We start from the raw sequence: 121,896 nt of genomic DNA, 5'->3' as shown, positions 1-121,896 counted from the left end.
ATGATCTACATTGGCTCCCAGTACGTTTCCGAGCACAATTCAAAGTGTTGCTGCTGACCTTTAAAGCCCTAAATGGCCTCGGTCCAGTATACCTGAAGGAGCGTCTCCACCTCCATCGTTCTGCCCGGACACTGAGGTCCAGTGCCGAGGGTCTTCTGGCAGTTCCCTCGTTGCGAGAAGCCAAGTTGCAGGGAACTAGGCAGAGGGCCTTCTCGGTGGTGGCGCCCGCCCTGTGGAACGCCCTCCCAACAGATGTCAAAGAGGAAAACAACTACCAGACTTTTAGAAGACATCTGAAGGCAGCCCTGTTCAGGGAGGCTTTTAATGTTTAATAGATTACTGTGTTTTATTTTTCTGTTGGAAGCCGCCCAGAGTGGCTGGGGAAACCCAGCCAGATGGGTGGGATATATAATAATAATAATAATAATAATAATAATAATAATAATAATAATAATAATAATGTTTTAAATTTCCTGCATTGGTGGGGATAGGACCTTTGATGTACCTTCTGAAGCTGTGTTTCTACCAGGCTTTTGATATAAGGCACTTGAGGACAGTTGATAGTGGACCATTTATGATTTAATGTGTGAAAATACCCAAGGTTGACACTGACAGTTTTTCTTTGAAATAAATATTCAAAAACATTTAACCTACTGATGCCTCAATTAATGTAATTTTATTGGTATCTATTTTTATTTTTGAAATTTACCATTAGCTGCTGCATTTCCCACCCTAGGCTTATACTAGAGTCAATAAGTTTCCCCAGTTTTTTGTGGTAAAATTAGGTGCCTCAGCTTATATTCTTTCTCACCGCTCGTCCCTCTGCCACCGCCCGCCTCACTCAAGTATACACCGAGGGGGGGCTTTTCAGCACAAAAAATGTGCTGAAAAACTCAGCTTATACTCGAGTATATACGGTACTTAAAAGAATGGATAGATTAAAAAGTGATAAAATACAAAACTTGAAGCAACATTTTTCCTTCTCTAAGATAGGTGAGGCAGGCACACATGGAATTTGGGCGCCACATATGTTTTACTTTAAGACTCTATGGTATACATTAATGTCAGTTGCTTTCTTTCTGGTGACACCATCGACCAGTGATAGAAAACAGATGTAATTCTTCCTTATATTTCCCTAAGTAGGGTTAAGTTTTAAAATGGAGATACAGGCAAAATTGTCTCCTCAGAATTAGTCATCATGGCATCCCTCTTATAGTTTCCCACTGGGAAGTACAAGTTATGAGTTTAAAAAAGGGAAGGTGCCTTTCTTAGACTGTCACCTCAGAATCCTTTGGTAAACTTCATGCTGTAGCAGTAGCATGAGCCATGCGGTTTAAACAGACTGTAAGCCTATAAAAGAGATTAAAAACAGACGAATAGCCTCAAATACTATGGCAGAGAGTAGGTGAAATAGACGGCAGGAGCAATTCTGGTTTGATGTCATTGATAATGAGATTTGAGTTGCAAGATGACATTATGTTATCACTAGACATTGGCATTTCATAGAATCATAGAATCATAGAGTTGGAAGAGACCACAAGGGCCATCCAGTCCAACCCCCTGCCAAGCAGGAAACACCATCAAAGCATTCTTGGCATATGCCTGTCAAGCCTCTGCTTAAAGACCTCCAAAGGAGACTCCACCACACTCCTTGGCAGCAAATTCCACTGCCGAGCAGCTCTTACTGTCAGGAAGTTCTTCCTAATGTTTAGGTGGAATCTTCTTTCTTGTAGTTTGAATCCATTGCTCCATGTCCGCTTCTCTGGAGCAGCAGAAAACAACTTTCCTCCCTCCTCTATATGACATCCTTTTATATATTTGAACATGGCTATCATATCACCCCTTAACCTTCTCTTCTCCAGGCTAAACATACCCAGCTCCCTAAGCCGTTCCTCATAAGGCATCGTTTCCAGGCCTTTGACCATTTTGGTTGCCTTCTTCTGGACACGTTCCAGCTTGTCAGTATCCTTCTTGAACTGTGGTGCCCAGAACTGGACACAGTATTCCAGGTGAGGTCTGACCAGAGCGGAATACAGTGGTACTATTACTTCCCTTGATCTAGATGCTATACTCCTATTGATGCAGCCCAGAATTGCATTGGCTTTTTTAGCTGCTGCATCACACTGTTGACTCATGTCAAGTTTGTGGTCTACCGAGACTCCTAGATCCTTTTCACATGTACTGCTTTCAAGCCAGGTGTCTCCCATCCTGTATTTGTGCCTTTCATTTTTTTTTTTGTTGCCCAAGTGTAGTACTTTGGCCCAGTTGTCTAATCTGTTAAGGAGGTCATTTTGAAGTGTTATCCTGTTCTCTGGGGCAGGGGTTCCCAACAAAATTTTCTCGAGGACCCCTCATCGAGCCGCTATTGTGACAAGGACCCCCATTTCCAAGTAACCAATTTCCAAGTAATCAGAGTTATATTTTCTAATTTTTCCAGTAAGCTTAACACTGATCTTGGAAGGGTTAGGTTCAAGGGACGCCGACGATTTAGGTTCAATGGACACTGACAAGATCGGTTCGAGAGTCACTGACTTACTTGCTTGAACATCAAATGCATTATCTTCCTCTTCATCTGTAGGCCTTTGTTGTTTTAACGAACCACTTTTTAACCAACGGTCCATTTTTAACTACGCGAACTGCAGCTTCCGCGAAAAACAACGCTTTGTTTACAAACACTACTGTTTTGCAAAAAGGCAGCGCGCGCCAGGGAGGCGGGAGGGGAATGGAGAAGACAAGGTACCTGCGCAGTAGCGCACAAATGAAGCTGACACGCGCAAAGCATCTTGGGGAGGTGAGCATTATAGCAGAACTACTGCCTCTATCTAATTCTAGTTTTGCGCTAGACTCTGCTCATGCAGGAAGTGGCCAAAACAAAAAATCTGTTATTGTATGAAATATATTTAATATATTTTTTATTCTAATAGCATCTTGCGGACCCCTCTGGCATAGCTCGCGGACCCCTGGGGGGTATTAGCCACCCCTCCCAATTTGGTGTCATCTGCAAACTTGCTCAGGATGCCCAGATGTTGAATAAGATTGGGCCCAAGACAGAACCCTGTGGCACCCCACTAGTCACTATTCTGCAGGATGAGGAGGAGCCATTGATGAACACCCTTTGGGTTCGGTCAGTCAGGCAGTTACAAATCCACTGAATGGTAGCATTGTCTAGCCCACATTTTACCAGCTTCTTTACAAGAATATCATGGGGCACCTTGTCAAAGGCCTTGCTGAAATCAAGATAGGCTACATCCACAGCGTTCCCTTCATCTACCAGGCTTGTAATTCTGTCAAAAAATGAGATCAGATTAGTCTGACATGACTTATTTTTCAGAAACCCATGCTGACTTTTAGTGATCACAGTGTTTCTTTCTAGGTGCTCACAGACCGTTTGCTTTATGATCTGCTCTAGAATCTTTCCTGGTATTGATGTCAGGCTGACTGGGTGGTAATTGTTTGGGTCCTCTCTTTCCCCCTTTTTGAAAATAGGGACAATATTTGCCCTCCTCCAGTCTGCTGGGACTTCGCCTGTTCTCCAGGAATTTTCAAAGATTATTGCCAGTGGTTTTGAAATCACCTCTGCCAGTTTTTGATGACTTTCAATTTATACTCAATGTGTGTCTTTTCTCAGTGTGTGTTTATGTGTAGGTACGTACACGCACATACACAAACACCGCTAGAGCATGCCAATGGCACATCTAGTCGAGAGTCTTGTTCACATGGTGGCCAAAATACAGAAGCTCAGCACATCAGCCCTCTCCCTGTTTGTGATTCCCAGCCACTGGCATTCAGAGGCATACTACATCTAAGAGAGCATCAGTATGTTCGTCATTAACATTCTGAATGCATCAGAATGTGCCCAGCATGATAGGGAAGTATTTGCTGCAACTCCTGTTCTTGGTGCATCTGTACTGATTCATGCACACCTACCCTGCAACTTCAAAATTACATACGGTAATTTCAATGCTTGGCACAAGAGCATAGTGAATCAGGTGCAGCATCCAAGAGGACCTCATCCCAAGAATCATTTTTCTTGAAATAAAAAAAATATATTAGGTTAAGATTACTAACGTCCAATATAGGTCCGTATAGTTAAAGCTATGGTTTTCCCAGTAGTGATGTATGGAAGTGAGAGCTGGACCATAAAGAAGGCTGATCGCCGAAGAATTGATGCTTTTGAATTATGGTGCTGGAGGAGACTCTTGAGAGTCCCATGGACTGCAAGAAGATCAAACCTATCCATTCTTAAGAAAATCAGCCCTGAGTGCTCACTGGAAGGACGGATCCTGAAGCTGAGGCTCCAATACTTTGGCCACCTCATGAGAAGAGAAGACTCCCTGGAAAAGACCCTGATGTTGGGAAAGATGGATGGCACAAGGAGAAGGGGACGAGATGGCTGGACAGTGTTCTTGAAGCTACAAACATGAGTTTGACCAAACTGCGGGAGGCAGTGGAAGACAGGAGTGCCTGGCGTGCTCTGGTCCATGGGGTCACGAAGACTTGGACATGACTAAACAACAACTAACATCCAAATCTGCATCTGTTATTACAGGAGGAAAGCACTCAAACTAATCCCCAGGGATTAAATGTTTCAAGTTGTATAAATACACATCAATTAACTTCAATCTGTAACACATGGCAAGTTGAGCAAACTGCAAATTATCTTCCTTTATTATGCAAGGTGATTTGTATCATGAATACGTTGAAATGAAAAGCTTTAATCCGTGTTTTTTTGGGGGGAACAAACCCCCCAAAATGCCCACTATTTACATTGATACAAGTTAACATATTATGTTTAGTGAGGTTATTTTTTTCCAAACAAACAAACAAACAAACGAACAGAAATAACTTTTAAAGCAACAACAAATGTTTCAGGGGGTTTCCCCCCAACTACATAATATTCACAAGGACCCATTTGGCTGAACCATGTCCACACATTCGCGTGGAGTGTTCCGCTGAAATGAAGAGAAGCTACACAGCAGCAGTGCAAGTAGGGCTGGATGCAACATCACCAAAATATCGTAGGCAAAGAACAAACCATACTTAGGATGACACCATTCATATCCTTTCCTCTGCAAGCTCTGCTGTAATATTTTCAATGAAGACTGTGTCCTGTGTGGCTTGTTTGCTGTCTGTTTATATTTTTGGCCATACATTATCAAGTGCTAAGACCTTTCCCAATTTCTTCATGGAACAAAGAAAGTTCAGCTTAATTTTGTGGAGTTAACTATTCACAGGGACCAATGCTCTTAAGTCTGTCTTACTTCAGAACCTTTTCTAGGATGTTGCCAATGTCATCCTGGTTATCTATTTGAAGATGCTGAAACAGAATGCAGCAAAGAGAGAGGCATTATTATTATAACATTAGTAGGCTCCATGGAAAGTTAATCAGAATAAGCAGTCAGTCAGCTCCTTAGGCCCAAACTACACATCACAGGCAACTGTAAGTAATGGAAAAGACCAACTGGAAGGTGCATGGGAGGAAAAGCTATTGGGGGGGGGGAGAGATGATTTGGAGGGAGTAAATGGTAGTTGGGGAAAGGGCCTCTCCTTGGTCATCCCTCCAGTGATAAGTAATCTTTGTTTCTTCCCTGGCAGGGCTGTTGGGCTACAATCAATGACCATTTCACATGGGGGTGTCGATTCCCCGCCCCCATGAACTTGTGTTTTAGTGTAACTTGTGGTTTGGGTCTTAGCATCACATATTTATAAAATTTCTGTAAATATAACCACATAATCTCATTTCCAACGATATTATCTTCTCATGAAGATAAAATGATTATAAACAAGACAAATGGGCAAAGAGAAGGAAGAAAAAAAACATGTAATCATTTTTAGATTCCTTGTTATAATGAATGAAAGGTGGGGGAACTTTGTTTTTTTAACACCTCTAATTTGGTCCCCAACAATGCGTTGAACTGGCAAGGTAGCAAGCATGACTGCTTTTCAAAGATAAAGATATAGATTCAAGTTGAATCTTGTGACTGGCGCACACCACTTAATGGATGAAGTGGTGGTTCTGCCATTAAATCTTCTACTACTACAAGTGACCTACAGCATTTCTCTGTCCATATTGTGGCCATGTTAGAACTATTAGAATGCATCCTATTTTCTCAAATGTAGCGAAACCAGTTAATCACATCAAGCACTGGAATAAACTGTCGGCACTTACTGGATGGATGCTCATTAGAAATTGTGCTACTTTCTCCTGCAGATGCTTAATTCGTTCTTCTGCCACTTTTATTTGCGTCCTGCACAGACTAATCTTTTTTTCGGCGGCACATTTGGCTAGAAGCCCATGCTGCTTTATAGACTGGAGTTTTTCTGAAAGATGATCTTCATATTGCGAAATATACTGTAACAAATATTGATAGCCTTGAAATTTTAGAGCGGACTTTAAAAGCAATTTCCCCTCTTACACTCTAATATACAATTTGTTCGCCCAACTAATCAAAAAAAAAAAAAGCCCCAAGATATATCCATGTGGTAAATGTATCGTCCACCCCAGGTCTCAGAATGTTGCCCAGGGTGGCGAGACAGGCATTCATTTGTCAATAGCTCTGCCATCCCCTCGGGATGAGAGCTCTGCTCTTGAAATTATGCTTAGTGGTGGCTGAGCGGCACTTTATACAAGCATAGAGGTATCTTATCTATTGTCTTTACAGAAAGCACATGGCCAAAGATGGAGGATGGTGCTGAATAAGCTTGGGGGGAAAGAGGAAAGGGGGCAATTCCAAAAGGATTGCAAGAGATCTTTTTCTGTTTACCCCACAGGTAATCATTTTGTGTAGATCAGGCATCCCCAAACTTCGGCCCTTCAGATGTTTTGGACTACAATTCCCATCTTCCCCGACCACTGGTCCTGTTAGCTAGGGATCATGGGAGTTGTAGGCCAAAACATCTGGAGGGCCGCAGTTTGGGGTTGCCTGGTGTAGATGGCTGCCAGTAGGGTAGTTGTACTGTGGACTGGTAGCTTCAATTCCACCGTCTCCATGCATCTATTCCAGGGAACAGATAGATAAGTGCACCCCTCAGCCACCGAGATCCAAATTGGTGGTGAAACTGGAATTAACCACAGGATAGGAGACCATACCATATGATATCAACATTGCCTAACTAACACACCTGTTAAGAGCATAACCCTCAACAGCTACCACTTCCTGGCAATTTAGAACTTGAGTGAACAAGGAAAAACCCTTAACACAAATTAAACTGCAAGGGTTTTTGTTTGTTTGTTAATTGTATGCAACAGAGACTGTTCTTTGTAGACACTCATTGAAGATGCCAGCCTCTCACGAGTGACATGTCTCTTCATAAATCTCACATGCCTATGACTGATCCAATAGAAAACCATTTCAGAGAATATGAATTGGTCATATTAAATAGCTTTTACCTGATTCAGGTCCACAGGCACAGTGTTATTCCGCTCAGAATCCCAGTGCAGCTATTGGTATAAAGGAAACAAAATGCCTAGTCTTAGAAAACATACATATATGGTGGGGCTGCAAAGAAATTAAAAGATTCTGGGAGGAAATTTATGAAGAATTTTTTTAAAAATGACAAGATACTCATTTTAAAAAGAACCAGAGATCTCCCTTTTGGGTATGATGGGAGAAGAAATTAAAGCAAAAGATAGATGTGCGGTAATACATGCTACCGCAGCTCCAGAATTCTAATTGCTAAAAACTGGAAAAGTAACACAATTCCAAGTAAAGAAGATTGGCTATCCAAATTAATCACATATAAAAATTTGGCAACAAAAGAAGGGCTATCAAAATTTTTAGAAAAAAGCAGGGTGGAAAAAGAATGGGAATCAGTTAATCAATATTTAAGAAAAAGGATTGAAAAAGCGGATCTTATAGCAGATTAATGAAGGGTGCAAAAAAAGGGGAAAAATAGAAACAATATAGAATAAAGGACGCATGAAACAAAGGAAACAAATTCAGCTTATGAGAAAGGCTGGAAGTCACGGGGGATAGGGGGGGAGAAGAAAAATCAGATTTTACTATTATGTTAATTTTTGTTTATTCTACAGTATATAATTTATATTATGTCTGATTTGAACATGGTTTGGAATATGATTTGAATATGATTTTGTTATGTATTTTGTTATGATTTATTATGATTTGTTATGATCTTGTTTTGTTATGTTTTTAATGATTTTTTTTCCTTGTGGTATGTATGTTTTATATTTTAAATAATAAATAAAGTTTATATATTATATATATTATATATATATCATATATATATAAGAAAACGGCAAGAAGTGTGAAAATCTTGTACGGTAAGATGCAAAGCAGTAGCGCAGAACCTGTTTCCCACAGCAGAATTTCATCCAGCTTGAGACACCCAGTGCTCCTTTCGCACACTGCCCCATCAGGAAATGATTGACTGGGACAGCAGCACTGCATGGAAAGTGGGTGGGTGCAGGAGCCCAACAGTGTTGGCTTGCCCCCATTTGGCTCCTTCCTTGGCTTCCTCATCTTCTTATCAACATCATCTCCTCTTTTCCAAGTCGGAATGAAGAAACAGAAGTTCCAAACGCGGAAGAAAATGCTAATTTGGAGCAAGTGTCCTGAAGCTAGACAAATGAGACAGCAACTCCAACATTATTGTCCCCAAACAACATACCCGGAACAACTTGCGCCTCATACCTGAAATCTGAGTGGTTAAGCGCCGTTCTCTTTAGACTAACTACAAATAGTTCAGCACATTCCCACAATTTTCATTTAATTCAAATGTCCACTCACCTTGAACATAGATAAAATGTCTTCAGGGGTCATAGAAGAAAGATGTTCTCTTGAAAGATTGCATTTGGGTAAAAAATAAAGCAGGATCTCTCTGGAAAAGACAACAATTGCAACATACCAAAACAGATCCTTCCATCATAGGTTGAAAATGCTGACTCCAATGTGTGGGGAATTTCCTCCCATACTGTTTTCTCACCAAGCGTAGCAGAAGCCGCCATTTGCTTCCCAAACGAGAGGTTTGGATGGAAAATGATGCATGGAAAAGGAGCTAAACTGCAATTGTTCCATGATCTTGAAGTGGACTACCCACCATAGCTGCCAAGTTTTCCCTTTTCTCACGATGAAGCCTATTCAGCATAAGGGAATTTCCCTTAAAAAAGGGGATAACTTGGCAGCTATGCTACCCACCCACCCCTCCACAATAGCTGTTTTTGTTAAGAAAGAGGACCTAACCACATTTTTGAGGGTATTTAATATAATGTGTTCTCGAAGCTACGAACATGAGTTTGACCAAACTGCGGGAGGCAGTGCAAGACAGGAGTGCCTGGCGTGCTCTGGTCCATGGGGTCACGAAGAGTCGGACACGACTAAACGACTAAACAACAACAACAATATAATGTGTAATTTGGCCTTGAGTGCAAATGCACACTTGCAAAAATTGGGTTCAGTGTTTATGTAGCCAGAATGCTAGATTATTATCAACTGAGTATTTTTTTAAAAAATAAGTATATTGATGGAATTAATTACTTGTCTGCAAAAAAATAATGCTGAAAGCCTTAACAGAGTTATTAAAAATATTTTTAAGAATCCATACAAGCTGTAGTTCTTGTTGACTATATAATCTATGCCTTAAACTGGTCCCTGGAGGACCATTTCAATGTCAATTCCACACAGTGGTGTATATTCATTAAGTATTTCACAGTCCAATAGGCCCATCACTCACTTACCATCTTGATTCATATTTAGCATGAAATTAGGCCTCAAAAAGGTCCTTGTTCAGATACAAGGACATCACATTTGGCTGCAAGACTGTACCTTTAGGAATACTTACTTGATGCGAGCTGTCAATGTTTCTACCATTTTGTTTTCAGAAATGCTCTGGGGATCTCCACATGTGTGCGAAACTGCATCATTAGACTCCTGCTCAGCAACAAGAGCTTGCTCTTTGCTGTCGTCTTCTGAAGTCTCCATGGAGCCACTGAACAGACATACCACAAAGATCAGTTCAAGGACCATACCCCTCCTCCCAAACAGGGAAGGAACCATAGCTGTGGGGTAGAACACAGGCTTTGCATACTCAATTCCTGGCATGCTATCTCAGTTAAATAGGATCAGATAGTTTTGGTTGAGAATGTGGAGAGATGCTGCCCTTCAGAGTAGACAATACTGAGCTAGACGTATGAATCTAGCCAACAGGAATGTTGTCTGCCTTATTTCAAGACTGGCTGGGGCAACCCAGCCAGATGGGCAGCGTCTAAATGATAAAATAATAATAATAATAATAATAATAATAATAATAATAATAATAATAATTTTATCATTTAGACCCTGCCCATCTGGCTGTGAGAGATTTTACTTTCTTGGGCTCCTTGATCACTGCAGATGGTGACAGCAGTCACGAAATTAAAAGACGCCTGCTTCTTGGGAGAAAAGCAATGACAAACCTAGACAGCATCTTAAAAAGCAGAGACATCACCTTGCCTACAAAGGTCCGTATAGTTAAAGCGATGGTTTTCCCAGTAGTGAGGTATGGAAGTGAGAGCTGGACCATAAAGAAGGCTGATCGCCGAAGAATTGATGCTTTTGAATTATGGTGCTGGAGGAGACTCTTGAGAGTCCCATGGACTGCAAGAAGATCAAACCTATCCATTCTGAAGGAAATCAGCCCTGAGTGCTCCCTGGAAGGACAGATCCTGAAGCTGAGGCTCCAATACTTTGGCCACCTCATGAGAAGAGAAGACTCCCTGGAAAAGACCCTGATGTTGGGAAAGATTGAGGGCACAAGGAGAAGGGGACGACAGAGGACGAGATGGTTGGACAGTGTTCTCAAAGCTACGAACATGAGTTTGACCAAACTGCGGGAGGCAGTGGAAGACAGGAGTGCCTGGCGTGCGCTGCTCCATGGGGTCACGAAGAGTCAGACACGACTAAACAACAACATTATTATTAGTCAAACTATTGGTCTGTCTACCATTGGTAGTATCTCTCCCAGATTTCTGGCAGGAGTCTTCCCCAACCCAAAGACAATAGGATTGAAACTGGGAACTTCTGAGCTCTCTGGCACCCACTGTGTTCCAGCTCCAACCCCACCCTATTCGCAGTGTTTAAGGTGGAATCTACACGCATATAAAAACTGTTCTAAAAATGCTTTTTTATTTTTTAAAAGAAACATTTTTAAAAAACACATTGAATTTTCCATAAGGCTCACCATCGCCATCTAGTGTCACGTTGCACATTGCACTTAAAACACACTTAAAATGTTTTATTTGCAGCTGTATAGCTGATTCCTAAGTCTCTTTCTACTGCAGGGCTTAAGCTATCCTGGCTCTTTTAATGTCTACCCAGATTTACATTATTTCTCTTCCCTATTGTGATGTATACACTGTAAATAAATTAGAACTCAAAACCTTATCCAGTGAGGATCCTGGTACTCACCTTTCCAAGTCCACTGGTGGCAAATGTTTTTTCTCAAAATCAAAACAACTATTTGGGCTGAATGCACTGCCTCCCTTTTCATTGCACTCTTCCTGTTTTTCCTCTAAGTGAATTAAAAATATCAGAAGAAATAGCACGCAAGTTAGATTTAACTGAGTGTGAGCAGGTCTGGATGCGGGAGCCCCATGCAAGCTGCAGTGAGGTTCCTGAAATGTGCTTGGCTAAATGTTAATGGGGCTGGAGTTCATTCAAGCATGAGTTGGTTCATGAGTTGGGTTTCCAGTAATTTCAAATCCGGCTAGAAATGAACATGTAGGTCAAGTCTGACAAACATGATTGGATTTTTCTAGAAGTCATGTAATACAATTTTTCAGTCCTTGCAAGCACATTCTGAACAACTGACTGTTAACGAGAAGGGCACATTGGTGCAACACTGGTGTAGTGCAGAAGTCTCTAGGTGACTGTGCAGACACTAAACCAGTGACATTTTCAGGCTGTGTCAAAGATCTTTTCACAATGCCTGGCACCACAAATACAAATACCTCTTCTGACCTTGGCCACATACCAATGGCAGCAACCATCTGTGGTTATGAGTCCTCAAGCACAGCACTGTCTTTAATTCACCTTTAAAGCATTATGTAAGTGGAGATACTGGCTATGACATATTTTAGAAACATGAAATTAGATATTCCACTGACACAAATATGACTGATTTTACCTTTGTGCATGAAAACAACGTCTTCATCTTCTGGCATAACTTCGGTGTCACTGTCAGATATTATAATCTGCAATGTAACATTTTGATTATGAAGAGGTCTTTTCTCAAAATATTTAGAAATACATTGATCGTTGGCATTGGGAACCCCATTGGAATGTTAATTGCAACGGTAGCTAGCCTTGTAGTAATCTCTGTATCCTTTTAACCTGTACCTTACTGATTCTGCTGTAGAACTTCATTTGCATCTGACTATAAGAACATAGGAAGAGGCTGCTGGATCAGGCCATCACAATAATTACAAGAAAAGATATTATTCTGCACATTTCCACCTGCTTAAAATAATTCTTGTTGTGGTGTTCAGTACATTGTTCCTAGCTAACTTCCATATGTCTGCACCCCACCCAGTAACTTTCATGATCTTTTCCTGGGACGCAATATCAGTTGCTAAAGTAACTGCAGTTTGACCAGGAGCAAAGCTTACTCCCCAAGACTGTGAGGGAAGGCAGTTCCTGTTTCTCGAAGTTCGAACATATTTTTTTGCAAGTGTTGTTTATTTATTCTTTGACCTTCAAAGCCATAAGTAAATATGTTGAAGAGTGATTACCCTTGGGCTTTGCCTCTTGACATTTCCTCCTAATTTGATACTATTGGCATCCGACTGTCTCAAGAGACAATGGAGTGCACCTCCGGGGTGAAGTCCAACTGCTGCGTTGGCAGTGTGTATGGAGGTCCTGAGCTGCCCAAATGACAAGACACGCCCCCCCCCAGCCTCGCTGATGTAGTCCAAAGGAAAGCAGAGCATATGCTTGGCACCAGCTTGGCTGCAGGAGTTGTTGGAAGGAAACATACAAGGCGCCATCCAACCATCTTAGGGACTCCAGACTTGACTAGGGTGAACCCCTTAGCCTTTTCTTCTCCCAAATATATCCTGCAAGGCAGCAGAGGTTTAGGATCAGAGTTCTCCTACCTTCCTAGGTTGATGAACCCCATCTTCTCCTTATTTCCCTCTGCAGCATGTGGAGAAACCACTTACTTGACCATTCGACCCACCATGGGTCTTGTCCACTCAATCCACTGGAGCCTGTCTTTGTATGCAGAGGAAGTCCCTAATTCAATGGGGGCTTGAGACCCATCGGCTGCACTTGCTGGGTTTAGCCAACCAATCAAAGCCTTTTCCTGGGGTGTGGCCTCTGTCACATGATAACAGCTTCTGGGAGCCACAGAGGAGAGCTGAGTGCAGGGTGGGGACCAAAGGTGGACAAACTACCCCAGAGGGAGCACAACGTGTCCCTCCCCTAACACCCCTATACATACACACCTAATTCGATATGGATTGATTAATACTTATTCTTGTAGGGAGAACTCTTCACTTAAATATCGAATAATATTTCCTGAGTCACATCGTGTACAAAAGTCATCAAAAGATTTTCCATCATATCTACATTTCAAGTTCTCTCTTTGGGGAGCCCAGCAAAATTGGTTTCAATCTTTTGTTACTGCCCTTTATAGAGCCCTCAATGGCATAAATAATCTTAAGTAATTCTAAGATGTTTGTTTTGCATTGTTTTCCAGAAGCCATTGCCTTAACTTTCTGATGTTTCTCATTATGCTACTTGCCAGCACCGCAGCCTCCCAAAGTAATTGTAAACATAAGACTTGACATATGTTAAGTGTAATCTCACTTATTGGCATTCTTTTTGTTTTGGGTCGACCACCTGCTATTTACAATAAGTGGCAGGAACATAATTAATTCAGGATAGCGAACTCTTTTAAATGTGTGCTAATTATACCTGCATAATACAGTTTGTCGACTGCTTTTTTGTCAGAGGAAATAGTACGTATTTCTAGACAAACCAAACAGCTGAGCAGATGAGCCACAAGTAATTAAAGGAGAGGCTTAGAGTGCTCAAAGCAGCCAGCCGAGTATTAGGGACTTTAAAGTAATTCAGTCGCCATCTATGCTACGTTTTCTGCAATGAAAATTGCTTTTTGGTGCCAGTATCAGAAAAACAGGCAAGGGCATTTTTTTAAAAATAGGAAATGTTTCACTTGCCACCTGTTCAATAGATATGTTTTAGAAGCAGCCATCACCTAAGAGATGTAGGTAATGTGGATTTCAAAGTAAGCCTGTCTCAAGCTACATGTTACCAAGTTGTTTGTTTAAACCTAGATATGCCCCAATCAAGAGCAAAAGTTCCCCCTGCTCCCTCCAACACTTTTCTCTCAGGCCAGCTCAGCTTTTGATATTGGAACCAGACTGTGAGAGGCAAGGCATGGCAGAAGAAGCACTGTAGACATACCTATCTATCCTCTTTATACATGACTGAAGCAGATCTGGTTTTGAAAGCATGCAACTTCCTCCACTTGTAGCCTAAACCTCAGATTCCAGTCTGATTTACACAAGGACGTAATAAATGGGCTCTTACACAAATGATTTCTCGCTTGCTATCTGCTTCAGTTTTGCTGAACTCAAGCTTTTCATTACATGGCTTTTCATCTTGTATTTCAATAGGTGACACCTGCATTAGAATGAGAACAATTAGGGCAATTAATTATAGCTCAACAACCACGACACAAGTGTTTGCAACATAAATATAAGAAACTGCCTTTCCCAAGATTACTAATTTAAACAGTGCTGGAGCGCCATGTTTAAGAATGACTGTGACGGAGTCTATTGCCATGGTAGCTAGGTGGCTGAAACTGCACACCAGTGTGCGGAATGTGACCTCTGACACAGAATCAAGCTGCGTGCCCATGAATGTAATGATGATAAGCAATACTAATAATAACGTTTCACAAATATCTAGAAAATAGTCTGAATGCACTAGTAAAAAGAATAAAGAGCTGTTTCACACATGCAGAATCTACAGCTGATTGATGTACACCTGATGACAGGAAGCTGAATGTGTGAACTGATGCCACTGAAAAGCATGGCACATGAAGGATGGGAGAGGACTCGTTGCACTGTTTGACACACCATGGCCATTCACACACACAACTGACCACCGGATGGTCACAGTAATCTAGACATGAATGTGTGTATGTGTCAACTAGCCCAATGCCTTGATCAGAATACCAAACAACCCCCTCCTAATGCCCTGCCTCCTCTTTTCTCTGAAGCGGCAAACCTGTTCTCTAATCTTTTCTACAGATTATTCTGTTCTGTTCTTTATGTGACTCTTGACTGCATTTAAAGAAAACAACAACAGCCAAATTTTACCCCATGTGGGTGTGCCTGTTCATTTAAATGACATATTAATGGGGGAAATGTATCATTCAAGGTAGAATAATAATTATGAAGGACATTGAATATTGTGAGGCCTATTGATTGTTTTCAACACATGCTGCCATATTCCTGTACCTCTGATATATCGTGATCCTTGCTCTCTTTCTCTGTTGAAAGGGACATTCTGTCATATGCCTGTACCTCTGATATATCGTGATCCTTGCTCTCTTCCTCCGCTGAAAGGGACATGCTGCCATATGCCTGTACCTCTGCCATATCGTGATCCTTCCTCTCTTCCTCCGCTGAAAGGGAACATTTTTCTTCCTGACAAGGATGCTGTCTCCTTTGAGGCGAAGTCATTTGCTTTGCAGGTGGCTCCTTTTGATGGCTCGAGTGCTGTGTGCGTCTTTTATTTGTACTACTCTTAATCAAACGTCTGCAGGCTGGATGTGGATCTTTATGAAAAGCTTTTCTCTCGCACAGCATCTTCTGGGCATTTGAAAGAGAAACTGGCATCACTTTTTCAAGCTTGGATAGAATTGTTCCATTGGTTAGATGCATGAGAGAACAGAAACTATTATTTGACTGAGGACAAATATAAAGACTACTGATGTTACTGATCCTAAAGATCAGATTATTTGCCAAATTATTTTACTGAGTCGCCTTTAATAGCAGTTCATATTGGGTGAGTACCTGTTGTTTTACAAGGCTGGAAGAACAGAACATGAACCTTAAGAGTCTAGATATACAGTGATGGAGTGAAGAATATATGAGCATACATATACACACATTACTGTCTTTTTTCTCCCTCCTTTTTCCCTTCCATCTCTCCCCTAAAGGCTGCATAACACACCAGAAACCAGGAAATAGAAGTATTAACAAGTGGGGCCCTACAACAAATTGTTGCAGTGCATCCCTGGTGTTACCTAAGCCCATGACTGAAAGGGTTCAATGCATAAATATAAGCATCAAAGGCAGGAGTCTTTGCTCTTACTTGGGTCTTGTTTCATGTCCATTTCTTTCTTTCTTTACTTTTCAAACATTTGTACAACCAATCTGCATGGAAGTCAATGGACCATGAAACTTGACCCAGGAGGAGATTTGAGGGGACAATTTGGGTAAATTGACCTTTCCGCAGTCTGAGAGGTATGTCAATTTTTGAATAATAATAATAATTTATTATTTGTACCTCGCCCATCCAGCTGGGTTTCCCCAGCCACTCTGGGCGGCTTCCAACAAAGATTAAAATACATTAAAATGTCACACATAAAAAACTTCCCTAAACATGGGTATCCAAACAGCTGGCCTACATTATTAACAACCAACTGCACTGCAAGGCTGTTGTAAGTTACTCATTCACAGCACAGGTCTTCAACCTTCCCTAGAGCTACACTGGAGGTTTGCTGTAAAATCTTGCTGAGAACTTCCCTCTTGTGGGAGTTGTATTCCAACAGCATCTGGAGGGTCTGAGTCGACATCTGCTAGCAAAGGCCTTTGACTGCCAGGTGAGCAGGGTTCCTCGAGCCCTGGGCCTCTTGATGGGCCCAATGCCATCTCCAATATTGTGGGGATGCGCCCAGGCAGCCAGAGTTGCAACTTATGGGGAGATGACACACATTCAGGAGGCTGCCCTACCACAAACATGCCACCAATGCATGGAGACTATCCTGCCCTATGTGATTATAGTCGAGTGAGGCTGAATACCTGAACTGTGCTGGTGTAAATACTAGAACCCACCGCATTGGTACAGAGGTTGCTCTGTATCCTGAGGTTGATTGAGTTGTAGTCTGAAATATTTCAAGAGCACCAGTTTGGGCAAGGCTGACTCAAAGCAATTCTCATGTTCCTGCTTGCTCCAGCCCTTGCTGAAATAGCTGGACATCTTTAGGCATAGCTGTCAAGTTTTCCCTTTTCTCGTGAGGAAGCCTATTCAGCATAAGGGAATTTCCCTTTTTTTAAAAAAAGGGAGAACTTGACAGCTATGTCTTTAGGTTGGGTGTCCCTCTCCTTCTTTGTAGGTTAGGTGTAAAAGAACGTTTCTGGAATTAGAAGACTTCCGAGTACAGGAAAAAAACCCCATTGGATCTACCCTTCTAAATTCTTAATAACAACAGCATGCCAAAATAAACAGTTCACAGCCCAATCACAGCCATGTCTCTTCAGAAGGCAGTTCCACTGATCTCAATGGTACTTATTCCCAAGCATAGGTCTGCAATCCAAGTTACTCACATCCTTACGAGTTTTGCTGTCGGCTGTAGGCTGGGCAATTGTATGGGGTTCTATCAAGTGAAGTTTCTATAAGGTAAGAACAGAAGAATTTACAAGCATGCATTTTAATCTATTCATAATTCTTATAAACAGAAGCTATGATCTTATAATATAAATGCAATTGTGTTCTTTGAACAAACTTAAGACTTGGGACTGCAGAAAATACTTTTCTGGAAATAGTTCTCATAATTTTCTTTTCTTTTCAGGGGCTGAGAATACATACAGACCAGAAAGAGCTCCACAGCTGCTGCTACTATTATTATATATTATTATATATTATAATTATATTATATTATAATTATATTATATATTTCCAGTGTAAAAGTGGGGTGGGGGAGAGAGGAGAAAATTATTAGAAGAGTTTTTGTGCCTAGAACCCCCCCCCAATGTCTCTTTACATTTGACTATTAGAAATTTCAGTCTTACCCTAAGCACATTCAATAAAAAAGGGAAACCTTAAATTCCAAATATCCAATTCCACATTGAAACTTATATAACGACAGGCAACTCCCTGTTTGCATGGGGGTTGCGTTCTGACAAACTGTGTGCGTAAGCCCACAGTGCCCCAGTTCTGCCCCCTTCCAGGGCTGAAAATGGTGCACGCATCAGTGGTCACACACGTGCCGAATGTATGCAATTGCAGAGTTACTTGTATATGGATGTTTGTACAAATCTCAGGAAGCAGCTTACCTGTTCCAGATTTTCCAGCCTCCATTTACGTTGCCGAATGGCTTCTACGACAAGCTTTTGTTTGTCATGTGACTTAGTTGGGTTGAAGGTGCCCAAAGGGATGGGGGGCAAACATTCTGGTACATCACACCTAGTAAGTAATACAGTATTGACTTTTATCAATCCAATAGAAAGAAACGTCTATGCCATCTCTCTGAATGGCATAGGCAAGGATGGGCACATAGTTCAGTGGCACAGCATCTGCCTTGCATCCCGGAGTTCTCAGGTTCAACCCCTGATATCTCCAGGAAGGGCTGCTTGAAAAACAGAGAGAAACTACTGGGGGGAAAGTATGTTTGCCCCCTTGAGCTCTTTGGAGAAAAGCTGGGGTATACATTTAAGAACAGATAAATTGAATTACACTTCCAATGTTATATTTTAATGCACATTAATAAACAGAAGTGGACATGTGTCTTGGAGGTGCCTTGCAGGAAGTCATTTCCAAGATACATGCTAAAGTTGGTATGACTATAAAATACTTGCCAGCATTACACTTCTTTTCATATCATGTTATGCATTTTTGCATGTGTGTGATTTCCTACAGGAGATTGTTGGGCAAGATGGTTTTTGAAGTGTGCCTCTTACTATGAATAGTGAGAAAAGAGAGATCTCTGCTGACTAGATAATAATGTAGGTTTGAGTGAAATGGAAAAGCTTACTTATTTTCGAGAGGGTTAGGATTCTGTCTGCAGTTCCAGATGCTGTGATGCCCTCCGTGGTTTATATCGGTGTCAAATGACAGGAGTCTCCATTTGAGGCAAATATCTAGTGAACGAAATTAACAGATTTAAATAAAAATTAATTATTACAAACAGTAACAGCACAATTGATTTAATATGGCACTGTGGTCGATTGCCTGCATTTTTGCTCTTTAATTCTCAACCCCCTGACAACTTTGTTCACAAATGAGATAAAAACTATTTGAGCAAAGGTGTTTCTCTTGAAAGAAATAATGTTTCTATAATGGTCCTTTGACAAACAGGTAGCATACACAAGATCTTCAGTGTGAGTCCTAAAATAGGCCTTTCCCAAAGTCCCTCCTAGTCTTTTTGAGCCTATTCTGTTTGTGCATCTCTCCTACATTCCACCCCAAAAAGGCAATCTCTTGCAGTGAAAAATTTAAAAACAGGTGCATGTGTAGATTTATGTGTGTGCCTTCTTTTTTAAGCCCTAGAAACAAAAAGCTGGCAACTTGCCTACAGTTTTCTTTATCCCACACAGAGGCCTGCAAAGCCACTCAAGTTATATGCCGACAGCCTTTATAACAAAACATGAAGGAGACCTGTTACATTAGCTGCCCCCACAGTGTGCTTTTAACGGCAGCAAAAAGTGAAACAAAGGAGTTGTTTATAAGAGGATCCTTTCAAAGAAGAATAAAGTGAAAAACACAGCAGTGCACGGCATCTGTGAAGAGGAAAGCTCGAACGAAGGTATTTGAAGTCAAAGAACAAAGAACTCTCATTTTCACCCCGCTGAGTCCTACCTTCCCCCTGCCTCGTCTTCCTATTTGTCCAAATGTAGAAACTCACCACACTGAACAATGTCAGGGATTTCCACAGCCCGCCTTCTCTTGTACTGGATGCTCTCTGAAGGTTTTTCAGACCACTTGTTACTCAGATACCCAAAATCGTTCCAGAACAAGGCTTCTTCTTTTTGACCTCGGGAGACAAATCGTTGCAATGTTATGTTGGACCCATTGCCAGCAGTGAGACAACACGCCAGGGCCAGATTGCTCTGATGTTGCTCTATAGAAGGCTGCCTTTAAGAAGAGAGCTGCTGGCTGGCCAGTGCTCAGACATCTCTGGTCCCCAGACAGTGAGACACTTTACCTAAGAATAGAAGTATAACCTAAAGGAATGGGATTCAGTAGTGGGAAAGCCATGTGGAAGAAGGGAAGATCAACAAGCTTTCCTGGCACATGGTTATGAAAGAGAGCGAGGGTCGGGTGAATTTTGTGATTGGAGCTTAGGGTTTAACTCAGGAGTAGCCAATGTGGAACCCCCTCCATATGTTGTGGGACTACAACTCCCATCATCCCTCGCCACTGACTGCGCTGGCTAATGGAGGCTGTAGTCCTTGTTGACTACCACTGGTTTAATGAGACAGGAATCACACTGCAAGCATGGCATATATATACATTAATTAATTACAGGCCTAGGGTTGATACTCATTGGGAACACAGGAACACAGGACATGGGAAGGATTAACCCTACATCTGCCATGCTTGCAATGAAAAGACATACACACTGCAGTTAGGCCTAACTGATACTAACGGATCTCTTTCGTGTGAATAGGAGGGGTGGGGTTTGAATATCATTACAATTCCCTTAAGAGGAAATAGGTAAATATCTCCACCCCACCTTTATGAGCATTGCTTCTCCATGCCAGTAATATAAATGATAAAAAATGTGACATGATTCCAAGTGGCACAATTAGCATTAGCCTTTCATTTGTCATAGTCCTACACACTTTGTGACCCGCTAATCTGAATTTCATCCACCAGAGGCTTCACATCTTCTGTTTTGGCTGCCTGCCTAAGGCTGCACAACTACCTGTGCATTTTTCTTCTATATAAAGCAAGAGCACACAGAGAGAGGGGGAAAGAGAGACTATAATTGCTATTGGCACTCAGCTATTGGAGAAAGTGCATCTGATCTTTCGTAGTTAACCAAGGAAAAGTATCCAAACTATTTGGAAGGCAAAGCCAAAGACGGGGAAGGGGAAAAAAGAAGCAGCTTTGGTACATTATTTAAAACATTCAAAATTCACATAAATATTAATGATTAAAACCAGATTTTTAAAAGGGCATCAGAGCAACGGCATTCAGATTCCAAAATGCAGCTTATCAAAAGCATTTGCATATGCACACAGATCTGATTTTGCAAAAAGAATGCACAAATGTGTTTGCCTGTTCTTCTAGCCTCTCTGCTAGGTGAATAGCAATTGCTTGTCAGATTTTATTAGCGAGAAATACCTTGCACTTTCCCATCTCCTTTCTATTCGCCCCTTGTTCCCATGCCGCCATGCCTTGTTTCTTCTGTTTGGAGAGGCTCATTAGCAGTACTCAAGCCAAGCCTGGCCCTGAGACGTTTTGGTTCTCTTGCCATTATATTAAAATTGTTATCCCTCCACTGGGATCCTACAATGGTTGCATTCCTCTCCATTAGATCCTGAACTCCCTGCATCTCCTGGTCTGTTCTGAATTTAATACTTAACATTCTGAACTACCCAGGACTAGCTATTGACTCTTTTAAAGCATAAACTGACCATTCTGTCCTTCACCACTGCTTTGGCAGTGACAAGCCTTTCAACCAATTCCTATGCATGTTGAGTCAATTGGTGTGTGTTTTTGTGAACCTAAAACCTGAATGGGTGTTGATATAAATTTTGCATGGATCGCTGCATGCATTTTTCCTTTTTGCATGGACTCTACCATGTAATCAAAGTCACAGTAGATGCACATTTTGTATCCTCTTGGTGTGTTCTTCCCTTTCTTTTTTAATGCACCTTTGGTCAAGGTGATCAAGGAATGTGTCTGCTTATCTGAGAAAGAATGGGCTGAAAAGAGGCTGGGATGAAACATGAAGCCAGGGGTGTACTTAGAAACATCTTTGGTGATCACTCGTAGCCGAGTAAGGAAAGGGATGGAACCCGCAGATCGTCTTGTCACTCAAAGCCCACAAAAACCTGGAACTGGCCCTAGTATCGAATTCTCACATTTTGAGAGGAGGGACATTGCTCCATTCCACACCATTCTCCGTAAAATGCAGAATATATTAGAAATACAACAAGAAGAAAACCACACGGAGGGAACCATGCCATGGCCACCCCTTATCTGGCCCTGGAGAGATGCTTCCATGGGCCCCCAAGCCTTCTGACTTTGTAGCATTATTGCATTACTGGCAGCAGCTGGCACGGAATCAGAGCGCCTGGAAAATAAATGGCTCCCATTATCTATTACAAGTCCAGCAAACTTTTGTGTATCTTGGTGCAGGGAAAGGGCTGAACCGGTGGAAGGATGAGTCAGAAGCTTAGTCACTCAGCCATTCTGATACATTAAGGGTAGTTGTTCACATAACGTGCTTTTAAGGCCAGAATTGTAATTGCCCAAAGGCTCCTAATGCTTGAAACTCATACATTAGCAGCTCAATTACTGATCAGGTAGCCCCTGAAAGACCTTTTAAAGAGTCAAAAGAGCCGGCATTTATTTATTAACAGCTTTTGCCCTGTATGACAAATCAGATGTGCAGGGACCATTTAGACTGGACAGGGATGACTTTGTTGCGCGAAGCTTAGATGTTGTTGTTTAGTCATTTAGTCGTGTCCGACTCTTCGTGACCCCATGGACCAGAGCACGCTCAGCTTAGATGAGCTCACCACAAAGAACCTCTTGTTTTCAAAACTGTCACCATGCACCCCATTAAGAAGGGTCTGTCATGAAGTGGAGGCTCCACACTGTGAATTATTCAGTGCACAGAGGAGCACATATAGGGCTGGGTTTTATGGGGACACCATGGGGCTGCTTAGTTGTACGCTTTGGTAAACTCCTGCTTAGACTACTGCAAGGCATTGTAAATGGGGCCCACTACTTACTTAATCCTATGTCTTTCCAATACTGAATAAGACAGTTTTCCATTGCCTTCAACAAGTGGTTATATTCCCTAGTGTTTACAAAGGCCTGCTTGTTGTGCGTTGGCTCCATGACTTCGCATGGCACATCCACGATCCCTACAGCTCCGGAAGCAAAACTGCAATTATAAAAACATAGTTTAGATTACACAGTGGGCAGGGCCTGATTTTAGATGTAGCTTTAAAAAAAACTAAGATACAGTGGCTGAAGTTCAATTTGGTAAAATCTTATAATATTTAGGGTTTAGAATAAATAATTTGGATTTATAGTGAGTCCAAACTGGCAGTGTGGTGTAGTGGTTAGAAATTTGGACTAGGACCTGGGCATAGCTGCCAAGTTATCCCTTTTTTAAAGGGATTTTCCCTTATGCTGAATAGGCTTCCTCGCGAGAAAAGGGAAAACTTGGCAGCTATGGACCTGGGAGACAACAGGTCAAATCCCTGCTCAGCCATGAAGCTCACAGGGTGACCTTGGTCCAGTCACTGCCTCTCAGCCTAACTTGGGTCACAGGGTTGTTGCAAGGATTAAATGGGGGTGCGGGGAGGAAACCATGTACACCACCAAGAACACCATGGAGCAAATGCAGGATATAATGCAATAAATAAATTACAAAGTTTCAGGGCAGATAAAACTATTTGCCAGTCTCAGTTAGCCATACAACTACCATGCAAGGTAGTTTGCATATTCCTGTCTGAAATTTAGTATCTTCTCCAGGGACCGTGCTCCAGGGATCCCTGACAAGTGAAGTGAGGTGGTGGCTCCAGAGGAGAGGTCCTTCTTCGTGGTGGCACCTCAGCTATGTGGTATCCTGCCCAGAGATGCTTGCCTGACACCTTGGAATGGGTGCCCTCCTTTCCCCCATCTTGTGTTTGGACTACTAGATGCATGATTTCTCAGGAGAGAAGGTTCAGCAATGTCAGGGGACCTTCCTACAGGGAACCCCCCTCCCATCCTGTTGACCAGCTCTTCGCCCAGTGAGAGCAGCAGTTGGTCAGGTGGGGGGAATGAGGAAGTTAGCGATATTGAGGAGGCAAGGTTCAGTGATGTTGGAGAGCCTTTGTGCTGCCTTGACCAAGAGGTGGAGGGGAACAGGCAGCCCCTTCCGGCGCCCGAATTGAGGCGCGCCACAAAACGTAAGGTCGGGAGGAGGCGTTTCGGGGTACCCGAGCTCTTATGCTGGTCACACAACAGGAAACGTCCACTCCCGGATTCTGCGAGTGACTAGGAGGTCATGTTTTCTGCTATCTCTGCACTGTAAATATTATGCACAATAAAACCTTTAAAGACAAGTACGGACTTGGGCGTCCTTACTCAAGAGTAGCCACAACAACACCCTTACGGGCAATATAATAATAAAAAAGGAATACACCTTTGACTGTGATGGTACCACTGCAGAAATAAGAGACAGGATGCAGCCGCGAATCTAGAAACGACCTTGCTCCAGACACAGTAGAGAGAGATCAGCAGGGCATTTACACCTGTGGTCCTGTCTTTGTGCAGAGCAGACTGCATGAGTCAGGTACACACCTGGTAACTATGCTATGCTTCAGGTGTCAGAGGCAGTATGCCCCTGAATGCCCCTTGCTGGGAGTCATAGATTGGGAGAGCGCTGTGATGCTCAGGTCTTGCTTTCAGGTTTCCCATAGTTGGCCAAGAACAGGATGTTTACTAGGTGGGCCATTTCGTCCAATCCAGAAGGCTCATATTATGTTTTCAACCGGTTGCTCACCCAATGTGTGACAACACCCAATGTGTGACAACGCTTTCACGTCACAGTCTTAATGTTGCTATAAATCACTGCCAACCAACGAGGGGGATTTCCTCCCAATGCTAACACCAACTTCAAAAGATGGATTTAACTCAGGACCACTTTCCTTCCAAGGACTCAAAGCAGAGAATATGGTTTTCTCTCCACCTTGATTTCATCCGTGCAACAGCCCTGTGCAGGAGGTTGGCCTGGGAGAGAGTAACTATCCCAAAGTCACCCGTTAACCTTTGAAATAATACTCAAAATGACGCAGAGAATATTTCTATCTTTAAGGAGAACTTTGGAGCAAGCCCACTGGCATGTAGCATAAATGTATTTTCAAGTAACCCTGAAAGGTGGCCCTAAAACATTGAAAAAGGAAGAAAACTTACTAAGATCCTCTATTCTTCTGTGGTCCCACTTTCTCAAACATCTTGATCAAGCGTTTATTGCTGTAGATAAGCATGCCATATTGACTTCTGTTCAGAATGTTGACTCCAAATGTTAAGAAGAGCTTTTTTGGTTTTTTCAGATTTCTAAACAGAAAACGAACAAAACTTTATAAAAGATTTTCCCATTGCACTTAACTTCATTTTGAAGGCTACTGACTTCCACAAGTACAGTCATACCTCGGTTTACGACCACAATTCGTTCCGGGGAGCTGGTCGCTCCCCATGTATGTCGTAAACGGAGCGGCTCTTCTGTGCATGCGTGAAGCACCGATACAGCACTTCTGCGCATGCGTGCGCTGCGATCGCTTCTGCACATCCGTGCACCGCGGGACCCAGATGTAAACACTTCTGGGTCCGCGACGGTCGCAAACCAATTGGTCGCAAACCGCGGCAGTCGTAAATCGAGGTATGACTGTAAATTGTGGGCATAACTATGGATTTAACCCAATTTTATGTGATAAATCAGGAAAGAATCCGATTTTGCTCTGAGGCAAAAATGTTTAACCCATGCACCATTATTAAACACATATTTATTCTATGTTTCAGAAGTGTGGCTCATGAGCAATTTCCAACATTTCCACTGAGACGTCAGTCTCATGAACACTTGACAGTAAGCACCACTGAACTCATGGTTAATTATTCTGAAGTAGGCATGGATAGGTTTCACTGTATGACTCCACAATGATTTTGAAAATTGCCTCAAATGCAGGAGAAGTGTCAATGGCATTAGGTTGGTGTTCCAATTAGAACTACAAACCACACTCCTGAGACGATGGCCCCATCTGCACTATACCTTTAAAGCAGTATCATACCACTTTAAACTGTCATGGCTTCCTTCAACGAATCCTGAGACCTGTAGTTTGTTAAGGGTGCTGAGAATTGTTCTCCTCACAGAGCTACAATTCTCAGTCATTTAACATCAATCCCTCTTCCCATAGAACTCTGGGAATGGTAGCTCTGGGAAGGGAACAGAGTTGTCTCCTAACAACTCTCAGCAATCGTAACAAACTACAGTTCTCAGCAGTCTTTGGGGAAAGCCACGGCTGCTTCAAATGGTGTGATACTGCTTGAAATATACAAGGGTCCTTTGTTTTTCCTGTTTCTTTACAATAGCAGCAAGGATACTCCAGCCTGTGGGCCTAGTTAGGCCTGGGAAGCCTCTCCATCTGGCATGTAGAGCAGTTTTGTCCAAGCCACACCCACCCGGCATACATCTGACATCATACATGACACCAGTTCTGGTGCAAGCAAGGTTGCAACTCCCTGATCGCCAGCGCCTACAAAGCCACGTCCCTTTGCCTGTGTGGTTCGATTTCAAACCACATGGGCAAAGGGAAACCCTTCATCTGACACCATGGTTTGCTGAAAAACGTTTTCCCAAGTGATTCAGCACTGGCTTTAAGCCCCATTCTTCATAGTAGCCATATTGAACAGTGACTTTCAGTGTTAGAAAGAGGCTGCCCTTTTTTCTTTACAACGGAAAGTTTGAACAATGGGGGTAAACTCTCAGAAATGTTTCAATGTCTACAGAACTGTGAAAACACAATGCCAGGAATATATAGCCCCCACAGGTGCCCATGCTTCAACTGGTCATTTTAGGCAGGCTGGGTTTATTTTTGCACTCGCTCCCCTTTCTTCTGTCGTAACACCATTTCACCAAAAGTAAACCAGAGTCTCGTTTAACTTGCCTCTGCTTGTCTTTCACTGTTTCCCTCATTTCCTTTTCATTCTCCATTGCATCCATTAATGCAAGCTGAGCACCCCCATCACCGAAAGGAAAGAGCGGCACAAAGGAAGAGCAGTAGAATAAGTTACTTTGAGCACATATTGCATTCCAAGAGCCTCCCAGAGATTATTTATCTGTTTCATCTACAGCCCACCCTTTTTGCATAGGAACTCAAGGGGGTGTACATGGTCCCCACCCCCTCGCTTAATCCTGGTCTTCCAGATCCTAGTCTGGCTCTCTAACCATGACACCACACTTTATTCTAAAATTAAGCATTCTTTTCTGTGTTACACTTGTTTATTGGAAACTCCTGGATTACAACTCCATCGCGTTCCTTCGGGGTTTGACAACCTTATTTTCTGTCAAGAGCCACAACATTCTCTCAGGTTCTTGCAAGGGGGGTGGCAGACCTCTGGTGGGTCATAAGGTGAGTAGAAACCAATAGCCTTCTCCATGAATTTTGTCTAATTCTCTTTTAAAGCCACCTACCACTGCTTCCTGTGGGAGCGAGTTCTGTAGTTTAATTATGGAGACTGTGTGGAAACTGATATCTGAATAGGGCTTAAAAATAAGCAGTTAAATTGCCTTGTCTTGGACTGTGTCACGTTTATTTATGTACAGCGCCTAGCACACTTTTCACACCATGCAAATATTTAGGTGGTGCATTCAAAGCATTAATCATAGTGATAGTTGTGGAAGGCTTGTAAATCAGTATAATGGGGATTAGTATAATAGTGAACGTTCCTATGAATATAAATGATAATTTGCGCAGGTGCAATTAGTCTACATAATTATCACATTGAAAGTCTTCTGAAGTGGAAAGTGCCTTCTAAACACTCTTTAGGAAATAATTGAATCTGAAGCCAATGCAGCTTAATAACGACTTTAAGAGTCCTCAGCAATAGTAAATAGGCAATTAACAGGATTGGAAAATCTTCCCCACTGTTTAAAGGTCATGCTAGGCAAAACTTTCAAAAGCCTAGCATTAACACCGTTCATGGCCTATACTTCTGAGCAATTATCTTTTAAGTCTATCCAAGGAACACAGCCAAATGTGGAAAAAGTTGACACTCTGCTCTGGCAATTGTGGGCCAATAAAAGCGGCTTGCGAAATAAAGCACAGACTTTGGACACAATTCACTGGGAAGTCACCTTACTCAAGGCCAGTGAAATGCAGGGGATCGGTATTAGAGATTCTGCTTAATTTTAAAAACCTGGAAGTGGTTTACATGAAATAAATTATGCATTAAAATGCATCAGTAAAAGTCAGAGTTAAGAATAAATTAACCTTAAAAATCAATTATTTAACATTTGTAAAGTTATTCACAAAATATGAATAAAACCAGCAGTTTAAAATATTCATTATAACATATATGTACATATTAAAATGTGTATCAACTCTACATCTCTGGTTAGGTTTGCCTAAACAAAAATGTGGGGTTTCCCCCCCGCAGGAACAAAAAACAGAACAGCGAAGGAGCCACAGGCTGGAAGTTCCAGAATGTGACACTAAGAGATTGATTCCTTATAAGTGCAAACATTGGGTGGTGCATGTCGAAGTGCCCATTCTGCAGACTGAAGTGGCACACAAAGGGTAAGGTGGATCTTCAAGTAACATCATGCACTGTGTATCAGAGCCCTCTTCTTCAGGTCCGTAAAAAACAAGGTATTGCAACATCAGCCCCTATGTCAGGTAGGAAGCTTGAACACTGTGGATTGGCCAGGTTCTTAACTATGAGGAGCCTAGCCTTTGCGACTTCTTTCATTTCTCGCTCCAACCCCTAATTCTCAGGAACCCTGAGGCAGAATATATACTTTCCCAGCCTGGATTTGGCCAGTCTGCCCCTGAAAGGTGGTTGCGTTCATGTTCTTGCACAGCTTTCATTCATTCACCCCGGGTATTTCCCAGGTAGGACTGTGCCCTTTGGGTGGGTGGGTGGGTGAGGAAATAACAGCACACCCTAAATATCTCAAACATTTTAATCCTTGTTACTATACCTCAAGTTTTTCCTGGAAGAGGGAGTCCTGTGACTGCTGTAGCTTGCTCTTGGCTTCTCTCACAGCACCTTCAGCTATAGGTATAAGCAAAGGCACCTGTTAAACCACGCAGGAGAGAAACTACCGTAACCCGATCTGCCACACACAGGAAGAACGCAACACACCATTAAGTCAAAAATGTTAACTCCATTTGGCACCTTGCCATTAAACAAGCTCAGGTGATATACACATGAACACACACTTGCCTTCCCCTCTAACCTATGCACATTTGGGGAAGAGTACTTGCTTCATTTCCTTTCTGACCTCCCTGTTTACAATCCCCTCCCCTCATCCCCCAGCCATAAAACATAAAACTCTTTAACTCTAGATAACGCTTCATGCATCTGAATAAATGGACAAAAAGCATACATGCCACAATAAATTTGTAAACTTTATTAGCATATCACTTTAATAAATTTAACTTTATTAGCATATGTGAGATAATAAATTTAACTTTATTAGCATATGTGAGATAATAAATTTGCTGACTCTGTTTGTAGAACGGGGTCAACTTCTGAAGGCATCGTCCCAGCGACTAGGCCCAATTGAAAAGTGGTGTGGGGCAGGGGGGGCGGGGAGAGGTGTCAGAGACTGTAGAAAACTGAAATCTTCCCATTCATTTCATGACATTACTACTTTTCAAATGCAACTCCATGCAGCTTTATTCAAGGCAATTCTTAAATCTGCCACTTTTGCATTCCAGTAGTATGAGGGAATTATCTACCAATTTTCCTCAACATGCAGCGATATTTGTACTTGGCACTTGCTGTGGTGTCACAGTTTTAAGAACATGCAGGATCAGGCCAACAGCCTGTTTAGCCCAGCATCCTGTTCTCAAAGTTGTCATCCAGATGCTTATTGGGAAACCCAAACACAGGACTTGAGCACAACAGCTCTCTCCCCACTCCTGTGGTTCCCAGTGTCTGGCAGTCGTTCATTCATTTTACTGGTACGCTGCTTTCCCACCAAAATAAAAAATAAAAATCACGCTCAACAGCAAAGAAAACAGGAAGGCATTTCAAACAAACAGTACAAAAGCAATTTCACAGCAACACTGCGAAACCATAACATAGTGACTATTTCCTAACATACTGTAGCAAGTATAGTAAAATACAAAAAAGGCCACATTTCAAAACTATAAATATAACATGATTACTTAAACAAAATGCAGCATCCAACAGCAAAAATAACAAGGAAGCTTCACAGTTTCACCTTTGTCCTAGAAACACCCCTTCCGGGATGTTGCTCATTGCCCCTCTCCTGCAGCCATTTGCATGGCTTCTAAGGGTGAGGGTTCGGCTACCTAGAAAGCCCCCTCCCATTCAGAGGCACGCTGCCTCTGGCAGCGGAGGCAGAACAAGTTATTAACAGTTAAAAGTGAAGGTGCAGGTTTTAGGTAGATGTTCAAACCTTCACTGACAATTATCCAAGAGGTGGAATCTATACACTTATTAAAAGAACGTTTTGAAAATGCATTTTAAAAGCGTTTTTTTTAAAAAAATGCATTGAATCTTCCATAAGCCTCGCCATCGCCAGCAAGTGCCACATTGTATATTGCACTTAAAACACACTTAAACGTTTCATTTGCAGCTGTATAGCTGAGTCAACACTCTGTTTATCTGAGGAACAATGAAAACAAATTCAAAGTCTTGGATGAATGCAGACAGGCAGTCAGTCACCTACCGGTATATCCTCCACCCTCTTCCAAATGACAGAAATCCCACCATCTGATTGACATCTGATGTTCCCTTCAACTTCCCCATTCCACTTACTTTAGCATTCTGTAGTCCAAGTGATCTCCCCCCCCCCCCCGTTCTCTGAACACAAACCCCAGAAGTGCTTATTTCCATCAGAATTTGGTTTTCTGGAGCCGAATTTGAGAATGGGTTTAATTGCAAATATGGAAACCTGTTGTGTGCATGGAAGGACGGGCATTGGATACAACCCAGTTTTCCCCTGGGCTATCCAAAATGTGATGCCTACACCATTCTTTGTGTACTAAACCCATTGTTGTTCCTATTCAACTGGTTCTAGTTACAGGTAGGTAGCCGTGTTGGTCTGACGTAGTCAAAACAAAATAAAAAAATTCCTTCCAGCAGCACCTTAGAGACCAGCTAAGTTTGTCATTGGTATGAGCTTTCATGTGCATCTGAAGAAGTGTGCATGCACACGAAAGCTCATACCAATGACAAACTTAGCTGGTCTCTAAGGTGCTGCTGGAAGGATTTATTATTATTATTTTCTATTCAATTGGTGATCCACAAAGTACAACGGCAAAAGTCATCCCACAATGGGAAAGAGATGCATAACTAGATTTGCTCCACAGATGCTGGAAGTTATTTGCTGCGAAGCAAAATTAGAAGTGATGCACAAAAGCATCCCTTTACAAACAATGCTGGCAACCGCACTTAGTATTAAAACTATTAAGGTTACAGGACAATGCCTACCAGCCTTCACATCCATTTCTGCCTTTTCCAGCTCATTTCTAGCAGCATGTTTGAATGAAGATGATATGTATGGATACATCCTGTGAAGACAAGAAAAACACAGTCATGGATAAAAGTTATCTGACATGCCATATGAAAGACAAATCGTTATAATAACCCAATGAAATTGACCCCTATTATTTCCATTTTGCAGATGGGAATGGCAAGCATAGCTGCCAAGTTTTCCCTTTTCTCGCGAGGAAGCCTATTCAGCATAAGGGAAAATCCCTGTAAAAAAGGGATAACTTGGCAGCTATGATGGCAAGGACTTCCATGCACAAGCGAGGACAGGGTATGCAGAATCCTTGTGCCCTACAGTCAACTGACTTTGCTCAGGACTCAAAGGTGCATGAAATACTTAAAAAAAAAAAATCAGTTGTGCCATCCATAACTGATATAGGATTCAGAATCATGATCTACATCAGGCATCCCCAAACTGCAGCCCTCCAGATGTTTTGGCCTACAACTCCCATGATCCCTAGCTAACAGGACCAGTGGTCGGGGAAGATGGGAATTGTAGTCCAAAACATCTGGAGGGCCAAAGTTTGGGGATGCCTAATCTACATGGTGACAGAGGCATCATTTGGATTTCCTTTTATCCCAAGGACGGGCATTCTTCTGTTAGAATTTATCTGGTAAATTTATTTATTTTTAATGTTTTAGTGGTATTCACTTGTGTTTGTGTGTGTGTGTGTGTGTCATCACCAAGTCCTTTCAATTCACAGAAGACTCAGTCATCTGAAAACTGAATGAGTACACTTGCCAAAAATGAAGCACCATCAACCGTACTGCTAAACTGAATATTCAAGATCCCTGCCTCCTCGCTTCATAGGCCCTCTATCACTCAATGCAGTTAGAACTGGATCAGATCCTATCATTGCTGGAACTTATCAGAACATTCATTCAGCTTGTTAAACTGTACTTCAATTGCATATTACACGTTATAAGAATAGGAGTCCATTAAAAAAGGACCTCTATAAGTGGTCTATAATCATTTAGTGGCACCTTTACAGAATTGCCTGAGCAACTTTCACTCAAGTGAAAACATCCACAGAAAAACAAACAACACCCCTCCCCCGCAGTTCGGTGATTATCTTATGTAAAGTGTTCTTTGTTCTGGGTCAAAGTGTTTGGTCACAGCTGATTACCTTTTGCGCAGTCCAGCCTGGCAGTGTGATTTGAACTTGGCTTAGATTACAAATTGCTCCGCCATCAAAGTCAATTTCTCTCCATGGCCAAAAAGAGAGAGTAGCTAATGCTTTCAAGCACACTGCTTTGGAAATTTAAATATCTGGCTTTATAACAGTCTTAGGAAAAGCTGGCTCACCTGGGTCTGTAAAAGCAATGAGGCAAACGCTTGGTTTCTACTTCCTTGGTTTGAATGAATATCTTCATTCGTGGCTCTAAGTACAATACAGCTGTGTAGGCTCTCAGCGACTGTCGTTCTGGAAGGCTGACACAGAAAAGTTTTTAAGGCAGAATAATTTTAGGCTCACAAAGGGAGAACTCTACTGGATAGAGGAAATTAATTGGGCATGTGATCCACTTGAACAAAAAACAAACAAACTCAAAACATGCTCTCACTTAAGTGCTCTTGAAGCCTTTCAAGGTGCAATACAATTCTTTCCCAAATCATAACTTATACATACATATCTGGAGGAGGCATGAAATTAACCTAACTTTCTAAAACTTTTAATGCTGTCAATTCTACCCACCTCCTGGGGAAGAATTTAAATACTGAGTTTAATACAGTGGTACCTCACGTTAAGTACTTAATTGGTTCTGGAAGTCCTTACTTAACCTGAAGCATACTTAACCTGAAGTGAACTTTCCCATTGAAAGTAATGGAAAGTGGATTAATCCATTCCAGACAATGAAAAACACCCCCTAAAACAGCAATTCGACACGAATTTTACTGTTTAATGAAACTGAAGGCAATAATCAATGTACTGTACTATAAAATAAATAAGACAGTATTGTAGATTAAAAAATAACATTTATAGTGGTACCTCGGGTTAAGTACTTAATTGGTTCCGGGGTGCCATTCGTACCCCGAAAAGTACTTAACCTGAGCGGCGATAGCGCGCGTGTGCGCAGCGCCAATAGAGCGCTTCTGCGCATGCGGCGGAACTCGGAAGTAAACACTTCCAGGTCCGCAGAGTACTTAACCTGAAAGTACTCAACCTGAAGCGTACTTAACCCGAGGTATGACTGTAGATCCAACTAGAGATAAAGGTCTGCTCAATGGTTTGCCGGGAGTCCCATGTCAGCCGCTTTAGTATTTCTCAAGGAAGAGCAGGATATAATTAAAATGTGGCAAATACTATTGTGAATTAGCACATGATCTTTGTGAGTATGTTGAATCCTGCACTGTGTTGCTATAGGACACATGACCTTACACCTGGGTAAAAATAGAGCCATGTCTTTGTGCTATCTTCACACCAGCACAGCTCGGGAGGAGGGGTTATACAGGCAATGACCAATTTATGCACATCCAAATGATGCGTGATTACGTGCACAGTGCAGAACCCGAAATTGACCTGAAAACGTCACTAAAAGGGTGGAATGGGGGGGGGGCGGGCGGAATGTTTTACATGAGCCCTGTGAGTGCATGCAGGGATCCGCAATGTAACCCCTGTGTAAATCAAGGACTGCTTGTGTACAATAAAGATTGCGGTCCCCTAATATATATACCAGGTTAAGGAATGGGGGCAGGGAGAGAGCATCAAGTTGAACAGAATGTTACACCGGCCACCCTCCATCCAGCCACTGGAGAACCCAGGAGGTGTGAGTTGACTGGGCCTTCTTGGCGTGCACAGAGGCATCAACACCCCGCTCTCTGTGCACACAAACAGTGAGCTGAACCACACCTATTGTTTGAAGCTTCTTTTAGGATGCAATCCCATGCACACTTTCCTGGGCATAACCTCCACCGAACACAATGGGATTTGCTCCCAAGTAAACAGAGAGAGGTTTGCACTGCTATTCTCTCTCTTTCTGCTCCTAATCCATTAGAATTTGCCTGTCATGGGGAATACATGGAAGAATTTGGGATTCAAAGTACACCGTTACAAAATTAAAGCAGATGTAAAATTCCGTTCCCCAACATATTGTACAGTAAGTGCATTCTGTGGTTTCTAGTGTCCAAGCAAAACAGATTGTTTGCATGGAGCATCTTCCAAATATGTATTTTTATTCATACCCTTTGTCCATTCAACGTATTGTTTGCTTGCTCTGTAAAGTCTCTCTAAGCTACTCACAAAATGTCCACAGAATAAAGGTATAACATAAAATCAGAAAATGACTATGAAACTTACTTCTCAGGTGACACAGCAAGCAACATATCCTCTACATCTGTTAGGATATCAAGTTCTGGCTCAAAATTGAGTGTGAGTTTCAGATTGTATATTACCAGCAAGGTTCCTACGTGTGAAGGTTAAAATCTATTACTGAAATATCAGTTTTACAATTCTTATGCCAATTAAAGTAGAAGAGAAGTAACAACTGGGGTCCAGTCACAAGATTAGACTCCCCCCTCTCCCCAGATTAATATACTGTTAAGAGTTTGGGGAGGTGGGGAATAGCTTTTAGGCAGAGACCTTTCTAATGCTTAGAATAGCCAAGTCAGCCTGGTAAGAGCCTGCTAAATATGGGAGTTTAAGGTAACCAAGGGTGTGACAAAGGGGTGGGCCCCTCTCCCTCCACTGCCTGTTACTTAGAAAGACAAAAGAGAGTTGAGATATGTGAGACAGAAGCAAAGCTCCAGACTGGAAAGGCAGAGAGAAAGGGAGAGAGCGCCATGTCTGATTTCTGCTGGAAAGACCCTCCTGGGGTGCTGATGCTGTGAGCCCCTCCATCACAGGCTCAGGTTGCATATATGTGTAAGTAAACCATATATCCTAAAGATACCACAGTCTCTTCTGTGCCTCATTTCCAATGAAACACAAACCCTGGGAAAGCGCATGGGAACCCCTGAAATCTTGCATTGAGAGATTGGGGTGGCATGCAACAATACTTTGTCATAAGTCTAGGTGATATTAAATCTTTTTTTTGGGGGGGGGTCTCCAAATGGACAAGTCTATCAGTGGCTAATACTCATGGTGGCTGTGTACTATCATCAGATCAGAGACGGCATGCCCCTGAATGCCAGCGGCTTGGGAAGAACTGGAGAGAGCCATTGCCCTCCTGTCCCGATTGTGAGATTCCCATAGTCATCTGCTTAGCCACTGAGGGAACAAAATGCTGAATGAGATGGATCTTTTGTCTGATCTAGTGTAGGGCTCTTGTGGAGTCAAGAGAACACTGCCTTTACTGGGGGGGGGGGAGGTGGTAAAGAATAATTTGTTTGTATCTCATTCATGTGAGAGGAGCCAACTGATGAACAAAGGTCCAAAATTACTCAGGGGAGGAAGGCACCCAGTATAAAACAAAACCCCTGGCACCCATATTTAGTCTTCAAAACGCTAATTATAATGCATTGGTTAATTAGAACTTTCAGGGATAATAAAAGTCACCTGTTTTTCCATAAATGGCATCAAACTGCTTCATCACTTCAGCATTATTCTTAAAAGGTGAATATTTGTAAATTATGGACAACTGTGTAGCAAATGTCTCTGGACTGTCTATTATTGGCTCTCTTGTATGACTTGACCATGAAAGAATTGGGACTATAACCTGTAAAGAAAAACAAAATGAGAGTGGACCCAAATCAGAGATATTCTGCTTCTCTCACACCCATCACATCCGAAAAGGTAACTTGAGACAGTGCTGATAGCAGTGTGAATAGCATACCCCCTATCAAATACCAGCAGCATTTTGAGTTTTATTAATGATGTTCCATTCCAGGAAGTCCCACCCCAGAAGTTCCGGTCCTGATGACATCATTGGCAAAACAGGATACAAATATTTAAATGACGAATGAAGACAGACATACCTCACTGAGACCTTCTGTTTCACAAAACGTCTGAGACAAAAGGAGGCTTGTCATTGTATTCTCTTCCTTGGTGAATAATATTAAGTCTTTCCCTATGCGCATGGACCCTCTATAGTAAAGATACAGGAAAATACATTTTTTGTAATAGCTGCATTGTCTGGATGTTAATACCCTTAGGACAATATAGGCAGCAATATAGACAAAGTGGGTGTGCTGAAGGCAGAAAGGGATTTCCCATCAACTAGAGAGCCCAAGGTTTCTCTTTACGTCCTGTCTGTACTATGGAGGACTAGGAAATACATTGACAATCCATTACCTTCTAATACGTTTAAGGTATCTAAATAAAGCAGTGCTTCCCAAACGTGTGTCTCCAGCTGTTTTTGGACTACAACTCCCATCATCCCTAGCTAGCAAGACATCAGGGATGATGGGAATTATAGTCCGAAAATAGCTGGACACCCAAGTCTAGGAAACACTGCAATAAAACGTAAATGCTGGAGACAAATTACTGATGAGGCCCAGTCATGGGGACCATGTGACTCCTTTGTTACAACAGACACAATGGCAACCAGTCTGCTTTCGGTTACAATGCAAAGATTATGACCTCCAAAGACTTGAGCCCAGGATAGGGAACATGTGGCCCTTTAGATCAGGCATAGGGAAACTTGGCCCTCCAGATGTTTTGGGACTACAACTCCCATCATCCCTAGCTAACAGGACCAGTGGTCAGGGATGATGGGAGTTGTAGTCCCAAAACATCTGGAGGGCCAGGTTTGCCTATGCCTGCTTTAGGTGCAGATGGACTGCAACTTCCATCATCCCTGATGATCGGCCATGCTGCCTGGGGCTGATAGGAGCTGGAGTCCAACCACCTCAACAGGGTCACAGCTTGCCCATCCCTGCCTGACACAACTTGGGACCATGTTATCTGAAGTATCATATTGTCCCATGAGTCTTCTGGAGCTTTAAGATCTTCAGGAAGGGCCTTTCTTTCTCTCCTGCCAGTGTCTTGAATTACTGTACATATGGCAGGGTATCAAGAAAAGTGCCTTCTTGGATGGCTGTCCTCAGGCTCTGGAATTCCTTGCCAAGAGAAGCCCACCTGGCCCCATCTCTTAAAACCTTCTGCTGTCAGGCAAGGACATTTTTATTCAAAGCTTTGGTTTATAAGCTGGTTGGCCATTATAAATATGGTGCAATTGGTTCATGTAGTTTGTACCGATGTTATTAATTGATTTAACCTGATTTTAAAGTTTTATTGCTGTTTTACTGCATATTATTATGTTATTTCATTCCTAATTTATTTGTTTGACCTTGACCTTGAGCACCATCTGGTGGAAAGACGGGATAAAATTTCAATCATAATAGTATTATTACTGGGGTGTTGTTGTTGGTTTGCTACTCTTATACATATGTTTCCCTTGATGTAAACCACTTTACATCAAGCCATTTTTTGATGAAAACCAATATGCAAGACTGCAAGAACAAATAAACAGGTTCCCTCAATCCCAATGCTTAAATATATAATGCAAGCCAAATCATCTTTACGGTCACGATCGTGACAACAGCTTTTCATTCAGCACAAAGTTAACAATTCTGAATCTTGACATTAACAAACAAAACTGACAAAGAACAAAGAACTCTTACGATTTAAGCCCGTTGCCATAGCATCCAATCATGTCAGGCTTGTCCCGCTTAGAGGATCTTCCGAAGTGCACAAGATCCACAGTTTTCCCTGCAACAGATTTGTAATAAGGTTTCCGTCCAGGGCCCTGACTAGAACTCACTGTTATTGTTATTTACAGATCAAAGTCCTTCACATTTATTAGCTTGCTTTATTCTTCACAGCAGAAGTGGGGTGCCTGTGGACCTTCAAGTGTTTTTGGAGTCCCATCAGCCCAAGTCAGCATGGCCTATCATCAGGGATAATGGGAGGAGGTGCCACCCTGCAACTTCTGGAGGGCTACAGGTCCACCACTCCAGCTTTACAAGCTTTTAAGATAGGTATTGCACACTGCCCCCGTATTGCACACTGCAAGCTGAGGCTGACAGATTGTGGCTTGCGTAAGGCTACCTATCAAGCTGGTTGCAGAGGTGAGATTCAACACCACAACCTGTCGACTCAATGCTCTTAGCTTTGTTTCTTATAGCTCACCGCTACCAATGTATTTTATAAATGTATGTGTCAATACTAAGCCTGCACTGCAGGGGGTTGGGCTAAATGGGCCTCGGGGTCTCTTCCAACTCTACAATTCTATGGTTCAAAGACTACTTCTCAACAAGTAAACCTCCAGCACAAGATCTCTGCAGTTAGCAATACAGTGGTACCTCGGTTTAAGTACACAATTGGTTCCGGAAGTCTGTACTTAAACTGAAGCGTACTTAACCTGAAGCGAACTTTCCCATTGAAAGTAATGGAAAGTGGATTAATTCGTTCCAGACGGGTCCGCGGAGTACTCAACCTGAAGCGTACTTAACCTGAAGTATGAGTGTAATTGGTTCTGGAAGTCCGTACTTAACCTGAAGCGTACTTAACCTGAAGCAAACTTTCCCATTGAAAGTAATGGAAAGTGGAGTACTTAAACTGAAAGTACTCAAACCGAAGCGTACTTAAACCGAGGTATGACTGTACAGTCACTGCTTCCTCCACCACCCAAGGGAAAGCTTGCTGGAGAAGGAGGGATGGCATAGTTGTCAGTGGATAAACGTAACATCCAAACTGTGTGTTTTGGGGTTAGGAGGAGGAGGAGGACCGGTAATTTTATTATTTATACCCCACCCATCTGGCTGGGCTTCTCCAACCACTCTGGGAGGCTTCCAGCAGACACAATCAAATGGCAAACGTTAAAAACTTCCTGATACAGAGCTGCCTTCTAAAAATTGTGTAGTTCTTTATCTCCTTGACATCTGATGGGAGGGCATTCCACAGGGAGGGCGCTACTGCCGAGAAGGCCCTCTGCCTGGTTTAGGTGCAAATATGCTATGCTATTAACTGAATAATGCTCATACTTTGCACTACAGTAACAATTTGATGGGAGAATGTGGTCCCTTTTCTCAACGGATGTAAAGAATACATTTTATCCCCTTTTGAACTTATGAAAATAGTTGCTATGGCATGCAGCGTGGGAAATAGCTGTTATAAATTTGACTGATAGTTCCTGGATCTATAACATACAGCTATTTCAGCTGAGAGGGCCTTGACGGATGTGGCTTCTCCTATTCCTGCCGACGGATGTGGTTTTAAAATGTGCACTATCTGACTATGATTGCTGTGAGATTTGCTGCTAATCCTCTGTGATTTTTGTTCTATGGTTGAATTTCTCTTTTCTTTTCTTTTTTGCCACAGGGCAGCTAGCCTCTCTCTCTGTGTGTGGTGGTTTCTCTCAGGCTTCAGAATGATAGGGGTGGTAAGGATGTTAACCTGCAGACCAGAGGTGATCTGATAAATAAAAAAAATGGGAAATTCAGAAGTAGTTTAAGCATCTTTTGTGTGAAATGCTCCAAGGTGTTTCGACAAGAAAACTCTTGATCTGTGTACACACCATACATTGAAAGCAAAGGACTCCTCCTCCCTTCCACCCCCCCAAAAAGGGAACTGTAGTGTTTAAGGGTGCTGGGAAATGTAGTTCTGTAGAGGGTAAACAACAGTTTCCTGGATTCTTTGAGGGAAGCTATGTGCTTTAAACGTATGGTGCGCACACAGCACTAATCTTCCTTCTCCTACCACCAGATAAAAGCAATGACAAACCTAGACAGCTTCTTAAAAAGCAGAGACATCACCTTGCCGACAAAGGTCCGTATAGTTAAAGCGATGGTTTTCCCAGTAGTGATGTATGGAAGTGAGAGCTGGACCATAAAGAAGGCTGATCGCCGAAGAATTGATGCTTTTGAATTATGGTGCTGGAGGAGACTCTTGAGAGTCCCATGGACTGCAAGAAGATCAAACCTATCCATTCTGAAGGAAATCAGCCCTGAGTGCTCACTGGAAGGACAGATCGTGAAGCTGAGGCTCCAATACTTTGGCCACCTCATGAGAAGAGAAGACTCCCTGGAAAAGACCCTGATGTTGGGAAAGATTGAGGGCACTAGGAGAAGGGGACGACAGAGGACGAGAGGGTTGGACAGTGTTCTTGAAGCTACAAACATGAGTTTGACCAAACTGCGGGAGGCAGTGCAAGACAGGAGTGCCTGGCGTGCTATGGTCCATGGGGTCACGAAGAGTCGGACACGACTAAATGACTAAACAACAACAACAACCACCACCAGATAAAGAGAACAAATGTTGGGGATCCTGCCATCTTCCATTCTGTGGACATGACCAGGCCAGTGTAGACGTCGCTGAGACAGGAATGTGAACATGCTGGGAATGTGGGCTTGGGGCAGCACATCTTTGAAACTCTCTCCTGCCATGTGATACCCAATATCTTCCTGACAGCATGTCAGCTGATGGTTGTAAGTTGCCCACGACTCATTTCCATAATGCAGCATGCTCAACACAAAAGCCTGGTAGACCTTCATCTTGTTAGCATTGCACTGGAGAGGAAGTCACTGTCGTGTCTGCCTTGCCAATACACTTATCCAGCTCAGTACTGATGGAGAAGCTGCTGGCTGTGGTAGAACCAAGGTAGACAAAATTGCCTACCACTTAATGATGGCTTCCCCGCTATGTTTTTAGCTGCTTCTATGTTAGCTGTAAGCTACCTTGAGTCCCTGTCAGGGGAAAAGTAATAGTACCACTGTATTCTGCTCTGGTCAGACCTCACCTGGAGTACTGTGTCCAGTTCTGGGCACCACAGTACAAGAAGGATACTGACAAGCTGGAACGTGTCGAGAGGAGGGCAACCAAAATAGTCAAAGGCCTGGAAACGATGCCTTATGATGAACGACTTAGGGAGCTGGGTATGTTTAGCCTGGAGAAGAGAAGGTTAAGGGGTGATATGATAGCCATGTTCAAATATATAAAAGGATGTCATATAGAGGAGGGAGAAAGGTTGTTTTCTGCTGCTCCAGAGAAGCGGACACGGAGCAATGGATTCAAACTACAAGACAGAAGATTCCACCTAAACATTAGGAAGAACTTCCTGACAGTAAGAGCTGTTCGGCAGTGGACTTTGCTGCCAAGGAGTGTGGTGGAGTCTCCTTCTTTGGAGGTCTTTAAGCAGAGGCTTGACAGCCATCTGTCAGGAATGCTTTGATGGTGTTTCCTGCTTGGCAGGGGGTTGGACGGGATGGCCCTTGTCTCTTCCAACTCTATGTTCTATGATTCTACTTTACGATTCTATGAAAAGGCAAGGTGTAAATGAAAATAATAAATGAAATAAGATGAACAAGGAAACAACCCCCGATGCAATGACTGACGTTTTCCAGTCCTGTTAACAGTGTGGCCTGCGTAAATAAGGGGACACCAGCAAATCCCTACAGAGCAGAATGATAGCTGTATATTTAAAGTACGGCATGGCTGGGCAAGAGAGAACACCTCACTTCCTCTCCCCAAAAGTTGAAATAATATCCGTGAGGAAGGAAGGACAGGTGGAAGAAGGGTTCACCGCCACTTCAGGCCTGCCCAGGCTGTGCTTGAAATCTCCTCCCTCCATTTTATAGTGATCCAGCCAAGCCACGTTAGACCGCAGCCATGGTCACAACGTCACATCCATCAAAGGGAAAGAAACTCTTCAAACTTTCTGCTCAAGCCCGGAGCACCTGTTTGCCAAAGCCTGGAAACAGAACCATCATCTCCTCATCCTCGGTCCACGCAACTAAAAATACCAACCTCCACCCTTGTTTGCAGCTGCTTCAAGCTGCTTTTTACGCAACGAACCAGCCCCACCTGCTGCTCGCCACTGCAAGTACAAAGTCGCCCTTCTTCCTTTCGTGCTGGAAGTTTGCACGCCAAGTTTCAAAGAATTAATTTGGCACAGAGGGGATTCTCAGAACCCCTGAGACGCTCGTTCTGGGAACAGTCTATTTCAGGCGCTGGTTAACCTAAGCTGCAGGAGGCAGACGCCGTGTTATCTCCTTGGCACCAGCTCCAAGCAGCCATGATCCCTTCTTACTGATTAAGCTGTTTGTACTTAATGACACCAGAGGGGGAGAAAACAGTTGACTCCTGGCAAAAGGAAGCCACCAGGCAAACAAAAGAGAATTGAGCTTATTGACTTTCACCACTTGGAAACCTAACTCCACGTGGCGCAGATATGAAAAGCTAAAGCGACAAGCGGTTATTTAGGGCAGGTGAATAGGGGTTTTGCATTGCTTGTAGGACGACTGCCAGCATAGGACACCTTCCTTGCAGGTTTGTACCGGCTGCCAATCTGCTCCCAGGCCAAGTTAAATGTTTCGGTACAAGGCCCTATACAGCTCAGGACTGCCTTATCCCTTATAGTCCCAGTAGGTGACACCCTCGAAGTATCAGAAGGCCACTCGGAACAGGCCTCTGTGTTCAGGATCAGCCTCCGTGTCAAGATACAGCAGGCACCAACTAGCTGTACTTTCCAGTGGAAAAGGATATTTTTTTGTTTTGACAAGGTTTCCCAACTGGATGATTGGGAAAACAACACAGGGCGGAAGGGATAAGGATTGCTTCTCCGAGTTTAACAGCCCAGACCAATTCAGTGCCTTCCACTCCACCCTTGTGTCTTTAGCTCTAAGCTTTAAGAAAGACCCTGAGTGCCTCCTCCACCACCCTGCCTGGAGATGCTGAGGATTGAACCTGTGACCTTCTGCATTTGAAAAAAACATGCTCTGCCACGAGGCTCCTGGTTCCATTTCAAACCGCGCCAAACCAGTCCCATGTGAACGCATCTTCAGGGTCGTGCCAAAAATCTGCCCTGCAGATTCTCCAATACTTTCTTCACTTGAGAAAGAGGATTCCATTTCCCTGCCTCATTCCCAGGCACTTGATGATTTCTTTAGAACTATGGATGGTACAGGGCTCTGAGCTTATCTTATTAGTGTGAGGCTGTTAAGAGTGATTGGTGTTTTCTCCCTCATCCAGTAAACAGATCTCCAGCACTCTGCAGTCTCCCTGCCCATGGCTGCCCATGCTTCCTGACCTGAAATCCCCTCGCCACAAGTCATGATGTCTACCTTCCCCTTGGCTTTGATGAAAGCACTAGCACCCGGAGAGGCTACAGAGTGCAGGCTGCTGGTGAGAAGATTTGAAAAATGAAAGGAAGGCACTCGCAAACATCCCCCTAGCCACCCTAGAAGTAAGGTAAAAGCATCAAAACCCCTGCACTCCACTCTTGTGAATTTCACCAAAATTCTCTGCTTGGATAATTTTTGAAGGCAATATCTCTCGATGTTAACTGATGGAGAAGGGTTGGAAGAAGAAATAAACACAGGAGAAATTTCTGGCTCAGTGCTAGTAATGCTAGTAGTTTCTCTTGAGCTGTCCTCAAGAGACACAAAAACTCCAATAAAAATAGTCTTTTGGAACTAATATAAACTTATTTGAAAAATTTCTGACCCAATAACAGTATATATAACAGCAGCGAGAGACCATTAAGCATGGCACATATTGGGTCCATTGCCAATGCCTGGACATTTGACGACAGAACTGGTACCAAGGTTAGCTGCATGACTTGGTTCCTTCACATGTATGGATGGGCGGGGTACAAATAATAAATTATTTATTTATTTATTTATTTATTTATTTATTATTATTATTATTATTATTATTATTATTATTATTATTATTATTATCTTCATACAGTGGAACCTCGGTTTATGAACACCTCGGTTTATGAATTTTCGGTTTATGAACACTGTGGACCCATCTGGAACGGATTAATTCATTTTCCATTACTTTCAATGGGAAAGTTCACTTCAGTTTATGAACGCTTCAGTTTATGCAAAATAAAAAAATTCCTTCAGTAGCACCTTAAAGACCAACTAAGTTTATATTTTGGTATGAGCTTTCGTGTGCATGCACACTTTTTCAGATACACACGAAAGCTCATACCAAAATATAAACTTAGTTGGTCTTTAAGGTGCTACTGAAGGAATTTTTTTATTTTGCTTCGACTCAGACCAACACGGCTATCTACCTGTAACTAGAGCTTCAGTTTATGAACAGACTTCCGGAACCAATTACAACCATGCTTCAGGTTATGAACGCTTCAGTTTAAGTACTCCGCGGACCCGTCTGGAACGGATTAATCCACTTTCCATTACTTTCAATGGGAAAGTTCGCTTCAGTTTATGAACGCTTCAGTTTAAGTACTCTGCGGACCGTCTGGAACGGATTAATCCACTTTCCATTACTTTCAATGGGAAAGTTCGCTTCAGTTTATGAACGCTTCAGTTTAAGTACTCTGCGGACCGTCTGGAACGGATTAATCCACTTTCCATTACTTTCAATGGAAAAGTTCGCTTCAGTTTATGAACGCTTCAGTTTATGAACAGACTTCCGGAACCAATTGTGTTCATAAACCGAGGTACCACTGTATATGGATCGCAGGAAGTTGGACCAATGAACCTTGAGGTCCCTTCCAATTTTATTGTTCAAGTATTGGAGTTTCTTGCATTTGTATTTTACTTTTCCTGCCAGCCAGCATACAGGGCTCTTCCCTGTTTTACCCTCACAACGATCCTGTGAGGTAGGCTAAGAGAGTACGAGTGGCCCAGTGAGTTTCATGGCTGTGTGTGGCTTTGAATATGGGCCTCCTGAGCCGTAGATTGACACTGTCCTAGCACCCAAACACTCAGTTAAACGAATACAGGAGTATTAACTCACGAGGAGTCATGCCGCATCCATCATCCAAAAGGCACAGCATAAATCCTCCTTGCAGGTTCTCATTATTCACTGCAAAACAAAGTATGGAAAAAAGGAAACAGCTCTTAATAAATATTTGGAAACCATACATAGGTAAGAAGTTTTGTAGAAGAACAAACAACCGTTAGGTCAAAAAAGAAAATTCCGGTAGTGGGAAGAAAATAAACAAACAGTTGCCCAATAAGGACCGAATGTCCTCCGTGGGCATGAAATATTCACTGTTGATGGGAAGAGGTGGTTAAAAAGTGGGGGTGGGGGGAGGAGAATCGTATGATTTCCTTGGAAGGGAGCATGGCCAGCTGGCTGGAACTTTGAAAAGGGAGCATTCTTCATTGCAACACTTCGTTGCCAGTCCCACTTAGTTAGTTAGCCAACCATTGCTTCACCTTCTCAGTCGAAAGGGTATTTGTTGGCTTTAAAAGAGGATTAGAGGACAAGGCCATCAGCGACTACTAGCCATGATGGCTGTTCCACCTGTCAGAGTGATTATGCCTCTGAATACCAGCTGCCGGAAACTGCAGGAGTGCTGTTGAGCTCAAGGCCAGTTCACACAGGTCGGCCACTGTGAGAACAGGATGCTGGACTAGATGAGCCATTGGCCTGATCCAGCACGTTTTTCTTACATTCCTAAAGTACAAACATCTCTCCCACCTTTTGGTCTAAGTCTGCAAGTAATGCTTCTGCTGGGGGTGGCATTTCAAGGCCCCTAAACAAACGGACCCAGTTTAGCAGACTGCCCTCCTGTAGATTTCTTCGGAAGGCATTTCAAAAGAACTGAACAGAGACTGCTTTTACTGTCCTCAAGATTGCAATGCATAATTGTAATCCTGGGCATGCTTGGCTACTCAGCAGCAAGTCCCATTAAACTAACTAGGATAAATTTCCGAGTTAACTCGCTGCAAGGGGATCAGGCTGCAACGGGACTTTCTCAGATAGAGCTAACGGACAGAGGACCATTATATCAATTAGTGAAGCCAATGGCCATGGGAGGATTTGTATTAATTAGCATGCATGGAATTAGGCCAGAGCCAAGATTTATTTCTTTTAAAGGGGTTTCCTTTACAGAGTTACGTGAGCACTACTAGGCCTTTAACTATGTCAATTGGTTAGTCGTACAAGACAAAAACGTTTGAGATCCCCCTCCCCGTGATATATTTCTCAGTAGGAAACCCATGCCAAAAGGTCAAAATTATATTCACGTCAGAGACATGTAGAATCTGCCAAATAGTACATTTTGGCACAGAAGCAAATGTGCAAACTTTAATGTTATGCTGTTTATATTGTAATTATTTGTATGGTTTTAATATATATTTTATGTGTATTCTATCAATGTTTAATTGTTTTTACATAACTGGATTCCCCCCCCCCCTATGTTTTCAGCCATTCTTTTTTCTACCTGTAACCCATCCTGAGTCCCTGTCATGGAAAGGCAGTGTTTAAATAAATATATCATCACCATCTTATGAAACAATTTCTTCTCAACGAAACAGATAACGTGATCAAACTAAGAAGCATTCAGAAACAGAATCCCCATTTAGACAGCTTACCTGTATATATGTCAAGTCTGGTGGCATCCGCATCTCTGGAAATATTGTTTAAATATTGTTAAAAAGGTTTTAAATGAAAACATTAGTGCAAGTAGATACACATGAAGTTAATTCATTCTATTACTGAACAGTGCCCATGCTAGCTGGAAACACAAAAACACTCTGATCAAAACTGCATTTATGTAAATCGTATGAAATCACTGGAATGCTACTGTACATATTCTGCAACAGTGGTTTTAATTATATTGTATGCCACCTTGCGCTCCCAAATGGGAGGAAAGACAGTACAGAAATCAAATCAAATAAAAACTTACCGTGTTTCTCATATTATAAGACATGTCTTATATTTATTTTTTCCTCAAAAAAACACACTATGGCTTATTTTCAAGGGATGTCTTATTTTTTTCCTCCTCCTCCTGCCGCGGCCGGCATTGCTGCTGCGCCTATCACTATGTCTTATTTTCGGGGTATGGCTTATATTCCTTGAATGCTTAAAAATCCTGCTATGGCTTATTTTATGGGTATGTCTTAAAATATGAGAAACAGGGTATAATGCAATAACAACTCACTTCAATGCAGTATCTATGTATGGAAAAAAGAATATACCGGTAAATAAATTAAACTAAAACAGTGGAAATAACTACTAAGAAAAATTATCAGACTTCTAAAGTAGTGTTTTGCAAAGCTATCAGTCTCAAATGCAGTTGTAAAATATAAAGCGTTAAAGCAGTAGCATGCAAGTCATTCCAAAATTATCAACACTGTATACCATTGACAGGATACTAACCGTGATCCAATAACAGGATTGTCTGGGCTTGAAAGCCCAAGGGAGGCAACACACCCAGAGAGGAAGCAGTAGAAGGTGAATTTCACACATTGATTTGAAATAACCAACCACTTTCAGAGGGTGGAAGAAACAAATCCTTTAACTGAGCCTCAAGACTCAATCTACTAGGGGCCCAAGCTTCTTGGTAAAGCTGCTTGGAGGGATGCCACAATTGCAGAGGTCTTCTCCCCCTGAGCACCTTCGCCAAGAAGACTCCGACCTCCAAGGCTGAAGTGCTTCCAAATGAGTGTTCACCACAGGATCAATGTTGTTCATACATGACTTTTTTTTCCCAGTGTCCACAGAACGTCTTCCAACCAAAAAGTCGGAAAAGTATTCCGTGCGCCTACCTTTAATCCAAATTTACTCTTTCCAAGGAAAATCAGGATGCTATCCAGACAATTGCTATTTTGGGGTGGGATTCAATCACACAATGGAAAGTTCAAGTTGCACTACTGCAGTTGATTGGGACATCTTGTGCAACAAACTCTCTTCCCCAAAAAAATCCACAAATTTTGCACTGGGCAAATGATGTGGAAAATGCACTGGGCAGTGTAGAATAGCACGTGCTTCAGTCAATGTCATCTAAACCTCCCCACAAACCAATCAGGAAGAATGCTAAACAAACAGGTCATCAGGAAGTGCCTTCTGATAAAAGCAACGCCTCTACCACCTGTTACCAATGACACATTTGTGATGACCTCCCCTGTGATTTTAAGCCCATCTGGAAGCAACAGTAGTTGGCCATCCCAGCCACAGAGGATAATGTTGTTCGATTCTGTGGATAAGCCCAAATCCGAAGAAAAGAATTGTGCCGCAGGTGAAATAAGCTTTCGTATACAACACTGAATAAGGAAGGCGTATTCCTAAGCCATTTCCTACATTTGAGAAAGGTTTAAAATCTGACAGCTGCTTTCTTGCGCCAAGTAGAACAGAACAAAACACATCTATTTCCACGACCTAGCAGGACACACTCTCTCAAGCCCAAAGTACAGTAAGCAGCATAAAAATTAGTTCCTAAAAGTAGTATTTACCGGGAATTGTCAATCAGTTCAGCGATGGCTCCAAATAAAAAGTCGTGTGTTGTGCTAGAAAGAAGCATTAAGGGAGTTTTAGAAGAGAGAACCTGGAACAGCAACAAATCAAACACTTAAGCACTATTTGGCACGCCTGAGAACAAAGCACCTCCTCTTCAAAACGTGAAAATGTCAAACTGAGGGCAGGGGAGAGAGTGCTTGAATGGGGGTTCCTTCTACCTTGACACTTGAAATACAACTGGAAGGTGTGCATGCAAAAGGTAATAGCAATTCTTCCTAAGCAGGTCGCACGATAACAGGAGACAGCAGTCTTTACGCAGCCCAGTCCTATGGATATTTACTCAAGAGGTTCGATGGGACTTCACATTCAAGCAAGTGAGTCTTAATCCAATCTTTACTCAAGAGATAAACACCACTTAATTCAATAAGACTGGGACCCCCCCCCCCCGATAAAAAGGATTGTGCCGTGAGAGTGTTACTGCCAATATATCCATATATTATATTTTGACAATGGGTGATTGCAATGTAACATGTTTGTTGTAGCATAAACTCTCGCAGACTGCATATCATTTTGTCAGTTTCATGAAGGGTTTCTTGTCTTCCATACAGATTTGCCCAGGTTTTACACACTGCCATGCAGGCCTTCCTCTCTGGGCCATCACAGAATGCATGTCACAGCTCCCTCTCGTTTGGAAAACCAGACTCCAATGCTTGTAAGTGCATTCAGTTGAATGTGCTGACAATTCTCCTTCTGACCTTCCCACCCTGCTCAATATAGGAAGCCTGTGGCGGGAGTGAAACTGGGAAGCGAAACACCTGCCCTGAAGAGGGCTGCAGAAATAGCTGGGCAGAAATCAACTCTGTGGTTGTGTCTGGAGTCACCAAAACAAATGGCTGCACACAAGCGACAGGGGAAAAAATAGAATTCAAATCAGGCTATTAAAAATTAGGCCTGCAACCGAAGTTGCGCAAACAACTCCCCTTTTCAGCAAGTTTCAAGGAGGCAGAAAGAACACGGAAACACTGGAAGCTGCCTTGTACTGCCAGTGATGCATCTAGTTCTGTTTTGTCTACACTGATTGACAGTGACTCTCCAAAGTTTCATCCTGGAGACATTCCCAGCCCTACCAGGAGATGCCAGGGATTGCATCTGGGACTTCTGCATGCAAAGCATGTGTCCTGCCGCTGAGCTATTGGGCCCTTTCCAAAAGAAAGACAGACAGACTTAGGATCCGGTGTGGCATGCTAGCATTTACAGCAGTAATTTCCATGTAAAGATGAAAATTTAGGCCAAGTTTCAGTGGGGAGGGGGAAATCTGGCTCTTGCTGCCACAGCTTAATCTGAGCTAGGGGTGCAACAAGCTTTTCTGGGCCCAGCACACTGCATGCTGTGGACTGGGCTTTCCACGCCACCCACAATATATTGACAAAAACTGCTAGCTACATACAGAACTGCATCCAAATTGCTTTGAACAAATTAAATCATTAAAAACAAATCTGATTAACGGAAGCCTCTAAATGTAACCTTGTGACCCCATGAAAAAGCCTGAAGATATAAACAGGAAATAATAACAACATGTAGTTACTGGGAGCTGTAAAACAGCCAAGGCCACCCCCCCCCCAAACATTATGATGACCTGCATATAAATGTTACTGATAGGCAGAAGCCTTGCTCAGGGTGGCATTTTCTTAAGCCAACCCCGCCCGAACACTTTAATCTATATATAAAGCACATGTCAGCTTGCCTCGGCTGGGATAATCAATAAATAATGGTTATGAACCTCACATTGCAGGAGATATTTGTGGGATGCTGTTGTACCTCTTCAGGGGCACCAATGTGTAACATCAGATTTGATTTTAATTGGTTTTGAAATGACTGCATGTAGGATTTTTTTTATTCTGCTTGGTGGGAACTGCTCTTTGCTGTGGGAAAATAAACCCATCCTTAGTCTTTCCCTGCATGGGTGCTGTATATATGGAACAAGAACAAAGAGCCACGTGGCCCCATAAAAACTAACGTATTTATTTATAGCAGAAGCTACAGCAGAGGGAATGTATTTTATGAGTCATCTTCTAATGCAATAAATAAAGACGCAGAACTTCAGTGCAATAAATGTGCTCGCCTTTAAGGTGCTGCAAGGCAGGGTCTTTGGCTATGTATACACCAGTGGCTTAAAACACAGTGAGCCCCCCCCCCTGGTGTTCCTAGCACATTGGCTGAACACACCAGAGAGTAGGGTTGCCAGACTCGATAGAGGACAGGACTTCTGTGCCTTTAATTGCCCTGCTCTCTTTTGAGTCTGGAAACCTTAAAGAGAAACCAGCAGGCCCTTTGTTTAATTTCCAGGCAAAGGGTCTGCTGGTTTCTCTTTAAGGTTTCCGGACTCAAAAGAGAGCAGGGCAATTAAAGGCACAGAAGTCCTGTCCTCTATTGAGCCTGGCAACCCTACCACAGAGGTGTGTTCCGTTTCGTTTCCCCATGTGTGTAACTCTCCTGAACTCCTGTTAAAGCTGTGTCATCTGCGCCTATGCAACAGCTGCCTCAAATGTCCACACCTCATCTTAGCTGTGAAGTGCAGGTGACTTACGTTTTCAAATCAGACGGAAGCTGGTCTGAGGGGAAACACCCCAAACAGAAGCATTTCTCAAAGAACTACAGGATAGGGATGGACTAAGGCTGATGTCATTTGTGCGCCACTATGGGACTGTGCTGGAACCAGAGTAAACAGTAATACGTACAAACTGCCTTTGTTTTCCTTGCTCTAGTATGTTAACGGTGCAATCCTATAGGTGTCTATTCAGAACAAACCCCACCCTGAATTCAACAGGACTTGCTCCCAGGAATGTTTGCAGCCTGCTACCCCTGACAAAATCTTTGGACCGGTGACTCCTATTGTGAGCTCACCTCTACTGGAGAAAAAAGGGCTGGGAAGAGGGAAAGGACGTTGCCTTGGGAGTTTGGAAACTACCATTCTCAACAAGGGGGATTCATATTCGGGGAGGCACATGCAGCTTACCCATCACAGAGTTGCAATTCCCAGCAACGCTTAAACTACAGTGCCCAGAATTCTTTGGAGGAAATGATGTGCTTTGGAATGTGCTTTAAAGGTACAATATGGTGCACACACGGCCTGTGGGATCATGTACATGCTTACGTGCGTGAAAGCTCCACTGATTTACTCAACTGCAATTTATTTATGAGCAGGGTTGGACTGTAATTTTGTTCTAAAGGAGGATGTGCAGCCACTGGGACTTTGGGCAAGGTGAAACGGGGTGTAGAAGTTACAGCAGGGCCTTTCCAGGATCCTTACCCTCCATGCTGCCTTTACCGTGGGGACCCTCTGCTCAATTTTTCTGCTTCACTTCTTCACATGCTCTTGGAGCAAAACGGGGGATTCTGCTCTGTAATGAGCCTGCTTTAGAGTCAGACCTGCTGGCTGTGCCTTTCTTCTCAGTAAAAGCCTAGGAAAGGAACTGCGCACCAGAAGTTGTGAGACAACAACACTCCTAACTCCTGACAACTGGGTGGGCTGGCTGAGGCTCATGGGAGCTTTGGCCTAACAACATCTGGGTGGCCACAGGTTCCCCAGCTCTGGGCCTAGGATTTGGCTGCATGCTTCACCCAGTTGCACCTTCCCCTCTTCCTAAGAGCTCTTACAATGTCCTCTTGAAACACAGCAAGCCTGGTGGCAAGGCAGGTCGAAGCGCACGCACACAGACACAGAGAGAGAGCACTCCAGAGAGCCCCCTTAGTGGCTCAAATGTCTTTTTAAAACTTGATTGGGATGCACAAGACTTGTTCCCTTCTCAGGGAAAGGATGGTAGCTCAGTGGTAGAGCATTTGCCTTGCATGCATAAGGTCTGCTGGTTCAATCCCTGGCATCTGCAGGTAGAGTTGGGAGAGATGCCACCAAATCCAGCACGGGTGCTGCCGGGCAATGTCTGAAAGTGCTCTGACTTGGTACAGTATGCTGCTTCCAGAACATGTAATCAGAGTGTTTTTTTTTCTAAAAAAATGTTTAGGGGTACTCTCATGTTCCAACTCATATTGAAATACTGCCCCTCAATGAGTCCAAGCTTAGATTCACAAAATGTTTAGGGGTATACTGCCCCCCCCGAAAAAAACACTGGATCTTATAAAACAAAGGAATAAGATAGCAAGGTGTTTCTTGCTCATGAAGAAGAAAACGCTCTTTCCCATTCTTCTAAGTGCTCAAAATGCTTTGCACAGAGCATTTATAAAACAAACACTGAATTTAGCCAAAGTCTCCAGGATACACCTATGCTTTTTTTATTCTTGGAGCATCAAGTTGGTGTAGCCTTATTATTATTTTTAAGAGTGCTTTCCTTTTACTTTTTCTTGACCCAGCCCTCATTTCAGTATGGAGTAAGTTTCAGTGCCAAAAAATACACGCCAATCCTGCCATTTAGAACACGCATCATTTCCAAATGGTCTCCTCTACCCTTTTAGAGAGTTTTCCACTCTCCCTTTAAAAAAGAAAAAAGGGGGGGAGCAAACCCATCCAAATTTGGACCTATTTTTATAAGCATGTCCCGCTATTGGAAATGCAAGTGCCAGACCACCCCCCTCCTGCCCCCACCCTCCTGACCATGCCTTGGTGAAGCCAACAGCTAATGCATTTGGCCTGCATCAAACGAAACTGAAAAAGCAAAGGTCGCTCCACTTACGAGTTTGTATACAGGTACTCTAGACTCAACGCTGCCCTGCAAAGAGCGCCGTAGCGCGCAGCGTCAGCCATAGCCGCGGGGTCTGGAGCGCACGGGACCAGACGCAGTCGCGGGGCGCCCCCTCGTGGCCAGCGTGCGACTACGCACCTCTAGGGCCCAAAGCAGGACTTGGGGGGAAAAGGAGGAGGAGGAGGGCGGCGACGCCCTTCCGGCTAAGACCACCTTCTGATAAAGCTGAAGGCGGTCGGAGGCTGGCTGGCTCTGGGCAAAGGAGGAGCCAGCCTAGTTTAACAGAAGAGGCTAGCTGTTTCAGGCCAATAGCCAAGCTATTCCATCATCCTTGTTTTCACGCGGACCAAGTAGGTGCGCTTGGAAAGAGCGCAAGCAGGACATGAGCCCAGGAGCGCTTTCCCTACCTGAGCTTTCTGAGCTTTCTTTCCACAGGAGGCAGACATTTGTAGCCTTCTCCTGCAGGAACTGCAACCCCCAAATCAAATAAATAATCATAAATTACATATATATGAATATACCAAAATGGAAGGAAAAAAGAGAGAGGAGTGGTATTAATTCTTTCTCTCTCTGCATTCACCTGTTTGAGATCAATGAGGAGCACCGGATGTACAAAGCAAATGTCCTGGTGTGTTTGTTTATTTGTGGAATTTTATATCCCACCGTTGCTCTGCAAGGAGCCCCGAGCGCTGTACAGATACGTGATTTAAAAGCAGAACACGATAAGCAGAAACATTCTCGAAGGAAGCATCTTAAAAGTATTTGCATTTTTTTTTTAAAAAAAAAAAGTCCAAAAATTCTGCTTCCTTGGTGGCTGCAGTGCTCCCAGATTTTGGAACTCTTCTTGTTAGGGATAAAAATAATTTTTTATTTGTACCCCACCCATCTGGCTGGGTTTCCCCAGCCGCTGGGCGGCTCCCAATAGAAATACAATAAGACATCAAACATGAAAAACTTCCCTAAACAGGGAGGCTAGACTGGCTCTCTTCCTTGCTGCAGAGGAGCACTGCTTCATTCTGGCAGGTTTTGGGGAACTGAACTCACAGTTGAAGATCTTATTGGACATACGTGGAATATTTGATTATTTAGTGGTCTTAAGTGCATTCCCCAAACAGACAGGACTCTTGCAGTATAAGGTAACTTCAACAGTTCATAATGCAGCCCAAAAAATGGAGCATATTTGATATTGCTGGTACTCAAAATTTAGTGAGTAAGTTTGGGAGGGGGGAGGGAAAGGGGAGACGTCTGAGTTATATCAAAACTTCCATGTAAAAAGTCCAAAGGTTAGAAAAAGGTCGGCGAAACATGTCAATGCAACAGTGGACCCTGCCCTCTGCCTGCATAACTCTTCCGATGGACATAGTAAATGATTGATAAAGCGAAGGGGCTCTCGAGTACATAAAATACCTGGGTTTGAGTGTTATATACTCTGCTGAAAAGGTTGTCGAAGAATATACACCATGTCTGCTTCTGCGCTTCAAGTTGCTACGTGTGCTGTGTTGCTCACAGGTAAGCTTTTCGGCTCTGGCATCGAAATGATTAATCAACCCTAGTTGTGGATTGAAAAGACTAGACAAAGATCGGTGAAGGAATTCACAGTTAAGTGAATAATAATAATTTATTATTTGTACCCCGCCCATCTGGCTGGGTTTCCCCAGCCACTCTGGGCGGCTCCCAACAGAACATTAAAAACACGACAAAACACCAAACATTCAAAACTTCCCTGGGTGCGCCTCTGAAGTGCCCTTCAGTCCTCCGGATTCACTTTCTGTGGGAGAGTATAAGAGAGCATGCAGAAAAATAGCCGTAGAGGAACCTAAAAGCAGATTTCATTTCTATGTGGCATCCTGTAATGCAGGCAAAGCATGATCTTTTAATTGAAATACTTCTGTGGTCAGAATGAAGAAGTGTTGCCAAGCTCTTCTGTATGTTGCACTTAGTAACATTAGAATGGTAGTGTTGGGAAGGGTTCTTGAAAACTAATACAGTCTCACCCACCCACCCACTCACCCAGTGATTCAGGACATCTGCTGCTTTAGCATTCCTGCCAGGTAGACATCCAGCTTCTGCTTAAGAGCCTGTAAAGATGAAGAATCCACCACCGTTTGAGACACAGCATGTCAAAGTCATGACTCTTATAGAAATTGGTGGTGCAGCCGCATTTGGAACCCTGGGTACAGGTCTGGGTGCCAAACCTCAAAGAGGATGTTGGAAAAGGAGCAGAACAGGGCAAACCAAATGGTCAAGGGTCTGAAGGAACGTCCCTGTGAGGAAGCATTCAACATTTGTGGCTGTTTAGCTTAGAAACGAGACAAATAAAGGGATGCACGATGGAGGTATGTAAAACAATGTCTGGCGTGGAGGAAGTAGACACAGATTGTTTTTCTTCCTCTCTCATAATACTTGGAGCTGGGTCGATTGTTTATTTGCTTCACAGAACGTATACAGTATACAGCTTGATTGTGAGAAAGCCTCTGAGCATTTTACAGAAACCTAACATTAAACATTAAAAAGTTATCAATAAAAACAGGTATTATACAATATACAAAAGAAAATTAAAGTGAACAGCGGATAAAAAGGAAAATAATGCATGGATAGACATGCCTAAACAAGCAGATGCTGGAAAGAGTGCAGTGGAGGCACTGGTCTGATATCAATAGGCAGGGAGTTCCAAAGCACAGATGCTGCCACGCTAAAATACAGATTGTGTGGAGCAAGTATTGTGTGGCACCTGCAACAGAGCCAGTTCCGCAGTTTGAAGTAGTCAAGGCGGGGGTGGGGAGAGAGATATGGGCTTAGGATCTCCACAGACCCACAGCACAGATCTTGCAGAGCATCTTCATTCAGTTGACCTTGTTCCTGCTATGCTCCTGGGGTTACATGGAGTAGGTAAAAACAAATAAGTTGGAGCAAAATTCTACACGTGTTGGTATCAGAACGCATACGTTGCGTATGGATACATGTGCCTTAACCACACCTCCCCTTGTTGCTACTGTTTCCCCCTGACTGGAAAACTGCTCTTAAGCACTCAGTTGGAGCAAGCAGCAATTCCAAGTTTTCTCTGGATTAACGCTTGCTCCGATTTAGCACTAAAGAGTGGGTTTCCCCTGGGAAATGGGTGGGGCAGAAGGAAAACTGCTTGGACCCGCGCCTGGAAAGCTCAGGTCGAGCAGAAAGCCCCTCAGAGCTGTGCTTTCTGGGCATGGGACGAGCGGATGTTGGGGCGAGCCCTCAGTGCAGATTCATATCGGAAGCTATCCAGGCCGTTTAAATCGCTCAACTCCATTGCAGTGATTTGCCCTTCATACTGGTGCACAGTTTTTAGTGCATTTTAATGTGCTGCTTTTCAATGCCTTGGCTTTTCAAAGTTTGATGTTAAAACATAACCATGAAATCTAATCTAACTGCTTTGTTAATGTAGAGTATTAATCAGTGCATTAATCGTGGGAGAGATTCAGTTAACTAGACCCCCTAGTGCAGTGCTTTCCAAACGTGGGTCTCCGGCTGTTTTCGGACTACAACTCCTATCATCCCTAACTAGCAAGACCAGTGGTCAGGGATGATGGGAATTGCAGTCCAAAAGCAGCTGAAGACCCAGCATTGCTCTAGTGGAAGGACTTTAGCTAGTGCAACAGGGAGAAGAGGAGGAATTCTTGTATCTTGACAGCTGACAACTTTTGCTGATGGAATGATCACCATGATACCATGTTAAATTCCTGCCCTTATGTATGAAATCTGCACGTTCTGTTAATCCATGGCTGTGATTGCTGTGCCTTTGCCATTTCAGGGGTTTGGGGACTACCATTTGTCTCCGAGGAAGAAGCCAATGAGTTCTTAGGACTTAGGAGACAAGCACTTTTTTCAGACTATTGGGACCCAGCTAGCCCCCAGAATGGCTGGGCAGAAAAGGTATTCACAATTTTCTAAGATTTCATGGTAGAGCTTTGAGGGGGGGGGGAGAGAGGTGTGGGTCTGCATGGATTTCTCTGTCTAAAAAAAAGGCAACAGTTGGGGTTCAGAAATGTGGGAATCAAATGTGAATGGGTCTGGGGGAGAAGTATCCCCCCTCAACTTGTTAGAATGCCTGTCAAAGGCTCCCAGGTCTATGCAGACATAGCAGACCTTTACAGACAGAATCTAATGAACACAGTAGGTCAGGGATGAAACCTGCCAGCAGGATGTCACCACCTTTTCCCCTCAAATAATATGTGTCCATTATTCACATTGTGAATGCCCCCAAATGCCTCCCCAAAAGCCTCTAACCTCTGTTTAATTACATTTAAGTCATTTCAGTTTCTAAAGAAAGGTATTATTCCACAAATTGACACGAGTTCTGGGAGGCTTAAAACCATGTTCTATTGATGTTACATATATAATGAAACCATACCAGGTGGATTGAGAGGTACTGATTTTCTTGTCTGTTCGACACTCTCATATGTGGGTTTTTAGTTTGTCCATTAATATTGCTTGAGATCTGGATCTCACAACTCTGGGACTTATTGTTAATGGGAAAAGGGACAATACCCGTAATGCATGAGGTATCGTGGTTGAGAAAGGGTTGGTTACATTAAGAATGCAAGTACTTTTAGCATTGCTATGCTAATATTGCTGGTGTGAGTGAGTGAAGTGAATGACAATTGTGCCATGTAATCCAGTGTTTCTGTTGAGTGTTGGGTTATTCCCCCCACCCCCAGGGAAGCACACTTGAGGGCAGAGCAGGCCGTGAATTGATTGTAGCAGCAAAGTTGTGGGAGGGGGCTGTTAACTGCTTTCCCATTCCTGGAGGGGGGGGAATCTGATTCCTGAGGGTGGGTTGTTGCTTCTGGCATTAATCACCTGTTCTCACCAGGCCAGCGAATACTGGACATCGCTGAAGACATCAGCACAGTACTACATGGATTTGGGATCTGTCGCATTTGATACCGATACAGCCAGGTAATTTGCATGTGTGTGAAATTCACAGTCTGTGTGAAGGAATCTCTGAACCTACTGAATTCAGTGAAATGCATCTTAAATTCAAAGGCAGGATATAAAATGCCTGAAAGAAATTTGCATCGTTTGTGAGTTACTGCTGACATCATTGGCCTAGGTGAGCCAGCTTACAATTCTCTCTGTGTGTGTGTTCCTTAGACTTTATAGATTAGATCAGGCACCCCCAAACTGCGGCCCTCCAGATGTTTTGGCCTACAACTCCTATGATCCTTAGCTAACAGGACACAGTGGTCAGGGAAGATGGGAATTGTAGGCCAAAACATCTGGAGGGCCGAAGTTTGGGGATGCCTGGATTAGATAGATAGATAGATGACAGATAGATAGATAGAGGAGGAGGAGGAGGAGGAAGAGGAGGAGGAGGAGGAGGAGGAGGAGGAGGAAGAAGAAGAAGAAGAAGAAGAAGAAGAAGAAGAAGAAGAGGAGGAGGAGGAGGAGGAGGAGGAGGAGGAGGAGGAGGAGGAGGAGGAGGAGGAGGAGTTTGGATTGATATCCCACTTTATCAATCAAAGAGGCAAGGTTCAATCCTCGGCGTCTCCAGGTGGGGCAGGGCAAGGCGCCAGTCTGAAACCCCCAGAAAATTTCTGCCAGTCAGTCTTGACAGTACTGAGGTAGATGGACCAATGAGTGTGGGTTAGTCTTATGCAGATCACGGGTTGTATCCAACACTGCATGAAGAGTGCTGCCCTCATGCCATGAGACTCCCACTTCCTCTCTTTCCCTTCTGCACTCACAAAATGTGCTCCAGACAGTCCCACAACCCTCTGGAGGAGATTTTGAGGGTTTGCATGGGGCTGTAGGGGAGAAAAGCAAATGTTTCCATGTTAAGCCTTTTGCAGGAGTCTGACAAAGAAATTCTGATTACAGGGACCACATTAACTCTTACATGGATCTGTTACGGGAATCGGGAGCGCATCTTCAGCAGCAGAAACGTAAACGCCATGTTGTTATACCTGAACCAGACTGGGACCCTTATTGTGCATAAAGTCCATTGCTTATGCCAACTTGACTGTCAACACCTCAGATGAACTGTACTATCCAATGGAAATTCTTTTCACAGGGACCAAATTAACTCTCTCATGGATGCGTTGTGGCAATCAGGAGCCAATCTTCAGCAGAGGAGAAGTAAACACCACATTGTTATAGTGGAACCAGACATTGATCCGATTCCTCCATTCAGATTTTAGTCCATTGCTTTTGTCAACTTGACTCTAAACTTTAAGATCAACACCTCAGACGAATTGTACTATCTAATGGATATTCGGCATCCTTTGAGTCGACAGAAACATCTTCAGAAAGACTTGGATTAAAACAGCATAGGCAAACTCAACCCTCCAGATGTTTTTTGACCTACAACTCCCATGATTCCTAGCTAGCAGGACCAGTGGTCAGGGATGATGGGAATTGTAGTCCCAAAGATCTGGAGGGCTGAGTTTGCTTATGCCTGGATTAAATAACAAGAGCAGAATCCATCAGGAAGCCATCCATCTTTCTCAGAAGTATAGGAAGTGCTCAAGAGGTGCCTATTCATATATAATAATAATAATAATAATAATAATAATAATAATAATAATAATAATAATAATAATATATTATTTATACCCCACCCAACTGGCTGTGTTCCCCCAGCCACTCTGGGTGGCTTCCAACTGAATATTAAAAACAGTACAGCATCAAACATTAAAAACTTCCCTAAACAGGGCCGCCTTCAGTTGTCTTCTAAAAGTAAAATAGTTGCTTATTGCTTTGACATCTGCTGGGAGAGCATTCCACAGGGCAGGTGCCACTACCGAGAAGGCCCTCTGTCTGGTTCATCTCTTGTATAGCTCTTGTTTGCCTCAAGCTGTAGGCCTAGAGCTGCTTACCTGGGACTAAGCCCTATCGTATCCCACACATCTGACTGGGTTGCCCCAGCCACTCTGGGCGGCTTCCAACAGAATTTTAAAAAACACAACAAAACATCAAACATTAAAAGCGTTGCCTTCAGATATCTATGGAACATCACATAATTCTTTATCACTTTGACATCTGACAGGAGCCAGTTACAAAAGGTGGGCACCACTACCAAGAAGGTCCTCTTCCTGGTTTCCTGTAACTTCAGTTCTCTCAACGAGGGAGCCACCAGAAGGCCCTCGGAACTGAACCTCAGTGTCCAGGCTGAACAATGGGGGTGCAGATGCCCCTTCAGGTATACAGGGCTAAAGTCATTTAGGGCTTTAAAGGTCAGCACCAACACTTTGAATTGAGCTCGGAAATGTACTGGGAGTCAATGTAGACATTATAGGACTGGTGTTAAATGATCCCATTCTTCTTGTATCTTCAGGAAGTGTTGGTTATTCTTACCATCTCTCTGACATCTCTTCCTACCCGCAATCACCACTTTTGTATTTCTTCCTTATTTTGTTTGCCTTGTCCTTCCTTCTTCCTGTATTTACTATTCCAGCTTCCATGTCAAATATTCAGACAGCAGTTCTGAAACATTTCCCCTAAATAACCTACTTGAGAGTTGCTGGGAATTTCAATGGACCACTAATAAACTTTGTTCTAAAAAAATCAAAGCACACACATGTGCCTTCCTTTATTAACCACAATTTTGCCTCTTTTCTAATGTGATGGATGTGTCTGCATGTGAGTGAGTAAAGTTATGTGAAGTGGGCTGTAATGTTTGTCAGCTTTAGCTTTGAGTCAGGCTCAGCATTCCCTCTGCTTCTGTGTTTGAAAGCATGCTGGCTGCCCACCTTTCCAAAGGACAGTGATAAAAAAGTGCTTCTTCACACTGCACATACATAAGCTATGTAATTAGTTCTCACAAATAATAATAATAATAACAATAACAACAACAATAATATTTATACCCTGCCCATCTGACTGGGTTTCCCCAGCTGCTCTGGGCAGCTTCCAGCACATACAAAAACTTAATAAAATGTCAAACAACTTCCCGATATAGGGTTGCCTTCAGATGTCTTCTAAAAGTTGTGTAGTTCTTGACATCTGATGGGAGGCCATTCCTCAGGGCGGGCACCACTGCTGAGAAGGGCCTCTGCCTGGTTCTCTGTAACTTCACTTTTTGCAGTGAGGGTACCGCCAGAAGGCCCTTGGAGCTGGACCTCAGTAGGGATGGTCAACAATTTAAAGGTAAAATGGTAAAGGACCCCTGGATGGTTAAGTCCAGTCAAAGGTGACTATGGGGCCGCGGAGCTCATCTCACCTTCAGGTCGAGGGAGCCAGTGTTTGTCCACACACAGCTTTCAGGGTCATGTGACCAGCATGACTAAACCACTACTGGTGCAACAGAACACCATGACAGAAACCAGACCAGAGCGCACAGAAATGCCGTTTATCTTTCTGCCACAGTGGTATCTATTTATCTACTTGCACTGGCATGCTTTCGAACTGCTAGTTTGGCAGAAGCTGGGACAGAGCAACGGGAGCTTTCCCCATCACAGGGATATGAACTGCCAACCTTCTGATCGGCAAGCCCAAGAGGCTCAGTGGTTTAGACCACAGTGCCACCCACGTCCCTTCGGCCAAGGATGGCCTTAAAAGAGGATTAGACAAATTCATGGAGGATAAAGTTTTCAATAGCTATGTTCTACCTTTGCTGTTGGAGGCATAATGCCTCTGAATATCAGCTGCTGGGGATCACGTGGGGAGAGACCAATGTTGCAGTCATGTCCTGCTTGTGGGGTTCCCATAGGCATCTGGTTGGCCACTGTGAGAAAAGACTGCCAGACTAGATGGGTCTTTCGCCTGGCTCAGCAGGCCTCCTAGGGAAGCTGTGCTTCCCAAGGGAGTTCTGGTTTTTATATTTTAAGAACTTGGGCTATGAAACAAAGAAATACTACAAAACTATGTATCTTTTCTCATTAGTCTGCAAAGAACAAATCACCTGTTACCTGTATGTGTTTGAAGAAAACGCAAAATCTTTGGAAGGGATTTCCCTCATAATAAGAAAACCACCCAAATCTCTGATGATGATGATGTAATGATGATGATGATGATGATAAATTATTTATACCCTGCCCCTCTGGCTGGGTTTCCCCAGCCACTCTGGGCGGCTCCCAACAGAATATTAAAAACACGATAAAACATCAAACATTAAAAACTTCCCTAAACAGAGCTGCCTTCAGATGTCTTCTAAAAGTCAGGTAGTTGTTTATTTCCTTGACATCTGATGGGAGAGCGTTCCACAGGGTGGGCACCACTACCAAGAAGGCCCTCTGCCTGGTTTCCTGTAACCTCACTTCTTGGAGTGAGGGAACTACCAAGAAGGCCCTCGGAGCTGGACCTCAGTGTCTGGGCTGAACGATGAGGGTGGTGATGCTCCTTCAGGTGAAACTAGAAGTGAAGCCTGAAGGATTTGTTCTATCCAAGGCAAAAACTAGATACAACAGATGAGGGCCAAAATTTCAGCTCTCATCCCTTCCCAGTGTGGGGATTCACCCTTGTGTGCCTGCTGAGGTCCACAACTCAGCAATCATTGCTAATCCATGGAGCTCCCTGACCTGCTCCTCTTCATCTTTTTTGTTGTCACACACACTATGGAAGTGAGCAATGACAGGAAGGTAGAAGCTTCCACTTGCTTTGCCCTTTTGCTCTGAGCAACCGTGCTGATTGGGCGGTCCAAAGGTATGGCAAGCAAATGAGCAGCAGCGACAGCAGGAAAAGTGGGCTTACTAAAGGCATCCTATTCCTACCCAAAAGCCTGGAACCGGTGCCGTTGTCCTCTGATCCTCCACATGTGCTGGTTTTCCTATCCATTCTATAACACACACACATACCTCCATGTGAATGTGGAAAGTCACAACACAGTGATGTTGCAATATTTGTACACTATCCCTAAACATTGCGCAGGGACAGGGAAGGAGAAAAGTGACAGCCTGTTTCTGATGGTAGCTGTCTAGTTCCAGCCTGAGAGATGTGGCCATTAACCCCGGGGGGAGGGGGGAGGAGCTTCCAGTGGCACCAATGGGAGCTTGCCCCCAATGGTAATTGCTTTGCCAAGAAATGGTGCGTGCGTGTTTAATCTCTGACTCTCTCCTGCAGTGATTAGGCCTTGTGTCAAGAGTCCTGCAGAAGTGCGACCTGAGTTTATCTATCTTATAACAAATTTCACTGTTCCCTGGGAAAAAGACACCATGCAGCAGAATATATAGCATTTGAAAGAGCATTGGAACAGCAGTGACAAATTAGATCATCGGATTGAGGTTGCAGAGTAGCACATAACTGCTCTACCAATCATATGTTCAATATAAATAATGCATTTATGCGTGTTCCTGTCTCATTATCTTGTGAAAGAATCACTCTTCACTTTCCAGTGCAATTATTTGTATCAAGTGTCCTTAATGTCACTTGCTATGCCTATCCTTTCTCTTTGCTTGTTCATTCCTTTGGGAGGACTTCCACAAATCCTGCCCCACACCCTGGAAGTTGATACTCTAAAGCAGGGCTGGTGAACCTGTGGCCCTCCAGATGTTGGGACTACAATTCCCATCCATCCCTGACCATTGGCCATGCTGACTGGGGCTGATAGGTGTTGGAGTTCAACTGCATCTGGTAGGCCACAAGTTCCCCAGCTCTGCTTTAAAGCAACAATGGCTGATCCACAATTGGAGGAACTAAACTGCTTTGTGATCCAATAGGATTTTGAATCTGAGCCTCTCAATTTCATGTTCAGAGCTCAGTAGTGGCATTCAAGTTAGAATATGCACTTGCCCAGGCATATTCTGCTATGAATTTCAGTATTGTAAGGAAAAACCCCTGAAGTCTAAAGCCCAAGAAATAGTTCAGGATTAGCATCTATGCCAGAGGGAAAGCTGTGGTTTTCTAGAACTTGCTGGATATGTTAGTACTAAATAAAAATAACATTTTTTCCCATTTATTTATTTACTTTATTCGATAAATTTGTATCTTGATTTTCCACCAAGCTAACAACAAAAATTAGAAAGCAATAAAATATAATAAAATACACTAAAATGGGAGTATAATACAGCCCCTCCCCATGCAAGGCTAAACATCCATAATAGCAATAAAAACAATCAGGTAAAAGCTAATTTAGGCTTAATCCTATGAACAGAGAAGAACATAAAATAGACGATATATGTTCATCCAACATCATCATCTCCCCCTCCATCACTACTGACACCTTCCCTGGAAAGAAGGATTATTAAACCAAACATGGTTGGCACCATGTCAACCTCACTGCCACCTCCCCTCTCCTCTCCCCTTCTGCCTCCCAGTAAGCAGTAGCAATGTAACTGACCAGAGGTCAGGTGAGCGCCACCTCCCCACGTCACCCTCTAGTAGAAATTCAGTGGTACTTCGCAAGACGAATGCCCTGCAGGACGAATTTTTCGCAAGACGAATGCGTCTCTTGATCTGATGGTGACTCGCAAGACGAATTCATTTTGTGAAAAATTCGTCTTGCAAATCGCGGTTTCCCATAGGAATGCATTGAAATTTAATTAATGCATTCCTGTGGGCAAAAAAAGAAATTTCAATGCATTCCTATGGGAAACCGCGTTTCGCAAGACGAATTTTTCGCAAAGCGAATTGACTCGCGGAACGAATTAAATTAATCTTGCGAGGCACCACTGTATGCACAAATGCTTATACAAAATGAGAAAGAATGAATCAAATATCATCATCATCAATACTAAATTGTGGCTGCAGCTGAATGCCAACACACCATCTATTACTGAACAGTATCTGTATCCAAATCTATGAGATGAAAGGGGAAAGGTTGTAAAATAAGTTTGACCACCTAAGAATGTCAAGGAAAAGCCTCCTTATGGCGATTTGTTCCATGTTAAATTTCCATGTCAATCAGGGATGTAAATTATGAGCGAGGAAAAAAAGAATCTGATAATTTGGGAATTTGTAATGTACATGCATTCTTTTTTTTTTGGTGGCGAAACTTGATAAATGTGTATTATTTCTGTCAAGGAAGCCTGACAGCAAAGGCATATCATTACAGCCCTCTCTTTAATACTTGTCACGCAGGAAAAATAGGCTTTGAGTCTCGAAGCGACTGTTAATATGGGTGAAATATTCTACAGCAATCCCCGCAACTGATGTGACATTATTAATACAAATGTTTTGCTAAGATAATAGCCACTGCTACTTATCTGCCAGAGCAATTAAAAAGTGCTAATAAAATAATATTGAGATAAATTACACAGTGCTTTCCATTATAGAGCTGGTTGCAGGGAAGCGGTGGTGGTGGGGGGAACCTTTAATTTTTTTACAGCTCGGGCCACAACTTGTTAGGAATTCATTTTTTGCAAGTAATACCACGATAAATTTTAATAGTATAGATAGTGTGTGCTTCATTGCCACATTAATTATGCATTTAAAACTCTGAGGGCCAACACTTCCAAGGCGGGGGACATGCCATCTGTCTGTCTTGCAACCTGAGCCAAATTGCAAAGGTGCCCAATACAATAACAGTGGCGGCATTTGACATAGTTATTCTACTCCAGCCTCTCTATGCATTAAATTCCTGTCATGTTCCCTTACCTTCCTGGCTTATGGAGGGAGGAGCAAGAGTCTCGAGGATGTGCTTCCAGGACTTCCAGGCCCAGCTGATGTTTAGTTATTGGAACAGTTTCTCCACATTCCCAACTAGAAATGATCTCTGGCTCTGGTGTGTTAGTACACTGGGCTACAAACAAAATGACTATGGCCCTGATCCTCCGTGTTCTGCTCAGGCAGCAGTGGCCATTCCGTGGACTCAAACATGGCCTCTGTCAAATAACATGGGAGAATGCCATCATCATCATGTTTGCGGTGAGGTGAAAGGGGGGGGGAAGGGCAAAGGACCCCTGGACGGTTAAGTCCAGTCAGAGGTGACTATGGGATTGCAACACTCATCTTGCTTTCAGGCCAAGGGAGCTGGCATTTGTCCACAGACAGCTTTCTGGGTCATGTGGCCAGCATGACTAAACCACTTCTGGCACAATGGAACACCGTGACAGAAACCAGAGAACACAGAAACACCATTTACCTCCCCACTGCAGCAGTACCAATTTATCTACCGTACCTGCACTGGCAAGCTTTCAAACTGCTAGGTTGGCAGAAGCTGGGACCGAGCAACAGGAGCTCAACCCATTGTGGGGATTTGAACCACCGACCTTCTGATCAGCAAGCCCAAGAGGCTCAGTGGTTACATACATTATTATTATGATCATATATTTATTTATATACTGCCATTCCCCCTGAAAGGGAATCAAGGAGGCTTACAAATAAAAAATAAAAATCTGAAGAAGTGTGCATGCACATGAAAGCTCGTACCAATGACAAACCTAGTTGGCCTCTAAGGTGCTACTGGAAGGAATTTTATTATTATTATTATTATTATTATTATTATTATTTTGTTTTTGGTTTTTTGTTTCGACTACGTCAGACCAACACGGCTACCTACCTGTAAATAAAAATAAGAACAGCTAAAAAACATGGGGGGAGGGGAACAATCTTTAAAAAATTAAACATTGATAGAATTAAAGCTATATATTTATATACATATATATTTGCGCATGTAAAATTCTGTTAAAACCATACAAATCATTACAATAAAAACAGCATAGCAGCAGCCGCTTCTTTGAAAGCGCTCAGTTCCCAATGCCAGTTGGGACAAGAAAGGAGGCATCTAGTCTAACTAGACAGATGGACCAATACTCTCCCTCAGTTTAAAGCAACATTCTATGCATACCGTATGGTGTGGTCCTAACTAAACCATGTGCATGCATTCCATTAAGTTATTGCAACAAAGGCCATAATCATTGCTGATGTGATGATGTAGTTCTGTTCGGACCAACCTTAGGTGAATTTTTGTGCTCAGTTTTGGACTTTTAGAAAAGTAGTCAAGAGGGGAAAGTTTAGGATAGCTTACTCTTTTCTTGCCTGTTATTTAAGTCAGTTTTTGCCTTTTCTCTACAAGAAAGAGACAACATTCTTTAATATTTTTTTTTCTATCACAGACTTCTTGCTATTCCAGTGCAGGCCATTTGTCTTCTCATTAGCATAGGATCCAGCATCTACAGAACAACATTATTTGCTCCAAACCATTGCAAAACCATGATGAAGTGCCATGCATTTAAAACGAGACTCCATGTGTTTGTGCAAGGAGCATCTTCAGTAAAAGGAAAAATAACTAGATTAAATGGGATGCAGGGCAGCTTAGAAGTGGATACGGGAGGGAGGGGGATGCCCCATAAACACAACAGCAGCCGAAATTCTTCCTTGAGATTAATTGGTGTGTTTTGACGTGCTCTTAATTATTTGCAGTCACATGGAACTGGCCCAGCTGCTTTCTGCATCCACAAAGAGGCAGAAGGAAGCAGGAAAGAAAATGTGTGTGTTTTGCTGCATCCAACAATTAAAACTACAGGGCAAAAGTCAAAATTCCGCTAAGCATAATTAAACAAGGAATTAATGGCAAGTCAGTTGTGCAATGAGGCAAACACAGCTGGGCTGAATATAAGAAGTCCTAGAACTTTTCTATTGACAGACTGGAAATTACAAGAGGCACATATCATAGGAATACAGGAAGCTGCCTGATAATAATAATAATAATAATAATAATAATAATAATAATAATAATAATTATATCCCGCCCTCCCTGGCCAAAGCCGGGCTCAGAGTGGCTAACAACAGGTAAGAATAGCACAGTGTACATAAAATCACAGTCAATTAATTAAAATACATTCTAAAATCAATTCAGAATCAAATTAATAGCAACCACTGGGCTAGAGTTCTTTGAGGATTACAGAAGGAGAGAGGGGGTCAGACTGTGCCTTGGCCAAAGGCCTGGTGGAACGGCTCCGTCTTGCAGGCGCTGCGGAAAGATGTCAAGTCCCGCAGGGCCCTAGTCTCTTGTGACAGAGCGTTCTACCAGATCGAGGCCACGGCCAGAAAAGCCCTGGCTCTGGTTGAGCCAGCCTAACCTCCCTGTGGCCATACTGAGACAATGGCCCATCTAGCTTAATATAGACTTCTCTGACTGGCAGAAGTTCTCCTAGATTTCAGATGGGGGCATTTCCAATCCTGCCTAGACAAACCAGGGATCGAACTTGCGACCTTCAGCACACAAGGCTCTAGCACTGAGCTATTTTCCTTGCACATATCCCTCATAAGTAGATGCCGTGATGCTGCCCAGGCACTGTTTATGGTGCCTTGCAACATATTTACTGCAAAGAAAAGGAGACTGTAAAGGTGGCTGCAAGCATATTAAGTGGCATTCCCAAGTTAAGATGCAACACTTTCAGGACTCTAGCAGGAAGCGGGCAGGGTGGGAATCTGCTATAGTGATCTCTCTGGACTTTGAAGATTTTTGTTTGTCCCAGTATCTAATGGTGATATAGTATTTATTTATCCCATCATTTCCTTCAATTTGTGAAAATTTATTAAGAATGCATTGAGCCATCAGAATGGTTGAAATAATGTTTTGCTGTTGAAAACAGCAGCTAAGAGAGACTTAGGCAGCCAGTCTGGTGCCTGACATATGAGACTCACATCAAGGTCTTAAGCCCAACGCTTTGTCTAATGTGCTACTTTGGCTCACACAAGCTGCCAACACCATGCAAAAGTAATCCATGATTTTCACGTGTTTCAGAAAATACTCCTACAGTAAATAGATATCTGTGTAGTGAAATTCCACAGTTTCAGTTTCTGAGATGAAGAGGACCACAGTTTGCTTATACTTTGTTCAATCCATCATATACATTTTAAATAATGGAATGGATTTCTTAGTTTCCTCTTTCCCCACACTCTTCTTCTGAGTGTTAAATAACCAACTATATTATATAGTCCTCATGGAAATTATTCATCATCTTATTGTATTTTTCTCCTAATATACAAATTCTTGCAAGTGATTTCTCATAACATAATGCATATTTGTATGTTATATTCACAAACATGTTCATTTTTATACATAATTTATCCTAGCACATGCATTTTTCTACCAGTTACTTGGCTGGAGAACTGCACTACAAAATTCAGAGCAGTGCAAATTTGGAAGGAAGGCTGAACACATAGTGTTTCAAAAAGTGCCAAATGGATAGGTTTGCCTCTAAATGTGAACTGAACTAAATTTGTCCCACTTCTCACATTAGGTATAGAAATGTTTGTACAAGCTGAATAGAATGAATGAGAGAACCAGTTTTCTATTAAGTATCAGAACCTCCCAAGAACTGGAATCAGCATGTAATGACAGACCACGAACCCTCTGCCACGACCACACTCTATGTGATAAATAGGCTTGAATTTTATAGTAAATCTCCTCCACCTAGCGAGTCTGTTTATCACTGCTGTCCTCTCATTAAAACAGGGAGCACAGAAGGAGAAAATGAGCTTTCATCGCAAAGGCAATTGCTTTCCTCCTCTGATATATTGGAAATATAAGCATGCAAAACAATTGTGTTTTCATGTGCATGCATAGAAGTGGACCCTGCCAGGGAAAAAAAAATCTGTGTGTTTTCAAGTTTGTTTTCATTTAGAAGTACTGTACAGTAAAGCCCTCTGGTACTAAAGAATGTGTTCCCTGCATAAGCAGCTGATTTGAACTATAACCAGTTTTTTTTTAAGAACACAGAATGGAAAATAAAGTAAATATAAAGTAAATAAATAAAAACAAAATAAATAAAAACAAACTACATAGAAAGGGTTCTTATGTGCGCAGGAAGAGTTTTGCTAGCACTCCTGGCCAAAGCTCCTTAGTCTCAGTCTAAGAAAGTGACTGTGCCACACTTAACTCCATCTCCTGTGCACCAAATATAGCAATTGCCATTAACCTGAAGACCTTATTGGAGTCTTTACACTACTAAAGCCTGGTTGTTTGGTCAGCATCCTAGATTTGCAGAGAGCTTACACTTGTTATTCTCCAAAATAACTTCCACTAGGTCATGTGACCTTTGTGATGCATGCACCAGGATGTAACTAGGTGTTTTGTGGTATATCTTGTGGTTTCCTTTTGTCTATGACAATGTCTCCATTCCCCCTCATTTCCTTCCCCACAATTTATAGCTTCTTGTTCTTTGCTCTTCCCCTATGCGAATAAGCTTGTGATGAATCTTACCTTAGATCAGTTCTAGGCTATGTGAAGATTCCCACAGCAAGCTCAAGGGAAGGTAAACACCATGAAGGGCACTGCGAAGTGCCCACTTGCCAGGCACAGTATGTAGATTTCACCCATTTATTTATTGAATTAATAATAATAATAATAATAATAATAATAATAATAATAATAATTTATTTATACCCCGCCCATCTGGCTGGGTTTCCCCAGCCACTCTGGGCGGCTTCCAACAGAAAAATGAAATAAAATAATCAATTAAACATTAAAAGCCTCCCTAAACAGGGTTGCCTTCAGATGTCTTCTAAAAATCTGGTAGCTGTTTTTCTCTTTGACATCTGATGGGAGGGTGTTCCACAGGGTGGGCACCACCACCGAGAAGGCCCTCTGCCTGGTTCCCTGCAACTTAGCTTCTCGCAATGAGGGAACCGCCAGAAGGCCCTCGGTACTGGACCTCAGTGTCCGGGCAGAACGATGGGGGTGGAGACGCTCCTTCAGGTATTTATGAAAGCACCAGCTATAGCTGAGCAAGGGCAGCAGCTAAATCCCAGGAGGTAAGTCCACAAAGGTAATATACCACAAGGGCAACAGACACAGTATACTTAGATATTCAAAAAGCCTTTGATAAAGTATCCAGCAAATATTCCAAACATTCATGGATCAGTAGCTGTTTAAAGAATGGAAGCAGGGAGTGGAAGTAAATGGACAGTTCTAATAAGAAGTGAGGTTGTCCATGGACCAGTATTAGGACCACTGCTTTCTAACTTCTTGCTCTCTAAATGACCTGCAGTTAGGGATGAGCAGTGAGTGGCCCAGTTGGTGGGTAATACTAAATTGTTCAGGGTGGTAAAGTCAAAAGGTGGGGTTGATTGACCTGTAAGCTAACTCTCAAGATGGACCTGTCCTGGAAATACTGTTGCTGCTGTATGGTTGGTTGGTTTGTAGTTTACTTTATTGAAAAGGCAAAAGATTAACGATGCAAAAAAAGAGAGGAAGGTTCGTGGGGAGAGTGCTGCTGCTCTCAGAACTGACTTGTAGGCTTCTCAGGCTCACCTGGCTGGCCATTATGTGCACAGGATGCTGCCCTAGATGGGTCTTTACTTTGATCCAGCAGGTTCTTCTTATGCAATGGCTGCCTACCATCACTGAACGAGTGCTTAGAAACAGCTAACAGATTTGCAGAAACTCGAGGTGGTCCATAAAACGATCTGTGGATCAGAAAGGTCTCTGTTTAGATGCAGGGGCTCCCCCCTTCTGACCATTACCCAGATGATTCTCTCTCTTTCTTCAAAATGATTTTAAAAAAGGATTATCACATTTGCAGCCATATATAGTGTTCAGCAAATTTGTAGCTCCTAGGCCTGTCGACAGGAAACACCCCCCGCTTTAATCATTAGGTGGCCTGAGTAAGTTGCCTTTCACCATGCTTCCTTTAAATACTTTTTGCAAATCATCATTTTCTGCCCTTCAGGAGTTATTCACACATTGTGAGCATGAGAAGTAATGGCCGCACTAAATTAAAACTTACGAATGCAATGAGTTTGCTTTAATGTTACCTGGCAGACACAGACAAATTGGAAATTTTACATCATGCAGCCGTGGGTATTTCTAGCAGGCTCTCTATTTTTAACACAAAGTATCTTATACAAACCTAGACAGCATCTTAAAAAGCAGAGACATCACCTTGCCGACAAAGGTCCGTATAGTTAAAGCTATGGTTTTCCCAGTAGTGATGTATGGAAGTGAGAGCTGGACCATAAAGAAGGCTGATCGCCGAAGAATTGATGCTTTTGAATTATGGTGCTGGAGGAGACTCTTGAGAGTCCCATGGACTGCAAGAAGATCAAACCTATCCATTCTTAAGGAAATCAGCCCTGAGTGCTCCCTGGAAGGACAGATCGTGAAGCTGAGGCTCCAATACTTTGGCCACCTCATGAGAAGAGAAGAATCCTTGGAAAAGACCCTGATGTTGGGAAAGATGGAGGGCACTAGGAGAAGGGGACGACAGAGGACAAGATGGTTGGACAGTGTTCTCGAAGCTACGAACATGAGTTTGACCAAACTGCGGGAGGCAGTGCAAGACAGGAGTGCCTGGCGTGCTATGGTCCATGGGGTCACGAAGAGTCGGACACGACTAAACGACTAAACAACAACATCTTATACATACCTTTTCAAAAAAGAAAAGCAGGAAAAGAAAAGCTTAAGTCCTTTGGGAATCCCTAGAGAGAATTATATTTTAAAAAGTCATTCTGTAAAACTAAGATACTATAGTCCCTTTTTTGTGTTAACAGCTAACGAAATACGGCTTGTTAAATTGATTTCTTTCGCTTTGTTTGACAAATGCCATTGGTAGATGTTACTCAATATGGATATTCATTTTCAGAAGTGTTGAACTGGTGCAGAGTGGCTATCAGCTTGAAATATGTGCACTGCTTGCACAGCAGGAAAAAAGCTTCCATTCTTTGTATGGAAAATATATATCTTGAGGAACTGATTAACATGGGGATAGAAACTTGTGACCTTCCAGATTATGTTGGACTACAACTCCCATAATCCCTGACCATTGACTGGGTGTGATGGGAATTGGAGTCCAATATATGGAGAGCCATAGGTTCCCCATCCCCTTGTGGTTTGGGTTCCATGAGCTTTAGACCATGTGCTGATAAAGTGACGATAAGGCACTGGTAAACACAGCCTGCGCCACCTGAAATTCAGCATTCATAGAAGTCATACACCTATTTATTTACATTTTTATATATATCTCACTGTTCTACTCGTAGAACTACTCACTGAATGCAGCACTGCATTAAACAATGTTGTTGGACTCCAGCTTGCATCATCTCTTGCCACTGACCATGCAGGATGGGGCTGAGGGGGCTTGAAGTCCAACTGCATCTTGAGGGCCATAGTTTCCTTATCTCTTACCACTGGGAAGAACTGTAGCTCAGTGGAAGAGCATCTGCCTTCCATGCAGAAGGTCCCAAGTTCAATCCTTGGCATCCCCAGGTAGGGCTAAGAAAAGCTCCCTGCCTGAAGCTCTGGAAACCTGCTGCCAGTTGACGTAGACAATACTGAGCTAGGTGAACCAGTTTGTTCGGAGCCCACCAATCATTCCCCTCCATTGGCAGGAAGAAAAAGGAGGTGGAGTTAAAGCACAAATCAAGGCAATCTGTCCTTAGACAACCTTGTCCAATGCTCATCCCAGAGACTGAATCTTACTATAAAAGATATGAACAGTATTTCCCCTAAGTAAATATATGGCTTAGGGACGTGATGGAAATTAAATCAAAGCATGTGTCAGCAAAATCAAGTCAACTGCATACTAAAAAAACACGATCTTCTATAACTACACAATGTAGTAAATGGGTTTCTTGCTGTCCCACACCATCTCTAATTTAAAATAAAAATAAAAACGACATTAACTTTAACCAATTTACTACTTCAGTTCACAGCCCACCAAATCAGATACATATAGCACAGTGTATATATTAACATGGAGTGAGTGCCGCAACGTGGCATTTTTCATCACACTCTTAACGCAGCGTGGTCTTTAACATACTTCATAGAATCATAGAACATAGAGTTGGAAGAGACCACAAGGGCCATCCAGTCCAACCCCCTGCCAAGCAGGAAACACCATCAAAGCATTCTTGACATATGGCTGTCAAGCCTCTGCTTAAAGACCTCCAAAGAAGGAAACTCCACCACACTTCTTGGCAGCAAATTCCACTGTCGAACAGCTCTTACTGTCAGGAAGTTCTTCCTAATGTTTAGGTGGAATCTTCTTTCTTGTAGTGCTTAATATCTAAACTCTTGCTGTATTTCTCATATCATGGTCATTTGTGATTAAAAGGTTTATGAGAACAAAGCTTTTAAAGCTAAATTTAAGGGCTGAATCTCATTCTGTGTGAACTACCCTAAAAATATACTTCCATATGATTTAAAGACACCACCAGCACAATACTGGTACTAATAAAATGATTTATTTTTTAAATAAAATCACATTATGGAAGGGTGTGTCTGCGTGGGGAATCATGTTGATAGGCTTTATTCTTAGTTTGGGTAGTTCTTTTGAAGTATTTGCTTAGATACCAAGTGATGGTAGTTCCTAAGTTGAGGGGAAAGTTCTAATTTTTGAGAATTAAAGCACTTGCTAGTCTTAGTAGCTCCATACCTTTGGTTTCCACCACTTACTTGGAGACCAGCAGAAGGTGTATGAAGCAGCCAGGAGTCAGGCTGGTATCAGCAGCTTTATAGAGCCTAATGGAACCTTATTGGCTCATTGAGTCACCTGATCCTGGTTGGCCTAGAAGCTTCCGTTTTACTCTCTGGAGGTGGTGTGGCACATCAGAGATCCAAAGATAGTATCAAAAGAGCCACCGTTACACAGTTAGAAATCTCAACAATCATGAAAATAACAGGAGCAATCTTTTTCTAAATGAACATTCATATATTTGAATCTTGATAGCAGAAAAATCCACTCATAAAATCAACAGTTGCTCAACATTTGGACATACAGGTAGTTCCAGTATACATCACAAGGTGTTGCACTTAGTGTCCTTTTAATATAAGGAAACAGATAAACAGTTCCCCAAAGAATTCATTCTGTTGAATGAAGTTCATAGGATCCCTGATATGGGTAGTCCCATGGCTCCATCTATAGCCAGCTTATTTATGGCAGATTCTGAACATTCCTTTTAACATGGTACAAGTAATCATTTTGCGTCAGATCTGGTGTTCTATTGTCGCTTCATTGACAATATCGTTTCGGTGTTTCCATACTTTTCGGCCTGGATTAATCAACCACCTAACTCTTTGGTGTTCTCTGCCAAGACTAGCCCAGCATCTGTTCCTTTTTTTAGACACTTTGGTTACGCGTTCTAGTCTGAATTCAACCATAGAATTTGCAGGATTTATTTAATTGTGTTCAGCTGAGTTCATGGGAGGCTCGTTACTTTACCTTTAAATTTGTGAGCCCTGTTTATATTCCTTAAGGAAGGCTAAGAAACAGAAGGCTATCTGCCTCTTTTCTGTTCTTCCTTCAGGAAATATGCACACAGGGACAGGCATGTTTTATAAGACTTTTCATATCAGTAATGGTGGGTGATATAAATTTTATATCCTGTGATTAGATGAGTTTAGGGAAGGTTTTAATATTTGATGGTTTATTCTGTTTTGATCAGTTGGGAGCTGCCCAGAGTGGCTGGGGAAACCCAGCTGGATGGGCAGGGTATAAATAAATAAATAAATAAATATTACCCTTATAGATTTACCCTTGTTCTAAACTAATAATTGCACACTGTCTACATTTTATTACACAGCTAATGTTGCATGTATGCACTCTCTTCCCATTTTATTTACCCCATATGGCAATAGATGTTTACTGGAATCTTGTTTTATTTAATTTTGTTAGCTCGATGATTAAGCACCTCTGGGAAAGGAAACGTGATGTATACCGGCGCTACGTCTGAATGTTGAGCAACTGCTTATTTATGAGTAGATTCTTCTTTTTTCAAGATTCAAATATATGAATGTTCATTAAGAAAAAGATGACTCCTGTTATTTCCATGGTTGTTGAGATTTCTGTGTCACGGTTGCCCTGGTGATCCTATCTTTTGTTACATTGCATTGTTAATTGCATTACCAGCCTCCCTATTGCATTGTTGATATATCAGAAATCAAAGCAACAGTTCACCGTCTGCAAAATCCCATAGTATTTCAAAAAGTAAGGCATGTGGACTTTCCTGTTATATTGTCTGGCTGGGAGACACCTTACTACTTCTCGCAGTTCCCCACAATACAGTAAATTCTTTTGGCTAATTTGAGATCCAACCATCCATCTATTACATTACATTTTTATGCTATCCTTTCATCCTATGAGGTAGGTTAGGTTGACTGGTCCAAGGCGACTGATCCAAGGGGTACTTGGTGACTGAGTTGGAATTTGAATCTGGGCCACCGCAGTTTTAGTCTAGCACTGAGTCAGATCTCTCTACCACTCTGATTTGTTATGCAGAATGGTGATCAAAGCACAAAATTAGATATCTGCAGACAAGGACAGACAGTTCCCAATAAAATATGAGGCCATTTTGCTTGAAGAAGCCAGTTGTGACTGATGAAACACTGAGATTACAAACAAAAAACCCCAATGCACAGATTGTCATTGTGCTTAGTAAATCAGTTTTCCAACTGGAGAGCATCTGGCATAGAATTCAGCTACACTTAACTGAAAACCTAAACAAAAGTTGGAGAACATGATTTCTGTATCTCAGGAACTTGTGGGATGAATAGCTAGAAACGTTCCAGTGCTATCTGTGCAGAGCTTTAAAAGTCTTTTTGGAACAAGAACAAGTGACAAAGGAGCCAGAAAAAGCCTACATTACTGGCAAGAGATGTACTATATTTTTGTATCGCTCTATTTTTGTATTGCTTTCCAATACCTACCTTCCTTCCTTCCTTCCTTCCTTCCTTCCTTCCTTCCTTCCTTCCTTCCTTCCTTCCTTCACAAGAACATAAGAACAGCCTGCTGGACCAGGACACTGGCCCATCCAGTCCAGCATTTTTTCTCACAGTGGCCAATCAGACATATATGGGAAGCCCACAAAAGGGACCTGAGTGCAGCAGCTTTCCAGTAAAACTGGTATTCAGAAGCATACCACCTCTTACAGACAGTCAGGTCATGCATCCATAGCAGTGACCAGAGGAGGAATGACCACTGGGAGGAGTGCAGAGAGAAGAAATGCCACAGTGCATCTGCAGCAGCACAATAGGACGCCTCCATTTGCCCCAGCTGCAACGAAACATGTCTCTACAGCCACAGCAGGCACTGGAATCTTCCAACAGTTTGACTTCACCCCCCCAAAGGGCACACCTACACTGTTTCCTGAGAAAGATGGATGTCAATGGCTTCCAACAGTGGTGTTAAAGTACAGTCATCAGGGCTATCCTATTGCCGCTGATGTGTGGACAGGAGAGATACGATGCGGCGACGCAGCAACACAGCAGGCAGTGGCGGGCAACGTCCGGCAGCCCTCCCCCTCTCCCTCTGGTCCTCCCTCCGCCCGCCCTTACCGCACTCGAGGCGGTTCTCCTCACAGCCAGTTTGCGCTGGCTCCACAGGGGCTGGTCCTGCTCGCCCGCCGTCTGGCTTTCTTCAGGGCCATCGTGGGCGAGGGCTGCGCTGCCGGTGGAGGGCGGCTCTTCCGGCAGGGAGGAGATGCCGTGGAGGAGCCAGGCTTGGAAGCCGCCAGAGCTCTTTCCACAGCGCACCCCGGCCTTGCCTCCACGTGGGCAGCGAGGGGAGGCCATCAGAGGTGGTCACCGCCATCCAGCCTGCTGCCCCCTGCCAAGCCTGCCGCCTGGGGCAGCATGCCCCCCCCATTACTATGCCACTGTTTAGGAGAATATTGGCAATGGGACTGAGGAGGGAACATGCAGGAAAATCCTCACCTACTTTATATCCTGCTGCATTGGATTTAATGTGCATGAACCTTTTCCAGCTTTGAGTCTGGAAACCCTGTTTGTGGCCCCTGTATTGAAGCCCTGTTGCTGTCAGTGGGGCTTTCCTGAAGATAGCTGGTGGCAGGATTGTGTCTTGAGCTTATGGGGGAAGCAATGGTGGGGCAATATCTATTCCCACTGGAACAAAAAACGACTCGTCCTAATGTGCCTGCAGAAGTGATTCTCTCAATAGGCATTTGGCGGTGCGAATCGACTCTCGTTAACCTGAGAGAGGAGAGTGAGCAGCAGCTATGCCACTCAAAGTCAATTCTTTTCCTCATTGGCTTTATGTGTGAGGCTCTCTAATCTGCTGCTGCCTCTGTTTGCCTCACTCTTTAAATGGTCAGCCTAAATGAGACACAATTACGCCTAATTGGACTAGCTGGGAAATAACAGTATCGAGCATAAGTCTCTCTTTCCCTCTCCCCCAGGGTGCAGTGAGGATTAATTAGTTAATGCATGTTTTTTACTTAAAAATAAAAAGCTTTGAAGATAAAAGAGCTAAGCACAGTTAAGTAGAAAAGCTGAGGATCTTTCCTGCTTATTTAGCTAGTGGGCAGCTCTCTTTTCAGTTATGATCTTGCAGTTTAGAAGTGAGGTGTTTGTGTCTCAGAAAGAAGAGTAAGTGCTTTTGGAAATTAGCTGTATCTGTGATGGTGCAGGATTAGCATGAATAGTTGGCAAGTTCAGGCATGAGTTGGAAGGAGGAAGAGGAAGAGGAAGAGGAGAAATTCTCTGAATGGTCACTTTGAGAATGCTAGTCTTCATGGGCCATTGGCCTGATCTGATGTTCTTCTGATATAAAAGGCCCCTGTCTGCTTGAGACCTTGCAGAGCCACTGCCAGTGAGAGTACATGATAGGAGACAAGCAGTCTAACCTACTAAGTAGGCAATGGGATAGAAGTGACACAGAATCCCTGTTTACTGGCCACTAGAAGTCCAGCTTGGTATTTCTTTGATTCGTGAGTTCCCAACCACGCACTGTCCACATGTTTGGAAGTCTATTCCTGCAACCATAAGCATCATAAGTAGCGGCTGAGCTGTCAAGTTGTGACCAAGGCATAATTTGCATTGGGGCTAACTAGTGCTCACTTCTGATATCTATTTACTTTCTTGGGTGACCTTTCTTTTAAGCAAACATACAACAGTGCCAGTTTTAAGTTCCTATGCATTGCAAGTTTAATTTGAGTATAAGGCATCGTTTGCAGTGAAAATCAAGCTGCACAAACATTGTTTGTTTAGTCGTTTAGTTGTGTCCGACTATTCGTGACCCCATGGACCAGAGCACGCCAGGCACTCCTGTCTTCCACTGCCTCCTGCAGTTTGGTCAGACTCATGTTTGTAGCTTCAAGAACACTGTCCAACCATCTCGTCCTCTGTCATCCCCTTCTCCTTGTACCCTCAGTCTTTCCCAACATCAGGGTCTTTTCCAGGGAGTCTTGTCTTCTCTTGAGATGGCCAAAGTATTGGAGCCTCAGTTTCAGGATCTGTCCTTCCAGTGAGCACTCAGGGCTGATTTCCTTCAGAATGGATAAGTTTGATCTTCTTGCACAAACATAGCATGGATATTAGATCTGCATGATATCTAAAAGTGGGACCTACAGCAAAAGATTGCAATGTGGAGTGTTCCTTTCACAGGTTTTCTGCCACTCATCTTGTAGCTACCAGACAACTCTAGCCTGCTTTTCAATTTAAAATAAAATTCCCATAAAACGTCACGGGTTCAGTAAATGTGATTAGTAAAGCAAAAAAGGGAAAGATCTGAATTTTGAATAGTCTTTTAAAAGATCAACCAAAGCATTACTTTAAAAACAGCTCAGCAACCATTATCTCCCCTCACTGTGGGGAAGAGCTGTAGCTTGGTGGGAAAGCATTTGCCATTGAATGCAGACGGTCCCAGTTTCAATTTCCAGCATCTCCAAGTAGGACTGGGAAGACTCCTGTCTGAAATGCTGGGGAGCCACTACCAGTCAATGTAGACAATACTGAGCCACATGAACCAATGACAAGGCTCGGTATAAGACAGCTTCCTGTGTCCCTACCTGCCATGCAGATCTTATTGTCACTTTTCCTGAAAATATGTATTTTAACCCTTTTGAAACATAGTCACTCTGTTGTGATGCACAATTGATATAGCAAATAGGGGGAAAGGGGGGGGGAGTCTTTTCCGGATTCAAATATCCTTTAATTGTACATGCAGTAAAAAATGAAACAACTTCGGTAAACTAAACTAAGAGATTCTTGAGCAATCACCGAAATAGGCAAATCTAGGGCTTTGCCGGTAATCCTTTTTCTGAGAAATTGGAAGAAACAACAACAAAAAAGGCTTGTGTTGATTTATTGTGTATTTAACTTAGTTCTAGGATGGAATGTGAATGGAACAGATGAACTGTAAAGCTTCAAACTGTCTGCTCAAATTGATAGATTTTTTTTTAAAATAAAATAAAATAAAATAAAAACATTTAAGGCTGCAAATCTGTAAGAGGCAGCTCAGAGACATTAGAGCTCTTCTCCCAACAACTCCCATCGCTCTGGCCATCTTGGCTGGAGCTGATACGGTCCAATCTTAGCTGGAGTTATAGTACAAAACATCTGGAGGGTACCATACTGGGGAAGGCCACCTTAAGGTGTTGTACACACCTCTTCCCCTGCTTTCTAGAATTGGCTTTGCTGAAAGTCAACTTACACATCCATAGTCATTTATGCACTGGCTTCTCAGCCCAAACACCCTCAAGCTTAGTCAAGACCTGTAGCTGCATTTCTCTTAGAGTCAATTGTCTTCCTCTGTATCTCTCCTGTTCCTTAGGCTTTCACCATGTGCTGAGGTAGAATGTGATCCAATTGCAAGTTTTCCATTGTGGAATATTGCCAGAAGTTACTTCCTACACCCCTGAGTAAGGGGTGAAACTCAAGAGCAGGCATAGGCAAACTCAGCCCTCCAGATGTTTTGGGACTACAACTCCCATCATCCCTAGCTAACAGGAACAGTGGTCAGGGATGATGGGAGCTGTAGTCCCCAAACATCTGGAGGGCCAAATTTGCCTATGCCTGCTCAAGAGGCAAATAGGCCTATTGTGGTGCACATAGCCTTGCTGTGGGAATGAGAGAAGGCTTCTGTGAAGGAGCATGGAGCATTCAAAGAAGGGAGTCTGTGGGAAATGACACTGACAAGCAGGCACGTCCTAGTCATAGAGGCTAGTGGCGTGGTGAACCATGGTGCAGGGCACTGCAGGGCGCTGGAGGGCACCAGGGAAGTCGTCCAGGGACCATGGCTTGGCGGCGGTGAGCCGGGCGCGCAGCGGGGCGGGGGACTTCTGAGCTTGTGCAGAGTGCCCTTTCTCTCTCCTGGCCTGGCCAGCCTGGCCCCGCCCCTCCCATGCTGGCCGGGTGCGGCGATTGCCCGCATGGCGGTGTCGCCCTTTGCAATGGGGTCTTCGGCGCGCCTCTCAGTGGGCTGAACCTCAGGCACCGCTGCCCTCCTGGCCGCCCTCCCGCTCGCCCTGCTCCTTGCCTCCCTCCTGCTCGCCCACTGCAGGTTCGAGTCCCGGCCTCAGCCTGGCGGGTTGGGTCGGGGGCATGAGGAGGATGAGAGACCGGGCACTGCGAGCACCCCCCCCCCCGCAGCAGAGGTTTCCACGCCGGAGGAGATGGCAGCGGCGCCCCGGAGGATGACCAGGCAGCCCGGCCTGCCTGCTGCGACGCCCCTGAGCCCAGCCTGCCCTCGGTGCCCTCGGCGCCCATGCCATGTCCCTCCTCTGCATCCGTGGTGAGCCGGGGCGGTGGTGGAGGGACCTTTGCGCTATGGCGCTCAATGTGATTAAGACGGGCCTGCTGACAAGGGATATCTTTTCTTTATGTCTGGGTTTCTTAACTTTTTATTCCTCTTTTCCACCAAATGGTGCTCAGGGTGGTCAACAGCAATAATGCAATAAAATGCAATAACAGCAATTCTGGGAAGAACAATCAGAGGAATTAATGCAGTTACACAAGCAGGGACACAAGATAAAAAAGCAATGGTCACATATCTGTGTTAAATATTTTGCTGCCTTACATTAAAGCCCTTATTTATAAATCGAAAGGGTTTGGCCATGGATCCGGCAAATAACTTTATTGCACATTTGGGCAGCCATGGAGTTTTCTAAGTATTCAAAGAAGAAACCTCATTTCAAAAAAGAAGAAGTGAAGAGTCATTTTGAAGTGAAACGAGGTTGTATAAACAGATTGCTCCGCCATCAATTTTTCACTTACAAGCATCAAGGGGCTCTTGTTTGGCGTCAATAGCCAGGCAAAATGAAACACAAGACAATGAAAGAATGGTGGCCACCCTTTGTCCACTGACAGAGAAAGCAGATACCTTGCATGCCAACAACAGCTGATTGCGTACAATGCTTGAGAACAAAAGGAGCCCTTCTAGGGAATATTTCATTTCCATGGGTAAACCTGGATTCCAATGTCACAGTATGGTTTGTTAGATCAACCCTCAAAGCTTTTGAAATGTTCCAGTTTTGAGTTGGTCAAATATGCCCTTAAATTCAGGTAGGTAGCCATGTTGGTCTGACACAGTTGAAATAAATTAAAAAATTGTCCAGTAGCACCTTAGAGACCAACTAAGATTGTTCTGGGTACAAGCTTTCGTGTGAATGCACACTTCTTCAGATACGAAGAATCCGGTATTTAAATAAGTGGGCATGCACACGAAAGCTTATACCCAGAACAATCTTAGTCGGTCTCTAAGGTGCTACTGGACAATTTTTTAATGCCCTTAAATGTTCACAGACCTTTACTAGAAATCAGAATTATTATCTGTCTTTTGCATCATCTTTCATCCCGACTTTCTTGACAGGCACATGGAGTGTATTCCCTGCTATGCAAATCTTTGTGGGCTGCATCTGCAACTCAGTTCGGAGGAGAAAACAGGGTCTTATAGCCCAGCATTCTGACAGTGCTCAACAGGCAGTCAGATGACTTTGGGGTAGGTCATCAGAGGCCATGAAGGCAGCAACCCTCCATCTTGACTGTCCCTAACACATGTGGTATTTGGCTCCTCCTCTCTGAGAGACACATCCCCCAGTGGGCATTCTGTTGGTTGTTAAACATTTATAGAAGAATTAGTACCTGGATTTGATTGATTTCATGCTACCTCCTCATATACAGCCGCAATCATGTCTTTTAAATTGGATTAGATTGTTGTATTGGAAGTCTGCAAGCAAGGACTGTGTTGTTTTTAATCTTTGTAAAGAGCCTTCAGAAATTTTAACAGCAATCATCATCAAGTATTTAGACTAAACTGCTTCTGAAGTTCCACTTAGGTATAACCGCTAATAAACATTGACATATCTATCATCCAGGTGTATCCACAGGTTCTGGACTTATTACTAGAGTCTATTTTCAGCAACAGTCCTGTGCTTCAGTTATTAAACTGAATGCTAATGATAACACTGCAGACACAGTCTTTAAGAAGGCAAAACGGATGCAAACAGCTGAGTCACTGAATATCCCCAGCCAAAGCTCTGCTCAACATCCAGGGTTCCTTGTGGTGCTTGCTTTCAATATGAGGTGAGAATTATATGACACTCAACAGTTTGGCTCACATTGGAATGCGAGTCACAGAATAACTCCATCCTACTCACCACCTACTAATTTACTAAATTATTCACTCACCCTTGACCCTTTCTTCACACAAGAAGAGCCTGCACACCCATCTAATCTGGCATTCTGTTCCCAAAGTGGCCATATACAATATACCTGTAGGAAAGTGGCAAGCAGGACCCAAGCACAAGAGCATTTTCCTTTCCAGTGGATTCCAGCAATTGGTATTCAGAAGCGGTACTGCCTCTGACATGGAGCCAGAGCACAGCCTCTGTGGCTACGAGCCATTGAAAGCCTTGTCCTCCATGAATTTGTCCAGTCCTCTTCTAAAGCTACCCAAGTTGGTGGCCATCACTGCCTCATGGGAGCAAGTTCCATAGTTTAACAATGTGCTGTGTGTGAAGATGTACTTACTTTTATCCATGCAGAATCACCCAGAGCTCCACTTCACTATTAACCTTATGGAACTGCAGTGTCTGTGGTTGTGGAGAGCAAGCAGGTAAGCCTTTCCCTCCATCCCTAGCAGATAGGTCGTCACTGAACTAACTCAGGTGGCAGGGAGAGAGGGAGGGACACTGCCTCTGTTTTCATCTCAGCATCAACCATCCAGGTAAGGGAAAAGGAGAGAGTTCTTCTTCTTCTTCTTCTTCTTCTTCTTCTTCTTCTTCTTCTTCTTCTTCTTCTTCTTCTTCTTCTTCTTCTTCTTCTTCTTCTTCTTCTTCTGTTACAGCAAGACAAACAGCCAGCTAAGATGGTTTCAGAGGTGTGAGGTCAATGATAGCGATTAATAGGAGAATTTGAAGAAAGGATTCAGACCCTGTCATACCATTCTTTCAATGGAGTGGAGCTTGAAAAGGGCTTGTAACTAGACTGGGGGGAAACCACCTAGTTATTTTCTGATGTTTAGAGTAGAGATGAGGAACCTATGGCCTTCCAGATGTTTCTGGACTCCAACTCCTATCAGTCCCAGTAAGCATGGGCCATGATGGGAGTTGTATTCCAGAAACACCTGGAAGGCCAAAGGTTCCTCATCCCTGGTTTAGGGGAAATAGCTCAGTTTATTTATTTAAATGTGCTGAAAGCATATGCTAATGAATACATCATTACAATAAGAGCCAAATATGAAATCATTTCAAGTGCAGCAATCCAACCAATCACTCTGTTTGATTATCAGAACATCATAACATTTTAAAGCCATCATGAAATGAACTATTGATCATGAAAGCATATCATTGATCATATATTACATGGGATGGAATTCAGCATAGCAGTAAAGCAATTGTTCCATCAGCACAAGCATTTCCACTTGCCGGGTAGAATGATCTCCCCTTCCCCTCTACCTCTGCCATGTGCTGTTCTGGGCATTCTGCTGAGGAGATTTGGGCAGGATGCAGGAGGTATGTGAGGGCAGAAGAGGGGCAAGTCCCATTGTACAAGCAGGACTCATTGCACTGGCTTTTGCTAGCGCAACAACTTATTTGATTCTGGCCCATAGCAATTAATAAATCTATACTATCAAGTACAGAAAGTATTTATAGAGCCCTTAAAGTGCACACTTTCCATAGCAGCTTGATCTTACAAAGTGCTTAAAAAAATCACCTGTTTATCAGTCCTCCATGTAGCCAGACACAATTCTAAATAAAGCCCAGGACAGTTGGGCTAATCACTGCTTCCCATCATGCCAAGGCTGTGGAGCTATTTGGTGGCTCAGTTGGTTTTATATATTTATTATGAACATGCATGCCCCGCCTTTCTCCCTTTGTGGGACTGAAAGGGCCATCCGTGAGATTCCCAGGAGGTCTTCTATCCAGGCACTGAGAAGACCCAGCACCTATTTAGTTCCACCAAGGTGGCTGCCTAATGTGCTTTCAGGCCACACCTTTACGAATGGAAAAGGGCAATACAGTCAAACCTCGGTTTGTGACCGCCTCCGTTTGTGACCGCTTCAGTTTCCGACCACCGCGGACCCGGAAGTGTTTACATCCGGGTTCCGCGGCGCTCGGATGCGCAGAAGCGATCTGCACAGCGTGTGTGTGTGTGCAGAAGCGCTCTATCGGTGCTTCGTGCATGCGCAGAAGCGTGCCTCGCGGAGCGCCAAACTCGGGGAGCGACCGGCTCCCCGGAACCAATTGTGGTCGTAAACGGAGGTGTGGCTGTATCTTCAAGAAACAGAAAATGTGTTCACATCCCCCCAATGAGACCTAAGTTTCTCTGAAGATTGGAAATATTCTCTCCCCATAATGACTGTATTCACCAAGATAAAAAACAAACAAACTTTGGGTTAATAAAAAAAATCACTTGAACATCATGAACAATGACAACAGTTCTGTGCCCAGGCACAGTTCACTAGAGGGAGCACTAACACTATTTCCTTCTTGACGGCATCATCTTTTTACAGAAATGGTTGAATTGTAGGTTGATGTGTTTTCCATTTCTAAAATCTAAATGACAATAATAAATGGGCTGAGAAATCACCATAATATAATTGGGGGAAGCTGTCTCTTCAAAAGAAAATGGAAGTATTTTGATAAGTGTGGTTCTATTAAATAGATCCCGATTTGTATGCTGAGGGACCAAGCTTTGTGAAGCTGACTGGTTGATGTTTCCCTTCATAGTTAATCAGGGACTGGATCTAAGTATGCTAAATGTTCCTTCCTGAAAGGGAAATCTCTCTCCTCAGCCTTTGGAAGGAGACACCCTACAGGTGAGGGTAAGGGCAGGTAAGTAGTTTAGAGGTAGTTTGCAGCTTGAACTGGGAGGCAGAAAAAGAGAATGAGCAAGCTGTGATATGGCCAGAGATTAAACATCTCAAGAATGCAGGAGCTCGCTTAAGGAAGCCAATGTGAGAAGGAACAGAAGCTCTTCTACCTGCCACTAGGATTCTGCATGAGTAGTAGATGGCATACAAGGGCTGTGCTGTTCACTTGATCACCCTCTGACTGAGCTGCTGCTGCAGCAAACTGGGTGTAGAAGGAAAGAGGAGAGGTGGCTCAGCTGCAAGGTTGGCATAGTGCAAACACACCAGCAAATCCAATCCAGTGTTCCTGCTGGCGCATTTGCACCATGCTGACCTCATTGTACTATTCCATCAAGCTGTCCACTACTTCCTCATTAATTTCAGCAGGGCCAGTTTGCATATTTGCAAATGAAACAAATACTGCAAGTCTCCAGTGTCCTCTCATCTAAAGGATACTAAGCCTTTTAGTATTACTACTGGATTTCTCACCACTTGGGGAAATGAAGAACATGTGTGCTACTGGCCTTGGATAAATCCTAGCAACACTCCATAATGTATTTTTATTAGGTGAAGAGCACTCAGCAAAACACTCTCTTCCTCCAATGCACAGAAGCAAGAAGTTTAAGATATCTCCTGATGTACGATGACCATGAGTCCCATTCTACCAAGGATAGTCCTAATTTGCAGGGTTGTCAGAGGACAACCCTCTCCTCAAGATGTCATCTGAAGTACTGTCCTAGAACCATAGAAACATAAAGTTTGAAGGGACCCTAAGGGTCATGTAGTCCAACCACTTGCAATGATGGAATCACAGTTAAAGAATCCCTGACAGATGGCAATCCAAATACTCTTTATCCCCCCCAAATACTTTTAAAAAAAATTCCAGTGAAGGAGAGTCCACCACCTTCCAAGACAGTCGGTTCCACTGTCAGAAATTTCTTCCAAATGTTTAGTCAGAATCTTCTTTCTTGTAATTTGAATCCATTGCTCCACCTTTCATGTGACAGTCCTTCAGATATTTGATATCATATCACCTCTTCTCCAGACTAAACATACCCAGCTTCCTTCCTGCCCTAGTCCAGTGAGCAGTGGCCTCTAATTTGCACATCAACCTAGACAGCAGACTGAAGTCAGCTAGAATGAAGGCAAAGAAGTCAGCTGCTCAGAGTCCTCCCCACTTTGTTGAGATGTGTTCTATTTCTATTAAAGTTACAGGCATTATTTCGGAATGCACTATAAATATGAATTAGCATATTAAAATTTAATGCTGACTGGCATCCTCCTTCTCACTGGTGGTGCCCCAACTGTGGAATTCTCTCCCATCTAAAATATGGATGGCTCCATCCATTTCACCTTTAGATGAAAGTTGGAGAGGGCATTGGTGTCTGTTGTGATTGTGTTTTAACTTCCTGGTTGTAATACGAGCAGAATCTGGTTGCTGGATGGGACTCTGCTGCTTACCAGATGGAAAGGAAGGAGACTGTGGGGAGGTTGGTGCAGTGCAAATGCACCACGGGGATCTCCAGATTGACTCCACCAGTGTGTGTGTGTGTGTGTGTGTGTGTGTGTGTGTGTGTGTGTGTGTGTGTTTTATGCTCCCCGCTCTGATATTGCTTTGCAATGAAGGGCAGGTAACAAATTTGTCAGATCACCAGTTAAAATTAAGCAGTTTACACAATGAGTTTATTAAAAGCTGTTGACATATTTCCATCCCCAAGGGTCAACTTTTGTCCATATTTTCTTGTCCTGGAGTACCTAAGGCTGCTCCTTTTCTGCGCACCTAATGAGTCCCTTGCAGGCTGCTGCTTTTGTGTTCTAGTGATTCAGTCGAAGTCACACTCATCATTCATAGTGGATGATATATTTCTCTCTGTATCTTTCTCCCTATATATTCTAACAACTCTTTTGTGTATATATTTTTTCTCTGGCACTTGCAAGTGTACCAGTTTCTTTCAAAACAGACCACTCAATCATGAAGAGCAATCTGTGTGGCACAGGAAATACTACATTTCTTTCTCTTTCAGTTCTTCAGAAGAGCTGGGTACCAATTTCCCCCCATCAGCTCCACCAGGGGATATGCATTGTATAATGATATACAAATCAATGAATCTAGCCTCTTCTTTTGGGACAGCTGCTTGAAGATAAAGTAAACCAACCCTCCATGTGTAGAGATGGTCTTCGACTGGATAGATGCAGCCTAAGGGAAAAGGCTGGGAGGGGAGCTGGGGGCAACAGCAAGGTGAAAGGGTTGATGAAGAATCTAGAATGCCTATGGATGGGTGTGCTTGATCATCTGAAAAACAGCTCATTGAGGTCCATCCAGGGCTCAGTTAGAAGCATTGAGAAGAAGTAACGAGTAAGGGAACAGAACCAAGGTAACTGGATAGTGTAATTATTGGAACTGGGGGAGGGACTGGGAGGGAAACCAGTCTGGTGTAGTGGTTAGAATATCTGAATAGCTTTCTCAGACATCCCTGCATTGTCAGTGATCTTCAGATTACAGGCTTTCCTACCATTCACTGGTGCCCTTTAGTTGCTGGGTTTTGTAAAGAAGGATAAAGGTAAAGGGACCCCTGACCATTAGGTCCAGTCGCGGACGACTCTGGGGTTGCTGTGCTTATCTTGCTCTATTGGCCGAGGGAGCCGGTGTACAGCTTCCAGATCATGTGGCCAGCATGACTAAGCTGCTTCTGGCAAAACAGAGCAGCGCACGGAAACGCCATTTACCTTCCCACCAGAGTGGTACCTATTTATCTACTTGCACTTTTGGGTGTGCTTTTGAACAGCTAGGTTGGCAGGAGCTGGGACCGAGCAACAGGAGCCCACCCCATTGCAGGCATTCAACTGCCGACCTTCTGATCGGCAAGCCATGGGCTCTGTGGTTTAACCCACAGCGCGACCCAGGTCCCGGTGTAAAGAAGGATAGTGGGATCCTATTATGACTAAAATTAAGGGAAAGCAGAGGATGGCCTTGCAGGTTTCATTAAGGGTCTTCCTCCCTTTACTCCCAACCCCCTGTAAATGCAAGTCTTGATGGTTGGGTGTCACGGTCACTGAACTTGCTCTATGAACGCATTGCAGGAGAATTTGTGCAATATTTTTCTATTTATTTATTTTTTACAGGACTTTTATAAAGATGCCCAGGGAAATATGAAATATTACTTTTACTGCCAGAGTGAAATATTCAATAGAAGCAACTACAGCATGAAACAAAGTGTTCTTCTGAATACTTTTGGGAGATTATTTTTTTAAAGGAAAGAACCTGAGGTTGGAATTTCTATATACTTTTAGCGGTTAAAAGTAAGTCAATATAGTTTGTTAAAGGAACAGGAGCAAACTGTCATGAATAAAGAGGATGGCAGCAAGTAAGAAATCTTCTGTGACTTCTGAATTCACCTTTATAAATATTGTACATTGTGCCACATTCTCTGTAATCAAAACGGAACAAGTGTTTCCGTCCTCACCTCTCAAATATGTATAAAACTGAATAGACAAGGATGTAGCTCTGAGCTCTTTTGAGATGTTCATCTTCTGGGTTCAACCAGTATAGAAGAGTGGGGAGGCAAGGGTGATAGTTTTGTCTCTCATCATCTTTCCATCACCCCCCATGAATTAAAGGGTGACTATCTGCAGCGGGGGGCAGCTCTACTTGTGTTGGCTCTCTGTGCAATGTGAAAGCCTTGGAAATTAGGGTTCCATATACTGTAGTGGTGGGGTGGAGCCAACCAGGGGCCCACCAGTGAATAGAGCCTCGCTGGTGGACTGCGTATTGGCCGCGGCCACATCGGCCAGCCAGCAATGCATAAAAGCCATCTGTGCCTGACTCCCTTGGTGCAGTTGGCTGAAGAATGAACCCTCCCTCCCTCTCATGCTCCTGTAATTTTGCATCATTAGCCTTTTATTGCATTCAAGGTCAAGGGTTTTGTTATAAAATCTAACCCTATTTTGCTTCCAAGGTTCCTTGTTTAACCATGTTTTTGCTTCCTTTATTGCCTGACCTTGCTATGGTGGCCAGTGGAGGCCAGGAAGGAATTTACCCACAGACAAACTGGTCTGTCTGGAGGTTCACCCTGTCATGAACCAGCAGTGTAGTCAGGGTACTCCTTAGCTTAGAGGGTTATCAATGGAAGTCTCTGTCCAGAAGCCAAATGGGGGCCATAAAACTTCCAGTGACAGTCTTAGGAGGGCCACCTTGGTAGATAGATTGGCATCATGAGGAGGCCCTAATCCTGGGCATGACCCTAAGTTTCAGCCCTCCAGCAGGAAGCTAGAACAGGTATACACCAAATGCCTGAGCCAAAATTCTATCTACATCTGTAATCAATAAAGTTGTTGCCATTTTTAATCCAGCTCGGTGTCTGCCTGAGTTTCTTTATCACACCTTAGCTATACCTGCTGTGCAAGGGGGGGGGTGACACTGCAATTGGGGCCGCTAATGGAAATGGATAGATTTTGATAGATAGATTCGATATGAAATTGAAATATAGCACATGGGGATGAATAGAGCATTGCAAATGATCACCTCCAAGCCATGGCGTCATTGGGGACAGCAGCAAGGATAGCAGAGCTTGCACATGCCCCCTGGCTCTCTTCCCACAAATAGTGATGTAACCCAGAGGATGAACACCAGAATAGGGCTAGCATCTTTCTGGCTTTTTATCAAGCTCCTGTTTTGTATATTATATATATTCTCTCTATTATGCTGTGCTGGATCTAAACATTGTTGGTTAAATATCATTATCTGCTCTTTTTGTTTATTTATTTTTAGTGTTGGTTTAAAGCAGGCATCCCCAAACTTTGGCCCTCCAGATGTTTTGGACTACAATTCCCATCTTCCCCAACCACTAGTCCTGTTAGCTAGGGATCAAGGGAGTTGTAGGCCAAAACATCTGGAGGGCCGCAGTTTGGGGATACCTGATTTAAAGGATCTTGAAAGTTAGGGCTTGCCACTGCATAACAACATGCTTGACATGTAGAAAGTCTCAGGACCAGAGGCAGCTGGTGGAGAGGAGTTGTGCTGCACACCTAAACCCTAGTCAACCATGTTGCTGTGTTTACTGGAATGGAGAGGACAGGATGGCTAGGAGGTCAGCGCAGTGGAAGCCCAGAGGCGCAAGTGGCTGGTAGGTTCTGCTGTCGTGTGTTCACTGTGCTGACCTCCCCCTCCCAATAAACACAGTGGTGCAGCTGACAGGTGGCCGTGTCATGGCAGTGTCCCTCTCTGCCCGGTCTCTCGGCCCTGGCATCTTAAATCAAAACAATTGATATAGCAGGACTTGGGGTGGGGGGCTGGCGAGAATGGCACGAATTATCTGTGAAATATCCTTAGTCCACAGAACTACATCTCCCAAGCTTGCCTGCGGAGAGAAAATTAATAATATACTTGTTTGAGTCTTTAGTATATATGTGGCCTAACTGAAAGAAGGTTCGATTCAGTGCATCCCTCATTCCCTCCTCCCAGCGACAAGCAAGTAATGGAAGGGCTTTGATTCTACAAAGAGGCACATAGGTAACAAAGGAGGAGATGCTATTAATCACTGGAGATTATATAAATATGAGAATTCTTACATGTGAATGGTTTAGCAGAAAAACATACACAGGTTTTTCATTAGCATTTGCTTTATTTATCACATTCCTGAAATAAAGCCTAACAGATGTGACTGTGTTTGCAGATCAGGCAGCACATATTAATGGGGAAAGAGACTTGATATTTAATTGAATCAGGTGGGACAACAGCAATGACACCTGACACCTGGGGATACCTGCCACAGTTTGGACCATGTGCTGTCACTGATTGTTTTGCTTTGACTTCGCTGCTGCTGCTGATTTATCAGATATTTTTTCCAATATAAAGAGCAAGCAAACCCACACGCATCAGTGTGCAGCTGAGCAATGGATAGAGTCCCCTTAAATTCAGAACTGTTGTTCCTCATAAGGCTTGGCTTCCAGACACTTGAATCCCTCAGTGGATTCAAGTTGCAAGAAAGGAGATTCCAACTGAACATCAGGAAGAACTTTCTGATGGTAAGAGCAGTTCGACAGTGGAACAGAGTCCCATGGAAAGGAGGTTTTTAAGCAGAGGTTATTTATCATGGCTATCTATCATGTATGATCTAGTTGTGATTCCCGCATTACCATAGCAGTCAAGTTCTCCCTTTTTTTTAAAGGGAAATTCCCTTATGCTGAATAGGCTTCCTCGAGAGAAAAGGGAAAATTTGACAGCTATGCGCATTACAGGTGGTTGGAGTAGCTCACCCTCAGAGTCTCTTCCAACCATACAGTTCTTTGATTTTATGGCTAATCAACTGGATTCAAAACCAGCTGAGTGCAGCTTTCTTCCAAGTATGCCAGGCTTTGGGTGAATTGAAACAGGAAGGGAAAACACACACACACACCAAACAACACGTGTGAGGCATTTTCCAGCACTAATAGGGGTAAGTAGATCCTGTTACTCCACAGCTGAAGGAGGTCTTCAAGATTATAAGAGCACTCAGGTAAGTTCTGAGTGGTGCCATTTGTCCACAGAGCATTGTCGAAACATGTTATATGAAGCTGCCATACACTGAATTGAACCATCTTGGAATGCAGGGAAGCTGCATTATATTAGATCAGGCTGTTTGTCCAACAGTCTGTTCTGAACAGCACTGTCTCTCCATCGTCTTGGGGAAGCCCTAGCACCTACGACCTATCATTTTAGGTGGAGAATTGCTAAGGACTGAAAATGGGACCTTCTGCATGCAAATTATGGGCTCTGCCACTTACACAGGGTTCATCCACATCCAACCCATCGCCATATATTCCGGCAATGGTTGGTCACTGTGGGATACAGGATACTGGCCTTGAGAGGGCCTTTGGATGATACTGCAGAGCTGCTCTTATGTTCTTAGTACTGCCCCCCCACTTTGCTGTGGTGCAAAGAATTGGGCCACTGTCCAATATGGATGGCTTTGGGGTTGTTGCTCGTCTAATATTCAGAAGCCATATTCTGAAAACCGATGTTTCACTCCTTCCATTGACATATATTGGGAAGCAAAAACAGGCAGGACTTTTGAGTGTTGTTCACATAGGTGCATGAAACCTGAAGACATAGTAGCTCCCCCCAGCCCCCCTAAAAGGGATTAATGTTGACATATTTCAGACTAGTAGACCCAGGAGTTTCTGTATTAGCCCCCTTGAAAGTTTTTGTTTTTCAAAACATTTTCAAAAGTAAAATGTAAAAGTAAAAAGTAATAGCCATGATGAAATTCTACTATTTTAAAAATAGTAGATTCTACTATTTTAAAAACAGTAGACTCAAGCGTATCATATCATCAGGCTACAAATGCTAACTTCTTTAGCTTGCAAGTTGTGTATTGCCTGTGTGCACAATATGCTGGACTGTGTATAAAATGTACTAGTCTTTGGGGGACAGAACTATCAGCATTTAGAAGAAAAAACTGCTGAAAGCTACTTGGAGCCTATAGGATAAAGGGATATAAAGTACATCTATCTATCAATGAAGCTATCAGATAATTATTATTGCTGGGCTAATGCGCATTGAAATATAACATTTCCATATTGTAGCAGGATGATAATAAGGGAGCCAAAAGTCTGGAGATTCTCATTGGTATTCTGCCATTCGAAGTACTGTAATATAAAAAATAATATAAATCAATATAAAGAAACAGTCTTCTGAAGCTGAAGGTTGAGCAACAGTCCTTAATGGGACTACTCTAAATTAGTTGCAGCAGATAGACAGGCACAGCTTTCAAAATCTGCATCCTTCTGAAAATCCTGCAATTCTTGGTCCAATATCCCAGGCAAATGAAAACACCCCCACTTCCACTTTTTAAAAGTGACTTCAAGTATATTTATTGCTTGGAGGTGACCATTAATTTTGCATTGTGGAGCACGTTACATTTCTCCTGTGTGCACTATTGCTCTCAGATCATTTCCAGTTCCTTTGCACTCGTTCCATTTGGTTTTGCTGTGGTCTGCATTCCGAAGATTAATAAAAAATATATTCTGCTACCTCTTCAGCCTGAGCCTTCCTTCTGAATTGATGACCTTGATGTATTACCGTAGTCAAAGCTCAAATATAAACACTTCTTTTTTTTTTTTGCAGAATGGGACCTACATGGCATCCCTGGATGTTCTTGTGATATGTAATTTCTCCCTCCAACAAGGTGAAACTCCATGCATATGAAAGAGGAACACAACAGTTCTCACTGTCTGGTATGGAGAACCATTTGGAGAGAGAAGACTCAAGGCAAATTTCAATCCTGATGCTAATTTCTGCTTAAGTTCTACAAGCAGAAAAACAATACAAGTGCCAAGATGGCCATTTATGTGACTTCCGAGGGTGGAATATGGAATGAAGATGTACATGGAAATGCGTGATTGAGTTCTACTGTCTTGTATAGAGCAACTCAGCTCTGCCTTGCTGAAAATTAATATTTCCCCGACAGATGGTACAACGTTCCTCTATTTTCCAGAGTTGGATTCAGTTCTATGCTAGAAATCCCTGCCATACAGGGTGCCCATTGAACAGTAAATATTACTCTGTTTCATTTTCTGTTTTTTTTTTTACACTACACATACTGGGATCTTAAAAAGTACTCCGTTGTACAGGAATGGCATTTATTTTCTCATCACATAATGGGAAGGAATTGTTATGTTCTTAGGACTTAAAATGAAGCAGGGGATTCGGCTTCAGAAACACAATAACCTGGAAACTTTGGTCCTGCAGACCTTTCATTTTACATCTTCTCCATCATGGGACGTTCATGCCAGGGAAGGTTGCAGTCTCTTTGCCAAATAGGGGTTTATTCTGTTTGGGGCCACTCCGGCCACTGCCATTAGGTGAGCCAGGACAGGATAGATTCTAGCATGGTGGGATTTCCTTCCATGTCCTGACTAGGGTTTGCCAGACTCAGTAGAGGACAGGACTTCTGTGCCTTTAATTGCCCTGCTCTCTTTTGAGTCTGGAAACCTTAAAGAGAAACCAGCAGACCCTTTGCTTGGAAATTAAACAAAGGGTCTGCTGGTTTCTCTTTAAGGTTTCCAGACTCAAAAGAGAGCAGGGCAATTAAAGGCACAGTAGTTCTGTCCTCTATTGAGTCTGGCAACCCTAGTCCTGACCTATGTCCTGGCAGGGGGTGGGGAACATGAACAAGAAGCTGCAACCTGCATTGTATTGCAAGGATGGAAAGCAGGTGAGGATGCAGTTGAAGGTGATGAGGAGAAAGCTGTGTGACCAAGAGGTAAACCTTCCCCTTTCCTCTGTCTCTTCTCTCATGTATCCTGAAATGAAGAGAACAAAAGGGGGGACAAATCTCTTCTGCCCAGGGGCAGCACTGCAATAAATGCCATCAGTGCCATCAAACTCTTTAAAATATGTTAGGTGTGTGCACCTAAAACTGCACTGCAGAAATGAAGCAGCCCTTCATTAATGGCTCCTTTGGCCACGTCACACTCACAGCAGCTCCTTTGCCTCAGACCTTGAGGCAGGTGGATGGGAATACCTGCCCTGAGAGGAAGCATTTGCAGCTGAAGCTCTTTCTGATAAGAGGGTAAGAAGAGATTTATAAATGTATTATACATACACATAACAAAGTACTCCATGAGCTGTTGCTTTTATCTTTTGTTGGACAAGTGATCCTGACAGACAGGTCTATTATATTCTTATCTGAAAACGCTTCTTCCATTCTCACTCTCCCAACACCTCACAGTGCAGCCACAGATTTTAATGGATTTGGAACTGGTAGCTGACTCAGGTCAGCCAGAAGGCCACAATGTCAGTGAAAAACAAGTGCAAATGGGGGGGGAGAAGGGGGGGGGGAGATAGAGAGCTGGAGAGAGAGAGTGCACAAAAGAGACACTGGGCTCAGATATACAGGCAAAAGGATCCCCCATCGTGAGCAGAGGATGCCGACAACCTCCTTCTAACTATGTTGCATTCAGTCACAATGAAGCCTACAAATTACATTTGCTGTTTCACATAATGTCGATTCTAGTCTTGAGCAAAAGATGATGCCCAACTCACCCATGCTTGAAATCAGAATTTATGTTAAATCATTTACTTGAGACTGTACTTCCTTCCACTGTTTGCGCTCTACTCTTATATAAGCAATGAAGATATTAATTAGTGCCCTTGGCATAGCAGACTGATATGTAAATGGGCACTGGGGGGGGGGGACAGGACTATGTGCTGCCACCTCATAAAATGATAGGGGTCACTAGTGATGCAGGAAGACTCCCTGAGGAAGTTATTTACAGTATAGCTCTTGACTGGACATGTTGGCCTTGCCGTGCCATCATTGCTAAAATAGTCTTCAGCAAAGCAACTAAACCAAATCTCTCCTCATCACCTTACACAGTCAAAGTTCTCACCACAGAGAGCTATGGAGTGGAATGGAAGGAAACTTTGGCCAAGGAACTTTGGCCTGTGGTTTATTTTATTTATTTTTATTTATTGAATTAGCTAGACGCTTTCTCTTGCCCAAGGCAACCCAACCCAACTTACAACCAAACAAACAGACAAAACTTTAAACAGGGCTGAGGGCTTATCCACACACCTGTTTGCCCAGCCACTTTCTCCTGGGGAGATCTTTAGTGCTGAATTGGAACAAGCAGCAATCAGGTTTTCTGCAAGTTGCCATTTATTCCGATTTAGCACTAACGAACAGGTTTCCTTGCTTCTAAAGGTAGCTATAAAATCATTTCTTTCCTCTTTTGATAATATTAGAAGAAGCCGCTATATAGCTGTAACATAGCAAAGCTTTCAATTAGCTTGGATTGTGGGAGGTCTAGGTCAGGCATCCCCAAACTGCGGCCCTCCAGATGTTTTGGCCTACAACTCCCATGATCCCTAGCTAACAGGACTAGTGGACAGGGAAGATGGGAATTGTAGTCCAAAATATCTGGAGGGCCGATGTTTGGGGATGCCTGGTCTAGGTGGTAAATCATAGCAGAGTTAACATTATTGCTAGCTTTGCATGCCAAACTTATTGTTTGTAATAGTAATTTTATATTGCTTCAATATTTTCCTTCTAATTAATTAAGCTTAATTAATCCTAGTTTACAACGCAGTAGTCTTGGCATAGATTAGCTATTCCAATTTGTGGTTTAGATTGCATATTCATATTATATTTTGTTTTTCCATGTGGTCCTTGTAATTTATTTTACTAGCACATTATGTTTCTTATATCTTCCCATTTCCTAAGATTCACTTCTCCATACTGTATGGTTACCAGACATCCCCATTTCCCGGGGACAGTCCCTGAATTTACAAATCTGCCCCCGGACAAAACCCGTCCCCAGAATGTCCCTGGATTTCATTTAATGTCCCCAGATTTATATTTTAAGTGTTGCAGATTTCTTAGTAGGGAATGAATGTTGCGTGATTGGTTCAACGGCACAAGACACATCATATGCGGACTTCCAGCGAGGCAAAATGGCGGGCGCCACAGCAGTGAGCAGCTCCTGAAGCCAGCCAGAGCCAACTGCGCTACCAGGCTGGCTCCGGGCTGCTGAGACTGCCGCTGCTGCTGCCACTGCCAAGGGGGAACCGGGAACGCCTGGCGCGTCAACTGAGGGAACCGCTGACCCCGCCCCATGACCCAAATCGAGCCGGGAGCGAGAGCACCTGCCCATCTGCCCAGTGGTGCTCCGGGGCAAGGAAAACCCCAGAGCCGATGTAGAGAGAAGGAGGAGAGGAGGAGACGGAAGAAAGAGGAAGAGGAAGGAGAAAAAGAGAGGGGAGCCCCGAGGTAGGAGAGCATTGGGAGGGCAAGGACATGTGGCCGAGCCCAGACCCGACCTGAGCCTACTCCATGGCAGCTAGCGCTCCAAGAGAGCAGGCCGGGGCCCAGAGGAAGGCCGCGTGGCAGAGGAGACCACAGAAGAGAAGATATTACATTATTATTATTATTATTATTATTATTATTATTATTATTATTATTATTATTATTAACATCTGGTGACGACCTTACTATAATGTGGCTTTGGATTTACTTTCAATATCCATTGTGCTTTAACTTTCAAAACGCATTTACTGGTTTTCTGCTAAATAAATTCATACAAACTGATTTCAGTCTCTGGTCATTTCCTACTACTGTATCACCTTCTCACCCTTTAGGGTGAATTAAGAATTGCACTTTCACATTGCTGACCTTGGTTTCCTTTTGCTGCATTTTGCATATTAATTAATTATTGGCTTTTAAAGCTACCCACTCATGAGCAGTGAGTTTGAAGGTATAAATAGAGGCTTGCAGGAAAAGCCCTATTAAACTCGAGGTATTTACTAAGAATATGGTAGTCACTGCCTCATCCATTGTGGCTAAGTTCCCCTCTTTGGAAGGCAGATTCTCGTGTACATTTGCTAACGTTAGGAAAGGTTTGTTTTCTTCTTGGTCCCTGACGAGGCTCCTTGGAGTGCAGCCGTGCTGTGAATATTTCAGATAGGCTCACTGCTCCCATTATGTCAAATAGCTGCACATTACTCTTCTTTATCTTCTGGCAGGCAAGAGCATCCATCTGCATTCGAGAGCACTTTTTTCCAAAGGCACTGCTGAATAGCATCAGATGCTCTGTTTTCGCCAGCTAGCTACCTTCTTGGCTACTTGATATTATCACTGTCAGCCAGTGTAATCACTCAAAATCACACCAAGTTGGGTAATGGATGTGCTTTTGTGAACCCTGGCTCCAAACATTTGTGTACATAACCTTGACCAAGTTTTTCTTAAAAGAGTACTGGGAAAATGCTAGCTATGTGTGACTAGTTCCTTTGGCAATGAAAGGTTATGATTTCTAACTTCTTTTCAACAGATGACAAGGTTTCTTCTATCTAAGGAGTGATAATGAGTTACTGGGACACACTGAGCACCTTCAGGAAGAAGGGCAGGATGTAAATCAAATTATTATCAATGCTAACAATAATTTCTAGTATGTAATATTGCATAGTAAGCATATATAGTATTTTGAAGTGGGATTATATTATTACCTATAACCCTTCCTGGGATCTTATGGTGAAGGGTGGATAACTAATAATAATAAATTAGCTCCCTATATTTCATTATTCTACATTATTCATTATTATTCATTGTTACAATTTAGCAAAAGTTTAGCAGTGTGGTTCTATGGATAGAAATACCATAACCACTCACAGTGATGATGATGATAAATAATAATAATAATAATAATAATAATAATAATAATAATAATAATAATTTAATTTATATGCCACCCATCTGAGTGTGTTGCCCCAGCCATTCTGGACAGCTTCCAACCAAGTATTAAAACACAAAAACCTCAAACATTTAAATAACCTCCCTGCCTTTAGATGTCTTCATTTAGTCAGATAGTGACATTTCAGTGTTGAGTGGGGAGGTTTGAAGGTGGGTTCTAAGCCCATCTAGCTTAACGTCCTTTGAATTCTCCCTCCCCCACAGTCTGGAATCCTGCACTATGAGGGTTCTAGACTGAATGAAAGCTTTTAAATTCATTCAGCTGAATGCACTTGCAAGCCTCCTTAAGACCTTCCCATGCAACACATGAATCTGTAAGTAGGATTGTTGTTGTTGATGATGATGAGGATGAGGATCAATACAGAGAGACCTAAAGCAAGTACTGGACATTGCTGGGACCCATTCACAAGCATAAACATGGACCAAGATATTGTGCTACCAAAAGCAGCCTCACTGTGTAACCTGAAAGTTGTATTGGACCATCTCTCAAAGAATATCATGAAAAATAAATGTGTTACATTGAGCGAAATAGGTTTGCAAGAATGCATATATTACTCAAAACTACATACAAAAATGTGTATATTGGTATAAATCTGCACTAAATGCTGATGAAGTTTCATGGATTTTTTTTTACGTTACAAACTGATGTGGGAATAGGGACAGCTGAATGGAAAAACTGAGTGAAAATGAAATTGACTGATTCATCCATTGATAGTCAATGGTGATGGATTATGGGACTTGTAGTCCAAATACATTGGGAGGGTCACAGGGGCCCCATCATTGTTCTCCAGTCAAAGGCAGTATGCTGTTGAGAAACAATAGCCGGGGAGCTCTAGGGTCCCTTTATTGTTAGTTGCACGGGACTAGAATGCCAATAGCCCTATATAAACATTCTGAACAGAAGACTAGACACATGGAGAGGAGGCTGGGATAGTGCCCATTGACCACACATAACCTCTATTCATTGATCAGATTGGTGTGCATAGAGTTCACACATGCATAGTGCACACCAGGGATGCGGGTGGTGCTGTGGTCTAAACCACTGAGCCTCTTGGGCTTGCCGATCAGAAGGTTGGTGGTTTGAATCCCCATGATGGGGTGAGCTTCCATTGCTCTGTCCCAGCTCCTGCCAACCTAGCAGCTTGAAAGCACACCAGTGCAAGTAGATAAATAGGTACCACTACTGTGGGAAGATAAACGGTGTTTCCATGCACTCTGGTTTCTGTCACGGTGTTCCGTTGCACCAGAAGTGGTTTAGTTATCCTGGCCACATGACCCGGAAAGCAGTCTGTGGACAAACACTGGTTCCCTCAGCCTGAAAGCGAGATGAGCGCCACAATCCCATAGTCGCCTTTGGACTGAACAATCCAGGGGTCCTTGACCTTTTACCGTTTTAGTGCACAGATCTCATCATTGCATGGAGGTCAGGGGCAAGTAAAAAGCCCTCATTCATTGATTCATATGTCCTGGCTTCTGCCCAGACCGTGACAATAGAGGCTCTTACGTGAGAGTAAGGAAGATATCTTGAGAGTAAGGCAGTGAAGAGATGCGGACTCAGCAACAGATAGAGTCACAGCGGCTGCTACATTCAGGCTAGATGACAGGAAAGAAGAGGCTCTCCAGCTAGAAGCAGCAGTCCAAGTATTTATGGTAAGCTGCCCAGACAACTTTATGCTATTCGGCAACATGCAAATATAATAAATGAAGCAAAAGCAAGCAAATAAGTAAACAGGCACAAATAAATGTTGTGAGCTTAGGGCATGTCCACACACACACCATATGTCACTATGTGTCTAGTTATTTTCCATTTTTTGTCATGGATTAAAAGAGAAGCAATGCAAAGGCTGTGTACTGAGTCTAATAAGAAACGAAAAGCTATTCTTCTGTCTTCTAGCTGTGACACCCACTACATGCTGCATAATAAGCACACCAAATACCTGTCAGTTTACTGAACACCTGTTTTACATTCAAGCATATGAAATCAAAGTATATTTGAATGCAATAATTGGTGCCAAATGCTTTCTTTATGATGTTGTTGCTTTTCAGCGAGCACCTTGTTTTACCTGTCAGTAGCTTAGAATTGCTCACTTTAAAGTATTGTTGGTTTACAAGAGGCGGTTTGGCAGCCAGGCTTTGAGAACACCAAATTACTAGCATTCAGTCTGATCCACAAACCAACATGCTAGCCCAATCATCATGATGAAGAAAGGGTTGTGCACTGGGAAAGTGCTTTGAGGATCCTGGTTGTTGACTTCATTGTAATGTCTAGAAAGAAAGAAAGAAAGAAAGAAAGAAAGAAAGAAAGAAAGAAAGAAAGAAAGAAAGAAAGAAAGAAAGAAAGAACTGTGATTTGAGAAACAGGAGCATTTGTTGTGCACCTGCAGTTTGAAGATGACTTAGTATTGGGTAAGAAGATCTGCATCACATGAGATAGAAGCCAGGCAAAAATAAAAGAAGTGTATCTCTGAGTGCACTAGATACATGAACATGATCAACAGCTCCTTTTCACATCTGCTGCAAATCATTACAGGTTAATGTTGCAAATTCAAGAGTGTAATAGCCTATTGCGCCAATTATGCCTATTCATTTCTCTGCAATTCATCTTATTTTGATTTTTTTCCCCCTCCAGGTATAACATGACAAGCACAAGGCAAGCCAATTACCTGGGCCCATAATGACCTAGAACAAGAGAGACATTCATCATTCCAGAGTCTTAAATGGTGTCTACAGGTATTTTGCAATTAGTAGCTTTATGCCAGCTTTGCAGCGAAAGGCACGTGAAGCATTTATGCTCGTTTCTGGGCGACACTCATTTGAATTGGTAGAAACAGAGAGTCCTTGAGAGCGCCACTGCATATGTGTCTGATCACATATACCATTCAATAATATTTTGGCTTATTCATTAGCACACCGAGACACAATCCTTCCCCCGTGGGCGGAAAGAGTGTGAGAATAGCCTTGAGCAGGTTGCACTCGCTGCCTCTTTCATTTCTCTCCTTTTAAAGCTGTACCTTCGTCACTGGATACTCTCACGTCCACATCCACACTAGAGAAGAGTTTCAAAGCACAAGGGACTGCCTTGTGCATTGAGAGGGGGAAACATTGCGTCAGGGAAGGCCAAGTGACAATTATCTGGAAACTTATGCAGGTGGTTTCTAAGTACTTAAGCCGCCCCCTGTAGTCGTTGGATAAACAAACAAGCCAACCTTGACATCTTCAGGGGTATATATATATATATATATATATATATATATATATATAATCGAAAAACTGATGTATTTTGACACCTGGAAACATGTAAAAAATACATTGTGCTTTCACATGTGCCATTAGGCCTATTGAACTGCATGCTGACAGCTTTCAGAGAGTCTAGATCTTTGAGCATTTGACCTTCTCATTCTTCAGGGATTTTTTTTTTTTTTAGTACATACAGTAGGTGGCAAGTGCTTCTTTAATTATGGATGCATATTAATAATGCAACTGCTTTTGTACAAAGAATTGTTGGGATGGTGGTTCAAGGATTTTACATTTTTCTGCTAAGAGGGCTTTATTCGTGGTAAGAGGGCTTTTAGTTAACACGGTGGCTGTTGTTTCCTCCTTTTACTTCGCTCTGGAGTATTCTTAGAATTGCACAAAGTTATCTATAAACGAGGGGAAGTCGTGATATTGTTACGGTGCTGACCAGCTGACTCATGCATTGAGTCCCATTTGAGCATACGCATGTGCTCAGGGTTTTGAAATGGAACAATTAAATCAGATTTAATTTACAAAAGGGAAGCAGGCATTTCTTGGTCAACAAGAACAGCTTGTGGTTTGTGCAGAACTTCTTTTTCAGGTCTCCCCCCGCCCCTTTACCATGACAGATTCTATACAAGCCTAAAGCTTGCATATGCTTTCACCAACAGAGATTGGTCCATTAAATTGTACCACCTTTCATACATTTGTCAATTTCTTCGGCCCAATTCAGCTAAAAGAAATGGGTGTTTTAAAGGAAGCTGAAGGTAATCTTGTATGTCTGATATATTTGATCGCTAAAGCAGATTCATCTGATAATTTCAGTTTGAAAGCAATTAAGCTGTCAGTTTTTACTTGTCACATAGTCTTCATTAAGCAAGGTCATTACTGGTGTATCCCAAAGAAATGTTATAAAACTGTTCGGCAAAATCAGATATCTTTTTGTCTGGGCAAATATCAGCTTGGTACAGATTAGGGTGATGAGCCAAAGACAACATCTGGTTCAGGCCAATTTGACTTGGACTGCTTTAGGTACAGTTCACTTCACTTTGGGTCCAGATTGGCTCCTCACTTTAGAAACTTCACAGTTTCATGTTACTCCACATTGACTTATATGGGGAAATATCACAGAAATGGAGGAAATCTGCAGGCCTAGTAGCCATTCTGAGCTTTCGGCCCTCTCTGCCAGAAAGTTCGGGGAAATGGTTCGGGGAAATGGTTGATTTTGATTTATCCTAACAACAACTGGGTTAGGCAGAGGGTTAGATCATTACCCCAAAGTTGCCAAGTTTACTTCATGATGGAATTCAGCCCAGGACTCCCTAGTTCAGAATATTTTTGAATACCTATGAAGCCTTCATGATTCCTGCTGTATGTCTGTCTGGAGTGCAGCAAAATCTAATTTGCAACCTATGCCTTAAATGAACTGCTGCATGTTCAGACCCAGAGACCTCCCCCCCCTAAACAAATTTACACCTGACTCAAATTTTGGTTTGGTTTTTGGCAGAATTTAGGCCACAACTTTATTGATTACAGAAAGTGAGTGGTTGCATAGGCTCTGGTTCGACTAGCTCCCTGCACCCTTGCAGATACCGTGTTTCTCATATTTTAAGACATGTCTTATATATTTTTTACTCAAGAAAATAAGCCTATGGCTTATTTTCGGGGGTGTCTTATTTTTTTGCTGAGCCCCGACTGAGCGGGAACCAGCAAAGGCAGCAGCCCGCCGGCGGCATGGAGCTCCAACAGAGCGCATGCTTTGCCAAGCTCCAAGCCGGCGGCGGGCTGCTGCTTTTGCCTGTAAACACGATTACAGCCTGAAACTCAAGACGACAGAGACCAAGGCGGAGGAGGAGGAAGAGCGCGGCTCCTTCCTTCCCTCCACAGCCAGCTGCAACTTTACACTTCGCCGTCTTGCGGGCGTGTCCCCGCGGGCAGCCGAAGTTCCAGCAAGGCAGGAAGGCTGTGGAGCAACAGATGGCCAAAGCTGGGCAAGCACCCGCCTCGCCCTGCCTTGCCTTGCCTTGCCGAGGAAGGAGCGGGTGGCGCGTGCGCCAAGAAGTTTCTTTCCTCAGGCCTGAGCCAAGAAAGGAGGAGGAAGCAGCGAGCGACGGGGTCGCCGCCTGCGTCGGGGGCACGCCGTGTCCGCCACTCACAGGCAGCCGGTCCGCCGGGAGAAAGATGCCGCCTTCCCTTCTCAGAGGAGCGGCGAGGAGCCCCGGGGGCTGAGGCGCTCGCCACCTTCTCCTGCAGCCCCGGAGCAACTGCTTGGCGGCGGGGAGCATCCTCGCCACCTTGCCCTGCTTCTCCTCTCCCCGCTCAGGTCGAGCTGAGGGAGCCGAGGGGCGTCGGGGTGCGCAGCCGCCGCCGCCGCCCGCGCAAGAGGCGGCTGCTGGGCGCGCGTGGAAGGCGAGGCGAGGCGCCTGCAGCACCCGAGGAGCCCGTTGTGCGAGTGAGCAGCTCTCCGAGTGAGCAGCAGAGGGCGGGTTTTAAGGGGAAGGCGTTTCTGCCGCTCGTTGGGCTCTCCCCGCCTCCCCCCTCACATTTGTTTTTGCTGACAAAAAGAAAAGAAAAGCAGCAGCAACAGCCAAAAAGCAGCTTGTGAACGAAAGCGCAAGAGCTGCAAAGTACTTTTCTGCCAATTGCCCTAACCACGCGAGAGAGACGCGCCCTTTGCCAGCTACAAGATCCAGGTCTCTCCCCTGCACAGCCCACCGCCGGCATGGAGCTCCAACAGAGTGCGTGCTTTGCCGAGCTCCAAGCCGGCGGCGGGCTGCTGCTTTTGCTGGTTCCCGCTCAGTCGGGGCTCAGCAAAGCGCGCGCTGCTGCCCTTGCCGGGTCCCGCTGGGTCGGGACTTGGCGTGGCGTGCCCTGCCATACCGTACCAGCATGTCTTATTTTCGGGGTATGCCTTATATTTCGCCAGGTCTTGAAAATCCTGCCATGCCTTATTTTTTAGGGGTGCCTTAAAATATGAGAAACACGGTAGCGCTGACCCAGGACACCAGCATAGGTCAGCCTAGGGTGAACAATTGGATAGGCGGAAAGCCGGGAACAGGCTATGTCCACCACCCAGATGTTCCCCTGGACTCAGGCACGGGCACAACCCCCTCACAGGGTTGACCAAACCATTTGAGTCTCTGGATTCCTTTAATGGAATACCCTTCACATAGGGATGGCGAGAGCGTTCTACCATCCCTATCACCTGAACCAGTGCCTATCAACAACCTTACAAGTTGTGATGATTTGCTAAGTGGCAGGCGAAACCCAAATGGCACCAGCCAATCAGCCAAGTGGGGAAAATTCCTGTCGTGCCCCTGTCCCAACGACAGACGGCACACAATGGCATAGTAAGTGCAACAAAGCCCTAAAAGTAGGGAGAGGTGGGCGGGTGTTCCAAATGCACGCACCAAAAGAGTCTGGGTCACGTGCAAGGGCATATATAGGTCCCTCAATCCATTTGGACTGCACCCCATTGGGCAGATTGAACCCAACATCGAGGGACCTACCAATCGGGTATTGTGGCTGACCAATCTTACCCACCCACAACACAAGTGGTCGGTCTCCAGGTCTCACCGCAACACGTGCCCTCTTTGAGGAAGAACCCAGTTTCTCACAAATCAAATGTTACTACAGTATTGCATAATAAAATTCCATTCCTTGTCAAAAGAAAGTCTCTGCATATCACACGTTATAACAGCTCTTTGTCCTGTCTTTAGTTTTTTTACTTAAAAATGTGAAAAAAGTTATAAATCAGTGTTGTAGAAAAGTTTATATTCCACCATCCTGATCATGCTAATAGTTATATTAAATTAGATATGTGTCCAAAGCAAACTTTTTGAAAATAATTCTGATAGTCCCCGAACTGCTACAGATCTTTTTTCTTTTCTTTTTTTGCTCCTTACTGTAGAAAACAATCTACACAAATAAACTTGCGCTTCAAACAAGCACCTGTTTTATATGTTGGAAAATATATTCAGAAGGTAAACAGACTTTCCAGATTGCACTGCATTTACAAAACCCTCATAGTCTCATTCAGTCTTCTCCAGAACAGTCTGCATGAGAATCACACACTGTAGTCTTGTTCAATTTTCCCCTGGAAAAGATGTCCAGGAACCACTAAAGTAAAATAAGCCATTCAGTGAAAAGGTCACTGATCTTTGCTATTGTGTTACTGCTATGCTTCTAGGCACAGTAGTACAACCTCATTTATCTAAACCATCTGGAAGTTGTCAGGAGCCTATATGGAAGTACTGTTTACATTAGGTTATACATTCACTCTGAATTTGGGTAACAAGGAGGTTTGAATAATCTAGATTTGATAAACCAAGGTTGTATTGCATGTGATTTGTTTTGTTTCAGATTCGAATGTCTGGACCTCCTATAATCCCACTTCATACTTTGCATCATAGTTGTCAGGGGCTGGGCAGAGGAGGAGGAATGGGGGAGACCGCCTCCCCATCCTGACCCTTCTAGGAGGGAGGAAGAGGAAGACAGTATAGATTTACAACAGTGGTTGCAGGTACAGCTGGAGCAGCAGCTGGCTGACACACTAGAAAGCATCCCAGACCCGCCATCTCCCAGAATCCGGCGAGACTTAAAAGTAGGAGAGCAAAGAGCTCAAAGACAGAGGGTGCTTAGTGGTGCCTGTAAAGGAGGTGATGATGATGACGAATGAGGAAGTGGGACAGAAGGGGGGGTGTAGATTCACTCGGGACAACACCATTATCCAAGAGGCTGGGTTCTATAGCCTCTCTCTGTAAAGTTTGAAATAAAAAAGGATGGTAAGAAACTTTCCCTTGTCTTTATACTTTCCTGGGCAACCAGTCAGGGGCCGCTGACAGCATCCTGACAGAGGTACAGTTTTGTTGTCTTCATGAACAGAGTTGGTGATGGTTTTGTCCCCCACTATGGGGTTGCAGCCCTTCATAAATGGAGATATTTTGAAGACACTCAGTAGAGCACCCAGACATCATAAGTTGTAGTGCTCACGCAATGACCAGTTGGGAAGTTTTATTTTGGATTTTGCATCCAAGTCACTGTAAATAAACAAACCAACAAACAAATGATATGTCTTCTCAGGAAGCAGTTATTTGATGTGACCTCTAACTTGCAACTGCAGAAATTAATTGCAATTAGTAGTTTCAGTTATCAATAACTGACCTATAAAGAGCAAGGCATTTCAGCATGGAGAATATATCCGAGAGTAATTTGAATTCAGACAATTCCCATCCTTGGTTAATTCATAACAAACATAGATTTCTCATTGAAGCACTGCATATTAATGCACACTTTGATAAACTAGCTGTATTACTTGCAAGTTTCAGAGAATGATTTATTCCTGTTTTTATGGACTTTATATATATATATGAAACCCTTTTAAGGGTTGGAAGCAAATTGCTGCAGTTATAAAAGTATGCTGGCATAAATTTTTAGACAGAGGAAAGAAATATGTGTAGCAATTTGCAAGTGCTATAAAGACTTAGTTTTTATCAGATTTGAATATTACAGCTATTGCAGGAAAAGACAGCCTTATTCAGGAAAAGCCTATTTGGTTTAACCCAAGGAGTCTTTAACAGACTACATGGGTAAGGGTTTACAATTGGAGTTACTTCTGAGAAAGCACTCGCAGCTAAGGAATCAGCCTTCTGTTTCCACTTGCTGCCTCTGATAACAGAATATCCATATTCTTGTGTTTCTGTTCACAGTGATCCAGTTTGAAATACAAAATATATGTAAAACAATATTACAGTTCAGGAACTATAATATTTGAATTATCCATACCCTCCCCTCCTACCCTCCCTCACATGCACTTGCCAGTAGCAAGAAAACCACTGGCTTGCTAGTAGTAAGAAAATAAATGAAGTCGTCTCCCCCCCCCCCCCGGCCCCCAGTGTCTCCAGTACTATTGTAGTTGTGAGTCCTATGCCAGAAGTACCAGGGATCTTTAATTATATTTATATTTATAAACTGACAACTTATTTTTAAAGATATTACGGCAGGATTGTTGAACAACTCTGAGAATTGAAGCTCTGTAAAGGGGAATAGAATAGGGGTCTCCAACTCTCAGTGTCCTTAACAAACTACAGTACCCAGGATGCTTTGAGATAGTCAGGACTGTTTGAAGTGGCACGATACTGCTTTAAATAGAAGGCACAGAAGTGGTGGCAGACGGGTATGGCAGAGTGAGGAGGGGTTGCTAGTCAAAGGGAAAGGGTCACAAACTCCAGTGGGCAAACCTTTAAAGGTAAAGGTAGCCCTGACCATTAGGTCCAGTTGCGGATGACTCTGGGGTTGCGCACTCATCTCGCTCTATAGGCCGAGGGAGCCGCCGTTTGTCCACAGACACCTTCCGGGTCATGTGGCCAGTATGACTAAGCACCTTCTGGCGAACCAGAGCAGTGCACAGAAATGCCATTTACCTTCTTGCCGGAGCGGTACCTATTGTGCTTTCAAACTGCTAGGTTGGCAGGAGCTGGGACCGAGGAATGGGAGCTCACCCCATTGCGGGGATTCAAACCACCGACCTTCTGATCGGCAAGCCCTAGGCTCTGTGGTTTAGACCACAGCGCCACTGCGTCCGTGGGCAAGCCTTTACATATCATTAACATCCTGGTCACAGTGATGCTGCTACAGGTGGACTGGCTGGGTGGTCTGACACTTTGCAGTTCACCCACATAATGCTGCCACAGTGGGAATCCCCATAACATCTGAAGGCAGCCCTGTTTAGGGAAGATTTTAATGTTTAATAGATTATTGCATTTTAATTTTTTTGTTGGAAGCCGCCCAGAGTGGCTGGGGAAACCCAGCCAGATGGGCGGGGTATGAATAATAATAATAATAATAATAATAATAATGATAATAATATATTATTATTATTATTATTATTATTATTATTATTTCATTGTTTTGTTTCTTAAAGAGTTCACAGGAGATATGCTTCCGCACAGCTGGAGAAAAACTTACCACAGCCTAATGCCTCCTGCCATCTTTAATTCTCCAGAGGAGCTCTACACCCCATGTGGGCCCAGCAACACCCCGAGATGCAGTTATTTTTGCTACTGGCCAGGCATTTGTATAATAAACTAGTCCTGGAAATTTCTGGCATCCTTCTCAGATGGATTGTGGGAGATGTATAGGTTTGAATAGAATCCAGCAAATTCTGAGGTTATTTTTTGGGTGGAGAATGTCATGTTACTATCTTTTTTTAGTGACACAGTATATTATCATTTTGAGTGATCCATTTTTTTAATAAAAAAATTATCATCTATTTGCTACGGTAATAGTCTGGAGTTAATTTCCCATATTTGTAAAAGTGTTGTTTTGAGTATAGAATGTTGATAATTGTTTTATTGATCTCTAGTGAGTCAATTTCCCTTCTTTTTTTAATGAGTTTGAGGACTTTCCCAACTTTATTCTGTATACAACACTAATGTTTCAAATCATATGTAACTGATATATAGAAAAGACTTTGCAACCTGAGAAAAGAGACAATGCACGTACTTTTGTAAGAAAATCTTTAATATTTTTATTTACTTTTTAAATATACTAGTTTTGGGTGCTGTTTTAATGATAGTACTTGTTGCTTGGTTATTGTTGTTAAGACCTTATGGTCTAAACAAGGTGCTATTTTGTAAGGTTGGTTGTTAGAAACCCTCAACTCCAGACTGGAGGAAGAGTGGAATTTAGGAATCTTGGAAAATATAAAAATATTTGGAGCTTTGCTCCAGCAGCAGTTTGGCTGCTGTGAGAAAGGTTTTTTATTTATTTTTTAAAAAAGAGAAATGAAGCAAAATATGATGGGGTGCCAGCTGGCTTTTGAGGAGGAAGATGAAGCTACTAGGCAGGCAAGCAGGCATGCTACGTGACAGGGCCCTTCCCCATTCCTAACCTTTATTCAAAACTTCTTATAGAGGTTTTTGAATATGCTGGAGGCAACCAGAGGCAAAAGTGGGTGGAGGAATAAATTTAAAGTTTGCATTTGTACAGGAGGATAACAAAAACGCTCCTCCATCCAGAGAAGCAAGAGGCAGGATCAGAATTCAAGGATGCATTCCAGCCAGGCAAAAACACTTGGGCGAGCAGGTCAAGTTAGGGGTGTGGCTTGGGGAGAGCTGAAGGGACACATTTGGCTCCTGGGTTTGAGGTTCCTCACCTCGCTCTGATTTAGTAGGCGCTCACCAATGTTAGTAATATGCAGTGGGCCTATGAGTATGACTTAGATGCATATGGCTGGTGTAATGGTAGGAATTAGAGTGACCTAGGAGGCCAGGATTCAAATCTTCATTCAGCTGTGAAGCGCACTAGGTGGCCTCAGGCAACTCACTGCCTAAGTACGTGTGAGGACTTCTGAGGATTAAATGAGGTTGGGGAGACCCATGTATGCCAGCTTGAACTTCTTAGAGAAAAAGGTGGCATAGAAATGTAATAAATAAAACCATGCCAAAAATGGGGCTGGCAGGACTTCCGGTTTGCTGTGGAGGTATGGCGGCACGCTCCGTGCAGTCTCTGTGAAGCGTTGGCACGGTTCAGGCTGACAGAGCCTTTGGGGGTGCCGCTAAGGATCAGCACCCCCCCAAAAAAAACCCCATGGAGGAGTGGGGACCCCAGGGATCCAGCGGAGTACCAAACTCGCCCCCTTGAACCCCCCCCATGACTGTTCCACCTGGGAGAGAAGGGAAGAAGCTCATGCCTTCAATGCACTCTGCAGCCAACAGCCTCATCACCCTCACTGCAAGCAGCGGATTTTCCAAGTAAAATGAGTAAAGGTTCTTAAATAGTTTGTGTTTGTTATGAAAATAAAATGTGTTTACAAAAGTTTGATTTGCATAATGGATGGGAGAATATCTAGCATATGGTCAACAGATCAATGCACATTGTACTCAGTGTATTTATAGTATTGTAGCATTAACAATAGTGTTGAGTGATGACAGATAAGACTACATGCAAACAGTCTTGTTTTAACTCTGTAAATGTTTTTGGGAAATGAGCCATTTCTCAGACCTTTCAAGTTTGATCAGTGAAGGACACATTTCATGTTTCACTCTGCTGCAAAAGTAATCCTGGAATAGCACAAACAAAAGGTTACAAAGACCATCTTCTAAATAACACAAAATTAATAAAGTACCAATTATCATGCAGAATATATTTGTTAGATCATTAGCTCCTGCTTTAAAATAACCTGTTCTCAAAATAATTTTACTGGCTTCAACAAACAATTTGAAGAGAAGAGATTTACATCTAAAAATTGATCTGAATAATGATTGCATTAAAATAAACACACATTTAAGCCAAAATATTCTGTGCCTATTGGGGTGTTTTATTTATTTATGTTATTACATTTATATTCCACCTTTCTTCTGTCATGGAACTCAAGGTAGCATTCATGTGGTTCCCAGGTATTCACCCATCCAAGCACTGACCAGCCCCAGACCTCCTTATGTGTCTTCAGACTATACCCTCAGACCTGTTCTACACAAGAATGTATGAACAGCCCTGTTGGATCAGGCCAAATGCCCATCTGGTCTACCATTTTGTTTTCACAATGGCCAACAGGATGCTGCTAGGAAGCTCTCAAGCGGAAGACCTCTAAAGGAAGGCAGACTTCTATTTATGCTATATCCTGCTGGTTTTGTGTTTGACTTTTAGTAACATTTTTGAGCTACTGTTTTTGAGATTTCTGGTGTTCAGGGCCGGCCCTACGTGCAGGCTGGGTGGCGCAGGGCACCACGGCGTCAGCCCGCCAGGAGGGCGCCGCGAGCTGCGCCCACTCGCTGGCCGGCCGGTCCGCCGTGCAGCTGCGCCCACGGCAACCGTGCTGCGCCTGGTGGCCGGCCCGCCAATCACCAGCGCCTGGGCCAGCTGTGGTGCACGCGACGCCCACCCGCCCACCGCGCTGGGAAACGGGGCGGGAGGGCGCCGGAAGGATCCGGCGCACCACGGCGCCAGGGGCACTTAAGACGGCCCTGCTGGTGTTTTTCTATGGTTTTATATTTTATTATATGTCTCTCACTCAGCTTCTAAACCACTTTGTGAAGATTTTGAAAAGCGCTATCCCATTTGTTAAGGAAAATAAGATGAGTTTGTCTAACATTGTATGAACACAGGCCATCTCACATTTGCAATTTCAATTTCATAAACCATTTGTGGAATCTTGTCCTTTGGTTGCCTTTGGATTCTTAGGGTTTAAGTACCATGTTCTGCCATATACGCAAAGTGGGTGACTTGGTGGGGCAGAAGCACCTACCTGAACTCCCACCATGTGAATTCCTATTGCTTTCCACCAGGGGGAGTGGTGAGGCAGCAGCAAGGTCAGCATGGTGCAAATTTTCTGCTGTTTTTCCCTTTCCCATCTCTCTCCTGGTAAGCAACAGCAGCAGCTAAGAGGTCAGGTAAGTGTCTCTGTCCACTACTGCATCTAAGATCAAAACAGTGTTGAGTAGCTACTCACATAGAATCTCTTACACATTGGATTCTATGGTGTGACTCTAATGCACAGCTTGTCTGTGCTAGGGAACTACAAGACCCTCTTCTGTCAATTGTTAAGCACATTTTCACCCCCTAATTGAAATGCTGCAATCTGGTTTTTTTCTATTGTCTTCTATCCTTCTTGAAAATATCTGCAGTTTTTAAATATGCTCTGAGCTGCTTCCATTCTGCAATGATGCCACCACATCATTTATGAAAGCAAAAGCCAAGGTAATGACAGCAACAGGGGAGTTCGTACCAACTGGAGAGGTGCACTGTCTTGCAAGAAAGAGCAAGGCAAGGACACAAAGAGAAACTAAGGATAATGGGGACTGAAAATGCTGCCACTGGCAATGTAGCCCCAAAGAGGAGAAAAATGACATCAGCTCAGTTTTAGCAGAAACTGTGAAACTGGTTATAGGTGCCTGTTCAATATCAGGGGAGATCATTGGGCTGTTATCTTGCTGACAACCTAATTGATCTGGCATTCATTTCACTCTGTGATTACAGAAGCGGTCTGGAACTCATGCTGCTACCAGCAACCAAGGTAGCTATTATTCCATTTTAAAAACTAGAACAGAAATGAGGAAATGAAAATAACTCATGCGGATTGGGGGGACGGTACCTGGTGCCTGTGGTTCATCAGACCAGGCACTGGCTGTGAGGTACCAGGACTCAGAAGAGCCCTTCCCTGGTCTGACCCTGCCACACACTCACTACTGGGCCCAGGTGACGGTGTGAGGGCTTCCCACCTCCATCTTCCTGTTGCTTCACCTGGAGTCTGAGAAAGGGCCAAGACAATCCTTATCAGAGTCAGTTATTCTGGGTGATGTGGCCAGTATATTTTCAATAATTGGACTGAACTAATGAACATATTAGAGGAGAAATTGCCTAGAATTGGCTCAGCACTATTTCCAATAATAATAAATGGATTACTCCTGCTCTGGTCAAGCTGCAACCAAATTTTATTCTTGTTCGTGTATTTGAAGGCCACTTGGACAATTAAAGTTGCTTTTGGACTGTCTTAATTAATGATCCCTGATAAGGAACTTGCTCATATATTGGTTTGATGCTGCTGTCTGTTCTGTTTTTATGTGTATGGCATTTTTCAACTGTAATTTCATTATGACTTATAGTCAACACAGATAATATTTATGCACAATCCTTACAACTACCCTGTAAACAAGGGCTAGGTCTTTGGCAAGAATTATTTCTATAGCTATGTGAGAGGTGATGGTAGAAAGCAATAAAATATGAATGTTTTGAAAATGAAATACTGTGAAAGGAAAGATGAAGAGGACACAAATAATTCAGTTCAACGGATTCCAGCCTAAAATAGATATCAGGAAGGTATTTGCAAAAGGCAGGCACAGGTATCGGAAAGAATTAGAGGATGCATAATTTTGTCAGGGCCGAGCCACAGGCAGCTGCCTAAGGTGGGCCAGGAGCTAACAACCAGCAGGTTAGCCAGGAAGTCAGAGCTCAGGGATGAGCCAAGAAATCAGAGATGAGAAACAAGCAAAACCAGAGGGTGAGCCTCAGACCAAGAGGCAAAGCAGGAGAACATGCAGAAAAAGTCATGAAGACCTTGTTACTCAGGTTTGGGTCCAGGACCCATAACAACACTTTTATAGCCCTTCCTATTCAGCAGTGTCCAGTGGCCATCTTTAGTGGGTGGGACTATCCCAGTGTTGGAATATAGTTAATGCTCTTGTTAATGGTAGCTCACTACATAGAGTAGTATACAACCAGATCTGAATGTTCATTCCCAGTCTGAGCCTTGGCAGCTCCTGGCAATTTAGCACCAGTGCTGCAATATTCCCAGAATATAGCTGGGTAATGTTTTCTTGATAATCTGAAGACCCATAAATGGCATGCTAATGTCTCATCAGTAAATTACATGTTACACATGCAATTTAACGAAAAGTGGTCAGAGGGAGGGGCTGCAATTTTGAGCAAAGGAGTGGCAGAATTCACGCCATCATTTCTCCATTCACTTTCCCACCCAAAACTGCCCCCACCCCCAGTCCTGGTTGGGGAAGATGGGAGTGGGTGACTTGGAGCAAGAAAATGGCTAACGGCGAAAAAGGTGAAATAACTCCTTTCCTCTGTTGCTGCTCTGCTCACAGCCCCCTGAAATACTACAAAAAGACACAGATGTGAAGAAATGAAGGCTGTTTCACTCAGAGGGAGGAGGCTCTCAGGGGGGAGAGAACCCTTAGAAAATGAGACTTCCTCGATATAGAATTCAGTGCCAGATGAATGAGACAAAAGTTGTGTAAGTCAGTACTGCCATCTCTTTATGGAGGTGGGGTCAACTGCAATAGGATAGGCCTTGCCAGCCTACATAAGTTTTCAGATACTGTAGCCCCATTACGTGACTGAGACAACCTCAGCTAGCAGGGCCCACTAGGAGCTTCTAAGGATCCTGACTTGTTTAGAGAGACCTGACCTGACTTTGTCCAACCAGACTTTGTCCAGCTTCACTTAACTGACCTGACTTTTCCCAGAACTGACGACCTGTGGGTCTGACCTAACTTGACCTGTTTATTGCTTCCTTTCCCTGCAAGCCCTAAGCCCCAGCTGAACAGAAGCTATCCCAATGCTGCTTTTCATTTTTAAACTGCAAGGGCTTTGTTACACAGATTTATATATAATATGCATTTGGGAGATCAAACCTCTGAGATGTTATTCTGCAGCAGAACAAACAGCCATAGTGGAAAAGTTGCTCAGTTTTAGGTAATAAGGGGAAAGCAAATAGCCCAGGCCTAAAGGGCAAAGCTTTGCTGCAGATTGGAAACATAATAAACAGGAGGAAACAAACTTGTAGTACTGTAAAAGGATAACTCAGAACTGAGAGAGGTTAATAGCAAGGTGCCCATGGGGTTTTCTCCTAACCCAAGGGTATTTAATATATTAATGAGTTGAAAAAAGGATATGAACAGCAATTTGTTGAAATTTGCTGATGACTCAAAATGATTTCACTAGTCCATTGAGGATTGTGACAACTGCAGGTTCCATTTGCATTGGAAGACCTTCAAGGATGTAGCTGCAGGTTAATGACGCAGTTCAACAAGCACTCTTGTTGTGCATCCGCCAGTCATGCTTTTGTGGCTTTCTCTGGGACAGAGGCCACTGAAATTAATGGAAATAGGGCAGCCACAGTGGTTTGAGGTCTGCTTCCTAAAGCAGTGGTCCTAAGTCATTGACTTGGAAGTAGCAGTTGTTGATAAAGAGGATAGAAACAGTAGTTCTATGCTCATGTGTCAATTCATGACAACTTTTCCTTCCAAGAAAGTATTGTGCACTTACCTTTAGCAAATTTGCTGAAGAAATCTAGTTTGGCAAACATTTCTCCTGCCTCCTGGCCCACCCTGGGATGATTCTTCATGCATCTGTGAGGAAGAGAATCACATTAAAAATTATGGAAGTGGGAATTAAAATGATGGTGAAATTACCATGGGTGGAGTTTTTGATGCTGAGGTTGTGCTTACCCTACTGTTGAGATGGATAAAGAGCGTTTGTGAGTGTCCTTTCTTTTAGTCTACAAATCATCATACCAGTCTGGTCTGCACTTTGCAGCCTTTCAGAGGTCCACACCTCAAGATGGGTAAGACATTGTGTTGTAACTCTTCCCCAGCTCAGGAAGTGCAGGTTCCCAGGGAGATGACAGAGGTACTGGAAAAATGCTTGCTGGGAAGGAGAACACACACAGACCCCCTTGAAATGACAAGATGAGCTCAAGTCCCCACAACCACCAAAATTCTAAAGTGTCCTGAAAATGAGGCAGAACAAGGGAAGCCCCTTCCACGAGGGAAGGGAAGTTTCAAGAGACCAGGGGGCAGATCTGGGCACAACACTAGTTAATTTATCTTTTAACAAAGATATAGGTGCGATCTGTGGCCAAATAGATATAGAAAATCACTAGAGAAACAGACAAACAAAAGACAGCTTCACAAGTGACCAGAAATGCTGCTTCTCACAAAATGGCTGCCTCAAGGACATTACTGAAATTGTTGCCATGTAGCAGCTGTTCTCTATGGCAAACTATGGTATGTCATGGCACACCAAGTAATTAGCCCTTGCTTTGCTGTTTGTCTGCAAGCAAGAGACAAGTAGCATTGGGTGGCCGAATAAAGCTTAACTGTATCTTTTCAACTGGTGGCATGTAGGAGTTCAATATATACTTGAGCACAGGAATAGCTAATCATATGGGGCAGTTACAACCAAAAGTCAGTTCCAGAAATTCTCTGTGTGCTAATGGTAGCATGAGAAATGGCTAGGGATGGACAAATCTGTCCATTTGGATTTCTTTCAGGTTTACACTTTTCAGATCCTCGTGAAAATTCATCCTCATTTTAATTCATATTTCTCCTAGTGTTCACATTTTTGTATGTTGTTTTGCTGAATATACATATTTTTACAGGCATTTCCCCTTGATATAATGCATTTTTGTATGCATTTTTTACTAATATATGCATTCATGCACACTTTCTCCTGGAATATGGATTTTTTTGTAAACATCAGTTGGCTAGAAAGTGCACCACAAAATTCACAGAAGAGTGAATTTTGAAGGATAGCTGTTCACATATTGTTTTGGGATATGCAAATTAGATAGGTTCACCTTCAAATGTGAACTGAATAGACTTTATCCTCCATTCTTAGAAATTGCCCTTAGAATGCTGTTTAAAATGTATTGCTTTGTCAATGTCAAGGCAGGCGAGAATGTGAAGGAGAGTCGTTTTTAAAAGGTAGGCTTTGCTTTCAAGCTGCAGACATGTAAACTGCAGGATGCAAAGAGCAATGTAAGTACCATTGATAAAAATTGGTTTAAGAAGATATACTTCTTTGGGATCCAACCCCTGTTCCCTCTCTCGGAATAAACCACCACTGAACGATTGATAACCTGGTAGGATTTGCATGCGAACAAGAGCCTTCTATATGCTTTGAATGAAACCGTCTGAAGGACCTTTACAAAACACTGAGAGACTCACTTAAACACCCCCCTGACCATATGCAAAGTTGAAACTTAGAAATAGGCATAAGGCACAGGAAAATAACATCTATTGTATTTCAGACTGCAAGGCATTTCAACACAGCAGCGTTCTAGATAACTTTTTCTTCCCTTTCTCAAAGCTATCATGCTGACATTTGGTTGCAAGCCCCTAGAGAAGGAAATTGATGAATGGAGAAAAGTCCACAAATGGAGCGATGGTATATAAATGACATGGTTAATATGCTGGAGGAAGAAGCAGGATAAGGGAGAAACCCCAACCAGACAAATCGGTCATTATATAAGACAGTTTAGGAACTAGAACACAGGCCAGCCATGGAAACTGGAGGCAGGTAAATTTACAACCAGCGAAAGAAAATTGTATTTTAGGCAGCCTTTGTGAACAGCCGGTAATGACAATTACCCCAACAAAGGCCAAAAGATGAAAATTAATGAGTTTCTTTTAAAATCCATCTTTTAGGCTTTCTACAATTATCTGGGCCTTTTAAAACATTTTAAAGTCAGAATCGTAATAAGACTAATGCATTCGTCGCAGTTAGGCCCAGCTTATTACCAGGCTCCTCTCCACTGGGGTGGCAGTTCAGGGTGCTTTAAGATAAGGACAAGGTCAGAAAGCTAGCAAATGGTCCAGTGGGCTTCTTTCTCATTACGTGTTTCAAGTTCATATGCACAACTAAGGGAGGAGCAGGAGTAAGATGGCTTCTAGTAGCAGACAGGAAATAGAGCAAAGCAGGCAATGGGATCCAGGGAGTGAGAGGAAGGTGGGGTCAAAAGGCCACAAGGACAAGGATCAAGCCTTAGTATGCAGGGCTAATCATGATACAAGGTCAACAAGCTTCACTAGAGGCAAGACTCTCCTGCTTGTCAACAAGTCACCCTAGATTTTGCAGGGGACAGAGTTGCTGTAGGCTTGCCCAAGGTTGCATTTTGCAATGCAGAGAGGGGAAACCCTTTGCAGCCTGAGGGCTGCAGAACCTTCTGGGGGGCCACATACCGTTGACTGGCAGGGCCTGAAGCAGTGAAGCAATGAATGTGAATTTTACCTTTGTATGATGGGCTAGTTTCTGCACATACACACATGTCTCTGTTTCTGTCCTTCGGACAACAGGCACTGCAGCTGATGAAGCATAGCATCTGCTCTGTGCTCTTGAATTGGTGAAAAGGAACCCTGGCCTGAGTATCTCTCAGATTCTTTGCAAAGTGGTGTTCTTCATGACTTGGACCCAAAATCAAAGCAGGTGTTTCTGCTTACTTGGGGGGACAGCGACTTTTGACCCTATTTCCCAGCATCCCTCAACCCTATGTCCCCTGGAAAAAAACCATCACAAGAGGAACTCTTTGGAGTGGCTACTTGAGGGGTGCAAACAGCTGCACTTCCGGTGGGTTGAAGTGAATCTTTTTTTTAAAAAATCATTTTTATTGATTTTCCAAGAAAAACAGCCAATTAACAGATTCATCAAATCATAATCCAATTAAAAACAATAAACTAAAATAAAAAACAACCAAATTACAATTCAAATTATTAATTATTATTTTTTTCGGGCTTCTCATAGTCTGGACCTCTGAAGTATACCTCCAATATCTTCGTTCCTGCCTTCTTGTTATCTTATTTTCCACATTCCGATATTAACACTTTAAAGTTCTCCGTCCCTGGCTATGCGATTCTCAATCATGTCAGAAATAATATATCCTTTCATCCATCGAGTACAGCTTTATTTGTGTGTGTGTGTGTGTGTGTGTGTGTGTGTGTGTGTGTGTGTGTGTGTATTCAACTGTCTATTTGCCAGAGCAGCTTTTCCTGACTTCATTCCAATCTTCCAATCTGGGCTGTTGTCCAAGTCTATCATTTGAAGTTTAATGACACAGCAACTCCCAAATTGTTAAATTATTCCAATCCAGGCTGTTGTCCAAGCCTGTCGTTTGAAATTTAATGATGCAGTAACTTCCACGTTGTGAATTTCCTGTCATTAAATTGTTGAGCATACTGTTTGCAATATTGCAATGTAAATGAACTGTATTCCACAGATATATAAATCATTTGGCGATCGATCAGCTTTTCCAGAGACCACACAATCTGGGCCCTAGAAGGGGGGTTGTTAGACATCCATTTAGCCTTCTCTCTCACTCATAGTGAAGAAATTATGCAAACAGATGCACTGTATAATAAAAAAATTCCTTCAGTAGCACCTTAAAGACCAACTAAGTTTTTATTTTGGTATGAGCTTTCGTGTGCATGCACACTTCTTCAGATACAGTGAAATAGAAGTCCCCAGGCACTTATGTAGAGAAGGGGTGGGGATGGGGAGGGGAGGGGGGATCACTCAGAAGGGTGGTGGAAGTGGGTGATTGACTGACTGATAGCTGTTGATGACCGAAAATGACTGCAAATGGTTTTGCATGAAAAAGCAAGGGTTGAGATGGCTGAAGATCGCTTATCATGTATAATGAGATAAGAATCTGATATCTCTGTTCAAACCAGGTCCCTCCATGGTTTTGAGCTTGGTGATAAGTTGTAATTCAGCAACTTCTCTTTCCAGTCTATTTCTGAAATTCTTTTGTAGTAAGACAGCTACTTTGAGATCTTGTATAGAATGTCCTGGGAGATTGAAGTGTTCTCCTACTGGTTTTTCTGTCTTCTGGTTCCTGATGTCAGATTTATGTCCATTTATCCTTTGGCGTAGGGTTTGGCCTGTTTGTCCAATATAGAGAGCTGAAGGGCACTGTTGGCATTTGATGGCATACACAATGTTAGAAGCTGAGCAATTAAATAGTCATGAGATGGTATGTTGGATGTTGTTGGGGCCAGTAATGATGTTGTCCGGGTGTATGTGGCAGCAAAGTTGGCATCTGGGTTTATTGCAGGCTCTGGTACCAGTGTCCATGTTAAGTCTGGTGGTTGTATTATTGTGGGTGAGGAGTTGTTTAAGATTGGGTGGCTGTCTGTAGGCAATGAAAGGTCTTCCTCCCAGAGCTTGAGAATGCACTGTATGTTATCCCAAATTATTGTCTCAAGTCATTATAAAGTCAGCTAGCAAGTATTTCCCACTTCCCTCGAAAAAGGGAGGAGTTCTCATTTTTTCGTGCTGTGTCATATTAACAAGCGCCATCTTGTTTCTTTTTGTTTCTTCTTTTATCTTTATCAAGTTTTCAAGTCTAAGTAAAGCTGTGCAATTGAATACTTAATTATAAATAGAAGTCCACCTGTACTTTTCAAAAGAATTTTTAGGTTTCTTCGTGAGGCTTGGCATAGAAAAACAATTGTAGGTATTGAGAAGAAGAAGAAAAGAATATACCAATCACCTCCGTAATCCAAACGCCATGATGAGAATCTCTTTGAAGTCCGAGCTTAAACACCAGGGACTGTGCAGTTCTGCAGGTTTTTCCTCAGTCTTCTTCAGTCCAGACTGTGTCTGTTTATTGTCCAAATCTAATTATTTTATCAAACAGATATTTCCGGCTATGAGAGTGGCTTCGGAGAGTGCCAGCCGTGTCGTGCTCTGGGACCCAGCGTCCTGCCACTTGCACCTTGATGCAAACTGAAAATCTCGGACAGTCTGCAGGTCTACGAGACAGTCCTCCCCCATCCTGGGGAATCTGCCAGGGCTAATTACCCCCATATCAACCCTGAATTATCAGCATGGCTGAGGTCCAATCGTGTGGGAGTCAGCCATTTCTCACCGCCGGAAACAGAAAGGCAGTTGAAGTTGAATCTAAGCCACATATATCTAGCACATCTAATTCAGGTTTATTTATTTGTTGGTTCATGTTACCTTGTTCTCTTGGGGCAGATTGCAGACCAAGCAGTTCTCAAAAGTCTGTTACTAAATTCAGC

At 43.1% G+C, this 121,896-nt stretch overlaps 2 protein-coding genes and 1 non-coding gene across 3 annotated transcripts; 2 read left to right on the top strand and 1 right to left on the bottom strand.

Annotated features, from left to right (window-relative positions):
• Window positions 1-4,642: 4,642 nt before the first annotated feature.
• Window positions 4,643-53,329, bottom strand: MORC1 (MORC family CW-type zinc finger 1). Its single transcript, XM_088668079.1, has 27 exons — window positions 53,230-53,329; window positions 48,538-48,591; window positions 46,678-46,712; window positions 45,092-45,160; window positions 38,002-38,089; window positions 36,355-36,463; window positions 35,936-36,095; window positions 34,739-34,844; window positions 32,749-32,874; window positions 31,383-31,462; window positions 28,895-28,970; window positions 26,861-26,932; window positions 25,113-25,256; window positions 22,937-23,091; window positions 19,873-20,001; window positions 19,003-19,108; window positions 18,305-18,434; window positions 17,576-17,641; window positions 15,482-15,835; window positions 14,547-14,639; window positions 12,121-12,187; window positions 11,403-11,505; window positions 9,799-9,945; window positions 8,748-8,838; window positions 7,391-7,441; window positions 6,170-6,352; window positions 4,643-5,317 (listed from the first exon to the last, which is right to left on the bottom strand). The coding sequence occupies exons 1-27, from the start codon at window positions 53,298-53,300 to the stop codon at window positions 5,258-5,260; spliced, it is 2,925 nt and encodes a 974-aa protein (XP_088524205.1). The 5' UTR covers window positions 53,301-53,329; the 3' UTR covers window positions 4,643-5,257.
• Window positions 53,330-54,607: 1,278 nt separating this feature from the next.
• C4H3orf85 (chromosome 4 C3orf85 homolog) lies at window positions 54,608-59,762 on the top strand. The gene is made up of 4 exons (XM_035115957.3): window positions 54,608-54,747; window positions 57,026-57,147; window positions 58,088-58,173; window positions 59,095-59,762. Exons 1-4 carry the CDS (start codon window positions 54,699-54,701, stop codon window positions 59,210-59,212), a joined length of 375 nt encoding a protein of 124 aa, XP_034971848.1. The 5' UTR covers window positions 54,608-54,698; the 3' UTR covers window positions 59,213-59,762.
• Window positions 59,763-73,226: 13,464 nt separating this feature from the next.
• TRNAG-UCC (transfer RNA glycine (anticodon UCC)) lies at window positions 73,227-73,302 on the top strand. The gene has a single exon. It is a non-coding gene; the product is annotated as a tRNA-Gly (tRNA).
• The last annotated feature ends 48,594 nt before the right edge of the window (window positions 73,303-121,896 follow it).

The sequence above is a fragment of the Zootoca vivipara genome, chromosome 4 (assembly GCF_965207765.1).
Source record: "Zootoca vivipara chromosome 4, rZooViv2.hap1.1, whole genome shotgun sequence".
NCBI classification, from domain to species: Eukaryota; Metazoa; Chordata; class Lepidosauria; order Squamata; family Lacertidae; genus Zootoca; species Zootoca vivipara.
The sequence above is the reverse complement of the archived record's forward strand: the minus strand, read 5'-3'. Positions and strand labels throughout refer to the sequence as shown.

What these genes read in the sequence shown, in the direction of transcription:
- MORC1 (XM_088668079.1), bottom strand. Translation starts at nt 53,300, where the DNA reads ATGGCTGACGCTGCGCGCTACGGCGCTCTTTGCAGGGCAGCGTTGAGT. An exon ending in GCAAGCGAGAAATCATTTGT is followed by an intron (nt 12,188 to 14,546) that starts GTAAGAGCCCAT and finishes GTTACATTGCAG; the next exon opens with ATTATAATATCTGACAGTGA. An exon ending in TTCTAATGAGCATCCATCCA is followed by an intron (nt 5,318 to 6,169) that starts GTAAGTGCCGAC and finishes ATTCTGTTTCAG; the next exon opens with CATCTTCAAATAGATAACCA.
- C4H3orf85 (XM_035115957.3), top strand. Translation starts at nt 54,699, where the DNA reads ATGTCTGCTTCTGCGCTTCAAGTTGCTACGTGTGCTGTGTTGCTCACA. An exon ending in GTGTGCTGTGTTGCTCACAG is followed by an intron (nt 54,748 to 57,025) that starts GTAAGCTTTTCG and finishes TTGCCATTTCAG; the next exon opens with GGGTTTGGGGACTACCATTT. An exon ending in TTTGATACCGATACAGCCAG is followed by an intron (nt 58,174 to 59,094) that starts GTAATTTGCATG and finishes TTCTGATTACAG; the next exon opens with GGACCACATTAACTCTTACA.